The 144,179-nt window shown below is 41.8% G+C and overlaps 2 protein-coding genes, 1 long non-coding RNA gene and 1 other non-coding gene across 9 annotated transcripts in view; 2 read left to right on the plus strand and 2 right to left on the minus strand.

The window, feature by feature from the left end:
- The first annotated feature begins 25,249 nt into the window (after positions 1-25,249).
- On the plus strand, positions 25,250-99,331 carry LOC118350479 (uncharacterized). Its single transcript, XR_004804345.2, has 4 exons — positions 25,250-25,460; positions 35,257-35,390; positions 97,979-98,094; positions 98,957-99,331. It is a non-coding gene; the product is annotated as an uncharacterized LOC118350479 (long non-coding RNA).
- SIM1 (SIM bHLH transcription factor 1) lies at positions 28,903-102,031 on the minus strand. The gene is made up of 12 exons (XM_049092415.1): positions 101,694-102,031; positions 100,323-100,952; positions 90,932-91,014; positions 87,465-87,558; positions 86,783-86,887; positions 86,562-86,647; positions 85,680-85,879; positions 85,352-85,458; positions 84,564-84,711; positions 60,353-60,521; positions 37,437-37,839; positions 28,903-35,367 (listed from the first exon to the last, which is right to left on the minus strand). The coding sequence occupies exons 2-12, from the start codon at positions 100,495-100,497 to the stop codon at positions 34,637-34,639; spliced, it is 2,301 nt and encodes a 766-aa protein (XP_048948372.1). The 5' UTR covers positions 100,498-100,952; positions 101,694-102,031; the 3' UTR covers positions 28,903-34,636.
- On the plus strand, positions 64,492-64,564 carry TRNAR-UCU (transfer RNA arginine (anticodon UCU)). Its single transcript has one exon. It is a non-coding gene; the product is annotated as a tRNA-Arg (tRNA).
- Positions 102,032-139,930: 37,899 nt separating the features above from the next.
- The window catches only part of ASCC3 (activating signal cointegrator 1 complex subunit 3), a 335,684-nt gene continuing 331,435 nt past the window's right edge, over positions 139,931-144,179 (minus strand). For all 6 annotated transcript variants that reach the window (XM_025444816.3, XM_025444818.3, XM_025444817.3 and 3 more), the window contains 3 exons: positions 143,699-143,908; positions 141,297-141,472; positions 139,931-141,214 (listed from right to left, as the gene is read on the minus strand). In XM_025444816.3, the coding sequence (XP_025300601.1) occupies positions 141,067-141,214; positions 141,297-141,472; positions 143,699-143,908 (534 nt within the window). In that variant the 3' untranslated portion in view covers positions 139,931-141,066. The remainder of the gene's footprint in view (positions 141,215-141,296; positions 141,473-143,698; positions 143,909-144,179) is intronic.

Genomic DNA, 144,179 nt, shown 5'->3' on the forward strand with positions numbered 1-144,179 from the left:
AAAAAATGTGTAATGTCAGTAAATTCTAGCTAGATGCTGTAATCTGTCAAGGCTCTGAGCTGAAGGCCTGATCTCTGTTTTATTCAAAAGGATCATTAACAAGGTTAGAGTCACTCCAAAGGCATGCTAGCACCCAGCTAAAATTTCCCCGTTAATTTAACTTAACTGAAACAAAAAAAAAAAAAAAAGGGGAAATTTTTCTGTTAATATGATTCCATTTTATATAATGCCACGTCAGAGCACACACATCATCTCTTGTGCCACAGCAATAAGACACCCTACTTTGGGAAAGGCTGGTTGCAGATAAAAGCTGTCAAACCAATCTCTCCAGAGGAGCACAGTGAGGGGAGGGGGTCCTACTATGCTTGGATCTTATGGACCAGATCACTGTTCATTCCACATAAACAACAGAGTAGCACTAATAAAAGAACTTGCCTTGGGTTACACAGCTACAAAGCAGCCTAAAGAGGGCTTAACCCCAGGAAGTCTGACTCCAAAGCCCTGGCTTGTTTCATGTCTGGATCCCTGGAGAAGACCCAAATAAGGGAAACAACTGCTTTAGGCTTTGGGCTAGAATGGATGCATTCAGCTAGTTCCCTTTTTATCTGCATTTCCATGTACACACAGGCAAGTACAATGGAGGAGGCTCTAGAACCTAAGGAACATGTAAGCTCCATTCTATGCTTTTTTACAAGGAGTGTCAACTCTAGTGGCCCATTGGAAACACCTGGGAAGTTTTAAGAACTACTGAGGTGTGGCCTGGACACTCCGAGGTGCTTCCAGTGGAAAAGTCGAGGTTGAGAGGCATTAGCCCTTAAAGGCTGTGGGGATGAGGGCAAGGAAGCAGGCTCTGTGGTCATACAAACCTAGCTCAAATCCTGGCTGCTGTGCTTAACAGAGAAATGACCTTAAACCACTGATTCTTAAAACATGGTGGTCTAGTAGCCCTGGCAAACTGTTAGAAATGCAAATTCTCAGACTCCAACCTAGAACTACTCAATCAGAAACTTCTGGAATTGGGACACAGCCATCTGAGTTTTAACAAGTTCTCCAGATGATTCCGATGGGGTGAGGCTTGAGAACACATGGTGTAGGCAGTTTTTCTTTCTGGGCCTAAGTCTTCTTATAAAGCAGAAATAATGCCTCCTCTGCTGTGTTGCTGTTTGAGTTCTACAAGATAATATGAAAATATCAAACAAAGTTCCTGGAATACAGTAGGTGATCAATAAATGTTTCTTATACAGGGAAGAATCATTTTGAAGGGATAATCCAAATAATATGGATGGCCCTGGAGCCCATCCTCTGGTGTGCTGTGTTTTTTAAAGTATAATTTTCATTTGGGATCACCAGAAGATGTATGGGACAGATGGGGACATGGAAGAGACAATGGTGTGCAATGAAACATCTTAAAAATCCCCTCTCCCCATCTCTGCCATTCTCCATGGACTCCATACAGGAAGCCACCTGCTCCCCACAAACTCTGATTCCATCCCAACCCCATCCTGGCACCTGCCCTGAAACACTCTGCTTTCCTTTTCACTCCTGTTCGCTGGCCCCACCTTTTATCCTTACAGACTTCTCTCTCTTTCTAGTGGACACCAGATTTAATCCGTTTCTATTCCAGCTTGAATGAAGAATTTCCACTTAAAGGAAACCAATACATTATTTATTCTGAGCTATTGAGATAAGCAACATGCTGATAGTGAATACCCACAGACGCTGGAGCTATTCGTGCTATCCAGGTACCTGAGGAATGCACATCTTCCAAAACTTACACACAAATCCCCAAAAGTATAAACAAAAACTTTCCAAAGTCTGATTTCTCCTCTTTTACAATTTTGCTAAATCTGGCTTTGAACACCTATCTACGAATAATTCTTTACGTGTCTATAGCACTAACTCATACTTTCTAAACCATTTTTCACAAGAATAACTGATTTGAGCCTTATACAAATTCTACAGGGCTAGAATGGTATTATTCTGTGTGGTATTACCTCAATTCCATATGAGGCATTCTTTGCTCTTCCAGAACCATCAGCAGGATAAGCAGAAGGCCAGATTTCTCTGCAAATTAGAGAAACACACACTGAAAGTTTATATGGGCCAGGCATAATTAGGAGACCACATTCAAGAACATATGCATTCATAGTAGATGCACATTATATAATCCATAACAAGTAGGTGTGTAGTACCTAATACATCTGAAGATATCTGTATTTGAAGACACACATTCATGTCTCCTCCTACATGGTGGAGGTTGTGTTCCTTGCTTTGTCCTGTCACCCTGCCACGCTGGCTGGCCCCGCTCAGATCCAGAGCCCAGCAAATACCTGGCAGAAAGAAGAAAGTTGGGAGCCAGGCACTATGCTGGATGGCACCACATTGACTGACCATGACCCCGGGAGAGACACTATAGAAAGTGTCTAGACACTAGAGACACTAGACACTAGAGAAAGGAGTTCTTGGTGAAGCAGGAAGAGAGAACAGATAGAACAGTAAAGGGGAAAGGCCAAATCCTGGAAGTCCACCTGATGGAGTTGCCATCTTGTTCCAGAAAATGTCCCAGTCCTCACTAAGGTCTGGCTTTTTAAGTCTGAGGCAGCTTCCCAGCCTTTTCTGCTTTTCCGCAGGGACTCTCCAGGTCGACTTGCCACGGAAGGCCCCAGAACATGTTCGTGTTCCTTGCAACTTGAAAAAGCCAACACACTGACTTTACAAAGTGAAGTGGCATTAAACTTTCTCTGGATTAATCAGAAAAATCTGATCTCTTATGATTGAGAAAGATGTAGTAACAATACTAAATATCAAATGTGTCCATGTTGGGAGGAAATGGTTCTATTTTCTTCAACAAAATTCTATTTTCAACTGTTGAAGGAGAGAAAAACCTTCAAACCCAGAAAGAGGAAGTGCTTTCAGCTTCCCCTCTCTTCCCACCTTAATTCAAATATCCATGAAACAAAGCAAGCAGCACGGTGTTTGCCAGAAACAGACCAAGTACACGAGGTCTGTGCTCTATAACAGATTGGTCAGTTCTATTTAGGCCACTTTCAATTTTCACTTAAAACATATCACATTTTCTTTATTTTTATAATTATACCACAATGCTGCTAAATTTACTGGGTCTAGACAGAGCTTACAGCATGCAAGGATCTGGAGCCAGGTACTAGGTTCCAATAGACCTGGCGAGTGTGGCTTGATATCCAGTGGCTCACAGGGTCAGTGTTACTCTTCCAAAGCAACCCACTGTCTGAAATTGTGTTCGGATGAGCGAGCCAGCTCCTAGTTTGTGAAACCATGTTTTGTGTTAAAGTCACCCTCAATGCTTTGTGCCCCTCCAGGGAAATCTACAAATCAATACAAATAAACAAAAAGGTAGGGAATGGACTGTTGTTAACATGTATATGACCCATGTTATGTTCTTCTTCTGTTCCAGCTGGTTGAGTGTGTATTTGGAGTGTGTGAATGATGAATCAGGAAGCGGTAGTTCTTGTTTGATTTATTTATTTATTTATTTATTTATTTATTTATTTATTTATCTATTTATTTATTTATTTATATTTTTATTTTATTTTTTTAGTTTTTTTTTAGTTCTTGTTTTAAAGGAAGAACATCACTCCTTATCAGTGCCAGTTTCCAACAGGTTATTCATCTATAAATGTTGTTGCCGCTTAGTGACCCCACGACAGCAGGTGGAGCGTCTCCTTCTCCCCCGACCCATACTCACACCTGCGTGTAGTAAGCTCCTAAGTGTCATTAGTAGCAAACACAGTCTCTGTTTAAAAGATGATAACTCAGTTATTCCAAGATAGGAAGCACTCCCTTACCCTCAACACCTGCATTAAAGTGCCAGGGGCATTTAAAACAAGTGGCCTGGTATTTATTTCCAAATACCAACAGTATTACTGCTGCAGCTAGATAAATATCACATGACGTGAAGGATAACAAACATTCTACCAAACTTCGATAGATCTGAGTTTACAGAGATTAGGGCAGACAACACGGAGAAACTCAGGCAAGCAAAGAACTTAAGATGAGACTTCCTCTCGACAGTGTGAAAAGCAGTGGGAAATTTGAGGGGGAAAAAAAGCAAATGTCAAAAGCTTTGGAGAAACAACTTGGAGAAAATAGTAGTATAGCTATTAGGGTTTAAACACCTCTGGAAGTGGATTTTGACTCTATGAGAAGCCAGTTTTGAAACTGGGCCACTGAAACTGGTTTTAAAAGGACATGAAATTGGCAATAGCAGGCTCGGGGCTGCTAAGATTTCAGGGCATTGTTAGCCAAAAGGACCTCTCTTATTTGCTGCTAAGCAAAATTCCTCCATCACAGCTTTATTTCTGAGACTTAAAGTTTGTCTCTCACTAACAGGCTTACATCTCTGAAGAAAGCATTATTTATGCTTTGGTGAAAATTATATTGTTGGGGATCCCTGGGTGACTCAGCGGTTTAGTGCCTGCCTTTGACCCAGGGTATGATCCTGGAGTCCTGGGATCGAGTCCCATGTCGGGCTCCTTGTATGGAGCCTGCTTCTCCCTCTGCCTGTGTTTCTGCCTCTCTCTCTCTCTCTCTCTCTCTCCCCCTCTCTCTCTCATGAATAAATAAATAAGATCTTAAAAAAAAAAAAGAAAATTATATTGTTATTTCCCCAGGATGACTTTCAATTGGAATTTTTTCAATTGGAAAAAAAAAAGGCCAGGAGCCCTTGACAGCTATTATTTAAGCAGAAGCATGTCTATTATAATGTGGGAATCCCCAAAATAACCATCATAGTGTAACTATGGAAACCCATTTTTACTAAAATTTCCATTCTTACTGATGTACATCCACAATTTCTGTTACCACCAGGAGTGTATTGTACTAAATGGAATGCAAATGCATAATGAAATGAAAAAAGTAAGAATACATTTTCTGGACGCTAAGATTGTCAGAGATGGCACTATAAGTTAAGAGAGGAAATCCAAGGTTGGGAGCCAGAGCTGTGGTTCCAGTTCCAGTTTTGCCTCAAAATGACCATATGCAAGGTTTTTGATGTGATGTCTCTGGAGCAGAGCACTCTCTTCTGTTTAAAGAATAAGTAAATATATAAGACTCATATGTCATATCTACATGTCTCACAGGGTGTTGGAAGAATAAAAATTAACATACAGTCACAAACTTTGAGAAGTCAAAAATACTATCCACATGAAAAATGACTTTGTTTTAAATATTTCATTTATTTATTTGAGAGAGAGAAAGAGAGCACATGCATGAGTGGGGTTGGGGGGAAGCAGGAGAGAGAGAGACTCTCAAGTAGACTCCCTGCTGAATGTGGAGCCCAACACGGGACTCAATCATGAGACCCGGAGATCATGACCTGAGCCGAAACCAAGAATTGAACGCTTAACCAACTGAGCCACCAAGGCGTCCCAATCTGCAAAATGACTTTTATTAGAGTCCAAAAACCATAACTCACAGCACAGGGTATTCTAGAGGGCAGTCTTCAGCTTTCATGTTCTCTGTTGCCAAAGAACAAAGACGACATACGTGTATCTCTGTGAATTTTCATCTATTCTTGCAAGAGAGCAGAGACAGATCAACATTGTCAGACATTTGGAATCTCTTTTTTAATCTGTTCAATCAGGAAATTTAAAGTATTAATTTGACTCAAAATCTTACAATGTTTTAATTTACATCAAAAATCTACACAAAGCATGGCTTTCCTTCTTTCTGGAAATGTTTTCCGGAATGCCTCCCATATGCCAGGCTTGATGCCGAATACTGGAAAATCAAAGATAGCATAGAAGGCATTCAATAAGTATTTGTTGCCAGTTATTTGAACCAAAATAAGAACAAAATGGGGTTACAAGATATTATGAATTAGTAAAGATCTTCATTGCAGACTACCTTTTTTAAAAAAGAATTTATCATTTTCAAATATGATAACTCAGATTAAGCCAACAAAATCAACCAACAAAATTAAACAAAATTTAATTAATTAAATATCTGTTTAATGAAATTAAACAGATATTACAATTAGAGACTCCATTTTTACATGTATATAAATGGTTTTTAAATATTCAAAAACCATTTTTTCTCAATTACTTTTCTCATGGACCATTTTATTCACACTATTAATTTATATAATCTTATAATTGACTGAGTGAAAACAATTTTCAACTGTTTTTACCTAAGTAATCACAATTTCTATACAGGTAAAGACCAAACCAACTCCATCTGTTTTGTTGGGCTTCTGTGGCTCTTCCATACTTTGGTCTTCAATCGCGCTCTCGTCACATTCAGAACTTTCTATTTAGTTATGTTTATGATTAACCGTGAAGCTCCCTGGACATAAGAAGCATACAGACATTCAGTGCTCCCATTGGAAGATTTCCTCACAGTCCCAATTATAAACAACGACATTCTCACTTAGAAAATAGAAGACGATGAGTGAGAAATGTAACTGAAAATAACTTAGAGCCTTTGGGGCTTTTTAAACATTTAATCCTTCTAATCATTGTGTTCACAGAGCTCTACAAATCGTATCTATTAACACCAAAGAATATCCTGTCCTATAACATCATCGTCTTCTTATTTAATAAAAGTTCATTTGTTGGAACTGTTTCATGTAAAAGTAATTGAGACACAGCAGGCCACTTGTGATTTGAACAGAAATTATTTTGCTGGTGGAAGCTTCTGTCAGAATGTTCCCTACACCTAAACCACAAGGGCATTTTTGGTGACCAGAGGAAGTGGAGCAGATAGAGCTGGGATTCGCCTTCTCGTAGAGCCCAAGGGAGGAGGAAAGAGTTCTCCTGCCTTAGAAGTCTGAAAGCAAGTGAAAACAAGCTTTTCACTCCCCAGAGCATTCCTCTTGTTTAGAACATGAAGCAATTCAAATTCACTTCCCAGAATATAAAATCAGATCATGGAAGAGGAGGGGGAAAACAACTCGAGCAAAAAAGGCTGAAGGAAGCCATGTGTCATTAATTCAGTTATAAATTATTAGCCAAAAGCAGCCTCTCAGCATTTGTATTTGATGAACAAAAATTGATTGCTTCAAGGGCGTTTCAGTCCTTTTGATGTTTCCATCTTTTAGCCCACCACAAATCTGAATCCTTAACAGAATGATTATAGCATTATAGTAATCCTGAGAGCCAATACGAAAGGATTTGCAAGAGCAAGGGAGATCAATAGTTTGAAAAAAGAATGTCTTTTTGAATTGACAGCGCTGTCTCGCCTGATCGTGAACCTGAACAAAATCAGTGGGGCCTGAGTACACAAGGCCCGGTGCAGGCCCAGCGAGCTGCAGCCAGGAGCCGGGCCCCGCGCGCTTGAATAGGCCTGAGCACTGAATATTTCTAAAGGATTAAACCCCAACTAATGGCAACCCAAAGATATTTTGCAAACAATCGGCCTCTCCCCAAAATAGTGAAGATAATGCATTACGGGGCTGGGTTTGGCATTCAAAAGACTGGGTTCAGCTACAGGTTCAACATTTGCTTTGGCCCCGAGTTTGAGATTATGGGAAATTGGATTAGAGGTGACGTCGTCCTGATGGCTATCTCCTCTGGGCCACTTTGAAATGAGGAATCTGCCGCTGCATGTCAGGGTGGACCGGAGACAGCCTTGTCCCCAACACCTCACATATCAGAAAACCCTATGGGCCAGAATTGCTTAAAGTCGCAGTCGCCTGCGTCTATGGGATTTCCAAGTTGTAACATCATCCGATACCTCAAAAGACAGAGAGAGGCAGCTGACCGTTAAAGGCCCCTGGGACAATTCGAGGATTAGCATAAAATTATCCATAAAGGAGGGCAAGTACGGCAGTGGCACTTGCTCACCACAGTGGGGACATTGTTAAGGGGCGCAAATGGACTCGGTCAAAGTGCGAAGGCATCGGAACATTGTCTGAGGACCTGCATGTTATTTAACGTTGATGGGTATATTTCCCAGTTCTTTGTTTCCTCAACAAGAGGCCGGCTCAGTCCACTGGAGAGAGGCGTCAGGGGACTTCAGATGGCACACATCTGGAGAACATCCCATGGAAAACTGTGAATGGCTAAGTAATCTCTTTCAGTACCAAGACAAGGAGTGGTAATTTATGGCTTAACAGACTACGAAACCTGACATCCATTCTGAATAACAAACTCTAGACCGACTGATGTGGCGGAGTGGGCCTGGACGACGGCGATCAGCAGGAGGAGAGCAAGTCTTCCAAATGACATGAGTTTCACGTTGTCTCCAAGACGGAAAACAACTCGCCTGTGACCGAGCTGATGGTTTCAGGGCCCTCCGCAGGATGGCCTTGCTGGCGTGGGGCACTGCGGCGGCGACACTGGTCCCCACTCTGCTGCCATCTAGTAAGAGTGGCTCAAATTAAAAGCATGTTACAGTCCCAGTCCCTGAGAGGTGTGCTGGAGCAGATTACGCGTTTTATTTGGAAGCCATGCATCATAACATGTGATCCTGAAAGTTAACCTTTTTTTGAAGCTGTTTAAAATGTTTTGTAGCTGTTCTTGTCCAAACGAATCAAAAGAAGGATAAGCAGGAACTGGCATAAATAATAGCCGCCTTAAAAGGGGGCAGCAAAATTGATAGCTCTACAAATGGCAGCCACCTGTACCAGGAAAACTCAAAGAATGAGAATAAGTATTTGAAGAGAAAGAATAATTGAAGATGTGACAGCAAAGAATAGAAATCACTCCCCAGAAGGTGTTTAAAAAGCTCTTCTCTCTCCTACTTAATCATTGCTCCCTTAAGCCCATAAATTAAAATGCAGTGCATATGTTATATGCATTATAAGTATGAATACTTATGTTATCTAAAGCATCTTAACTCTGCCCAGCTTGTTTTCATACTGCCAGACTCAATTCCACTAATGATATAAGAACAACAAAATCTTACAGGGAACTGTTCTGCATCATGTTCTCTTACAATTTTATTAAATTATCATATTGATGGTCGGTTACTCAAGGCCCTCTTAGCAGCGCCAAAACAAAATCTTGATGTCTCTGACTAATAAAGTTTCTGATTCTTTCCTTTGCTAAAGGCATAACGGATATTTCACCAAATTTGAAAGAAATTTGTAAAAAAGAGTAAAGCAGTTAATCTCCAAGAATTAAAATGGTGCCACTCAAGGTAGCCAGTTGAGTTATACCTTTGTTACATTAAAATAAATGTCTTAAAGGGGTTTATCATTGGAAAAAGAAATGTGGGGTGACGGGCTCTGAGGGGGGGCACTTGGCGGGATGAGCAGTGGGTGTTATGCTATATGTTGGCAAATTGAACTCCAATAAAAAAAAATTAAAATTAAAAAAAAAGGAAAAAGAAATGTGGTTTCCTAATTTGTGAAAGAATGAACAATATTTAATTCTAGAGCTTCAGCAAATTAATAATTCAATTCAACCGATATAATAGGCATCAATAGGCCCTGTCATAGAGACCCAAGAAGAATGAGACATTGCAAGAATTTTGTAATATAGTAGGGGTAATCTATGTATGTATACCCAGATGTGCTTTTAGTAGTATTGTTTCATTATTGTCAGTGTCATTAAAAGCTGGTACCGATTAAAAAAAAATGCCTATTCTTCTAAAGGAATTTTGGCAGGAAAGAGCCATGTGTAAGCAATAAGAGTGCAGGACAAGCCAAGAGACACCAGGCAATGCCAACCTTGTCCAAGTACTTCCCTTACAACAATACACCCAGAATATGTCCCATGGGACACTTGTCCTGAAAAACGTTGTCTACAGAAAAAGGATTCCATGGTCAATTTGTTCAGGAATGACTAAGACTCTAGAGCAAATGGAGAATTACAATGTGTATCATTGTATAATGTCTTTAAAATGCTTCAATAAAGAAAAGAGTTGAACTGTGTTTAAATTCAGTATTTCACAGAATATTTGCACATGGACCTTTTTTATTCATTACATTCATTAACATCTGAAAACAAGATTTCTAAGGAATACACTTCGGGAAATTGGGCTGTAGCCACCATCTGGTCTGGGTTTCTGGGTTGCCCAAAGTGAGGATTCCTCTGCTCTGAGATTCGACTTTACTTGACACCAGAAATGTTACACAGCTTCTTTCTTAAACATGAATTAGCACTATTACAAGTATTCTTTATAGAATTTGAGGTACCTCTCAAACACTGGGTTAGAAACAACTAAGTGTAATCAATCATCATTTCTAAAACTCTCAGCTCAATTATAAAATTAGACTCCAAATTTGTATAACTAAACCAGATGAAATGTTCCAAGTGTTCCAGGTGTTAAAAAAAACAAATAAACAAAACAACTGTTTGAAATAGATGTGAAGATCAAGTTCCACTGCACCAAAAATAAATGAATAACTGAGTAGATTAGATAGATAGATAGATAGATAGATAGATAGATAGATAGATAGATAGCAATAGGATGGCAGAAGTCACAGGTGAGTAGTGGAGGCCTGTGGGTTGGTGGCAGTGGACCTGTGAACTTGATTTGAAATCATCACTGATCAGAACCAAGAGTCTTTAAGGTTTTTGGTTGCTTAAGCCAACTTAACTGCCTTAAGTAAAAACAGGGCATTAATTATATAGACAGAGAAGACTTCATAAAACTGAGAGGCAGGAATATAGTCGGAACTGCCAAGCCACCAGGAATTCTGTAGGGTCAGTTCTGTTTAAATCCCTCTGAATCACATCTTGGCTTCTTTTGTCTGCTCCATTCTTTTCTCTCTCTGCAAACAGGCTTTTTCTACTTCTCTGCACCAATGGCCCAATATGGGGGCCCTATGGCTCCCAGGTTTACACGTTACAGTACTAACCACACCAGCCACATGCAGTGACTAAAAGTCTTAGTCCTGAAGCCAAATTTTGGGAAGAAAGAATGTGACTGTTCTATTTTATGTCAGGTGTCCTGACAGCATTGGCTAAAGAGATAGGTAACAGCATATCAATAGGACTGCCAAAGGCCCACCCTGTGGAGCTGAGAAATAGTTCCCAAAGAGCCATAGGTAGCACAGGGGTTAAGGAGTTAGCATTGTGTCTTGAGCAAACAGGTCATACAGTCCCACAGATGTAGGAAGACTGTCAAATGCCATTACTAATACTAATAATGGAAAGGCCTAAGGAGCAAATTAATGGAGTAGAATTGCAGTGCTTTGTAGAATATCATAATCTCACTTCAGAGAAGAGGATGCAATGAGAGACTTCTTCCCCTCTTGTCTGACAACATGAAGTAATTTTTTAATACGAAAAATGCCTTTAAGGGGATCCCTGGGTGACTCAGCGGTTTAGTGTCTGCCTTCAGCCCAGGACATGATCCTGGAGACCTGGGATCGAGTCCCACATCCGGCTCCCTGTATGGAGCCTGCTTCTCCCTCTGCCTGTGTCTCTGCCTCTCTCTCTCTCTCTGTGTCTCTCACAAATAAATAAATAAAATCTTAAAAAAAAAAAAAGAAAAATGTCTTTAAGATAATCTTTCAGGTATGGTCCCCCTTAATAATAATTGCTAACGTTTTCTGAGACACTGTTCTAGGTTTTTTAGGTGTAATAACTCAATTAATAATCTTGACAACCCTACAATTAAGTACTAGTTTCATCCCCACTTTGCAAACCTCGAAGCTGAGGCTTAAAAAGGTTAAGTAAATTTTCAAAGGTCACACAGCCAGCTAGGTTTTCAACCAAAGGAGTCACAGTGGAGCCCTCAGAGTAATCAGTCTGTCCAATCCAGAGTCCGGGAGAAAACTGATGCTGCCCCGAGCTGTACATACAACCAAAGTGCCTACTCGGCTTAGTCTTGAGATCACCCACCTTTCCCTTGAAATAAAGTAAATATCCTCAAACTTTAAATTGCAGTTTAAATCAGTGGGCTAACAAAGGCTAGGAAACACACAAAATTCACTAATAACACAAGACTTGAAAAATGACTGCCTCCGAAAGCAGTCAGACACACACCCTGTATACCACATGTAGAGAGACAATTCACAGGGCCTGAGAACAAGAGTTTTTCCTTATTCATGAGTTGAGGAAGAATTAAAAGAGTTTGTGTTGGGGGTAAAAAAGTTTCCCTACCAGGTTCGTTCACTGGAGTTAAAGGACAGTTAATTTTAAAATATGTGCACTTAGGAACAGCGTTTGATCTGCCAACAAGTAAACCAAGAATTTTCAATAAAATGGAAAAAAGTTTTAAAGTCTGGAAGTGATATAAAATTGTCATGAAAAATAAAATGTTTCAGTCCTGTGATAGCAGCTTGGTGCCAGGTCTGATAGACACTGTAGGATCCAGAGATTTCCCAAACCAGGGGCATATGGCAGAGAATGTTTGTGTAGACCAGTCAGGTCCGGTGCTGGACCAGCCTCTTAGCATTCAACAGATAGTAGGTGCTTGAGGATCAGTTTCCATCCAGCTTCAGCTGGAAGAGAAAGAATTTCAGGTTGTCCCAATGTGGTACCAGAAAAGCTCTCCTCCAGGTTTTCCATCGTCCTTGCTGCAGTCCATGCGTGGACACACTGCCAGGTGACTTGGGTGCACTCTCTCACGGATGGCCTCGCATGGCTTCCAAACAGCACATATGCTGTCAATTAACACACTGGTTTTCAAAGAGGTGACTCTGCTCTTAACTACACGGTTCTGTTTATGGAACCACAGAGGCAACAAAAGGTTCAGCAGCTGGGATGCAAGAACCAAAGTTGAAGGATTGAGAGAAGCTAGGGCTGGTAACAAATTCAAGGAGTGTTCCTGGGATGACACAGAAGCATCGAGTGAGAGCAGAAGCCTGGGTATGATTAGCACAGGCTCCCTGCGAGAAGAGGCCTACCAGTGCGTGAGGGACAAGAATGCTCAGCGGCAAGCCTGAAAATGCACTTTTCCTCTCTGGTCCTCAGCACAGCAGCCTCCACATCAACCCCAGAGAACACAACTGAGTACCCTGAAAAGCTCCACTTCCAGATGAGAAGAAATACAAGTTAGAGAAACTCAAGAGTTCCTTGAGTAAGAACTGTTCGCAGCCTCATTAGAAATGACTGTCCTGGTTAAGAAAAGACCCTGGTCATCATATGCATAAGCTACCTACGGATTATCAGTTTCCAAAGTCAGGACTGCAAAACATTACACTCACTGCATTAAATGAGATAAACTTCTCTTCCCTTAACAGTGTGGGAGGCCCTTGAGAATCTCATTCTGCTTCAGGCACATCATTTAACACTATTTATCATTCAGCTGAAGATGTGTGAAATTGCTAGTTAACACAATTCCCTCGGAAGGCCTGTCAGATTAAAAAAAAAAAAAAAATCCCAGCTTTCACTGTTTGCAATATGTGTCCTATATATAAATGAATATAACTGGAGTCAGACCCACAGCTAATATTGATATTGCTGTGTTCATCTCTGTGCTTCGGGGTTGCAGGGACAACATGCACAGTCACTGGCTCCCCTGCTCCCGTCTTCTCTTGACCCTCTCTCCCTTTCTCTTCCCTTTGAACCTTTTGAGCACTTTCCCATGTTACCCCTTTTGAATCTGGCCTGCTTTCCTTATTATGCCTTCCCTAGGTCCCTGTGGATTGTGGCATATATTCTCCAAATATGAATGTAAAAATCAGTCCAGAAAGAATCATTTGATAGAATTTGATAGATCTACTACTGGAAAGATGTGGGTGGGGAGGGGATGAGGGTGGGAGGGAAGGGAATGATTTAATGCTTTGCAGAAAAATCATCCTTCTCTACAAGCAGAAAGTATAACCCATTAGCATTCCAAACAGGCTGTTCAAAGCTTTCAAATGGCAAAGCTGAGCTGGTCTCGTCCTCTCCCAAAGCACACACATCCCAAGGGTGCCTCCGACCTGGAGCCTCCACACACGCGGCTGGCACAGCATCTGGGATTTTATCACCAGTGCAGAGAGTGAGTCTGGACAGACCCACTGCTGGTTACTCCAAATTTTTTTCATGACTGAATGGCTTGATATGCATTAACTCGCATGGTATTCTTTGTAGTTGTTTTTTGCAGATATTTGCTCTTTCGACACGTTTGTATTACAAAGAGGAACATATGGCTCCCAAAAAAACTATTTCTATATGTATAGCCTCCAGAGTTTTCAGATCTTTTTGTTTCTAATTTAGCTTTACAAAAAAGGAGAAAGAAACTTTTTTTTTTTTAACACTTTAAAGGTGTTGTTTGTTTTGTTTTGTTTTTCTGAAAGGACCACATACAATCATACTTAAAATTCCTCAAGGTCAATGGAGTTTGAGCGTATACATTTTACTTAGGAGATAAATAATGATCTTCAGGAGGCTTAACAGATAAGTACAAAGATGGGATTCTCATGGAGAAAAACTGCACAGAGCTACAGAGAACCATCGTGCCCCTCATCTGGAATTTCTTCTGGCCTCCACCCACCCAAACTCAAGCAGACTACCTCCATCATCATGACTAGGACCTTGGCCATTGGGATTCAGAGGCTATACTCCCTTGACAGCTGGGGTGCAGAGAATCACATGGGAGATGTGGAACCAATGGGAATAAAAAGTGTCCCCCCAAATCAATAGCAGAAAAGTGGGTAGATCCTATTGTATAATGTCTCTTTCAGTTGAGGTATCCTGGCCCAAGTAGGAAAAAAAAAAAAACTATAAAGATGACACATATCTATTTACATCATTGTAAGTGCTGAAATAGCTTTCAATGACCTAAGGACTGAGATTTTTCAGCGATGAAAATCATAGTTACTTGTAGTTACTTATCGCAACATTTTCTATGATGAATGACTAGGGCAAAAAAATTACTTGATACTCACTCTACCCCATGATTTACCTCCATAATGCAAAAATAATTATAATAAATGAGATGTTTCTTAGATGATATCAAAATAAAATGGTTCGGTGCATGAGTGTCAAGATCATTCCACCCAGCTTTCAATCTTGATTCTATCGCTTATTAGCTTGTGGCCTCGGTCTGCTAACTTATCCTCTCTAAGCTTCAGTCCCTGCATTTAATTAATACTCAATAGGTGTTAATTCCACTTATTATTGTGAGTCATTTCTACATTGGTAAAGAAGCATTTATACTAGTTATTTTGGTCAAAATGTTAACTGGTATAACAAACAACTCCAAAACTTCAGTGAGCTTAAAACAATGAAAGTGTTTCTCATTTACGTCACAGGACAAGGTATGCGAGTAATTCTGCTCACCAGTGTGGGACTCAGACTCTTCCTATCTAGTAGCTTCTCCATGGTCTATGGCCTTGGAGTCCATCACTGGATCCTCTCCATCCAGCCTGCAGAAAGAGAGCTCAGGTAAGTGCAGGAGATTTGGGGGGCCAGGCCTAGATACAGCCTATATCATTTTCACCACTTTTTATTCACCAGCATTTAATTGTATGGCCCCACCTAGATGCAAAGAGGCTGGAACATGGACTCTAGCAGCATGCGCAGAGGAAAGGAGAACATGGTTCTGCAGCAACAAGACATCCTTATTCATATTAGCCATTTTGATACAGAGGGCATTTATAAGGGAGTTACCCGAATGTAAAGATGAAAAGAGAAAGCAATGTCTTTATGGTCTTTCAAAGTAATGGTATTTATATATGTTATATGTATATAGATGTATATACATGGCTTGGCCCATAGGAGGTGCTCAATAAGTGTTAGATATTTCATTAATTACTGTTTATGGATTTACAAATCTTGGGCACATTATATACCAAATACCCCGTGTGAGGCTGTAAAATATTCTTTCCACAGATCTTTCAAAACCTGTGTATCTATTTCACATTCTCCTTTTATTGGACTCAGAGAAAAACAGAATATCCACAGTAGGAAGATAAAATCAAAGTCCCAGAGCAATATTAAGTTCTACATTTTCTAATAATCCTGCTACTTATTTCTCCTAGATCTCATCTCAGCTTCTCTTATTTTGTTGAGAGTATTGAAAATGGAAAAGAGAAATGGAGTAGAGATATTTTATGTAACCTGGTAACACTATTGTGTTATCAATTAAGAACATGATCTTCTTCACAATTTATGTATCTCATAGCTCTCATTTAAAAATGACCTAGAGGGACACCTGGGTGGCTCAGCAGTTGAGCACCTGCCTTTTGGCTCCAGGGCATGATCCTGGAGACCTGGGATCGAGTCCCACATCAGTCTCCTGCATGAAGCCTGCTTCTCCCTCTGCCTGTGTCTCTGCCTCTCTCTCTTTCTCTCTCTGTCTCTCTCTCTGTGTGTGTGTGTCTCTCATGAATAAATAAATAAAATCTTTTTAAAAAATAAAAATAAATATAAATAAATAAATAAAAATGATCCAGAATTTCACTCATTTTGCAGAAGATCCTGAGAATCAATTAAATTGAGAGTATCATTTCACTCATTTTTTAAAAGATTTATTTATTTGAGAGAGAGAGAGAGAGAGCATGCAGTGGGCAGGGGCAGAGAGAGACTGAGAGAATCTTAAGTAGGCTCTATACCAAGCACAGAGCCCAATGCAGGGCTTAATCTCATGACCGTGAGATCATAACCTGAGCTGAAACCAAGAGTTGGAGGCTCAACTGACTGAGCCACCCAGACACCCTTGGGAGCATCATTTGAAAGAGTAATAAGCTTATACCAACTAACCCCACAAAACATAAACCTATAAAGAGGAAGAAAATATTACATGATTTAAATCTAAAGGGGGACTTGTGTTTGTCAGGTCTATGAAATACACTAGCAAATTATTTCTTCCCTGGTGATACCCTGTGAGAGTTAATTCAGAAATGTGACAGAAATTATGTTTATTTTATAGAAATTACAGTTATCAATGGGGGACAATCTTCAATCCAAAAAAGAGCACAAGTTAGTTTTTGTAGAAAATTTTATTTTTTGAGTCTAAGAGAATTTGTTTCAATCATTTTCCAGCAAGAAGAAGAATAGACCTATATAATGTTGACAAAATGGTATCACGAAATAAAATTAAATTAAGCTTCCATTAGGAAGCTTATCTTATGATAAGAAAATACCAGTTAACACATCCTGAGTATTTACTACATGCCAGATAGTGTTCTAGATCCTGTGAGGTCACTCTATTATTATCTTCATTGTACTGATGGGAAAATGGAAACCAAGAGACGTTTAGCAAAGTGCCTTAAGTCATGGTGCTAGCTCGGGACAAAGCTGGAATTTGAATAGGGAACCTTGTTCACGTTGTTAACTGCTATCAGTCCTGAACAACAAACTCTCTGAAATGTCAATGCAATGTGTTAAATATTTCTAATGCCACTTCTGTGTTGAAAAATTACCATTTGGTATTCCAAGCCAATAGTTGGTCTCTAGTCATGAACCAAGGACAGAGTGATGAGACTAAGCTAGTTGTTTCCCAGTTATTTCCTGCCCCCTCTCCTCACCAGAAGCACCTCCCTCAAAAAGTGACTGCATGTTCTTTGCATCCGACTGACTGAACAGCATGGAAAGCAGGTGAGAGGCAAAGAGAAACTAATAACACAAGGGTTTGTAATCTCCCAAATTGGGACTGGGTGGGAGAGGATGAACGTGCCAAAGGCTCTCAGAAGTTCATGTTCATGTGCATCTTGAAAACAGCATCTCCTCTCCCAGATGCCTGATCCTAAAGCCCATGGGGGGATTTGGCTTTGATGTGAAGTTGCACAGTGAGCACCCAGAAGCAAGAGTCTCACATGGCCAGCCTCCTAGAGAGGGCTGGGGGTGCTGATTCACAGAGGATGCTATCCCTCCTCACCACTCCTGATGCCCCCACCCCAGCCAAGTGCAAGCAAGCTCAAGCTTACAGGCGAGCCACATGGAGGATGCACATTCCCCAGCTCTTGCAGTATCAGATAAATGGATAATGGGTGGATTGCAAAAGAGGAGTCAAACGCTCTTGGTCCTTATTGCTTTTCTCAGTTGGTGCTTGCCATGAAAAGAGTAAAAGCTTGTTCCTTTTTTATTTTTTGCACATTGAAGGGTATTAACCTTTTATGGAGAGGAGATGGATTGGTCTTTTTGAAGTGCTTGCTTTGCTATTATAGCTCAAAGAGAGAAATCAGTTCCGCATTAAGCCGGGTCTCTCATAGTAGCCTGGGAGACCAGAGGGACATCAGGTTTCCACTTTCTGAACCTAAGACACACAACTAAGAGAAAGTCATAGGATATCTCAGGTCTGCTCAGAGCCACTTGCAAATTAGTAGCTATAATTGGATCAAAACTAGTTAGCTGTTGTTTGTTGCTAAATGGGTGCAGCAAGGAGAAGCCCCTCCTGCCCCCAATGGGAAAAAAATGGCTCAGACAGACACAAGAAACAAGAATGAGACAATCTCTCAGGACTTAGGGAGTTGCAGCTTTTCCTCAAACTTTCTGAATTGTTATGTAATGAGGAAACTTGGAAAACCACTTCAGAAATGCACCCGGACACTCAGAGTGAATGAGGAGAGTGCTGTCCTCCATTGGTCTTCTCACCTCCAGGGCTGAAAGCTACCCGCCCTCCTGGCTTCAGCTGCACACAGTAAGTTCCAGGATGAGACACAGCTCTTCCTGTTCTCTTTTCCATCCCTGTTCTCTGCCTCAAAACTCTCTGGCCCTCAACATCACACCCCGAATTTGATATTCTCATGATGGCAGCTTCACAGCTAACACTTGCTCCTGGGCTCACAGCGGTTCTCAATGCACCCAAGGGGCAGGGGCTCACCACCCTGATATGCGTCCACAGCTCTACCCATAACTCAATTGTGGTGTTTCACCTTTGTTACAGAATGAAAAGTCTGGGAAGAGGCCTTGAGTAAGTCATTTAAAAATCTCCAAGCCTCAGCTTCCTCACCTGTCAAGGGAGGATAATAAGGTTGAGGAGGAAAGCAAATATTAAAATCTATGACCAATTTCCAGGCTTATTGTAGTTCCTCTTCCTTTTTGTCTATCACCATGGTGACTCACTCTGCGCTCCAAGCACAACAAAGTTCCTTTAACGAGCTGGGACAGTTACCCAACCCGAAGTATTTCGAGCCATGAAGGACATCCCACCAAATCGTTCATATTTATCTCAACTTAAATGTTCATTTGAGGTTACATTTCTGAAACCTTTGAATTTCAGCAATAGAGGAATAAATAACACGAAGGTGGAAAAGTGGATTGATAACATCATTACCCCAAACTTCATCCCCTTGAAGGGTTTTGTTTGTTGTTGACATCTCAACCAGGGAACAATACGCTCTTTAGAGCACTAGCGGGAGAAGAGGAGGAGACAATGGTAAGTGATCCACTGCTACTTCCTCACTTTTCCTTCATGATGGCTCCTGGTTCATCTTTGGTGGCAGGCTACCTCTGGGACCCCAGGCCAAATCATATCATTAGAGGTAGAAAGCAGTAAATTCCTGTTTCCACTCTAGGCATCAGAGCAGCATATTTTATAGTGGGCTGCAGATGCTAAATTATTTGAATCTTCGTTCAGATGTTCCTAATTTACATTGTCTGTGGCAAATAAAAAGATAAGTACAATCCATATTGCAAATGCATCATACTATGATAAATCTGTAGCCTTCTTTCTCTGGGCCTTCTCCACCTCGTGGAATTTATATTGCAGTCATAATAATGTCAGACCTACACTATGAATATCTTCCTGCTAATTATGCCTAGTTTTTAAAACAGTGCCCATTTATGAAGACAGTATTATGGCATTCTTGATTATACCCTAAATAATTCTGTAAACATAAAACATGCTGAATAATATTGGAATTCCACTAAAGAACTACAATAAAAATAAAACTATCACATGCATTCCAACATTTTTTTCTCTTTTTATGAAGAATGCTTTTGATGAGATGCAATGTCCTTTAAAATCTCTGAGCTGGAAATATCCATAAATATTAATTCTAACTTCAGTTTAATCCTAGAAATACAAATTATAGAATTTAGCTCAAAGAACAATATCAAAATAATAATGATGATAATAAACATAGCACTAATCATAATAAAGAATATTGATTGAGTATTGAGCTAATTAAGTCCTAAGTACCCAGTGCTTCCATGCTTGGGAGATACTACTTCTTAATCCTTTTATAAATCCTTTAAAGTAAGGACTCTTCCCCAATTTTTGGTTGAGGACCCTGAGACTTGGAGCAATCTAGTACTTTGCTCAAGGCCACGTTGCTGGTGTGATAGATTGTGATTAGAAAGGTCATAATTAAGGTCATAATTGAGGTCATAATTAAACTGCTTATTTTTATGGGTCCTCAGATTCCAAAAAAGCTAGGAGCAGAGATGGCTAAGTCTTTCTCCAGAGAGGTTTTCAGGCCATCTCAACTTTTTTTATTTTGCGCATGCATGTAAAAGACCTAGAAGGCAAACTTAACACCGTTGGATCTTGTAGACAGAGTCTCAGTGGCTGTAGTACACATGTAATGTAAATGTTGGGCTCTGATTCAACGTCAGATATTCTCATGATGGCAGCTTCAACAGCTAACACTTGCTCCTGGGCTCACAGCAGTGCTCAATGCACCCAAGGGGCAGAGGCTCACCACCCTGATACACGTCCACAGCTCTGTGTTGGCACACAGGATACAATTGGAAGATGTGTTGGCACACGGGACACAATTGGAAGACCTGTAAGACTCTGCTGGTTGTTTTCTTCCTAATGCTCCTGACAACCCAACCCTATTTTATTCACATCCTGTCACTGTGTTCATGGCTTCTTCACTGCAAGAGTTTCTCAGGACATTGGCAGCAACAACAGGGCCCTCCCACCCCTTAAACAGGATCTTGTAAAACCATGGCAATTGATGGGGATGTTCTAACATTTTAAAAATTTGATTTAATTTCCAAAGCTTAATTTGCATTCATCTTGGCCAAGTTTATGGTCCTATACAGCAAGTTCAGGCCAGTGACATGTGACAGAGTCTGGAGGCGTAGGTGAGGATTATTACTCCTGTATCTGTGATGGTCACCTATACCTATGACATGCATGAGAATCTGGAACAGTGCCATGCTTTGATGGTCAAGTGGAGAGCTAGGTTCTCAGTACTTGAAATAAAAATATTCACTTGTGTTCAAATGGACAATTTTAAATATTAATTATTAACAAAATTAATAATTAAGAGACACATGTGCTAGGGACACTAAAATGTAATTTACTCATCCTGACATTAAAAAAAGAGAGAGAACAAATTTGCCTATAATTTAAATTTTAAAATCGAATGCAGTAAAAAAACCTGAAAGGCTAATAGCTTCATTAAAAACTATATTTATCCCCCCAAACTTATCTCAAATCTTAGTGCAATTTAAGTGCATGAATATATAAGGCAATTTGAAGTTGCATGAATAGCCTCTGTGCTACCCCACACCCCAGGACATCACTACCAATAAAATCTCACACTTAACAAAAAGAAAATGATTCCATGTGCCTTGTGGAAAATTGGAAACATTAGCAGAGATCTGTGCAAATGAATTTTTTTCTGATCAATGAGAACTTATTAAATAGGGCTTGGTCTGAAATGACTATTGTAAGGTTTGGGGTACACTAATTTTTCTTAATACTTAAAAGGTTTATATTCTTTATATCCTTCACAGATTCTTTTTTCCAGGGGATAAATGAAAAAGAAAATCCAGTTCAATTCATTTCCTCCAATATAGCACACTAGGACTTCCTCATTTAAACCACAGACAATGTCCTCTCTAGTCTCCTCCTCCTCCCCTGAGCCTGAATAGAGGGATACTCTCTCAATGTATGCTCAGCCACCAGCTACCCCAAGTCACTTAAGTAAACACGGAGGCACCTTGGTGAAAGCAATTGCATGGTCTGAATACCATCAACTGACACTTCTATTCAGTGACCCTCTCAGGTCTCAGAAATGGTCTTTTCAAATTCCGGGTCTTGAGATATTGATTTCAATCAGCAGCTTTTCCTAAGAGCATCATTTCAAAAATAGCCCTGTCACAATTTCTACGATCTCATCTCAGTTTCATCTGGGCTTTGTATTCCTATTTGAAACCATTCAGCGAGATGACACCAGAGGGCTTTACTGAGGCATTGATTCAACTTCATGCATAGGCAATGGAATTTATTCTTCTGTATATGAGAAAACATTAATATTTAGGTTTGTAGAAGGAGATTTCAGGTTTACACAGGCCAGTTACTTTTTTTCTCTTCTTGTAGAAATAAAAAGCTCAAACTAGACCACTCCCATTATGAAATTCTCAAGCTTACTGCCAAACCATTGACTTACAAATCAACATCAATTCTACCCTTTTGGAACATATTAGAGATAAACTGGGTGGAGGAGGGGCAGTAAAAAAAAAAAGACATGTGGCAGGTGAGCACACAGGTAAGTAAAGCAGAAACATGAAATAATGAACTATAATTTCAACCTAAGTGTCTTCCAAATTGGCCCCTGACACTTACCCAATAGTAAGTTTTTCTCAAGTTGTAATTATAAGCTGCCTAGCAAATATTTATTTAATGACAGTAATTGAAAGAAGGTTGATGTGCATCATTTCACTTTGCAGCGAGAATGCAGAGGCTCAGGGTCACCCATAATGATGTCTGTTAAAGACCCTTAGATTGTCCTGATAACTCTCCCATGACAGATAAATTCAGGTTATTTTTCTATTTCAAAGGGAAAAGGAAAAGAATGTATCTTAATTACTTTCTATGCTTTAAACCCTGTAATAAATACTTTCTACATGTTCTTTCATTTAATCTTCCCATAGGCCCTTAGAGGAAGTAATATTACATTTAACAAATGAAGAAACAGGCTGATATTAAGTGACTCGCTTGCATCATTAGAAAGAGGCAGGATTGGGATTTGAATCCAGTTCTTCAAAGCACAGATAGAGGCATAGTTTTAGCATATACTATGTACCAGGCATTCTGTGAGACGAGGGGCATTTACAGCTGAACAGCATTCAGTTTCTGCCCTCAGAGAGCCATATTCAAATAGACAAACACAAGAAATTGATGACAACTGATAATATAGAGGAAAAATCCTGAAGTTGAACATTAGCACACTGAATACAGAATATATTAAAAGAACAATTTGAGCAGGTTTTGGCCAGCGATGCAGGGTTTTTCAACATTAGGAAAAAATGTTTCAAATTAGGAAATTAAGGAAGACACATATTATTATCTTGAATGCCAAAATGGTACATGCTAAAATTGAATATCTGTTATTGAGGTTTTCCAAACTTACTAATATAGAAATCAAATAATAAATAATTGCAAATATAGAAAAATAAAGATTCCTGTCTACCCAGAAAATCCAAAGGCATCAACTAAAAACTATTTGAAGTAACAAGAGTTGAATAAAATATCATTAGTATAAGATATACAAAAAATAAGCACTTTCCTAAACACTATCATTTCAAATTAAAAAAAAAAGTTATATAAAAAGATCCATGTGTTAGTAGATCACAAAATTATTCAGTACCTAAGAATAGAGTCAAGAAATACACAAGGCCTATACGAAACAAGATCTGAAACTTTATTAAAGGATAAGCATATAGTCTCATATACTACTGGGGGAAAAAATCCACTTTTACAATGTCTTGGGAGAGCAGTTTGGTAGTATTTATCAAAATTGAATATATTCTGAGTCAGCAGTTTTACTTCTAGGAATCTATTCTGCTGAAATTCAGTGACAGATGCAAAAGGATCTATTTGCAGAGATATTTATTATTTATGCGTATATAATGTAAAATCATGAATAAAAATAGGGAAAAAGTGGATCTCTATTAAAAAGGGAATAGGGCAGCCCGGGTGGCTCAGCGGTTTAGCACCGCCTTCAGTCCAGGGCCTGATCCTAGAGATCCAGGATCGAGTCCCACGTCAGGCTCCCTGCATGGAGCCTGCTTCTCCCTCTGCCTGTGTCTCTGCCTCTCTCTTTCTCTATCTCTCTGTGTCTCTCATGAATAAATAAATAAAAATCTTTAAAAGATTTTTAAAATTATTTATTTATAGATAAATATTTTATCTTTTACAAATAAAATAATTTAAAGTTATTTATTTATTTATTTATTTATAAATAAATAAATAAATAAAAAGAGAATAAATCGTGTTGCCTGGGTGGCTCAGCGGTTGGGCACCTGCCTTTGGCTCAGGTCGTGATCTCGGGATCTGGGATCAAATCCCACATCCAGCTCCCTGCATGGGAGCTTCTCTCTCTGCCTGTGTCTCTGCCTCTCTCTCTCAGTCTGTATCTCTCATGAATAAATAAATAAATCTTTTTTAAAAATAAAAATAAAAAGGGAATAAACCATGGCACACCCATACTATAAAATATTATATATCCATTAAAGAGAATAAAAGAGATACATAGAACCAACATGAAGGATGCCCATAATACATTGTTGAATGAAAAAAAATAGCAAAATTGTATGTATTCTTCTTATGACTGTAGCATGTCCACACTGTCAATTTTGTAACTAGCCTGTTGTTTTTATAATTCAAGAAAGATCCTACAACTCCTAGTGTGCTCTATAACTATCTTAACAGAAATATGAACCAAGTGCTGTGCGAGCCCAGAGAGGAAGTGTAAAACTTTCCCAAAAGGGAGTCAGACTTTAGGCATCACAGAAGAACTCCATGCCCTAAAGGGTGAAGAAGAATTTTCCCCATAAAGAATGGCTGTAAAGCAGTCCAGAGAACAGCCGGTACCAAGGCATAGGGGAGCGAAAGGAGTGGCACATTCCAAGAAGAGGGACACCTCAGAAACCTAGGGTGTCCAGGAGGGCCCAGACAGAGAAATGACCCAGGAGGTAGTTGGTGGCTCAGCTGTGAAGCACCTCGTGTGACAACTAAGGGATTTAAATTTCGTTCAGGTGCAATAGGGACACAAGAGAGCTTTTTAAACAGATGAAGTGTATAAAATCTGTGGGAGGAAGACTCTGCCAACAGGGAGGGAGATACACTGCAGAGAACAGGAGAAGGGAAATTAGAGGGTCTCAAAATCAGAACGTTGAAAGCAAATTGCAAACCCCTTCGCCCAAAGGAAAAAGAGAAAACCTGAGGCAGCTATAATCACGTTTATAGGATCCAGAGTATTATTCTGGATAATGAGAATTATCAAGGCTGGGTAGCACAAGCCACAGGAAGTTTCCTAACAGGGACCATAGAATGAAATGCAATAACCTGAAATATATTTACCAGGTTTCTGGTGCTGCATGGGGCGCTGTTCTGGGGCCTGGGGATGGAGGTAAGGGAGGGATGGGGAGCAGTCCCGCTGCTAACGGAAGAGCCCAGAGGAGCACACTCCAGAATGTGAGGGAGTAACTGCCAAGCTGGCTAAGGACATCAACCCTGGGGACTTCAGAAACAAAGGGAGTCTGAGGGGAGAGGGGGTTGTGGCCAGGGCCTGTCGGGGAAGCCACCAGAGGCAGGCTTCAGTGGAGGGGCAGCTCTGAGGGAGGTGGAGGAGGAGTGGAGGCCTTCTGGGCTTCTCCTCCACGCCCCCCCAACCATGAACATCTTGAGTCAGGGGCCCCCCTGTGTTTTGTCTGCGTCGCCAGGGGCTAGCTGGACGTGGAACATGGAGGCACTTGGTAAGTGTTAAGTGGAGGCTGACTGGAGGATGAATGAGGGGAAGTGGTAAGGGCAGGAGTGCAGTCTCAGAGCCAACCTCTACTGCTATACACTGGGGGGGGGGTCCCCAGGCCTTGCTTCTGAGGACGCTCACAACAGGTTTCGGGGATACTGGAGCCTTGACATGACATCCCCCTGTGACAGAGCAGAGGCACCTGGTTCATGAGATGGGTGGCCAGAAAAGAAGTGCAAAGACGCAGATGTATTTTGAGATGCTGGGAAGAGAAATCAAGATATTTCGGGGAAGCAAGGACCCCAGAGCCCTTGGCCTTCAACTCAGAGTAGGATTCAGATTGCTCCTGGGAATTAAAACAGCAGCTGTGAGAACTGAGCCAAGAGTAGCTGAGTAGGAAAGAGCTGGAGGCTGGGCTCATCTGGGTGTGTGTGTGTGTGTGTGTGTGTGTGTGTGTGTGCACACACACATGGGTGTGCATGCATGTGATATATACCTCATTTCGATGTTCAAAAGAACACTAGTACGTGTAAAAATCCAGGGGAGGAGCTGAGAGGAGGCAAAAAGGAAAGGACGGAGGGAAGGGTAAGTAGATGAAGAGAGCTGTGGAGGGATGGAAGAAGGGTCCAGAGAAGCATCAGGACCATAAGGAATAAGGATAGAACTTCATGCCTGGTCTCCATCTCCTCCTTTTAAAAAGTGTCACAGGAAAATTTATCGTTAGTTTTGTACATGTGACAGTGGCATGATGGCTATAGATGCATATGTTTTAAAGTTCTTCTCATTTAGAGATGGTCATTGAAGTAAAAATAATGTGTCTCTAAGATGAGATAAGCTGGAGAAAAAGGTAAAAAGTTGGAGCAATATCATACAACAGAAAAATCTCAAAAGGAGACCTGGCCATAAACCAACCAAAGGGACTATGAAAGAGTGCTAGAATTTTTCACTCATCTTATTTCCTTTTTGGGGACATTAAATGGAACAAAGGCAGTGTCCATGAAAAAAAATTAATTTCAAAAATAAAACATTCTATGTCTTACATTAAAAGACACCTGCTACAGGGCCCCCTGGGGGGCTCAGTTGGTGCAGCATCTGCCTTTGGCTCAGGTCATGACCTCAGGGTCTTGGGATGCAGTCCTGCATGGGGCTCCTTGTTCTGCAGGGAGTCTGCTTCTCCCTCTGCCCCTCTCTCTGCTCTTGCTCTTTCTCCTCTCTCTCTCTCTCTCTGTCTCTCTGCTTCTCAAGTAAATAATTTTTTTTAAAAAAAGATACCTTCTAAATATTTTAATTTTATGCAGGAAAAAATATCAGGATTAATTCTACAGTAGATGTATATAAGCAAGGTGCACAGGTGGATGAAAGATGTTTTTAAGTAATGTAAAAGCTTGCTAGTGTTCCACTTCTTCTCCTCACCACCCTAAAAAAAATTTCTTAGCTATTGATAACCTTTAATCATATAACAGAATTGCAAATGTTTATTAAAAATGTGTCCCTGACCTTTTAAATGAAAAGGTTTATTTGGCATGACACCATAGATAAACCTGTCTAGCCTACCTAATGGGGCATGTGACTAACACAGGAGGTGAAATTAGAAATTAGAGATGTAGAAATGCACCGAATAATGAACCTCAATTACTGTCTGGATGATTCTTCTCACATTAGATCCCAATTACTCTTTCCCAAGTGAACTCTGGAGATTTTACCCATAAGAAGACTCCTTGGGTTCATGTTGGAAAAAAAAAAAATATATATATATATATAATATATTTATCACACAAAGCTATCAGAAAATCCTCACCAGAAACTGAGAATGATTTCCTTATGGCTCAGGAGATACTGCCAAGATTTCCTTTAAGGTTTACTTAGATGGCACTCAAGTGAGATTCCCATATGGAATTATTCCCCACACAGGAGCCTGACCTGGGGGAAGCTGAACAAAGCAAAGATTACAAACTCCCAAAGCAGAGGCTGTTTTACATTTCTCCCACCCTGGATCTAATTCCATCGGTAAATACAGCACATGTTAAGTTATAAAGCATAATTATGAAAAGGCCAAGAAGTGCCACAAAGAATTGACCCTCCCGACACTATGAGGGAGAGGCCAAGGGCCAGGGATGGCTAAACAGGCTGCCCGGTTGCTGGCACCCAGGAGTTACCACAATCACCAAGGCAGCAAGATCCCAGCAGGCTTATGCTGTTGCTTAAAGACGTCTTATAGGAATCATCTATGTTCTGAGGAGCAGCCTTCCTGTCAGATAACTTTCTAGCTGTTTCCTTCAAATGAGGCAAACACATAATGTGGTAGTTTGCAACAGTCTAGTAAGCTCTACCCTCATAGTACCCTCAAAACCGGGCCCTTGAGTACAGGGCAGTATTGGCACATGTGTTCTTGGTGGTGTGGGCTTCGATTGGTCTTCATGCAAAAAGGAAAGGTTTTCATGAAATAAAGCAGAATAATTAACGACAATTATGAAAAAGCAATACTTGTTGGGATGCATACCCTGAAAATGTTGGGTAAAAAATCTATAGTGTTTTTTATGTATGTTTTTTAATTACAATTTAAACCACTTGTATTTTGTACATTGAGAGAGCCTCAAAAATTTTTTCAAATAATAAGGATCCTCTTAAGATACTCTACTTGTAATTAATTGTGCCGTAGACTTTTCTTGGTATCCGTGTTCCCATAAATCAGAATGCTCATTTGGCAGGAAGCAAAATAATATATGTTAAGGGGATAGCGGACTTGGCCTCTTGTCTCCCGCAGGCTAGCCATCATGTGTCAGTGGAATAATGGAGAAATAGCATCCCTAACCCTAAAACCATGCATGGGGCTGCTGGAGCCGCCCTTGGCCGAATTGAATGATATGTTTTATGCAACTGCCATGCACACAGTTTTCTTTTTTAATGACTTGAGAGCAGAATGAAGTAATGTTTTGGAGTAAACCTGCCTGGGTTCAAATTTCATCTCCACCATTGTTGGCTGTGTCACTAAGTTACTTAACGACTCAGTCTCACTTTCCTCATTAGTGAAATGGAGCATACGAATATCTCCTTCAGTGATGGTCTCCATTCAGACTTCAGTGATAATCTAAGCTTGGTTCAATGCCTGTTACATGGCAACTCAATAAATGCTTGTCATTTTTATGATTATCTAAAGAATTTCCACTTTCAAAGCACAAAAGGAAAATCAAGAACCCTCTCTACGTGCTTTCCTATAATGTCCTACAATGAGGAAGATTCTTGGTGTCTATTCCATTCAAGGCATATGCTAGGTATTCCATAAATGTAGATTAAATTGAAACTGCAGTTATTTTGAAGTATGAAGTAGTGAAAACAATTTTACTTTCAGAAACAAAAACACTAAAACAATTATTTACAGAATTATGGTAAAAAATATCTGATAAATGCTATATTAATAGTAATGATACTTGGGGCAGCTTTGTCAAAAAAGCTTTATGAAATACAAACATTTCCATTAAATTAAAAATATATTGTGTACGTTTGTCAAATTGGCTTATGGTTGACAGTTTCTAGAATACATCAAGATATATCAAAAACCCCTGGAGGGAAAAAAAACATGTTGGGTGCTATGAACTACCTGGAAATCTATTTCTATTTGACATAAATTACTAATTCTAGATTTAAAAACTACTTTGGATTCCAAAATCTAAATTATTCAAGATGTGTTTTTGAATGACAGCAAACTAAAAACAAACAAACAAACAAACAAAAAACTCTCATAGGTTTTCTTTTCCCTTGACATTAAAGATGTAATCCGTACTTTTAAATTTCTTGTTTATTTTAGCAAAAAGGGGATGTTCTAAATTGAGAAACCACTGAACATCCTAAAATGTTTTAAGCTGAGAAACCATTTTATAGTATCTATTGAAAAATCAGGCCCATTACTAAATAGTTACTATGTATTTGTGTAAGCTTCTATTGCTAGGTCTCCTAGAGTGTGTGTGTGTGTATGTGTGTGTGTGTGTTACCTATTCCAACAGAATCTAGAGCTAAAGGTGTTCTTACTTCTTTACAGTCCTAGTCTTCGAGTGGACAATCTGTTTTGTCCTATAGACTTCTCATTCAATGAATAATTCAGACTCAAACTGCATATTGGTAACTATATTTTAAACCAAAAAAATTCCTCACATAATAAATACATTTTATGCACATTAACTTCAAATTTACTTCAGAAAGCTATTTACAATATAAATAATTATAAATGGGAACACTTTGCAAGATATCATTGACATAGCTAATATTTTCTACTTTACATTCCAAAGTAAAAGTTCAAATTACAGATTTATACTACGATGTCACTAAAAACTATACATTGCAAGATGGTATTTGAAATATTGGCAATGAGTATCTTCTTTCACAAATATAATCCTTTTTATAGCATGTCAGTCAAAAAACAAACATAAAATATTTTATCTTTTTTGAAGTGCCTACTTATAAGTTTCACTTTTCGAAATATTTCCCTTTGGAAAAAAAAAAAACGGAAAAAAGTTACAGTACTTCTAAAAATTTTTCCACGCCAATTTCATTTCTTTTGAAATGTAAACACACCAGGGTTGTTGGTGTAAATCCAACTGTGATTAAATGTGTTCCAGATCAGCAAATTAGGACAAACTCTCCACTATATAGGTGTATGAAAGCAAAGTCCCATGCAACAAAATTGCAATAAATGAAATTGTGTTTGGTTCAAAATTATTAGGAATTCTTGTGTGAACCATCAGTTTTTAAGGAGCACAGCAGAACAGAGTCTTGTTACTTGCTTTACATCTGTGTGTGTGTACGTGCGCGCGCGCGCACACACACACACACACACACACACATAGCCTTTCTGCACACAGTCCTAGAGAAGGAACTCTGAACAAACCCCTATTTGAATACGAGCACAATATCACTTTTTGAGTTAAGCACTACCCGTACAACTCTTGTGCACAAGAAATGAGCACCACATGGTAATTTCCCCCAAGAACATCATTTTCTATGTAAGATACCCTCTGCATGAGTCAATAGTCGTTCTGTCATTCAAAGTTTAGAACGATGTCTTATCCTCCACACATGTCCCAGTAAGAACTAACCAGTAGATTTTGCTGTTTTAGAGTCAAATTCCTATTCACAAAAACTGACATTTATATGAAAGTTGAATCACTTATTTGGAGAGCCATAGGATTTACATTCTTTAAGTCATTCAGAAAATAGAATGTATATCTATATTGTATGATTTGAGTGGACTGGAGAACCAAATCTGGGCATTCAAACTTCTTTTAAACCAAAGAAAGTATATTAAAGTGTAAGTTATTCCACTGGGCAAGGTAAGTAACCCCAAAATAACCAAATCTTCAGTTTTCCAAATATCAGCATTCACTCTGTCACTTCCAAATACTACTAGTACTAATAGAATTGCACTGAATATCTTAGGAATGTCCTGCTCTTGAAAGAGAGAGAGAGAGAGCTATAAAATAATATATCTGTATTCAGAATGTCTCTTTAGCTATAGTGTCTTCTATCAAACTTATTTGGTCTAGGTCTTGGGAGGTAAAAAGCCTTTCTTTTTATTTTAAAATAACTATGCATATTTTCCAAATGACCTTTTATTGAATAGATCCTTATCCTCCATTTAAAAAAGAAAAGAAAATGGAGCATATTATCCTTTTCTGGAACATCCCATTAAAGCTTATTTTAAGTGGGATTCTCTGCCCAAAGGCAGCATGTGGCAGCAGGGTGTAGAGAGAATTAAGAATAGTACCCGATGGAAATATTCTGGCCCTATAAAATATAATCAAGAGAGAATAAGTGGGTTTTCTGTATAAACACTGAAAGCAAATTACCTATTGCATCCTGTCTCATTGTGAATATCACATCAGCACTGTATCATATTATCCTAGATCAGGCAATTACAGCTAAGAAAAGCTAGCCCCTTATAGTCAGCATAGTATGTCAAAAGACTTGTGAAACTGAAGGACACCTAAATGTCTAACCTGTAGTAATTATGACATTAATATTATGCCTCCAAAAATAACACATCAAATCTGTATGTTCTCAATAATTTTAATAGAATTTTTTCTCAAGGAACATTGGGGAAATATTGTTTTATTCCTTTGGTCATCCAAATTTTTAAATTAGGTGTGACAGGTAGATAAAGAAATTCCTATTAGAAAGCATGAATTTGTATCATCTAATCAGTTGCTACATATTAGACTAGTAGTTGGATATAGTACGTTTTTATGAAGCCCCAAGGTGATATAAAAATCATACTTCACTCTATTTCAATCTAGTATCATGATTCTCAACATTTGGCAAAGTGATGAAAATCAAGAATTAAAACTAAAGCAGACTTAAAGTTATTGGGAACATACATATTTTTATCTCTCATATTTTACAAAGACATAGAAAGATGACATCTTCGTTATGAGGAAATATGTTCCTGGACAGAACAAGATAATGTAGATTATAAAGACATTCTAACACATTTTTGTATATATTAAAAAGGTAGTTTGTCATAAACTGTCTCATCTTATTTTGGGATCACTTTGTAATAATCACGCCACAATGCAAAAATTGTAAGCTTATAATACTGTGGGCCTATAAGACATCACATGTCATGTAATAAATCTGCCACTATAAAATTATTGACGTGTAAATTAAATAAATGGTTTGTATTTAAAGCTGGGTTAGCCTACCAAAAAAACTTTTTTTCCTACCAAAATTTTTAATTAGGATGTAGCATAGTTACTTCTGTCTTCACTTAAAAATATTGGTCATACCATTTTAAAGAATGTAATTCTTTCTCATTACCCCTATTTGTAGAGTTCATAATTTATTTATCAATTAACTATCTGCCATTTTAAAATTTCATTGAAATCTCTTTAATGACATTCTTTTCTATCATATCAATTCCTTTTCCTTGATTCTTAAGATTCTATTTATTTTATAGCATCTGTCCCTGACATTTTTGGGAGAATGTATATCCATCAGTAAAACCCACCTGTATAGATGTCCTTTCCAAAATACACCATATTCTTCAGATATTTGTGTCTTTGAACCACTTATCCATCCACAGGATTCCCCCCAAAACTTTAGCATCCCTAAAACCTTACTTCGTGTTTCAAATTGTTCAAAAACCCAGGGGTTTTTCATGAATATTTTTCTCAAAATCACTGAACATTTTTGCTTCTATGTTTTAAAATGTAGTTTTTATTGTTCATTGAACTTTTTTGAAAGTATATACGATAACCACTTTCTCACTTGCACCTTTTCCATTTATGACACAAATGTCACTGTGTCATAACCAAGAAATATGTATTTAATTTCACGTAGCCTATTTTCTCATGTACAAACAACCCAGTATTCATCTCTCAGATTATCATCATTCAGATTGTCACCTATCTATAAACTGCCAAACAATTGTGTTAAACGATGGTCATAGAATACTAATCCCTGAGTGGTCAGTGTCATGTTCTGTCTTCAAAATTATCAGTCCATTTCTTCTAATACATTCCCCTCCTTGCAGATGGCAAGAGTTTCAGGCATGGGATGCCTAAGAAATACTGTCTATGAAACTTCTCTAATCACTCATGTCATTTTGCTTTGATTACTAGAGAATAGTACATTGAATAAATCTTACTTATTGTTTTACTCCCTCATTGGTTTCTACCATCTACATTTGGGCTCAACCAGAAAGTTGACTATAACTACACATGTCTACAAGAGCCCATGCACCTGCTGCAGTTACAAAGCACCTAGACCTCTGTAAGAGTGCAGAAAAGTCAGAATGATCCACCTTGCCAGCTGACAGCAGAGAGGTAACTGGTTGACCAGTGTAGTTTTGTCACACTGATGATCCACAGAATCATGGCATGTCAGAACGGCCATTACAAAGAAAGAAACTAGGACCCGTGCATGCTCAGTAATACATCGAAATTCCCAAAATAAATTAGGGGTCAGAACAGGAACCCAGAGGTCCTGCACTCTAGTCTGCTGGTTTTTCTACCGTATCACATGAACTTAAGACCAAATTTGTTGTTTTCAGCGTTCACAGACCATAAGGAAAATGAGCGCTTTGCATCCTCCTTCAATGGAAGCACACTCTTGCCCTTTCAACCACTTGTCTATCAGCCCACGCTTTTATCCTAGGCTCTCTCCTGCGGCTTTCCACATGTTGTCACATTTGCACATCTGTGCTTTGAAATGTCTTCACTTATACTGCTGCCAGGTAGAGCTCCACTGGCTTACCTTAGTTCTTTTTTGCACTTACCAGCCTCTTTTCTTGGTGAAGCGGTTTGAGTGTTTTATTTGGTTGTTTTTATAAACCCCAAATACATTGATTACATATTCTGAGCCTTAAATTGTGTTGAGCTGTCATTTCATTTCTCTTTGTCTCTGGCCTTTCCGTCTTTACTAAACTATTTCCAATCGGGCACACCAGGTTTTTGATGTGTGTCCCAACATCTCGGTGATTTTACTTAGAAAACCCTTCCTGCTATGTCAGTGTGATCCTGTTCCTTGTCTAACTCAGAAGTAAGGTGAAAAATCACCACTTCCTGATTGCTTATAATGGATACCAGGTGGAAACTCATTCTTGTACCATATCCAGAACCATTTCCCTAATTTATGCCTGAACCAAATGAGCTGGCTGGTTGAAACCACAATGAAGAAACCAGTACAAGATGTATCTCCCTCTTTCTTAGTTATTTTAGGAATGGAAATTTCTTTAATAAGCTAATGTGCTAGGGTTAAGAAAACTTACCCATTTGGGCTGTATTTAACGTATATAGTCTACATTTCTGCATATAAAGTTTACACAGCAGTTTGTGGATAGTGGTCTGTGTGTATGAGGTTTATTGGGTCATCACAATGCAATGCTGTCTTCCACCAGTCCTTTCATGTGGTATATATGCTCACTTAATCTACAAGAGTACTTTCCAATTCAAAATTTATCTATTCTGGTTCCCATATAATTAAAGGGGCAATTTATGTATTCACTTTAGCTCCATTATCTGTGTGTAACCCTGAATGCTAGTGCTCTTTGATTTCGCAGGAACACATGTCAAATATCCAGTAACTTAAATCATCCTCTCTAACCATCTGTGGCATAGTAAATGCTGGTAATGGGACATTAAACTATAAATATGTTTCAGAGATCCTTAAAGAACAAAATATTTTAGAAAAACATCAGCTTCCATTGGTTATTATAACAGATGTTCCCTTGTGTCCTTGTGCCGGGTCTGGCTGCATCCTTAGATGGGACGTTACATCAAAGTGTGAGCCATTACAGCCCAAGGAATAGTTTCTAATGGTTTCACTGTCATATAAGTGCTCCAGGGCATATCCAGTTAATGTGTACGCATGCTTATCAAAATACTGCCGGTGAGAACCAAAGCAGTTTGGAGAGACAGCAGGATGGTCTCCTGCTGTCTGATGTGGAGACATATCCGCATGTAGATAGTCTTTAGCTAGGATCAAACTGGATTTTGAAATGCGATCCGAATTGGGGCTACTTATTCGAGACAGTGCAGTGGGACTGTTGTCATAGTCATTTTCGTGGGGGCTCAGCATCTTTCCCTCTCTCTGCTGGATGTGGTCACATGGTGAAGTGTTGGCAAGAGCAGAGCCGTGACAGACTTCGCCTGCTGGTGGGGGCTGTTGGTAGTTTGCAAAACAGAGGGAGTGTTTTTTCCCAGCTCCATTAATGGAAGCCAGTTGGTCCGGGGGGGCTTTCCTTAGCTGCAGTCTGTTCTCTTCTTCTTTAATCATTTGCTGGGTGGCTCTTATCAGAGTTTCAATTTTGCTAGGTTCGTGTGGGCTACTTTGATACTGCTCAGGGCGATACCGGTCACCTGATTCGCTGGCAGACCCAGGGTCTGGAGAACTGACCACACTATCTTCATCCCAGTGACCTCGCCCTAGAAATCAGAAAAAGTAAAAAGTAAGTGGTCTCAAAATTCACCCCCCAAAATATCAGTGTATTTCTTTTTCCTCTTAAAAAAAAACTTTTATTTTTCATTTTCAATATGGGCACGAATTTTTGAAACAGACACAGACAGGCTCACATGACAAAGCGTCAATGTATTGTGCTGGCAGTCATGGTTCTCAGTGACTTTTAGGTGCGGATGAAATTTACCACAAGCTTTTTAGAAGGTTTGTGGGTTGTGGATGCCAGTTAGCAAAATTGCAGTGTGTTTATACCTCTCCATGTATGCATATCATTGGCCTTGTCTGAATGTAAAAAATAAAAGAAAAATGCATAGCATCTGGTTTATGATATTTTCTAGAGAAATGGCATGTTAAACTGATGCTTAGAAAATGCTTTCCACTGGGTTTGAGGAAGACAATAATAAAGACTGGACTACTTTCCCAATTCCAAATAAATCATCTAAAATGTTAAAATTATTAAATGTATCATAAAGAGTTACAATAAAGCTCTAATGTTAGTTTTAAAACTATCTGAGGGTTAAATATATATATATACATACATTTATGTATATATATAAATATACACATATATGTATTTATCTTATTCCAATCAAAAATATAAATATTGTCTCCTCAAATCTGGAGATATAAATCTCAGTTTCACATATGCTCACATGGTAACTTTCGTATCTTAGATTATTTCTGAAGTAAGGTAAAGAATAAATAAATATTTAAAATGTTAATAACAATCTCTTCTGAACCAAGGAGAGAGATCTAATGCAGAGGAACAATGCATCTGAAATATACTCCATAAACTACATTATTCTTAAAGCAGTGTGAAGTCCATACAAAAAGGGAAAAGAAAAGCAGGAAGGGACATATGAAAGCTGTAAACTGCTTAATGCAGAAGAGAAGCCCTGGATCACACTATTCATTGCTTTCCTTTTCCTTTTTCTTCTTATTTTATTTCTATTATTTTCTTCCAGCCCTTGTAGGTTAAGCCAGGATTTTCGCTTCACTCCATTCTTTGGCAAGCAATTGCCCTTTGCCCTGGGTTTCCATTACCAGCCTACCATACTAGAGAAACTTGAAACAAAGGCAGAAAAATAAAAAGCAAAACAGAAACAAATTAAAATCCTTCGTGGAAGGCAGTCAGTGCCTGGGTGGTATTTGACAGAAAGACTATGGGTGGGTACAGCATTGTCCAGCACATTTTCCATCCTCAAGACCCAGCAAGAAGAGAAATATCAGCCCAGTAGATCAATCTTTATGTCACTGACTTTTAATGCAATAGGGAGGGGGTCAGAGAGCTGCCTGGCCCCAAGCTTAGAATGGACAGAATGGGCTCTCCTTCACCACTTGGCTTTGAAATGAACAAAGAAGGGCGTTACTGACACTAACGGCTTCCACCACAGTGCCCATTTCTATGTGGTCGTAAGACTGCATAATAATCCCAGGGTAAAGTTTCCATGAGTTCTAGACATCACCCCATCTTTTACTCACAGAAGACATTGTGGGTTGTCCTAATAACGGTGGAAGGGGCTGGTGACCAGTATTGAATGCTCAGAGGGCCAGGAGGGTTAAAACACCTGTGAAGTGAGTGACAGGCCATAAGGCAAAGCCTGGCCTCCCCAACAGGTCAGTGGGGCCCTCATTGAGAAGCATTGCTAAATGAGCCCCAAAACTACAGAGGTCCACTTTTGAAGCACCAGAATACAGAAGAAAATAATACATAAGACCTTTAAACACATACATCTTACAAGTTCAAGAGACTTACTCCACAGTTGACTTTAATTTCTATACTTTTTATGATGTTTGCAACCGGAATAATTTTTACTCACCTATAAAATATAAATGCATTTGGCAACCATTAAGCAAAATCAATACACTTAAAAAGAGTGGGTTTGGTTTATAAAATCCGACTGGTGTTGAGTTTCTGATTTGTAAATTCAAAGGAGAAAACCACTAGGTCAGTCCCTTCTGTGTCAAACCTAGAATATTAGAAACTTGCCCAGGGGCCCAATGCCACCAGCTCAGGAGTCATTTCAACTGCCCTTACCGTGGATCCTGTGGACTGAAGCGATGTGAGGCATGCTGTTTTCATAGGCTTCTCTGCTTTCTGGGGAAGACTTGGTCAGGGGCAAGGCTGCCCGAGAGCCCCACCAGGGCTCCCTCCCGGACTGTGGCGTTCCCAGGAAGTACCTGCCTGCCTCACACCGGCCTCCCTCGCAGGCCTGGGTGTGGAAATGCCTCTCTTCCACCAGCCTGGAATGGTCCAGTGCAAAGCCGTAGCAGAGGGAGCTGCGATCAGAGAACTGTCTGTAGGCGCATGATGCATCATGCTGAGAGCCCGGCCTCTCCGAGGGGTCCAGGAGCTGTGGAGAGGCTGTGTCGGTCAGGGGACTTCCACCCCACTGGCTGTCGTGATCAGATTCAGATCTTTCCGTGTGAAATCCCGAATACTGAAACCAAGAGAGTGAAAAAAGTACATTTCAAAAAAAAAATATATATATATATATATAGCCTTTTTATTCCGCTAAGAACTACGAAGGTCCTATTGGGCTTAAGGCAACAAAATAAACTCTACAATCTCTAGCACCACGCTGGGCACCCCTGACTTGGAATCACTTAATCAGTCATGGTGCCTCAAAAGAAAATCCTATTAGCTGCTGAAAGGTAAAAATAATGAAGGAACTAAATACCAGGCGCTGTGGGAAGTGTTTCACGTGAGTGACCTCACCTAGTTCTTTAGTAACGCATTACATGAATAGAGAAATAAGACCCAAGAGAGAAAATTATTTGCTCAAGGCCACAGGTTAGCCGGTGGCAGAGTCAAGATTCAAACCCAAGTCCTCCATCACCACCCACGTGGTATTGCCAAAGGGAGGGTCCAAGATGTTTTATTTCAATTTGCTGTTCAGATTTTTTTTCTTATTTAAAAAAAAGACAAAACAAAAATAAGGTTTAAGGCCCCAAGGGCTGCACCTTCACTCTTCACACTGGACTGTTAACTCTCTGAGGGCCAGGCTGGCTACCTGATAGGATAGTTAACAAAGGCTTAGCTAATTCAATCACAATATAACTTTTCAAAAGACTTGCCCGTGTTGGCTGAACCTATTCACTAGGATATGTTCCTGGCTTCCTAAAGTAAGACTTCAGGTATGCATAGGATCATAGGACAAAACAGCTGCAGGCAATCCCTGTGCCTTGCTGGAATCACGCTACTCACCTGTTGCCAGAGTTATTTGATCTGGTGTTGAAAGAAAATGTAAAAGATTTTGGCAGACCTCCCTAGGAGGTATGCTCAGTTCAAAGTTCCTCACGAGCCACTCAAATTAGTAATATAATTTCGACTGGTTTTTGGTTACCTAGGCCAAACACAAGTCTAGGTACCATACAGAGATTACCCACCTTGCTAATAATAAATGCCATTTATTGAGAACTTACAGTATGTCTGACAGTTGCTAAGAATTATACACATATTATACCATTGAATACTCATAGCCACCCAGACAGTAACATATGTCCATTTTACAGATGGGGAAAGCGCATCACTGAGAGTTTTAATAAGATGGAATGGCCACCTCACAGTCTATCTGGTCTCAAAGCCTATGCTCCAACCATGATTTTACACATGAGATAAATCATTGTCAAGGAAGAGAGGAGAGAAAAAAGGATTCAATGTTAGAGACATATCCAGAAAAGCTTCAGGTACCAAAATACAGTGTCTAGAACCAAAATATGAGTTCATTACATTTTCTTTCTTACCCCAGGAGAAAAGGGGATGGATGTGTCGTGCTGTGGGAGGCCCAGGAGTAATGCAGGCAGCTCTGCCTGGGGGCTCTTGGAACCAGAGAGATGAGATACAGAGGTTCCTCTGGGGGAACTCCAAAGTATGCTAATAACATAGCATGTTCAGGAAAGAGTTCTACACAAATTTCGAGATCTTTCTGTTACCATATCTAATTATCACTTTAATTATTTTGCAAATGTATATATGGACTATCAGTATATTCCATCAAAAAAAAATAGTAAATGTAACTTCTTGCCCTGCAGAACTGTAAGATGAGCACAATGAGGCATCCCGAGGGCCACATCCCCTACATCACACCTCCACATGCTATCAGCCCTTTCACCCCTTGAACACCAGCCTCTCACTTTATATGATGTCACCTTCACTTTCGCCGAGTAAGCATAGGCACCCCTTCTCCTAATCGAGGGAGAATCAGAGTGCTATACATTTGCCCTTTGGTAACACCATTTGTGCACTTGCCTAGGAAAATTTTAGACCACTGGTGCTCTTCCAAGCTAGGAATTGCCCAGACTCTGCTTGTTTTGATAAAAGTATAAACCAGGCCTATTTCTGAAGCACTCTAGTCAAGACTTTTGAGCCTTGTTGAGAGGAGAAAAAGCTTTCCCTGAGTGTATATGGGAAAGTGCTATTGGCGCAGCAGAGAAGAACATTATGTCCTTCGCTCACAAAGAAAATTCAACACAAAGCAACCCTGACATACATGAGGTACACATTTCAAGAGCACCCAAAGAAGAATTTGATGGATAAGCCTCTTGTCAATAGTCAGGAAGCAATGACAGCAAGTACACTGCCTTTGAAGCAGGCGGAAGTTGGGTGGTTGAGTTAGACCAAGAAGATCTGACACGGCTTTAGAGGTACAGAGGAAAAGCCTAGGTGCAAACCTTGTTTTTCAAGGCCTGTAAACTTGCACCTGTGTGTACCATCAACCCTCTGAGCCAGACTCACCCCTTTAAAAATGAATATGAGATGTAAACTCTGTTGAGAATACTACAGACCCATGAATTGATCTGAAAAATTTCAGATGTTCATCAGCTCTTAAGGAAAGAGAGAGCAGAAAGGAAGGCGGGCAAAATGTGCCACACAATCAGTGAAAGGTGCGTAGGAAGGCTCCAGGCCTTCCTCAAACCTACCTTTGCTGCCTACTACACAGTCAATCTTGGCCAACTGACTTAATTTCTTTTGTCCCAAAAGGAGAAGGCTCATGATGACACTTAACTTACCAAAGGCCAAACCACAATGGGGACCATGTGACAGAAGAGGAAATAGGGATAGGGAGCCAAGAGAACCTGGTTCTAGGTGCACCCCTGCTTGTAACTCTTAGGGTAAACTTAGACAAATTACTTTACTTTTCTTAGCCTCACCTGTATAATGATATATTGGATTAGATTAGGTGCTCTCTAACTTGTCTTTCACCTTTAAAATAATATATGATACAATCATTATTTGATATCCTTTCTAATGTTGAAACATGAGATTCCTATGCCTGCCTTTCTATTTTACTTATTTAAAAGAGATAAATTATTTAGAACTATAATCCAAGTCCAAGAATTTTTATTGTCATGGTTATAAAAAGAAAGTTGTTATGTAAGTTTTATTTTACTATTATGTAAATTTTACCCCCAAGTGTCCCCTTATGGCACAAGTTTTATAGGGACTGCATGATGCCTTTTGGTCAATAAATTATTATATTCTAGAGGCTTCTGGCAGGATAATGGCAGCCATTTGAATCCGTACCTCTTCACATATCCTAGCCCCAGAACAAAGAGCACAAATTGAATCACCCATAACCCATGCTATCGGCATTACTTGGAAGCAGAGAGTATGCTAAACTTCAGTTTATAAAAAATAAAAATAAAAAGTCAAACAGCAACCACTATGAAACTTTGGGTCCAGGGAGTAGGGTAAGAGCAGATGTAAGAGACTCTGAGAGAGAGACAGAGACAGAGAGGAGAGAAAGAGAAGTTTGAGAGACAGAGAGAGAGAAAGGAGAGAGAGAGAAGTTTAGGACACAGGCAAAACAGACAAAATTGTCCACAGAAAGAAAAAGTACACCGCAAATAAGTGCCAAAATGAGAACAGAAGTCAGTATCTGGTAGTTCATGGCACTAGCCCCAGGAAAAGGGCTCAAAATCAAGTAAAATCTAAGGTAGCAGCCTGGGACAAGTGTTATTTTCATAAGAGACGAATGTAAATTGAGAATGGGTTGTGTCCATAAAAGAGATAGCAGTGAAAAGAAAGGAGGAAGAAGGGGAAATTAAGGATCCAGAAGACAGGAAAGAAAAACAAAAGACAGGAATTCCTTCTTTCTACTGCCTCTCTACCATCATCATCATCCATGTACACAACTGTATTTCACAAAATTGACAAGACATGGTACTCTTAAAATAATAACCCAACCCTTGAAGTGTTAAGGAGTAGGGAAAAAAAACTAAATTCAGTATAAAACTCCTGTAGGGGAAAAAAAAAAAAAAACAAAAAACCATGAAATGGAAATACAATCATCTCAGCTGTTAGAAATTCTCGTCAAATAACCAACTATGTCACAAAGGAAAGTTGTAAGACAATATACCAAACTGAAATAAGTACCTTTGACGAGCAGACATGATACACTTGAGTGCACACACTCAGAATCAGAAATTTTAAAACTAAGAAATGGACCCCAAAACCCCATCCAACAACAACAAAACGGGGAAAAAATGCAGGGAAAACTGACCAAATTCAAAGAAATTGAATAAACGAAGAATTAGCTACAAGTTGTGAAAAGGGTACAGATTTGAATGAAAACTTAATGAGGGAAATTGAGGATGAGCTGGAAAACATGTAAGGAAACAAAAATTGGATACAGAAAATTAAAAGGTCAAAGTGGTTGAAAGAAGATAGAAAAGGTCAAAGATATGCAAAGTGTTTATGTAGAAGGCAAAGGAACTAGAATTGTTATAACAATTTGAAAAATGAGAATAAAGTGAGAGAGAGAATCTGTCTGCCCAACTTCAACACTTACCATATACCTAGAATAATCATAACTGTGTGGTATAAGTAGAAAAATATATTTACAGATCAATAAAACAGAATACAGAACCCATAAAGAAACCCATATAAATATGCCCTGCTGATTTTTTACAAAGGAGCAAAAGCAATTCAGTAAAGGAAAGACAGACTTCTCAACAAATGGTGGCCAGAATAATTGGACATCTACAGGCAAAAATAAAATGAACTTCAACCCACATCTCATAACTTATATAAAAATTAACTCAAATGAATCACAGACTTATATATAAAATAGAAATATATAAAAGACAAAATATAAATATAAAATTGTAAAACTTGGGATCCCTGGGTGGCGCAGTGGTTTAACGCCTGCCTTTGGCCCAGGGTGCGATCCTGGAGACCTGGGATCGAATCCCACGTCGGGCTCCCGGTGCATGGAGCCTGCTTCTCCCTCTGCCTGTGTCTCTGCCTCTCTCTCTCTCTCTCTCTCTGTGTGACTATCATAAATAAATAAAAAAAAAATTAAAAAAAAAATAAAATAAAATTGTAAAACTTTTAGAAAATAACAAAAAAGAGAAAATCTTTAAAATCTGGGGCTAGGCAAAGACTTTTCAGACTTGGTACCAAAAATATAATGCATTAAAAAGTTTTGATAAATTGGACTTGATCAAAATTGAAAACTTTTGCTTTGTAAAAAAAATTCTGTTAAAAGGATGAAAAGACAAGCTGTGGACTATCATTAGCAATTAAGGGATGCAAATTAAAACCATAATTAAATATCACTACCTATTAGACTGGACTAAAATTAAAAATAGTGAAAACAACAAATGCTGACAAAGATGCAGCAAAACTGGATCACCCAAAAATTGCTGGTGGGAATGTTAAATGATACAGCTGCTCTGGAAAACAGTCTGACAGTTTAACAACAACAACAAGAACAAAAACCTTAAACATACAACTACCATATGCAATCTTGGACATTTTTCCAGACAAATGAATATTATAGTCATATAAAAGCCTATACATATATGTCTAGAACAGTACTTTTTTTCCACTTTCTGGTCCTCCTTTTTTTAAAGATTTATTTACTTATTTGAGAAAGAGAAGAAGCACCAGCAGGAGGGGCAGAAGGATAGGGAGAGAGAGAGTATCTTAGGCAGATTTGGAGCTGAGCTCAGGGGCTTGATCTCAGGATGCTGAGATCATGACCTGAGCTGAAACCAAGAGTTGGACGCTTAATGGACTGAGCCTCCCAGGCAGCCCTGTGGTCCTCTTTGTTATTGTGCTCTTCCTTTTTTAAGTTATTTTTAACTCTGGTAAAATGCACATAAAATTTCCAATGTAACCCATTTTTAAGCCTACATTTCAGTGACAGTGAGCATGATCTCACTCCTGTGCAACCATCAGCACCATCCATCTCCAGAACTCTGTCCTGCAAACTGAAACTCTATAGCCATCAAACAATAACTCCCTATTCTCCCCCCCTTCTAGCCCCTGGAAATTACCACTCTACTTTCTGTAAGGGAAAAACAAATGAATCCCAGGAGCCCCCAAACTGGCCTATCATTGGGTATTCCCAGAACCTAGCCACCTCACAGATCTTTCTGACGCATATCTAATCACACCACTTTCTTGCTTCAAATCATCTTTTCTATGTCTATCTGCCTATGCATCAAATAACACCTCAATATCACCTACATACAGAAAAACTACAGGAGATGCAAGGAGAAATAGGAAACTAAGAAACCACTCTTTCAGTGTAAGACAAGTAAAGTAGTTCTTTTCTAAAAGACCACAGAAGAAAAAAAAATCAGTTAAAGTTTAGGGCTATCAATCAAACTTTACACACTGATAATACAGAATAAACCTTCATGTATATGATTAATCATCAAAATTGATCAAATAGTAGGTCACAAAGGGAGCCTCAGGTAATTTCACAAAGTATAAATATTATAAATAACACTGACAATGATGAATAAAAAATAGAAATCAAAACAATTTTTGACTATAAAAAATAGAAATTCAAAACTATTTTTTATAAAGCTCTTTCACCCAAATCCCCCCACTACCAAACCATTAAACAACTCTTGGGGAAAATGGGCAAATACAAACATAAACTATAGATTTTTCTGGGGAAAAGATAGTGAAGATATTATGTCTGGACTTACAGGATACAAAGCTAACTTAATAACAATGAGAGAATAAAAGTAAGTTCAATTCTCAATTCAAAAGCTAGAAAGAGAAAAGAAACCAAAAGAAAGCAAAATGAAAAATAACCAAAAGATATAAACTGGTTATTCACAAAAAAAGCAAAAACTCCTAAACATATGAAAAAATAGTTAACCTCTTAATAAAATAAATGCAAATTAAAACAGCACTGAGATACTATTTCTTATCTATCAGACTAGCAAAACTTCAGAATCTTGACCGTACACTGACAGAGTGTGGGGAAGCAGCTGCTCCCACATATTGCTGGTGGGAATGCAAGTGGATACAATTGTTCCCCTACCGAGGAGGGCAATTTGGCAATTCTTAACAAAAATTGCAATTTCCAGGGCGCCTGGGTGGCTCAGTTATTTGAGTGACTCTTGATTCTGGCTCAGGTCATGATCTCAGGGTCCTTGTATTGAGCCCTGTGTGGGGCTCCTCACTCAGTGTGGAGTCTGCTTGAGAATTCTCTCTCCCTCCACCCCTCCCCGGACTCTCTCTCTAAAATAAATAAATCTTAAAAAAAATTTTTTTTAAACTGCAATTTCCCACTTCTAAAGAATTATTAGACCAAGCAATACACCTTGAAGTACTAAGGCTTAGGTAAAGAGGCATCATATATGGAACCTACTATGAAATGATTCAGAAAAAAATAAATAATGAGGAAAAGAGAGAATCAAAATGATAAAGCAAATATAGCAAAATGTTAAGTACTGGTGAACCTAGGTTTCATATGTAGGAATAATTTCCTATCCTTGCAGCATTTCTTTATGTATAAAATCATTTTCAAAACATTTTAAAACTTAAAAATCCCATATAGTACACTGATTATTTTATTTATAGAATAATTAGAGACAAAGCTATTAAATGAAAAATTTTTTTTCTGAAGAAATGGAAACTTGCCCCAAAAAGCTGTAACTTAATTATATAGATATTTTTGTTTTTCATTACTGGTGATCAATATTTTGTGCATAAAAATGTAATTTTAAGTTATCAACTAGGGATTCCAGTAGAAACGACATTGGACTCAGATATGGGAGGACCCTAGTCTACTATCACGTGACTATGCAGTAGTAAACCTATGCACTACTGCATGACTTGTACAAAAGACCACTTTCATTGGGTCTTGGTTTTCCCATCTCCAGAATAGGAACAGACTATCTACACTGTGGGATTGGAATGAGGAGCAAATAAACAATACATAGCAAAGCACTCTTAAAAATGCAAACATGTTACAGATACATATGTATTATGTAAATGTCCTTAATTAATAACTTTCACTTGGGTAAACAAGAATGGTTATCCTACCAGCATCTTGTAAAAACTGTTTTTTTCCATAGACTATATTATCTAGAGGACATATTTTTCAGTCCCACTCAACAGGTATGCAAAAGATAAAAAAACATATATGTTAGAGGATAAAGAAATCAGGCCACTGGCCAATCACCTAAATACTAGGTGTATTCCTTCCAAATACTAGAATTCCTTCCAAATATTCTGATTTTCAAAGCTGAAATGAACTTTGGTACCACTGGTTCTTATTGCTTAAGCTTTGATTCAAAGCTCAAAGATGTGTTTTAAGGGTGGAGAGATAATGGAAATCATGATGGACTGGAATACATGCAAGCCCTGTAGACGATTTCTCTAACAATTTTGGCATCCATACTATTTTCTAGTAAAACAAAATAATGTTTTAGGAGCTATAGAATATCTGCCAGTCTTTGAAAAGGTAAGGGCATTTTTTCCTATATATAATGCTAAGAAACTGAATGATTTAATTCCCTATTTTATTTTTTTTTAAGATCTTATTTATTTATTCATGAGAGACACAGAGAGAGAGAGGCAGAGACACAGGCAGAGGGAGAAGCAGCCTCCATGCAGGAAGCCCGACATGAGACTTGATCCCGGGTCTCCAGGATCATGCCCTGGGCTGAAGGCAGCGCTAAACCACTGAGCCACCAGAGCCGCCCATAATTCCCTATTTTATTTAATTAGGTCAATCAAAGAAAGTTCACTGAAAATTAATTTGGGGTTAATTTTGCTGAAACCTCTGTTTTTCTTTCTTAGAAAATGTTTTGTCATTCTGAATACTCCGCACCTTAACTTATCCCTATTTCTTATTTAAAATTTAATTTTCAAAACAGACATTCATATTGGCAAACTAAAAAATAAGTCATATGAAAGATGTCCTTGTTCTCATGAGATATAAAACTAAATGCCACCCACCAAAGGTAGGCTAAAGCTGGCAGGCAAAGAGCTTGGATGACTGCCAGAAATGGATGTCAAATGACATCCATACCTCCCAGCTCCCCTTCTTGGGATTCATATCACAAAAGGATCTTCCCTTCCAGAACAGACTGATATCTCATCTGGTTAAAGGTCTAAGCCATCAACTGGCACTTAATATGCATCCAATGGGAACTCTGCAATAATTCATCCTGTGATATATTCTAATATTTATTGAGTGCCTACTATTTGCAGAGTAGTATGCCTGGTGATATGAGAAATGCAGCCCCACCTTCACACTAGTGACCAGAACATAAACAGTGCACAGAACATAACTTTAATACAAGTTAGAAAATGGCGTAGGCCCTGATTAAGGAGAAAAGCAATATAGTTTAGGAGTTCAAAGAAGGGAGCCATTTCTCTCTCTTAACACTGTAGTTGCTTGGGAAGGTAAACAGGAGTTTATGATTGATCAAGAGGCAATTGACTGTATGGTTCGCATATGCTAACTAATATCCATAACAACAATAGCTACCATTACCAAATACTTGCTATGTGCTAGTCACTCTGCTGAGATCCCACGGACATTATCTTATTAAAGGCTAACATCTTAAAAGTATTATTAATCCCTTTACAGATGCAGCAAATGAAGCTCAAAAAACAAAAAATTTGCCCAAGGCCACATGACTGTGACATTTAAGAGGAGGGATTCAATTCTAGAGAGCCCTTGCTCTTTCCCATTCTCCAGACTCTTCTAGAGACATGGTGTATTTAGATACTGAGACAACAGTGTCCCACCCTCTACACAGTAATGGTGCCGGGTCCCCAGGTGTGTCTTCACATAGGAGACTTTCTCTAAACACTATGCTCTAGACCCTTGAGCGATGTCCTCTCATCACAGAAATGTTTTTCCACCACAATCCCACCCACAGATAGTCTTCCTTCAATACCAGTCATGAGGTTCCTTCCAGACAGGTGCTCTGCATTCATCCGGATGTGCCAGCAACCATCCAACTCAAGGAAAAAATGCCAGATGTTCCAACAATAGATGTTACAGTTATCTATTTTTATTCTGGCAACTCATTGAGGTTTTTATCATTTCTAGCTGTAAAATATAGAGAGAGACCCTCTTATGGTAAAGTCCTGTTTTCCATGAAAAACTTTCACTCTATCAGGCATGAGCAGCTTTCCTCTTGATTTGTGTCTGAACCATGAGAAAAAACATCACAGATGCAGACTGCATTGTACTAAGAACATATGCATGCTTTTAAATCACTTTTATCTTACTTTTTACTAATGTAACCCTGAAACATAAAATATGTTCTTTTTTTTCATTCACTGTTATGGGAAGAACAGATGGTAAAAGGGTTAGATTAAAGTAATACAGCATGTCCATTAAAATAACCCCCACTGCTGGGGATGCTTCCCTCAAACAGGAGTTGTGTTTACTATAAAGAACGGCTTTGGCTTAACACAAATTGGAGATTGCCAGGGGTTTTCTCAAGGATAAACAGAAGGGTAAGAGAAAAACTAACATCAAAATAAAATGCATTTTAAAACAACAATTATGCAGGTTATTTTGCTAATCTGAGAAGCTGAGTGAAAACACGTGCCTGTGATAATGTAACAGAACAGCAGTGAAATAATAGAGGCCGTTTCTAACTTGAAAAATTGTACTACCGAGAAGTCATAACTAACTGAAACTGCAAAAAGGATGTCAAGCAGACATTATTTTCTACATTCCTGCACTCCTACTAGTGGTAGGTAGAAATTTCTTGCTCCACTTATTTCTAAGTTACTGTCTTATTAATCAACAGCAAGAATTATTCTGTATAGACTACACATTAAGAAAGGCTAAGTATAACAATAACTTGTACACAGCAAAATATTTAGCACTGGAAAAGAAAATCCTTATGAATTTTTTTATGAAATCCAGTTTAATTTAAAGTTAAGCTCTAGGGCAGCCCGGTGGCTCAGCAGTTTAAGCGATGCCTTCAGCCCAGGGCCTGATCCTGGAGACCCAGGATCGAGTCCCACATCAGGTTCCCTGCATGGAGCCTGCTTCTCCCTCTGCCTATGTCTCTGCCTCTCTCTCTCTCTCTCTCTCTCTCTCTCGGTCTCTCATAAATAATTTCTTTATTTATTCATGAGAATAAATAAATCTTTTAAGAAAACATTAAGCTCTAAAATAAACTTCCTCAAGAAAAATTAGAGAACACATTTTAAAAGAAAAAAAAATCAAGTGAGTCACATACCAGAGTCAAAGATGGTTTTACTAGAACTGAGCAATAAAGATTTCCATTTATACCATAAATAACTAGAAAGCAAATACAGACTCAAAATTCAGACTCAAATTTAGCAATTTTAAATATTTTGGCCATTTCTTCCTTCATTTGGAAAATAGTATTGTCAGTTTCTCATATTCACTGTTTAAAAATATGTTCACAGGATTTTCTCTCATTATTTTTGTGATTTGCTCCACTTATAACCATAATTTATTGTAACATTGCTTTTAAATTTAATCCACATTTTAGTTATTTTTAGCTCAAAGAATATTCTGGTGAGGAATCTTTCACACCTGTGAGTTCCCTGATATATTTCATGAAGTAGAAACATGGGAAGTTTTTCAATGTGCCTCAAGTACGGTTTGGAACGTCATAGGCCTTCTCTTAATCCACCCCCCACAGTTACAGAAATGTTCCTGGGATCTGGTTCACTCATTTTTCTCACAGAAAAGTAACCATAGTTGACATCTCATTAGCTGTCAGGGTGATGTGCAGCTGGAAGGGAACCAGCACTCCGGACCTGAGGCCAGATTTCCTACAATGTAATTCTATAAGGAATCATAGTCCTATAGGGTTCCATATGGAGAGAGCTGTTCCCAAACCACCAAATCCACAATCCACATCCTTTTGTAAATCCAAAGGTAAAGTCCTAAAGGCTTGCAGGCATTTTCATTACACTGAAGATTTTAAACAGGTAATAAACATATTTGAAGAAGTATTTAATTAAGCCTTTTATGTCATGGCATATGCAGCTGCAAATGATCAAGAATATCCCAACTTGCATAGATAATACAGAAATAGCTCTAGCCCACTGGGTAAATCCTGGGTTTCTAATGGTGATGGTTCAGGCATGAGCCAGAACCACCGCCATTCTTTCACCAATGCTCCAATTCACCCCCTGATTTTTCACATGGAAGTGGCAGATTAGATGGACATGAATTAGATGGGTATAGGTGGTGCCACCTGTTCCAACCTCTTCTTGCAGCATTGTTGAGTCTTCTACTGGTTTATTCTGGGTCTGGACAAAGGTCTGGCTGCCCAGGCTACTCTTGACAGTGTCCTAGAACTGGGCCAACAGACTGGCAGCTAGAGTACCTGCTTTCTGCCTGCTGGAAGAGATGATCTATCAGATTTGCAATTTTGTGAAAAGAAATTGAAGCTCAAAGGCCCTCTACCAAGTTAAGCAGTTTTCAGTGTGGTATCTGTAAACGGAAAAATGGTTCTGTCTTTTCTTCTGCTAAGCCAAACACATTAAAATAATGAGAAAAATTAAAATAGCACAAACTATTAAACAATATAAATCAGAACCTTGACCTTCCAGAAAATCAGAGCAATTCAATGTAGAATAATATGCTAACAGATTTCCTAACAATTGTGAAAGAAGGAAGAGTTAAACCTAGATTTCTTAGAGATACCCAAATCTAACTTTCTTAACTCTAGAAGGCTCCCATTATGGGTGGGTCAGATCCCACCATAAAGTGTCAAATAAGGCATTGCTGTCTTTAATTTCACTATTTGGTTTTAACATATTTTTATTTATAGTTTTTGTTAAAATAAATTCCCCTGGATACATTTTGATGGTAGATGCAGCCATTCCCCTCTTCTCTGTTCAGCTGAGGAGCAGAATTGCAAATTCCAGCTATCATTTCCATTAAGCCTAAAGCAGAGGCTTTCCACTTGATTTAGCAGCACTGTTTTACTTGCTGTCTTTTTTTTTTTTTAAGAATTTATTTATTTACTTGACAGAGAGAGCACAATCATGGGGAGAGGGAAAGGGAGAAGCAGACTTCCCGCTGATCAGGGAGCCTGACTCAAGGCTCCAATCCCAAGACCCTGGAATCATGACCTGAGTTTAAGGTAGACACTTAACTGACTGAGCCACCCGGGCATGCCAATTTTTTTTTTTTTGACACTAACTCTTCCCTAGATTCACACCATCTTATGTTTTGATGCAGATGTGTAACATGAATTATGCCTTATAACCAGGAATCTGTGGGGATGAGAGGTAGTCTGCAGTTGTGCTTTTGTGGGTAGGTGGGGATTTGAGAAGCTCTGCAGACAAGTGGACTCTAGCTAGAGTGGAGAGCTGTTGGAGGGGCTGCTGGAGCAGATGGGGGTAAAGCAGGCAGGGGCAGACATGTAACCTGGATCACATTTGGAGATTGGATCTCATACTATAACCAACAAGGAGCCTCTGTAGAGTTTTTAAAAAGATTTTTTTATTTATTTGAGAGAGAGCTCATGTGCAAGAGAGAGTGCAAGCAGTGGGGAGGGACAGAGGAAGCCGAAGAAGCAGACTGCCTGCTGAGCCGGGAGCCTGATGTGGGGCTCCATCCAGGGACTCCAGGATCATGATCTGAGCTGAAGGCAGATGCTTAACGAACTAAGTCACCCAGGTGCCTATGTAGGTTTTTTAGGAAGGCCAGGGGCAGAGGGTAATGAGGCAAGTATATGCCGAAAATGATTTACTCTGGCAGGAATGATCAGAGACTGAAAAAATAATGACACACATGAAGTAGTCTAAATGTGATGTCCTATTCCAGAGAGGCTGGAACCAGAAAAAGACAGTAGGAATACAGTAGAAGAAGAGCCAAGGATCAAGAAATATCATGAAACATGACCCTCACAAGGCCCCTTATGTTCAGAAGACCAAAAACCAAACCAAACCAGCAAACAAACAAAAAAAACCAGTGTTTTAAGAGAATTTACCCTTTCTTATAGAAGAAATCTATCCCACATAGAGCATAATATTACTAAAGGTATAATACAAAAAGTCCATATGAATTATTAAAAGAAGAATAAGAGAGTGATCTGGAAAGTATCTACTGATCATGGGAGGTGAGCCCTTGAACTAGGGCTGAATCTGGAAACAAAGACAGGTCTCTGAGATGGAAGACATGTCAAATGGCATTTCATGCACAGACTGTCAGATGTCAGTGCAATTATTTTGTATTCAACACACACACACACACAATTTGTCACATCTCTCCATTGTTGCATCAAAGATGAGGTGGGGACATGGAGAATAGAAAGCCCACTTGATAGGTGGATGGTTCTCCACCCCTAGAGTGAGAGCCAGAAGAATGCTTATTCAAAGTTTTACTCTTGCAACTCATCTAATTTACTCTTCCACATCTAAATCCTCCTCAGCACCTAGATATCTGATCTGTGCTGCAGGATTTTGCACCTATGAAACCATCCCCAGGCTGTTTTGCATGTGTATCTTCTGCCTTTTTACATAGGTTATAAATTCCTTAGTACCAGAATGTTTACCCTCCTTGGAGTTTTTATATCTCTATGGGCAACCAACAAAGTATTCTCACACTTTTTAATGTAATCATTCATTCATTCATTCATTCATTCATTCATTCCATTAACATTTAGTGAGTAAATATGTGGAAGATATCATACTAGATGCTGGGGTGAGGTTGATGCAGAGATAGACATGGTTACTACTTTCAAGGAGATTATAATCCAAGAGAGGAGACACAACATATATAGAAGGTAGATGATTCTAAATAGAGAACCAAAGGAGAAATATAATCCAGTTAGATTTCATGAAAGATGTAGCATTCAATCTAGGCCTTGGAAGATAGGTAGAATTTTGAAAAACAGGGCCAATGCAGGCAGAAATAAACGGACATGCACAAGTATGGAGGCAGGGAAGGACAAGGGATTCAACAAATAGTGAGCAGAGTGATCCGGCTGCATCACGGGGCTCTGGTAATTTAGGACCCAATTATGGGTGACCTTGAGTCACAGCCAGAACCATGGCAGGTCTCCAAGCACTGACATGATTGATGGTCTCTTCAGGTCAATCTGGAGAAGCAGGGAAGACTGTAAAGGAAAATGTCCCAAAGTAGGGGGGGGAAATGAAGATACCATTGTAATCTTCTAGAGTGAGAGAACTTCTAGGACACAGGTAATGGGAGAAGGGTAAATGGGTGGGAAGCTAGAAGAGCACAGTTGGGAGATCAAGCATGGGTCCGGTCCTTGAGGGAGCAACCATGAGCTCAAGATATTTATTGACTGGCATCCCATGGCCCCACTGCTGACCTTGCAAACAGGGATAAGTTTGTACCTGCTGATAACTCCCCATGACATATAAGGTCTCTAGGCCTCAAAGCCATTAGTTCTCTCACTGTCCATTGCTGGAAGGGCTGACCACCCCCACTCACTGCACATGCTACCACAGCTACCACCACATGCTTTTATCACATATATACTACACTGCATTTAAATTATCTTTTCACATTTTTAATAATATTTTTTAAATTTTCAATGTAAAATTCTTTACTTAAATTCAGTGTAGTTAACATAGACTGTATTATTAATTTCAGGAGTAGAATTTAGTGATTTATCAGTTGTATATAACACCCAGTGCTCATTCCATCACTTGCCCTCCTCAATGCCCATCACCCAGTTACCCCATACTCCCACCCACCTCCCTCTAGAAACTCTGTTTGTTTGCTAGAGTTCAGCATCTCTTATGGTTTATCACCCTCTCTATTTCATCTTATTTTATTTTTCCTTCCCTTCCCCTGTATTCATCTGTTTTGCTTCTTAAAAAAAAAATATATATATATATATGTATATATATCTTGTTATATTTTTATCTCCCCCAGTGAGGGGCAAAGACTATATCCCCAGAACTTAATGTATCTCATCACTGCCTTATTTCTTTCTCTACCTACCCTATCACCTTCATGGGCTCAGCCACCCATTAATCTTGGACACCACTGTGCTCCTGCCTCAACCATGTGCCAAGAGAATAAAAAAGCAGAAGCTATGGCTTTGAGGTCCCACAACTGACCACACCTTACAATTCCTCTCTAAAATGTTGCCTTGTCTCCCCAACAAGACCATGCATATGGCTCCTTAAAGACCCACCTTGAGTATTTTAGTGTACCTAATAGTTATTTAACTAAATATAAGAGTTAGTAAAAACCAAAGAATAAATCCATAACAGAGGTCTCATCTTACTGAGCAGAATTTCTTTTAAAATAATACTCAGAGTTTCATTTATGAAGGTGGCTTTAAAAGATCATAAAGGACTACTCTATTAATCTCCTGGTATTTCTATAGGAGAAGGAGACTAATCTCAAGTTTTTGGTGTTTTTTTTTTTTTTTTAAGATTTTAAACATTTATTTATTCATGAGAGACATACAGAGAGAGGCAGAGACACAGGCAGAGGGAGAAGCAGGCTCCCTGCAGGGAGCCCAATGTGGAACTCCATCCTGGGACTCGAGGATTACGCCCTGAGCCAAGGACAGATGCTCAACGGGTAGGCCACCCAGGCGTCCCTAATCTCAAATTTATACATGGCTAGAAAATATAAAAAAGCCTATACAGTATAAAAATTTCTGAAAAGATCACATTTATTTGAAAGATGCATTAAAAACTTTTCTTGTGGTTAATGGTCAAGGATTACACATTTTCATGCTACATATAAAGCATGAAACGAGGGATGTCTGTCCTGGAAGTCATAGAAGTACTATACTTGAGAAATCCTTGGTCCTTCTTTTCTCTGGAACTTGAAAAGTTAGGCTCTAAGCATAGCAGTCACTGGTGTATTTTTGAAGCCACAAAGAACCTTTGTAGAAACAGAGTTTTATCTTCACCAAAACTAAGCCAGATTGCTGGCAGTGAAAATTAAGAGGGTTCTGTGGGGTTATTTAAGGTAACAGATGTGGAGTAAAACCTGCGAGCCTTACAGTGTATCTGTAGCAAGTGATTAAATACTTTCAGATTTCAGAAGCACACATAATCTTATGCATGCACTGTTATTACAGAATTATATATAGTGTATTGGTTATTACTCACTAGGGAAAAAGCAAGAGGAGGGCAGGATGATGCAATAAAACAAGAGGGCATGCACTGTCTATAATAAACATAACAGCCAGAAACATGTCATAATGAGAAGTTTAAAAGGAAACTGGAATCAGGAGGTGGAATGAGGGGAGGGGTATGGAATAGGAAGGCAATTTATTCCTAATTGACAGGATTAAAACATGGTGAGATACCGTCCAATTACCATTAGAGTAGCCATGAATCATTCCATAAAAGCAGGTGAAAAATATTGTAGCAATTGCTAATAGATAAGGTCTGAAAAATAAATTCTACAAGCTCCACATTTCTAACTCAACTGAACTCTAAAAACAAGTTGCTATTTTCATGACTACAAGCCCAATTATAAAAGACATCTGGCATAATGTATCCCCAGGCCTTAATAGTCTTGCCGTTATACAGAAAAGCACAGTAGCCCTGTCCAGAGTCTTTGGAAATCAACTATAATAGTGCCTATGACAATTTTTCCAAAACCATTCAAAAACAATTCTGTTTTGACCTTTCTTGTCCTGAGTAATACATAGAGGGACAAAGGTGATCGAGTCATTCATTAAGTGACTATAATATAATCAAGTCTAAAAATCATTCCTAAGAGCATCTCATATGAAAAGGGGACCTGAAGGTTCATCTGTTACTGCAAACTGGGTGTGACAGCAAATTACAATTTGTGCATGTCTCACATGTTCAAAGAAGGGTGCCTAAATAATTCCAAAAAGCAGTGTTATTATTTGCCGTTCATCAGACACCTTTGAGAAATTTCTAGATAAACGAACATAAAATAGAGCAAAGAGCTCAATAAATAACATCGATAGAATCATTAAATCACCATTTACATAACTAATAAGAGGAGCAAGACAGTAGTGAGCTTGCTTTGCTCTGGAAACTGCCTCTTGAAAATTCAAATGAGAATTTGCATCCTAAACACTTGGAAACATGAAAATAACAGAAAAGATTTTCTTTTTGCTTTTGAGAAAAGGGGCAGAGGTATTTAAAATTAAATGCAGGGCAGCCCCGGTGGCGCAGCGGTTTAGCGCTGCCTGCAGCCCGGGGCGTGATCCTGGGGACCCGGGATCGAGACCCGCGTCGGGCTCCCTGCATGGTGCCTGCTTCTCCTTCTGCCTGTGTCTCTGCCTCTTTCTCTCTAGCTGTGTCTCTATGAATAAATAAATAAAGTATTTTAAAATTAAATGCAGAAGGTTGCTCATTTAGGAACTAAAATGCGATTATAGATCTATTAACCTACAAAGGAAAATTCAGTACAAGTTTGTCATTAACTACAAAAAAATAAGCTTTAAATGTAATTTCAAAATAAATCCTTACTGATCAAAATATTTCTATAAGGAAATAGAGGTGCAAGCAGCCAAGGATTTGAAGAATTTCATCCATTCTTCCTGGATAAGGCCTCTTCCTTCCCTAGATAACTTTAGTTCAGACCTTCACAGATGCACTACTATTCAAATGAGGACTCTCTCTTGCTTCAACCACCTTACTGCTCTCATTTTCTGTTCAGAAACCTTTACTGGTTCTCCACAAAACAAACTCTGAATTCCTTGGCCTGGCAGATATTTGACACCAATTGATTATTTGCAACGTATCACTCCTAGTCCCCATCCACAGGGATAAAATCTCCCCCACTTCACTCCACATCACAACACAATCACAACACATCTCTGCCTTTCTTCATAATCTTGGTCTTCCTGAAGTGTCCTCTCCTTTGCCTTATTCCTCTCTGGTTGAATCCTACTCTCAAAGCCAGCTCAGGCATAAAGCATTCGCCAGCCATCCAGGCTACAGTCCCCGCAGCTGACACCAAAGCCTGTTGTATACACCACCTCTTTCCTATATACTAATGATTCTAATGTGTAAATTATCATTTCAGCTGTACTTTAAAATTTTAGGACATTTCTTATACGACTTCTTTCTATTCTAGTACCTTTCCCAATTCCTACCTCATTCACCATGATGGCCAGCAAAGCATCTTTCCAATGCAGGTGCTCAGCTAGCCTCTACTGAGTCAAAGACACATAATAGCAATGACGCATGAAAGTTAAAGATATTAGTATCCCTTCATAATATAAGGACAATTTGAAACAAATAGACTTTTGAGTAGCTAATTTTTTTTTCTTTAACATTCCTGAGTATTTGGAATCCAAGATGATGCTACCAAGTTGCTTTCTTCCAGAAGATACAGTGATGAGCTTGCCCTGGATTTCATGCTTTACCAACTTGCCCCCAGAGGACCTTTCGCTCATTCCATGGCAATTCACTACAAATGGCTATTTCCTCATCTGTCTGTGGTAGTGGCTCCTTGAATGCAAAGGCAGTGTATTCCATTTCTGATATCTACATATTTGTAGCCCATATAGTAGGAACTCAGTCAATGATCAACCTAGCACCGTGACTGTCTAAAGTAAACACAATTAAAGAATAACCTTTACTAGGCACATAAATGTTAAGTAAACTTAATTCATGACTCTGTGAATTCAAATGAGACATATGGCCAAAATTCTAAGGATTACATAGATGTGGGTATTAACCACAAAAATGAACACACAAACATCAAGAGAAATCCTATATGGACATGTGTGTGTCCATGTACATGATTTTTATACATCCTAGAATATTTCTAGAAGAAAGCATAACTTTAGAGAAGGAAAAGAAGGGAATTAAGGTGTTTTTTTTTTTTCTACTTTCTGCTCTTCTGTATTATTATTTTTTTCTGGTGCAAAAGGCGTTTTTATTATAGCACCGGGATCCACGGGCAAAAAGGCTGCACTGGATTTGTGGGGAGCAATTAATTATATACTTTAGTGTTGAAGGAGATAAAGAAAGAGAGAAGTTTCCCAAAGGACTTTCATATGCTAAAGAAGATGCACGGGATCCTGGAGGCCTTACTATTGTCAAGCTAACGTTGTTTTTCCCTCTAGCAAACAATTGGGAGTTAACATTAAATTAACATTAAGACAGTTGGCAGTTTCCTAACATTAAGACAGGCAGACTCTGCCTGCCTCAAGTCTTTGTCAATAGGGAGCAATTTTGAGGAAATTTAATTTTATCTACATTTCTCTCTGGCCTTAGTTTTCCACTTCATTCCCCTCCCCATTACTCTTTAAGGTTTAGATTCAAGTCTTCAAGGTTTTTGAGGGTGTAAGGTCTTAACTTCTTTTTAAGATTTTATTTATTTATTCATGAGAGACACAGAGAAAGAGGCCCCCTGCCCTCACTCACGCTCTCTCTTTCTCTCTCACACACACACTCACTTTCTCTCAAATAAATAAATAAAATATTTAAGAAAAATAAAATAAACTAGGGGACATGTTTAACTTTCTAATTAACTCCTCGTCCTTGGTATATGACCACATGCACAAAACACAGTCTAATGGCACTTACAACATTTATTTAAAAATGTCTAGGGGTACTGGGTGGCTCAGTCAGTTAAATGTCCAACTTCTGATTTCAGTTCGGGTCATGATCTCAGGATCATGAGCTCGAGCCCCACATTGGGCTCTGTGCGGGGTGTGGTGCCTGCTTAGGATTATCTTTCTCTCTACCCTCCCCCTACTCATGGCTGCTTGTGCTGGAATACTCTCTCAAATATATAAATAGATACATCTTTTAAAAAATGAGTAGTTTACCATTAGAGTAATGGAAATTCTAGATGTTAGAGCTGTGCACGAAAGAAAACAGAATTAGTGAGTTTTTAAGTCCACTGGGGAGATATTTTGTGGTTTAATTTCTGTATAATAACGGATAAATTCCTTCTTAACATAGTATTTTCTAATTTAAGTTCTTCTTTCATCTATGTGTTCAACACTCCTGTATATTTAAGGATAAAATTACCCAAAGGCGTAATCGATCCAAGTAACAAAAAAAGGCAGTAAAACTTTTTTTCCCAAGGTACAAGACTGTAATAAGAAAAGCTTCTCAGATGTTCAACAAAAAGAAGCAACTCCTCCACAGTGGACTTTAAAATATACTTTTCAGGGGCAGCCAGGGTGGCTCAGTGGTTTAGCGCCGCCTTCAGCCCAGGGCCTGATCCTGGAGACTGGGGATCCGGGCTCCCTGCATGGACCCCGCTTCTCCCTCTGCCTGTGTCTGTGTGTGTGTGTGTGTCTCTCATTAATAAATAAAATCTAAAAAACAACTTTTAATGTAAAGTGCTCAGTCCTCACCACAGAGGGTGGTACTGAACACTGTCTAGGCATCCCATACCAACTCCCTCCCTTTTGTCAAAGTAAAGAGATCTGGCATTCTGTGGGAGATTTTAAACTGTCTGACATAAGTCTCATGATCTTTTGATCTTTATATACCAAGCTGCTAAAATAGTCTAGCAAATAGCTTCTTAGTAAACATTAGTTCAATGAATGACATTTTCTCAAACAGTATATACATTTGTAGAAATCAACAGAATAATATAGCTCTGACAAATAAGGAAATAACAGTTTCTGTAACCACTAGATGGCCATTTTTACTTTAAAAAATATATTTAAAACCTAAATGATAAGGGGGCACTTGGGTGGCTCAGCAGTTGAGCATCTGCCTTCAGCTCAGGGCATGATCCCAGGGTGCGGGGATGGAGTCCCGCATTGGGCTCCCTGCATGGAACCTGCTTCTCCCTCTGCCTGTGTCTCTGCCTCTCTCTGTGTATCTCTCATGAATAAATAAATAAAATATCTAAAAATAAATAAATAAATAATAAAACATAAAACCTAAATAATAAAGACATTTTGACAAAATAGCTCCAAATCCAGTTTGACTTTACATAAACCAAAGAATCATCTCTTGAGTTACTCTAGTGATGTGGCACCACAAGGAAAAGGATAGAGGAGAGATGGTCAGTTTCCTAGGAGTAGAGAATCCCCAGTTGTGTCCTATTTTTTTCAGGCCAGGAGAAAGTTGTGCTACACCTTGGCACAGTCTAGCTACTGTATCTCAGTAACTGATCAGAAAAATAATTTTTCCTTCCAAGAATACAGACTCATCTTTGTGCCCTGCAGCACTTCTGGAATACCTCCTCTGGGTCTCATCAGCTCACCACCTTGTAAAGATGAGAAGAGAGTTGCTTTTCCTACCATTCCTCCCATCTGGTAGATTCTATTTCCCACCTTCCCCAGATAGTTCTGCAGTGCACCAATCTCATGGTGAAATTCATCCTTGATTCTTTGCTTCCACCTCTTCCATTCCTTCTACTTCAGATCTTGTCCTAAGAATCAATTTTACTGTATTAAGCTCTCATTTTCCATATTTTGCTATGCTGGCTACGTCTTTTTGGTTAATCGTTGTAGTGAAAAAATTTAAGACCTATCTCTTTGAAAAAAATAACATTATGGCTCCAACTACAACTGAGACTCTCACGATCTTCATATAAAAGCCATAAACCACAAGATCATTTCAAATTTTTACTAGCATGGTTTTAAAGGAAGAATAGCAGGAAAAAGATGGTTCTAGGAAGCCTTCCAGATTCATAGAGGTTTTAAATTTATTACAACCAGATAATTAATTCCAAACTGTTTTACTACTTCCTAAACTTTGAGACCAAACCAAGTTGCAAAAAAAAAAAAAAAGAAAGAAAGAAAAAGAAAGTTGTAAAATGGCAGTGCACCTACCTGAGGATATGGAGAAGTCCTGGATTTTGACTTTGAGCTGGAGAGCCTGGACTTGGCCCCCTTCCTATTGTCAGTCATGGTAGGAGTGGAGCTACTGGTGTAGGAGAAGGCTGGTTTAGAGGCTGAGATCTGATCCAGAGAGAGCTGCAACCCTTTGTATTCCGTGTCCCTGTAGGGTGAGAGGACACAGCCCTGAATCTGCCACCACAGAAGATAGATCCATGTGTTCTCTCACCAGGAATGGCAGTAATCCATATTTGAAAAGGAAGCAAGCAAAAGTTAGCCATATAACTCGTTGTCACAAACACCTTGATTATTTAACTAACATATGCAGATGTAGCTGCCCCATATACCACAGCCAGACTGTTTGATATGCTCATGAAAATGTCTTGATTTTCAAATACATTTTTGTTCTTTCTATAAGCAGAAAATAAATCCATAATTCAACTTCTCTGAGCTTCTGTGTCCTCATTGGTGAGGTATAGATTATCAAATCTACCCTAAAGGATTTTCTGTGTAGGGTTAACTGAACAGACAACTGACCATCTGATGCTATCTGATTATTGGCAAGAAGAATGTTAGCTGTGCCATGATCAATCATTCTGGTAAACATTCCTAATATTTTTTTATAGCTAGCAAACCAGTGAAACCAGGCGTATAAGTAGTTAAAAATCCCTCTTATCAGGCTAACTCAGTTCCATTAGGGTACGTTTTACCACTGGTTCTTTCCACTCCATTTTCAAGAGGTATCTGTTAAGCTCCTAATATATAGGAGCTTTAATGCTACGTGGAGATGAAAGAATAAGAAGCCTAGGGTCTGTTTCAAAGAAGAAACAGTGAACAAATATTAAACATAGTAACTGCAGACTGTGATGTGAAGGGGATAAACAGTGTATCCTGGAGAGCTGATTACTAATGTATTGCTTGAGGTATTTAAGGACCAAAGATGACAACCTGGCCCTGCCCACAGCTACCAACTCAGCCCACTTCAGGCAGCAGAGAACCCTATCTAACTCCTCAGTTTTCATAAGAAGATATCAGCCCTTCCCACTGGCAGCCAAAATAAAATGTTTCATAGTCTTCTTTATGAGGACTCATGGAAGAATTTCCTCTCAGGTTCCAAAACTAGTTGGGCTGCTTCTGGGTAATTGATTTCCTTTTATTTCACAGACACCATGAATCATATAACTCATCATGTTTCCCCCGTTTCACTGGAAGTCAAAGAACCCTGAGCCCCAAATCTGATTTGTAACCACCTGTAGCAAGTGTACAAGTCCTCAGGGTAGGCATTTTGTGCAACGAATTCCACTGCCTTCCTTTATTTTTATTTTATTCTTCCTTTTCTCTAATGGGTTCACCTTCTTTTTCTCTAATGGGATCACCTTTGGATTAACATAGACATATGAAATGTAATAAACTAAGAAAGTTAAATATGTTAAAGTGATTGGTAGATTTCCAGGGATCAGCAAATATTCATTTACCTTCTCTTTCTTTTCCCTATCTGTTCTTCTACAGAGAGATCAGGCAAAGGCAAAAGGATAACTCAGTCAAGGAGCCCCTCAAGTGAGGAGGGGTAGAAATCACTAAAATGGGGTCAATAATATCGCTGCCACAAACTGCAGTGTAGTGGTATATGTCAGCAAACGACAGTGACTGTATATCAAATAGCCCATCTACTCAGTGCAAGTAGGAAAAAAAAAAAATCCAAGTAAGCAACAAAAATTTGGAAGGTGGGAATGCTATTTGTCTTCCAGGCTTGGCAAGTTGAATCATATGACTGCTTTACTACTCTAATCATCTCATAAGGAAAACACACAACACAGACTCTGTGTACTCCTTGGTCAGAAATTCAATGCCCTCTAAAATGTGGCTCCCACCTGTTTTTCTGACTGTATCTGAAAGTTTTCCTTCATCTGGCCCTCACTTCACCCAAAATTGTTCTCCCCAAACTGACCCTATACTCTCCTCTCTTCCTCCTCCTAGCCACTAGACCACCAGGGAGGTTCTCCTCCAACACATACCTAGAGAATTCCTCTTACAAAGAACTATCTTAAATCCTACTTGCCTCTGAAGCCCTTCCCAACTGCTAACCCCATTCATTCCTTCAATACATGTTTGCTGAGTGTCTCTGTGAACAATGCCTGGGGAGACATCAATGAACAGAAGGACTAAGTTGCTGTGCTCACAAAAAAACCCCACCAGGGCCAGTTCCTGAGGGAAGTAGGGAGGGGTCCAGGAACTATCTTTTTCCTCCTCCAACTTATTTTTCGAGTGATAATGTCTAATCTTTCCTAGGGATTCTAAGTTCCTGGAGAGCAAGAGTCAACAGATATTCTGTTATATTCCAATAGTAACTGGATCATATTTCACACATTTGGAAGAAGAAGATGATAAATATGGAACTCAGAAAGGATTGTTTTCCTCAGTGACTTCTGACAACCAACAACCCAAGAGTACTTCTCTGTTAGAAAAGACCCCATGGGCTGTGAGTCCCCTGATCCACCTGCCCTGAGATTACGTGCATGTGATAGTGAGCAAGGTGGTCTCCGACTGGAGTAGAGCCCCCATCCTTGGGCATCCCCAGTGTCAAATGGGTACTGGTATATCCATTCAGTCCCTGATCAGCAGGACCTAGACTGATAGCAAAAACTCTGCACCCCTGAAAATATGGTCAAATAATTTTTTTAAAGATTTTATTTATTTATTCATGACAGACGCACAGAGAGAGAGAGGCAGAGACACAGGCAGAGCGAGAAGCAGGCCCCATGCAGGGAGCCCAACTTGGGACCCGATCCCGGGACTCCAGGATCACGCCCTGGGCTGAAGGCAGGCGCCAAACTGCTGAGCTACCCAGGGATCCCCATGGCCAAATAATTTTTAAAACACATTCTTAATGCAACATTTCAGCACAGGGACTTATGATGATAATATGAGAGTAAACAAGGATTTTTCTCTTATACACCATCAGACCCCCAAAGTACACATCTCAACTACTGAAGAAGTCTTCCCAAAGTTTTTGCATAGTTTCTAATGATAAAAATACTCCATATAGGCTTAAGTGAAAATTCAAAACTAATAAATGATTTGAAATTCTACACAGTCCCATGAAAATGTTAATAAATATAAGAAGAGTTATACAAATACTTTCAATAAATGAAAATGTTAATATTTTGGTGTACATCCAAAAAGACCATAAAGAATCCACCAAAAATAGCAAAAGATCATGAAGTCAGGTAGATCACAGTTTGAGCCACTTACCATGTAACAACCCATCTAGCCCTCAATTTCCTCTTTATAACTCATTGGGATATGCTAAGACTTAGAAAAATATATGAAAAGCTCATAGCACAGTGCCTAGAACATAGTAAATGTTCAATAAATCCTAAGTGTTATTTCTTTACTTCCACATTTCATGGTGCTTTTTGGCACCTGATTTCTCCAAAACAATAGCTTCATTTTGGTAGCATTTTATTACAAACATCTCCTTGTGCTATATTTATTTCCTCTCTACCCCTAACTCATTTTAATTTGCTCTGTTGCTTCTTAAGTGTCTAAACTGTACTGCAGGATGGCCAAAATACTTACTAAGGTAAGCTCTTCATTGCTAAGTAAGCAAATGGGGACTTTAGAGCAGCACAGACCTGACACTGAGAGAAGCTCAGCCTTCCTATTCTTCTAACAACTCAAAGATGTGTTAAGATGAAAAGCACAATAAAAAAAAATACCCACTTAAAGACATTTCAAGTACGGTTGATATGCTGCCAAGAGCAGCTCTGAATGGCAGACTCACTAAGAACAAAGCATTTGTTTTACTTTTAAAATTCTATTAAATTGGAGCATTTCATTTGTATAGATTAAAGGTCTAGATGCTGATGGGAATCACATGATGAGTTCCATTTCCCTCTTCCAAACTCAGACACTCCCTCTCTTCCCCCACAGTGAGGCACATTCTGGTATCACACACACACACACACACACACACACACACACACACACACACACACTCATGTTTAGGTATATGCCTACTAAAGCTGTTCAATGTTCCTCTGTGAAGTGGAACAAAATAAAATACTTGGGTGCCACAGCACTTGAACTCTGAAATGAGTCTCATGAGGAATTTGACTTAGCTAACTTTAGTAGCCTGGATAGCTCAGTCAGTAGAGCATCAGACTTCTAATCTGAGGGTCCAGGGTTCAAGTCCCTGTTTGGGCATTTGCCCTTTGGATGCCTGGGTGGCTCAGTGGTTGAGCATCTGTCTTCCACTCAGGTCATGGTCCCAGAGTCCTGGGATTGGGTCCCAAATTGGGCTCCCTAGAGGGAGTCTGCTTCTCCCTCTGCCTGTGTCTCTCATGAATAAATAAAATCTTCTTTAAAAAAAAAAAAAAAAAAAGGAGGGACAGGACACAGCCCTATTCTACTTTGAAAGCTTTTCTGAAAAGTGCCACATAGACCACGTTCAGGACTCCATAAGTTCCCCTCACTAGGTCAGCTCAAGTCGTTCTCCCAGATATGATCAACATATCAAAAGAGGAACCATGGCAGATGCCCTTTGGCATATTTTTCAAAAACAGCTATTGATATCAATTTACATTTTTTTTTCTCCCTTGAGTGACTTGTACTAGACATCCTCAGGTACCTCAGCTCTGAAAGCAATGTGAAATGGGTAATTTGCAATCACTAGGACTTGCAGCTTGTCAATCTCACTTGTATTTGCACAGACCAAAGTAATCCTCTTATTCCATTATGGACAGTCAGAAATCATTCAATTTGCAGAATTAACCATCTGAGTCTACTCTAAACTTTATAATAGTCATGTACATATTTGGAATTACTCAAATTCCAATGGAATAAAAGGGACCACTTTTGCAATATTGGCCTTCTCAGCCTGGCCTTCAGCGATATGCCATGACCACTCACAAGGTATAAGTACCAACTTGCCACATGGGAACCTCAGCGTGATGCCCTTGCAAAGCAAATAAGAGGTATTGTCATCACCTTAGCTTCAGAGAAATGCATTAATATAATTTCTATCATTTTGACTGGGAGACTGGTGTCCATGATGCCAAGGGCAACATATTTTACAACCTTCAAGTGAGTTGGAATGATTGTACAGATAAGCAATCAGCAGTATTTTGTCAGTTCACATAGAGTTCTTCACAAGAACCCTTCCTCTTCAACTGTGTCATATTCTATTGCCCTTCCATTTTAGACAACTTTTTGCTCCTGTCGTGTCAGTTTTGAAGCTGGCCATTCTGAAGTGTCTTTGTTGGCTTTATGTTATGTGGCAATTCTTAAAAGATGTTGCTAGATTTCCCAATTGAGCTATTAAAAAAAAAAAAAAAAAACAGCTGAAGGTGATCAAATTACTGAGGAAAACGTGGAAACAGAGACATACAATTGATTTGGCTCCAAAGGCGCTGACTGCAATAAGCAGAGGATTGCATTAAACTGTGATCGGATTAAGTAGGAACGACTGCGTTTTATACTAAACTTTTTAATTGGATTCTAGAATCACTGTCACACGAAGTGCATGACCTTCTTTATATTCTGGCAGAGTTACTGCCTGGCCACTGGGTAAACCTCTGCAGCAGAGAGACCTAGTTTATGTTTCATTTTCAGGCTCCCATGGAGCCCAGCAGAGATAGCTGATAAGGAGGATTCCATACTGTGAGAGACTCACAAGCGAAGACATCTGCTGGGAAATTAGGCTAAGGCACCCTTGGAAATATAATAGTCTCATACTAATAAGTGGATTTGTGTTTGCTCCTTGTGGTTTTCTCCATTTGCTTTGGTGATTTCAGTTGTTCCCCCAAAAGTCTTTGGTTTTACATAAACACTGCCTCTGCCCAGAAACATCTTTCTCCTCTATTTTGTAGGTTTCATCCAACATGCTATGGAGTGGAGGCATGACAAGGGAAAGGGATGGCCTAGGCACAAAGTCTACCATCACACTGTAATTTCAAGAAAAAAAAAATACGGAGGTGTAAACAATAGGCAAACAATAACTAAAAAGAAGTCAAAAACTGTAATATTTTGGTAAGATGTAGCAAAGTCAACCATCCTCACAACAAATAACTTTGTACAAACCCATGGCACAAATTGAAATATAGCTAAGTCCAGACCTGCAATGACATGCATCTGATTTTGCTTATTAACCTCCACCAGCCATAGTGATTTCCTGCTCCCTCCTCTCAGCTCCTTTGCCGGCCACTGCTTCTAACACCCATTTAGCACATCTAGTTCCTGTGTGGTGAATGGTGCATCTGAAAACCATCTCCTAAATTCCTTCTCTCATGATAGTTTCTATTTACTGTCTCGCACCATATCTTACAGAGAACAGATGCTCACTTGCAAGTGATTAACAAAATATCTCTCAATGCAATAAACTTATATTCATCTCAAATTCAAATGACCAAAAATTTAAAAAAACTGGCAAACCTTTCTATGTAAGTAAGAAAAAAATGCCTGCTAAGTAAGCAAGTTTATGTGACAGATTTTTAAATTCCAAGATTATAATTAATAATGATCATTCTGATGTTCTGTGAGATCCTAAATTAAAGAAACAAATCATGTTATAATTTTAGCATTATGTATATTAAGAAAATACACTTATTTTTTGTCAAGTTACAATTCATGCATGGCATATATGATACTTAAACTAGAATACTAAATTAATTTTATCCTCAACCATTTATTTGGAACTACTACAACTGTATTGAAGGAGCAAGGAGAAATGGTACTCTAAACCCCCAGAGAAATAACTCCTACAACTCCTAACTCTGGGAAACGAACTAGGGGTGGTGGAAGGGGAGGTGGGCTGGGGGGGGGCGGGTGACGGGGTCACAGGCACTGAGGGGGGCACTTGATGGGATGAGCACTGGGTGCTATTCTATATGTTGGCAAATTGAACACCAATAAAAAATAAATTTATTTTAAAAAAAAGAAAGAAAGAAAGAACTCCTACAAATCAATAATACAATATCTCTGAAATTAAAAAATACATAGAAAGGATTTAAACAATGTACAAATTGCTGAGGAATATTTTTTAAGTTTAGCTCACTAGTAATAACCTATATGAATTAAGGCAGCTATCCAATTTTTGTCATTTTTGTCTTTCTTTTTTTTTAATTTTTTTTAAATTTATTTATGATAGTCACAGAGAGAGAGAGAGGCAGAGACACAGGCAGAGGGAGAAGCAGGCTCCATGCACCGGGAGCCTGACGTGGAATTCGATCCCGGGTCTCCAGGATCGCGCCCTCGGCCAAAGGCAGGCGCTAAACCGCTGCACCACCCAGGGATCCCTCATTTTTGTCTTTCAAATCAACAAAGATTTTATTTTAATGACAACAAATCTCAATGAAGACAAGATAAAATAAATGGGCATCTTATATAGTAATGCTAAGTAAGAGACTAAACTAGCAGTGTTTATCAAGAGTCTTAAGAGTGCTCATTCCTTAAATCCAATAATTCCACTTCTAGGAATATATTTTATGAAAATAGAGATAAGTATCAAAAGTCTATACAATAGTATTTAGCACAATTTCTTATATTTAATTATAAATAAGCAAATATAAACGAACAATAGAACCATTACCTAATTATGATATACCCATGTGATAAAATATTATGCAGTCATTAATTTTTACTCTAATGATGTGAAAAATACTATTGGCAAAGTGAAAAATTATCTATTTTTAAATTAACAAGCACTATATATGCACGTATATTTACATACATGCAGTAGAAGGCAAAAAATTAAAATATTAGTGAATTTCTGGAAAACAGATTGAAGATGTTCTTTATCTTCTCTTTATACCTCTCTATATTAATTTGTTCTATATTAAATATGTATGACTTTCATAATTAGAAAAAATATTTCGTGAAAAAGAAACTCAAATGGAAGCAAATTTCAGGTACCCCCACCTGATACTGAAATGGTTCCCCATTTTCTCTTCCTTGTATTTCTAGGATTTCTTCTTTGTGAGTAATATTAAATTATAGAAAGGATAACACCACTAAACTTCTTTTCCCATAGGCTCAACTTCTCATGAACACCATTTATAATTTTAAAATGTCCAAACGTCCATATGCTCTCTCAGTGCCTATACTTCTCATTTACTTTCTGATCTATTTTCCACCCTTCCTACCTCATAGAATTATCTGTCTCTGAAGACTTTCATGTGAACTATATGACTTTATGTTTCCTTCTTTGGAGAATATAACTTAAATTATTACTTGTAATTGAAAAAAAAGAAGCCTAGCCATGTAGTTTCTTACAACAGTTTAGTTTCCCATGAGTTATAGATGGCATATTTGTCATTGTTTACATGGAGTAAACCTTGCTTTGGGGGCCACATTTTTTGTTCTGAAAAACTTAATTTTTTATGCTCAGAAATTCATTCTATATCTCTAGTTAGTAAAGTTCAGGTGTATTTGCAAATCCTACAGATCTAAGTTCCCAATTCTATTGGTCTTACAGCTTTTTTGTTTCTTATTTTCTCAAAGTTGGGCCAGGGATGGGGGGGGGGGGGCGGTGGCAGTTAGGGAGGTATTGGTCTTTAAAAGTTAGATCCTAAGAAATTAAATGCAAAACGTGCTGCCTCTTTCACCAAAGACATACATTTAAAAATGGCAGCCTCTTTTTCTACAATGAAGACCACTAATTTTAGCCCCCTTCTAGGGAGTAAATAAAGGCCAAATATAAACAAAGAGAAAATGATCTTATTTTTTTTTAATTTTTTTTGAGAAAATGATCTTAATATCAACTGAGTTTTTCTTACTTTTCAAAATGTTCACAAACAGAAAATAAAGTGCATATATTTTATTCTGGCCCCCTTTTTTCCATGTCTTTCCATCTTTCTCACCCCCCACCCTCTGAAACCAACCCCCTCACCTTCACTATCACTTTATTAAGCTGATGTTTTTTAAATATATGTTCCCTATAGAACTTTGCCAATATCTAAGATGGATAAGTAACAGGGGAACCCATCACCTAACACTTTATATTTGGTTGAGGTTCTATTCTCCACAGGAAGAGATTCCTCACCCAGTTCTAACCTTTACAAAGCTTATTCCTAAACCTTAAAATTAATCCCCTGGCAGAGAGTGTGAAAAGAGGACACCACCTATTTTCAACTTCACACAAACTCCTGGGAACAGAAAAAAATACTTGAAATCACAAAGAAATAATCTTCCACAACACTGGGAAATTTGCATTCTGTACTCGAGACCAGAGGGTCCCCAACTCCCCACAGTATGTGGAGAGACCTCATGAGACTAAACCATGGCACCTTTGAAAGCTCTGCCCCTTTTCTACGCAACACAAAGGCACTGGCACTTCTGCAGATAATAGAAAAGTAGCTCAGGCTTTGAACTCCCTAGAAAAAGACACAGCAAAAATGATGGCAGGATGTGATGCTTTCAAATGCACAAATCTTCGTTTGTTTAACTTAAATATTTTAAAATATGTCCTATAGCATTTATTCTTGATTAAATCTCTTCTAGATAGTTAATCATTAACGGTTTCTTTACAGTTGCTATGCAAACAGTTCATTCATACCTATGACATATCAAATCTCACAGACGTGTCCTTTAATTGGATTCATTTATTTCTAATCTCCCTAAGCCCTTACTACTGTAATGCTTGACTAAATATACATTAAAATCTATTATTTAAACAGCTAAAATAAATTTGAGATGTATTTTATTAATAAAAATTCACAAGTCAACAAATATTCTATTATTTTTGTTGTTGTTGTTATTATTATTATTATTATATGCCTTGCTATTGAGGCATTAAAATTGCCTGGTAGATAGTTGTGTTTAAATAACTTTAAACCAGAACACCTGGGTGGCTCAGTCGGTTGAGCAGCCGACTTCTGACTTTAGCTCAGGTCATGATCTCAGGGTCCCAAATCCAGTCCCTTGACAAGCCCCACAAGGGGCTCCACAGTCAGCAGGGAATCTGCTTGAGGATTTTGTCTCCCTCTCCCTCTCCCTCTCCCTTTGCCCCTTCCCCTTCTTGTGTGTGCACTCTCTCTTTCTCTCTCTAAAATAAATAAATAAATCTTTAAAAAAATAAGCAACTTTAAATGAGTGTTCAAACAAAATAAGTTCTGAATTACCACTAGAGATTTTGGATTGTCCAACCAAATGCCCAAATTTTCATTGCCTTCATATTCGGAGTCAGAGAGCTTGTATAATACTACACGGTCTATACAGTTATCAATACAGTTCATTACCAGAGATACAACAGGCCCGCATTTATGACTTGAGAAGTTTCCCTGGCCCCCACAAAGATGTTTCACTGGTTTATGCTTACAATTTAATATTTCATATTTTAATTTACTGGTTTATGCTTACAATTTAATATTAGAAATTTATGTCTTTGGGTTTAGACAGATGGCTCAGAAAAGGTGAACAGATTAAGTCTCATCTGTTATTTTTCACTGATTTAGTTTATCAGTTACTTCCTTTAGAGCCGTGGTTCTCGAATTTCAGCACGCATCAGAAGCCTCTGAAGAGTTTATTAAAGCACAGCTTGCTGAGCCCCACCCCTTCGAGTTTCTTACTTGTAGGTCTAGGGTAGAGCCCACAGTCTACATTTTTAACAAGCTCCGGGGGGGGGGGGGTGCTGATGCTGCCAGTCAGGGAACCATACTTTGAAAACTGGAGCTCTTGTTATCTGGGATAAGAGAAACCAAAGAAATCAGATGAAAGGGTACCACAAAGAAGATGGAAAACCACTGTAAAGGGAGGGGACATTCCAAAAACAAACTTCACGCTTTTCCCAGGGCCCAGCCTTACTGCATATCTCACCAGATGACTCCCATCCCTATCCCTGTTGGCTTCCTTTCATCCTCCTTTGGGGACACTGCCTTCTGGAGATCCCATAACACTGGAGAGCTACAGGGCTTCATCTCCAGGCTTCACCTCAGTTACCACTCACTCTCCAGGGATCTCATGCACTCTGCTGGCTTTAAATTCCATACATTGAGCACCCCCATCTCCAGCCCAGATGTCCCCACTCCATGGCACCCAGATCCAACTGCCTGCCTGACATTTCCATTCAAATGAATGACAGGTATCTCAAACTAAGTATGCCCACACACAACCCTCGACTGTTGCTCCTGCCTACGAATCTGTCCCTTCTCACCACTCACCCAAGCTGCTCAGGCTACAAACTTACATGCTTTCCTTAACTCCTCCTTTTTTCACAACTTGTGTCTAGTCCAACTGCAAACCCCATCTGTCTACCTGCAACACACCCTCAATCTGACCATCATTACCTCCCTCTTTCAAGCCATCATCTTCCCTCACCTAAGTGATTGCAATCATTTCCTAACTGGTTTCCCAGCCCCCACCCTCCACCCTTCCCAAAGCCTTCCCAAAGTAGGGTATTTTCCATACCAGCCAGATGAGCTTTTCATAGCTTAAATTATCTCATGCCATGCCTCTGCTTAAAACTCCAGTGACTTCCCAAAGCCTTCAAAACCCAGCATGGTCTTGACCCTGCCTATTCTACATCTACTCCTTGTACCTCTCCCTTCCCTTTCTCTGTTCCAACTACAATGATCTTCTCATTCATCAACTTACTTACCAAGTTAGTTTCTACCTCAGGGCTTTTGCATTTGCTTCCCACTGCTGGGAATGCTCTTTGTGCAGGCCTTAGCATGGCTTCCTCCCTCCCTTCATTCAGGAGTCTTCAGAGAGGCCTTCCCTTACCACTCCCATCTCTTTGTCCTGCTTAATTTTTTCCCTCTCATTTCCTGACACTGCGTAACATATTTATTTGTGTATAAGTACTATATGTTTCTTCCCACTAAAATCTACCTTCCATGAGGGTAGGGACATGGTCCATCTCAGTCACACCATAACCCTCCTGCAGACTCTGAACCCATTAGACACTGGGGAAATACATGCTGAGTGAATGCAAGAACCATCCCATTTGCTGAAGAAAGGACGGACTACACGCTACAACATTTTTACCATCCTCTTAATTATAGCAACAGAAATTAAGCAAATTCTAATGACAGAGATTTATTTATAATGAAGGTCCTATTGAGTCAACTGGGAAGAGACACAAATAGAAAAGAGATTATAATGTAGCGTATCTAAATATTTTCCCCTGATTTTCAATTAGCCCTCACAATAAAATGCTACCCTGCATTTTGTTATTTCTTTAACTGCTCTAATTGGAGGAATGAGATTGACACTCTCTCTGCCCTCCGCTTTGTGGGCTTCATCCTTCCAGCATTCCTGAGCCGGAACCCTGCAGGGTTCCATTACCCAAATTCAGCACAACAAATACTTCACTTTGCCAGGACTATAGTAAGATTTCAACAGCTAATAGAAATGCTACGAGTTTCAAAAGTTTTAGTCTCATAATGGCTTAGAAAAATTAAAATGAGGGACATCTGGGCTGCCTGTGACTCAGGTCGTGATCCTGGAGTTAGGGGATGGAGTCCCACATCAGGCTCCCCACAGGGAATCTGCTTCTCCCACTGCCTGTGTCTCTGCCTCTCTCTCTCTCAGTCTGTGTCTCTCATGAACAAATAAGTAAAATCCTTAAAAAATATATTGAAAAAAAGAAAAGTTAAAGTGAAAAATCCTGTATTGCATTTGGTTAGTTTAAAAAAAGTAGGGAGCTGCTCTTTTTCTGTTGTATATTTGGACACCAACATCAATTAACGGGAGTGTTGAAAGAAGTAAATCTCATGGGTTCTTACCTTCAGCCACCAGAACATATTGTCGTCATCACAAGTGCAGAGAGTAACATGAATGACTGAGGAGCAGCAGCAAGCTACAAACCCCTAAAAATGTTCAGAACCAAGGATTCTATTTTTGTAATGCTGTTCAGTAGGAGGAGGCAAGAGACAGCACATTCTCAGATTGCATTACTAGGGAATGTTGCTATTCTCAGAGAGATGTAAAAAGTGGCAAGGGACTTGGGTTTAAAAGTACAAACAGAGAGAGAATCCTACCTTAATGGGTACCATTATGACATCCAGTTCAATATAATGAGACTATTTCCACGATCTGGCCAGCAGCCCATATTAGCACGGCTTTACTGATGTGGATACAACAAATTCTGTTTGAACAAGAAATCCCCAGGAAAAAGAGAGAGAGGAAGAGAAAGAGATCCTTCCACAAGCTCTATCCATTTAGCAATCAATCAAAGGGAAATATATCCTTCCAGTAAAGACAGCAATGCCTATTTGAATCCTGGTAAAATACTAGATGTTCCAAATAAAATAGTGTTCTATGGGTATGGATTGCTGTTTTGTAAAAATGTCATAACTGTTGATGCCTAAATTGGCAAAGAGGAGATGGGGATGGGCTCAGGGGTTAAGTATGTTGCATGGCAGCTGACCAGGTTCTGAGTACACTAAAACTGTGAAGCTATTAGGTCACTTTGTGAAGACCCCATAATGAACTCTTAGTAAACTATCCAGAGACTTTTGCAAAATCTCCTCAAAATGTCATATTACTTCCCAAATCTTAGGTGGAATCACACAAAATTACCAATATCAGACTGTTGGAACGAACAGAAATGGCAAATACATATGGTTCACCCTAGTGCAATGTTACCAACTTAAAGAGCATGCCAAAGAGGAAATCAGCTGCGCCCTGGAGTCCTGTCCCTGGGTTGGCACACCCACTCATTAGCTGTGATGTGTCAGGCTACGTTGCTAGGCTTCTCTGAGCATTTGGCACAAAGTAGGAGCCTCTCGAATGTGAGTCCTCTTACTCCCTGACCTTTCTAAGTACAGCAACAAACAGAGTATTTTCTCACCCTTCCTTCACTTGCAGCTGACAATCACACAGACTTTCCAGGTCAGGGCAGCAACGCCTGGGGATTACCCTTTATGAAAGAAAAGTTAAAAATATTACAAAACCCTAAAATAATTAGAAACTTTTTTAATGTAATAAATCTGCAAAGACTCTTTTTGCCTCTGTGATTCAATTTAAAACTCACGAAGATTCCTAATCCTATTAGAAGTCAACCCCACAAAATATTGAAAAGCCTCTTTCAAAACAGAACAAGAAAGCAGCTCAATATTGTTCCGACAAGACAAAAATCAACTTGCCACACACAACTGCTCTCCCTGGCTGACATAATGAGATACATGGAGGACCCACCATGGGCAACAGTGTTTTTGTCAGATGGACTCCTTAGCCTGCAGCCAGTTACTCTGGTGCCAATCATGATCTCCCTCAACACACACACACACACACACACACACACACACACACATGCATGTACAGCCTCCTCAGGGGCTCATCCCTTCTCACTGCCTCCACTTCCTCCCCACCATCTAACCAAGAGGAGTCTGACCACACGTGCAAGCTTATTCCCCAGCAGTGACCTTAATAGAGCCAAGGCACTTTGGGCTGTCTTTTTTTTTTTAATGTTATTTATTTATTCATGAGAGACAGAGAGAGAGATTGAGAGGCAGAGACACAGGCAGAGGGAGAAGCAGGCTCCATGCAGGGAGCCCGACATGGGACTCGATCCCGGGTCTCCAGGATCACGCCCTGGGCTGAAGGCGGCACTAAACCGCTGAACCACCCCGGCTGCCCTGGGCTGTCTTCTAATTGTGGATGGAAGCCTTCCTTCCAGGAAGGAATCTGTCATCCACAAGCCTATAGGGAAATCAAGCTGGGATAGAGCTCATGCTTGTTTCTTTGTCTGGCAGATACTGCCTCACTCATTTCAATATCCCCAGAACTTGGCACAGTGCCTGACATATAATAGGTGCTTAAGAAAACATTTATGAGTACTTAAAGGCCTACTAGTCCTAATCATCTGAGGTAGGATCTAACAATCCATTCCAGATGTATCAGCAGGATTGGTGGTTTCTCATTCTTGGGCAACACTAGACCTTCTTAAGGTTTGTGCTTTCCCTCCTTTAGCGCAAAGACTCACGGACATCTGTTTTGTCTTTATTGGCAAGTCAAAAAATATTTTATTTAATTTCATTGAAATAACAACCCTAATAATTCACATTTTCTCAATGTTACTTTGTGTCAGGCACAAGGCCAAGAACCTCACACATGACCTCATTTAATGTTCACAATGACTCTATGAAATAGATATTATTATTACCCACATTTTATAGATGAAAAAAATAGCAAGACAACAAAGTTAAGCAATGTGCTCACAGTCCCAGAGATAGCCAGTAGCAGCACTGGAATTTGAATAGGCAATAGACCAGAACCCAAGATCTTAATTAATATACTATGTTGCATAATAAAGTAGTGATATCTCATTTCATTATGCATTTTTGCAAGTACTATAATGCATCCCTATGGTTATCAGGGTTTGAAACGTCAACTAAAAAGCATAAGGGTGGGATCCCTGGGTGGGTCAGCGGTTTGGCGCCTGCCTTCGGCTCAGGGTATGATCCTGGAATCCTTGGATCAAGTCCCACATCAGGCTCCCTGCATGGAGCCTGCTTCTCCCTCTGCCTGTCTCTGCCCCCCCCCCTTTCTGTCTTTCATGAGTAAATAAATAAAATCTTTAAAAAAATAAAAATTAAAAAAATAAAAAGCATAAGGGTTAGACTGAATCATATTCTAATAGCAGTGGGATTATGATGTCAAACACAGCACTGGGAAGGCCTTCTGGCCTTACAAATCTGGAACTGAAGAACCAGATTCTTTTTTTCTTCCTCTCCTCCAATCTGCTGATGTTCATTGTCCTAATGTATATCTCACATTAACGTTCTACAAATAATTTTTTTAAATACAGCCATTATACATACGGCAATATTGTGTATTCGTTTCAATAAGATTTTACATTCCATCCAGACTGACATCTCTTAAAACTTTAAAAACAGTTCTATGCCTAGATGCTAATATATATATATATATATATATATATATATATGTATATGTGTGTGTGTGTGTGTGTGTATATATACACACACACACACACACATATATATATTACTAAGGCTGGGTGAACATGTTCAAGGCATATACCAGTACTAATCTGAGAAAGGTAAGATAAGAGGCTTAGAGAAAACAGTTTGTAATCCTGATGAAATATGTTCAGTTCCAAGAAAAAAGTTCAGGGTAAAAAGGTAAGAGAAGGAAAGAAAATCTAGCTCAGATCAGAACAGTGAGACAAACACTGTTGAATCTAATTTAAAGAGTAATACTAATTGTGCTATAATATTCATGGAAAAAGAACAATGAGACAAATGTGTGTATATGTCACCATTTCATCTCAAAAGACCCTACCTTTGCTTCCACCCCTACATTCTAGTCCTTCCCTATTAGCTCTACCATTCAAGCTTCCTTGAATTCTGTGCTCTCAACAAATAGCCCAAGTGTACCCTATCATTTCAAACTGTGCTAATCTGAGTTCTTAAATATTTAAATGGAACTCTTCTATTTTTCCAACTAAATTGTAAACTGTTCAAGAGATACAAGACCTCTGCTTCATGTATCATGCAATAAATCACTGCACTCTGCCCATACTCTCTGAAACACACTTGATTTAGACATACCTAGTCCATACAGAGCAAAGAGAAATATACAAAATGTTCCACTGGACACCATAAAAAATGCCAGTAGTTCATGTTCTATTCATTTTCAATAATAATCATCGATGTTGGTAAAGTTGACAAAACACTGTTCCAACTAAATTAACTTTAGAAATTTGATAAAAAACTTAGTTTTCTAGAACCTTCTTTTTCCCTGTAAAGCACCTTCCACCTTGGCGGGACAAATAAGGGACTCAATAAATATTGGCTTCCTCCCATCAAAGCACAAAGCTCAGCTCCCTATAGAGTACACAGTGACAGCAATGAGAACCAGGGTAAGCTTAACCAAACTGTAGAAACCACCACCCACAAAGGGAGCAATACTTGGAGTTGTGTGTGTTGAGGAATTTGGGAGGGGAAGATAAACACTTAAATCTGTGGATTTGAAGAGTTAGTAGTTCAAGTTAAAGAGGGAACTACTCATCTCATTTCAAAGTATTTTAGCTGACATCACATAACTGGCAAGACCTGATAATAACAGTTATTTTGAGCATCTGCTTTCTGCCAGGTTCTGTGTTATACATACATTACTTCATTTAATCCTCCTCCAAACTTAAAAGGTGAGTAAAAATGTCCCAATTGCATGGATGGGGAAACAGAGGTTCAAAAAATGAGAGCTGTGTTCAAAGCTTCATAGCTACAATGCAGTAAAGTGTCTTCATACCCAGATCTAACACCAAAGCCCATGCCTTTCCCCTGAAGGTTGCTTCAAATGATACTGTGAGTTTTTATAAAAACAAAATCACAATCTTACTGCAATATAACCTCCCACAGTAAAAGTCACAGATGGTAAACAGATGGCCCAGACTCAGCCAGACCCTAAATGTTGTCAATGCCCTATAAAAGTAAGTTCTCTTCTCATCCCCCTTAGCCCTGCCATCACCATAGACCACGCTTCTCACCCATTCTAGCAACCTAGACCTCAGAACGCCTGGGATAGGGGAAAGAAGTAGGGAAGTTACTCCTACAGACAAGACAGGATGAAATTCCTCTACTGATACACAATAAGGCATTTCCAGGTTTTATCTAAAGCTTCAATCAATCTTTTTTTGCATGACAACTTAGGCATAGACACCAGCCACTTCAACCCAGATGAATTTTCTATCACACCTGCTCACCTGAAAGGATGTCACAAGCCAATGAGAACAGACAATGGAGAGGATAAGCACTGGATAAGTGAAAATAAGAAGCAGCTTTTTACGAAATTATCAAGATACGCATAATCTACTCCCCCCCACACACACACATACACACACCTTGAGCCAAACATAACAGTGTTTACAAAATAAATGGATGAAGTCAGATGAAAACATACTTTGCTGGGGTTTGTCAAGTAAAGCTTCATTTGAATTTGTCCATTCACGATAAAATGTATATCCTTGCCCTCAAGAAAGTAATGATCATGTTTTTCTATGATAAGATTCAAAGATCAGAAGTCTTTCTGTCCCAACAGCCAGAGAAGAGTGGTCAGGCTGGTCATTAGCACAAAACAAGTGGGCTCCATATAGAAATCTTTTTTTTTTTTAAGATTTATTTATTTATTCAGAGAGAGAGAGAGAGAGGCAGAGACACAGGCAGAGGGAGAAGCAGGCTCCATGCAGGGAGCACGACGTGGGACTCGACCCCGGGTCTCCAGGATCACACCCCAGGCTGCAGGGGGCGCTAAACCGCTGCGCCACAGGGGCTGCCCCATATAGAAATCTTTTAAAGAAGAGGTCCTGTGACTCAGTGCTCTCTAGGTCAGGGCAATAACAGAAAGGAGTGGAGGCCAAAGTGGCCTGTAGAGAGAGAAGCAGCCAGGTACCAGCACTATCAAAGGGCCAAGGATGACTCACCTGCCCAAATGCTGGGAAGCTCTCCAACCTTGGCCTCCCCCACCAACAGAACCCCCAGGGGACAAGCTTTCCTGCCATTTTCCCTCAAAAGCAGAACACCATATTGGAAATAATCCCACTGTCATGGGAGGGAATTTGTGCCTCGTCTGATAAAGAGGATGATTTAGCTTGCCAATCCACTGACACTAGTTGTAACATATTTGTTTAACAAAAACATAAGATATGAAATCTGGTTGTAGAAATGAAATAATTAGTAATAGCAATAATGTATCTATGTAAACTAAAAGCAAGCAACTCAGTGAAAAACTAAAATATTTGCAGGCCATGTTGTTTCTAACAAAATGAAAAGTTCCTTAGTGAGACTTACGGGGAAAAAAAGATATGTTCTTAATTGAATGTTACTGACAAGATAGCATTGTTAAATTTAAACCACTAAATTATCAATATCTGGACATACTTGTGAAACAACAACAGAAACAGCTTCCATCATGAAATCAGATGAAAGCCTACTCAGAAGTTGAGTGAACTGAACACTACAGGCCTTACCCAACTAAGTCCATCCCACTCTCCCAGACATTTTCTCCCCTGCAACCATCCCTGACTACCACCTCTGTACAGAGAAACTTGGGATACTGTAGAACTCAACCCTGGAGGCTCTAATCATGGCTTCCCCACTTACTCTGCATATCTGATGTCCTTTCCTCACCTAGAAAATCCCTGCCCTAACCCTTGAACAGAGCTGTCAAAGGAACAAATCATGTAATGAATGCGACAGCACTTTGAAAGAAATATTCAGCATTTGCAATGATGCTGTATTCAGGATTTGTAATAATAATACAAAATTTGAACAGAAATGATGAATTCAAAACTAAATAGAAATCATTTTGATAAAAAAATTACAAGAAGTAAAAAGTACATAAAGGATAACATTATTTAAGTGAGTACCAGTCGTATGTACTATAAAACAGACTAAATCCCCAGCATTTTCTTTTAATAAAGTGTTTTAGTAGTTATAAAATCACTATTAATATTAATAGTTTTAGTTGTTATAAATTACCATTCATACAATTGTGTCTTCATTCGTTTCTATAATCATTCAGTTACTTAAAAGATCATTTGAAAAGGACAACCAGGGCTTTGATGTCCAATATTATTATAATAAACATTAAACACAATTAAGGATCGAATCTAATTTATGGGTATACATTAGTGCATGATTATTATTTTTAATTATCAAAAAATTAAATCTATGTAACAAGTGCTCCACAGATCCAAGGCATGAGAGTAAATGATTTTATATTTTGCTATGGCTTGCTAAGTCAAAAGGTACTTCATTTTACATTATTTATAATATAAAAGAATGGTTTTGCTAGCTAGAAAAATAAAATCTGTTTCTATAACTATATATATTATTGATGAAGTTTTTAAAAAGCATTTTCTAAAATTTCCTAGTAGTAATAACAATAATATCACTAGGGCTTTAAATTAATAAAAAAATAATTTTTAATTTAAATGCCCAAATTAGCTCAGCAATATTAATATATTTGGAAGAGGAAACTAAAATTAGTATATTTTAACATTTGCTGCTTTGTGATAGGATACATAAGGCTTTATATTCATATATTCTGTGGGAACTTTTAGGGCTTTATATTGACATATTCTGTGGGGACCCTTTTTAATTGTGGGAACTACTATGGTTTGATATAAAAGAAGAGCAAAAATTATTGGACCTGTAATAATCACAAGAGACCCTTTTACCCCTTTTTTCCCTTTTACATGAAGGAAATATGTCTACTTTGGCATTTTGTCCAAACTTTTCTACAAATTCAAAGGGTTATTTAGTAGATAGTGTTAACACTAATGTAAATTGCCCATTTGTTTTGCTTTTTTGTAACACTGAAATAGAAATTTTAACATAGAAAATTCCATTTATGTGTTCAGTGAATCACTCTAAAACAGTCTATGAGATTTTCCACTGAAACAATGTTCTATCCTAAATTTAGGATATAAGAAGCCTTTTTGTGTCTTTACCAACAAAAAATGGTTGAAGATACTAAATTTATTTGATTCCAAATTTATCAAAATCAGTCTCAAAATTTCTCTCTTTTACTTTCCAGAAAAAAAAAATATCAGAATTTTATTAGCTTACAATTCTCATTAGAAGTCTATATTTTAAAATACACTAGATTTTATAACTATATCCCACAGAAGTCCCCTCCCAAAATATCATCTATCAGCCAACCTACTGAGGTCATAGAACAGTGAGTACTTGATGAATGTCAGTGACAGATTGTTTTTAATGGCAGCAGTAAACTAGATCTCGTGTATATTTTTGCAACCCTCTACACACAGTGATTTTGAACCCTTTAAACGTGCCATCAGGAATGGTACAGTGGCTATGCAGGAGAATGTTATTTAGGATGAAGAATCATGATGTCTGTAGCTTGCTCTGAAATAATTCAGTAGAGAAAAAACTGCACATACAAATAAGTAAACATATAGGTAGAAAACAACAGCTTGTTGACAAATACAGCTTGTATTATATAAATGATGTGTGTGTGGAGGGGTATTCATTGTACTAGTCTTTCAACTTTTCTATATGTTTAAAAAATCTATGTTTTTAGATATTATAAATGGGATTTTTATACTTCATTAGTTTATCCTTAAAAGTATATTTTTAAAGTTTTATTCTTATAACATATGAAGTTTAAAAACATAAAAAGAATCAAGACTCTTCATTTTTCTAGAAATTACTTTTCGTAGTTTATTGGGTGTTCCACATTTTCAATTTTCTTAACATTGAGTACTAATATTTTCCATCTGAACTGGCTATGAATAATTAATGCTACTAATTAAGTAACTCAAGGAAATATGAACTCAAGAAAATTACTGCTTTTACACAGAATTCCTTGTACTCTCCCTATTTGTCTGGGCCTTCCCCAATATTCGCTGTTACTAGACATTATCCCCATTCAACTATCCTCCTGAAAATAGTCAGGGAGCGTGGCATGCCATACTTCAAAGCCTGTGGGCACTCAAGATCTGTAAGAATGATTTTCTTTTTATTTTATTTTATTTTATTTTATTTTTTATTTTTTTCTTTCGATTTTCCTTTTTTTTTTTTTAATGTGGAACATAAAGCTAACATGGTATGTGTGTCTTAGAGAAAATCATGAACTGGTCAGTCTTTTGGTTTCCTATATTCCCAGTTGTAGCTGCTTATTAGAACAAGGTTACTGAATATTTCTATTCATCATCGCTTTTGTCAAATAATAGTGATGGGTATTTCTAGGCATATTTTAACTTCAATAATAAACTGACCATCAGGAAATCTGAAAAATGAATTTCTTATGAATGTAGCTTCCATCAATATGTCACACCTTCATTTAGCCAATGCCTATTTAAAATTCTCTACTTTCACGATATGAAAATCCCTTCAAAATGTATGCTATTAAAATGTCTAAATTGGGAAAACATCTGGCCTGTCAAATTATGTGGGGGCGCTTGTGGTTTTAAGTATATTGTTTGAGGTAGCATATTTGGAAAGAATTCACTTATCATTCTCAGGCTTCATAGGCAACTAGCCTTGAAAACAAATGTATGTGGTGGTTCACTGCTACCATAGAGAATCAATAGCCATCTATTTAATTTGCTAAGACAATGTAAATTAGTAACTTCCAGCCAGATGTGTGATATACACATCAAACAAACTGCAACCTGTTCATTATGAAAATCCTGTCAACACACACAGAGCCACTCGATGACATTTCATCTAAGGCAGCTTCCACATTTGCAGCTATAAAATTCGTCCTGAGGATTTTTATACAAAGAATTGGAGTTGAGACTCATAAAAGAGTAATCAATTTCAGCTTTTCATCTTGTGTGCTTCTGTGTGTTTATTTCTATTTTCATCCAGAGGTATAAAACATTTAGAGAAATATGAGCCATGTTATTTTTCCTTCTGTAAAGCATTTATCCTCATTACATCTTTTTAATCTGATGTAAAGTTGGTAGCCTAATCCTATAGCTCTGAAGAAGTGTGTAAAGTGAAGAACAACAGAGTCAAGGGAAGAAAGAAAGTACACTTATCCACTGGAAAACAAAACAGAATATTTTAAAATGACTCCAAACATAAATTAAGCTTACCCATTGGGAGGTCTAACTTGCATTCTGATCATTTATATGGGTCTGTGTGACTATATACCCTGCTGTTTGATAAAAAATGATTACTAACCACAGGCACCTACCAGAGAACAGAGTGTATGTATAATGCTTGTGATGTCTCAGACATACAAAGCACCTTCTTAAAGAATGTCCGTTTCCTTTCCACAGTAAGCAGACATAATTTTTCACTCCTTAATACTTCTGCTTCAGAGAGTGGCTTCTTTTATGAATTATGTTTTGCCATTTGCTCTTATGTTTATTTTAATAATATAAAAATTGCATTAATAAAATAGATGGTTTTGTTTTATGATACCCAAAATATTGGTATGTTTTCTGCTCTGTATTAAAATCCACAGCTTTCTTGCTATTACAAAAACCTAATAGCATTTATTTTAATGCCACTTATTAAATGAATGGAATAAAAAGATTCTTCTTAATAACCAGCTATTATTCTTGAATACTGAATCCTCATTTAAACCAAATTCATTTCCCAAGTCTATTGAATTAAATTTTCTTATTAAACAGGGCACAGAGTAAATAGTCTTATTGCCAAGCACAATGTTTTCAAGTACTACATTTTTAATTTGGCAATTTAAAACAAGGTGGAGTGAATGTGGTCCTCATGGCCTGGAGTATAGTCTGATTCCAAATACTACACCTTAACCAACTTCCTAATGTGAAAATAGCATTTCTACTAAAGTAAGTGCCGGGTGTGTCAATGCTTCCAAAGTAAATAACTCTCGAGGTCCCCTAAAATCACAAGAATTTCAGTGACTACCAAAAAAAAAAAAAAAAAGAAAAAGAAAGAAAAAGAAAACCAAAAAAAGGGGGGGGCAACTGTGCACACAAAAGGGTTCTTCATAAAGGCTTCAAACCTGAGCAATTCAACTTCACAAACATTATACAGAAGGTGCTTTCTTCACCAGCCGCACACCACGCCACGTGATCAGCCTGCAGGGCCACACCGGAGGACCAGAAACAATTATCATTTCTAGAAAGAATAAGGCTGAGACGTGGCCACAGCGGCCATCCGGTGGCACGGAGAGGCTGGCTCCTCACCTTGTGATACCATCGCATAAGGGGCAGGGCCTGGGCACCGGCCAAGATTTGCAGCGTTAGCTTGGGTCCCTTTGCTTTCTGGAGGTTAAAGTCAGACCCTCCTGGTCACTTCAACCGTCTTTGTGGTTCAGCCTAAGAATCACTCTCTTAGAACTCTTAACTTTGATTGGAGACTCTGGTTAAAATTAAGAACTTCAAACCCAGATTTGAAAAAGTGAAACAGATGTCCTGTTTGTTAAACCATAAATGGCTCCGTACGTTGGACCCTTTTCCTCTCTCATTCTCTTTTTTTCTTTCTGCCGCATTAAATTTTATTTAATGCAGAGTTCGCTTAAAAGGTTAAAAGAGAGAGAGGAGCAGAAACAGAATATAGATTGTGGGCGGAAAAACTCCTAAATCTTTCCCGGGAGTACAACGAAGGAAGCTTCTTCCTAAAGATGAAAGTGCTCAAGCTGCCGCCTAGGCACAGCCTGCATTTGGGTTCAGAACCTGCGTCCCAGGGGGACCCCAGCCTCGCCTAACAGACAGCACCCAGCATCCGCACCCTCTTGGAGATCGGGGTTGTCTGAGGTGGGCCAAAGGTTCCAGACTTGCACTCACGTGAGGACATAGTTGACGCTGACGATACAGTGTGGCCTGGAGGAGCGGCTGTTGTGGACGATGGTCGCATAGCTCTGCACCCAGACCCAGCCTCCGTGCTTCGCCAGGAACCTGTAGTACTTGGTGGTCACCTGCCCCTTCACGAGCACTGATGGACAGACAGAAGGTAGCTGGGGGTGGAGGAGCCCACGCCAGATCTGGCCCCAATGCAGCCCCTGGCGGTGGGAGTGCGGGTCCCTATGGGCCCTAATGATTGCACCGAGGCAGGAGGGAGGAACACACCTCCAGTACATTCCCAAATGAATGGGATTGTCCTGTTATTTTGCATAGAGTCCTCCAGTCCCTCGATACTTAAAACTGGGGGTCTCCCCCCATTCAGTTTTCTAACTGGGGAGGGGAGGGTCTGGGCGGCTGAACTCCCAGGCTCGTGGTCTCTTTTCCTGCAGACTCAGTTCAAAGCAAAGTTCTATCGAAAGCCAAGCAGGTTAGTGCACGTGAGCCAAGTGACCTAGCCTCAGTTTTTAATCTTTTCTTCAGTGAGGTTTGCAGGGGGCGGGAGAGGGAAGCATAAAACCCCACCTGGGGGAATTCAGAAACCCAGAAACTCTCCGCGGCGGGTGTTAGAGGAACAAGGTGGGGCTCAGGTGGGAGCAGCGGCTCACAAGGGCCTCGCACCACCACCCGGGGACCAGAGCTCCACCCATCCGCTTCCTGTGGACTTAAATCACGCCCTCCCCCCTCCCCGGGACGCGCGGGGTAGTCCGGTGCCGGGAAGAGCGGCGCCTTACGCAGGTGATGGGCGCAGCGCAGGTGGAAGGTGTCGCAGCCGTGCACGTGGTGGTACAGGGTCTTCTCAATTAGGTCCTGAGGTTCGTACCCCGTCAGCTCCGCCACTCTGCGGGGGGCAATCCTCACGCTGTGAGCTCAGGGTAGGGGGATGCCTGCCCCCCACCCCAGACACCCATCGCACCCCTGGGCGCCCTCCCCGCGCTTCGCAGGGTCCCGTGAGTCGCCTCATCTGCAAAATGGGCTCAGGCGGTAGAGGAAGAGCCCCGGGTCACTGAGCAGGGCTGTCCTCCCGCTAGGGTGATCCCTTTTCCGCCCGGGGCCACCCACCTGGAGTCCAGGAAGATGAGCTTCATGTCCAGGCTGGCGCGGAACATGAACATGTTGCTGTGCAGCTTGATCTCCGTGACGGCGCTGGGAGGCAGCGAGTGGCCCACCGCCACCAGGCCCACGTTCTGGTAGCAGCCATCGAAGGGGGACATGTCCAGGCTATACTGGCGGATCTTCAGGTAGCCGCTGCAGTGAATAACCTGCAGTGGAGAGTGAAGGGGGGAGACTCAGCCACAGCCAGGAAACATCCCCGGGGAGGTGGGTAAGGGACTGAAACATTTTTGAGACTCTCCCGAGCCACCAAAGGCTGGGTGCGCCGCACCCCGCACTGAGCTGTCCAAAGTGATCGGCGCTCCCGCGTCTCAGGGGATTGGCTGTACCGAACTCACCTGGGAACTTGTAAAAAGACCGAGGCCCGGCAACACCTGGCCAACCCTAACTCCTCAAAATCGGGCAGTGGGGCCCTGGAACCTGCATTCTAATCCTGTTTCATCTCCTGAAACAAGAGAACCGTGGATTCCAACTAAAGCTCCGGTTGGTTCACCCCTTGGGGGGGGGGGGTCGGAATCTGACGCTGTGGGTCAACTCTAGCATCCACCAAAATGACCGAACTTTTCGGACGCTTTACACGCCCCTAAGGTGCATTATGAGCCCCAGCGGCCCGGCAGTAACCGGCCCCAGGGAGACTGAGTCTTACAACTCGGTGGTCCCCAAGTGTTCTCGAGGCTCAGCAACTCTGGAGGTGCTCCGGGCAGACGCGCTTGGACGCGTGCGGAGGGGGGCGCTCGGGGACGCGGACTGGCCCCTCCCGCGCCGCGCGCTCCGCCTGTGCTGCCTCTACCCCTACGCGGCTGGCTCGGGTGGTCCCTCTCAGCCACGCACCTTGTAGCCACCGCAGGTGAGGCCCGCGTTCCTCTTGGCCAAGACGCACTTCATCCTCAGGAAGAAGGAGCGCTCGATCTCATACTCTGGGAGAGAGGAGCGGAGGGAGGCGCAGGGCGTGAGACGGGCGGTGCGGCGACCCGGTCCCTGCCTTGGCTAATGGGGAAGAGCCACAAGCGAGCGGAGGTGGGCCCAAGTGTCGCAGGCCCGCATCTGCTTACCCTGGACGAAGTGAGAGTGGTAGGGCTGGTGGGCCGTGAGCACCGCCGTCATCTCGTCGTGGTCGGCCGGGTGGATGTATTCATAAATGCTGTTCCCAGTCAGCTCTACCTGTAAAGAGGGGGGTATCACCTTCTCCGAGGTGGTGGGGTGCCCCCGCGGGGCTGCAAGGCTGGACCAGGGTGTCTACGGGACTGCGAGGACAGGAGCCAGAACTGTAGGGTCAGTCCTGCGTTTTTAATTCCAGTTCTGCTGCTGGCTACCTCTTGCAATCTATCTAAGCCTCAGCTTCTTCAGCTATGAAAGGATATAATAATAATAATAATAATAATAATAATAATAATAATAATAAATTGTTTATTTTTATATTATAAATTTATTATTATTATTATTATTGTAATTACAGTAGTAGTCGCAGTAGAAGTTCCCTGGCAATGTTTGGGTAAAAATATCAGACATTAGTAAGGAACCCCTGCCCATGGTGTTTGACTAGTGGTAGGGACTCTAAAAGGTAGCAGGATAAGGGGTGAGGATAAAGGAAGCAGAGGAAAAGGAAGACGCAGCTGAGATGTTTCCAGTCCCAGAAGTGCACATAAAAGAGCACTGGGAAAGCACCCCCACCCTTATCGCGGGCCTCCAGCTCTGGGTGTAAACACTGAAAGGCTGGAGGTGTGGACCACTCACCTACCTGAGAAAGACCCAGGTGGACTGAGGCTGTCTCCGAGATGTACATGATCTTCCCATCTGGGGCCACCACAAAGATGAAGCCGTCCAGGGTCTAGGGAGATAGAAACAGGGTTGAATGGAGAGCCCTCTGGGCTATGGGGAGAAACTGGGGTGGGGGAGCAGAAGTTAGAGGTGTTTAGCCAGAAAAGCAGACAGATGAGGTAGAGAGAGGCTGACAGGAAATAGGACATAGGAAACCTGCCACCAGAGTCCTTTTTTTGTTCATTCCACTATGTTAGCATCTGGGACATGCAGCACACTGGGAGAGGCCCAGAGGAAGTAGCTTTTCCCTCCAAGACTCAGATCCACTAAAATGGACAATACAGACATATCTATAGCATACACACACATATATGGGGCGCAGGGGATCACAGCCTGTGATGAGGTGGTAGGTGACGGTCACCGAAAGAAGGAAAGCTTTCCTGTATCAGTCTTAGGAGGACTCCATGGTGGCAGCATCCTATAATGGAACGAGTACCAGCAGGGCTTGGGAAATGGACACAGAGCCATTAGGAAGGCCTGGCAGTCTGAAATGTTTGTAGACAGAAGGCAGCTGGCCAGTATAGCTCCAGAAAGAATCTAGGAGAGGGGGTTTAGGAAATGAGAGGTTTTCGAGGCAGCAAGTCCATAGAGCAGTTGTATAGTGTGTACATAAGTATGTTTACATCGATGCATCAAATTGACAGGCTCTCCATGAAAGAAAGTCTTAGACTTTCACTATCCCTTTATCTCTGTGAATGAGGCTTCAGTCCAGGCAGTGGAGACATAAGGATGAGTCAGATCCTGCTCTCAAGTTGCTGCAAGTCCAGCAGCAGTGACTGGCTAAAGACAGATATAATGTGCACAGATAAATAGACAGTGCTGTGGGGGCCCAGAGGCTGAATGGCCAGAGGTGGGGGGGGGGTACTCAGAGAGGCCTCATGGAACTGTTTGAGCAGAGCCTTGGAGAGGAAGCTTGAACGAGAGATGGGAGGAAGGGTATCCTAGGCAGAAGGAATGACGATGACAAAGGCAGGGACTGGGGGAAGGTAGTTCTGGTGCATTCAGTCATAGTGGACTTGGTGTGCCAGAGATGGGCCAAGAAAGTACAGCAGTGCTGGGTTTTTGGAGAGTTTGAAGTGTCAGTCTGAGGAATTCAGAGATGCTCCTGTAGGCATCAGGTTTGCAACAGTTTCTAAGCAGGGAAATAACAGGCTTAGGTGTATGTGTGCCTGCATGTGTGTTTCATTTTGTTTTTTAATAGCAGAATGTGGACAATGACTTACAGGAAGAAAAAGTGGGGATGAAGAGATCAGAGATGGTTGAGCCTAAACTTGGGTAGTGAGGAAGAGGGAGAGTTTAAGTCAAAGACGATCCTAACTGTGGAGTTTACAGCGGCAGAAAGAGAGAAGCTGAGAGTGACTTCAAGTTCATTGAGGGAAACACCATGAGCCAAGACTGAATATTTAGGGAAGCGTGGTGAGTTCTGGTATGAGTGGAAGTCCGGAGGAGGGAAGTAATAAATTCTTGTCTTGGAGATGCTAAACTTTAGGTTTATGCAGATTTCCAGTTGGTAGAAAAAAAAAAAAAAAAAGGTCTGGAGCCCCAGAAGGGTGTCTAGACTAAAGAAACCAGCTGGAGTCATGCAAATGTGGGAAAGAAGTTGAGGTGATGGTGTTGGCTGAGATCACTGTGAGGCCCTGAAGCTCTGAGAGAAGAGAGAGAGAGAGGTGGAACTGTGGAGAAATGCCAGCATTTCTAGCCAGGCAGCAGTGAGGGGGACAGAAGAGCAAGTAGAGAGGGAGAAGAATCCAGGAAATTGTGCTACTTTAGAAACTGGGGGGAGAGGGTGAGTGCTACGTCTGTCAGGTAATTGCCCAACTGTCACCTTCTCAGGGAGGTCCTCTGCAATGTCCTCATTTTAAGTGGCACTACTCAAACACAGCCCCCCCTCCACCCTCCCCTTCTTATTTTTCTCCATAGCACCTACACCTCCTATTATACTATGTAATGCACCTGTGTGGGTTTGCAAGGCTGCTCTCCTTAGAATGTAAACTCCATGTGGGCAGGACTTTCTGTCTGGCACACAGCTGGTCCTCCTATATTTGTGGAATGGACAAAGTCAGGTAGGACAAGAGATGAGCATCTTGATGCTGTATATCAAAATGTGGTGGAGCCTGTACAGAGCACAACAGTTAGGAGAGATGCCAGACCGCAGAGAGGGCTGAGGAAGTTAGGGCAGCAGGGTGAGTGATGGAAATTGCGAGGGTAATTAAGTTCTTCCAGAAGTTTGGGATGAAGAAGAGGGAAAAGATTGGACAGGAACTAGGAGTGAAGGATTGTTTGGCTTTTGATCTCTTTTCTATATTGATGAGGAAAATTAGTGGGGAGCATGGAAAGACTGGGGGTGGGGTGGGGAGGGCATTGTTGAGAGACAACTGATGAAAGGGGTCCCTGAGAAAGGAGAGGGACCAGGCCTTTCTATTTAAATTCAGAGGTGTGGAGGCCAGCCCTGCGAGGGAATGCTTGCACAGGCCTTTCTTTGCTCTGTGACACTAGAATCTCTTTGGCCTCCTGGAGGAAGGGAGGGACAGGGGAGCAGTGGGACAGGTAAAGCCACAGCACTCCTGCCATGAGATGCTGGTCCTAACCAGCTCAGATTCCCACCACGCTAGGGAGGTTAGAGGCTTCCACAAGAGGGACTGGCGGTGGACATGGGTAATAATAATAATAAGGGGTGGAGGGTGGGAGACAAGTGTCAAGCCTAAAAATGCCACCGGGAGTTTTGCTATTTTAAATATTTGCTATGCGACTTAAGCGGGCAACGGGCAATTTAAAACGGTGTACACTGCAAACAAGGCGGTAATGGGCGCCTCCACATTGGGTAAACTCATTACCTGGGGAGCTGCCTGTGTGTAGGGAGGGTCTGCACGCGGGGTGGGCTGGCCTGGGGTGAGGGCTCCCGGAGAAAGAGGGGGGAACCCCGCGAACTGCAGGGAGGAGACCAAGGGAGCCGCGGACGCAGCTGGATCGGGAACGTGCGGGCTTAGAGCCCTGATGGGCATTTCTACCGGGGTCTGTCTCCGAGGCCACGTTGCCATCACCAGATTCCCGGTATCCCTGCCTAAATCCTTCCTTCCTGGCGGTTTGCAGGCCGGGCCGGCGCGCTCTCCGCTGAAAGGTGCCCACGGCCCCCTCCCTGGGTTCAGCCAGCCTGATGTGGGGCCTTGCGGGACCCCCTTCTAAACCCGACGTGCCCAGGGTCACCCTGCCTCCCTCTCCGCCTCGAGGGGCGCCGTCGGCACCCAAGGAGGTGAAGAGCTCAGCGTTTGAATCTTCGAGGAGCCGCAGGGGCTGCGGGAAGGGCCACGTCCGGGCCCGAGCCCATTGCCCTACAAGGCTCCGGGCCCCGAGCCCTCGAAGCACACGTGCTGCCGCGCCGGTACCTGGAGCAGGTGCGAGCCCAGTTCTCTGCCCACGTTGTCCAAGGGGCTGGTGCGACTCGAGTGGCCCCACGCCTCGCCGAGCCCTGGGGAGACACAGAGACACCCGTCAGCGCGGGGTGGCGCTCCGACCTGGCTCGGGGTTCGGCCCCATCACCGCGCAGGCCCGCGCACGCGGGGGGTGCCGTCGGGGTTCGCAGGCACCGGGCCCCTTCCCCGCCCTCTCCACTGGCCGGGGACCGCGTGCGGGGAGCGGCCCGACTGCGCTCCCCGACCCGCTCCGCGGGGAGGGCCGGGCCCCCGCTGCGCGCCCCTCCTGGCGCTGCCCCGAGGGGCCCAGTTCGAGGACCGCCTTGGCCCCGGAGGGACCCACGCCGAACCCCAGCGGTAACTTGTGCGTAGGTTCACCAGCGTGCTCAGCGGGGTGAGGGACGCTGTTTCTCTCCCAAAGTTTCATCACCGGCCTTATCCGGAGGCCGAGGACGTCCATCCCTCCAGTGACTGCCCCGAGAGTCCCGGAGGCTGCGAGCCGGTCCGGCTGGTCCTGGATGGGCTTTCTCATTGGCTGCCGGGCTCTCCAGCCGTTCCCCCCCCTTAGGCCTCAGACTTCAATCCGTTTGCTTTGCAGCTGCTTCCAGCACCACCGTCCCTGAGCAATCCTTCTTCCTCTGTTTCCCTGCCCCCCCACCCACCCCCGCGCCAGATCTGGACTTACACATCCTAACCTTGCCTCTCAAAAAAAAAAAAAAAAAAAAAAAAAAGAGAAGAAAAGTGTACGCTTGTTTTGAAGTTTCTTTCCAGTGCTAATACCATCGTAACAATATTTCCGTTCCCTATTGGATATACACAATCATTCAATTTTTCCACTTCCTAGGTATCATCTATTAACAAAGACAGCCCCCCCCCCTTCCTCTCCTAGATGCTACCAGGTTAGGATCTTTCCAGGCTTTACCAGAAATCATTTCCCCGGTGATGCCTAAAAAAATATATAATTCTCTGGATGCCCGTGGCTGATTGGGAAAAAAAATTTAACATGGAGTCTGCTATAGTACCTGTTTGCAGAGAGAAAACACGAAAACAATAAGGCAGAGGAAACTTGAGGACACAGAGGTTAAACTACCTACCACTCTTTACAGGTGATAGTTTTAAACAATGTTGCTGCTGAAATTAATGTGACTGGGGAGTTAAACTCTTTTATTCTTACCCCAATAAACAAGGTTTAACATGACAAAAACGGGGGGGGGTGACTTACTGATTTACTGCATTAAAGTACAAATCACTGTGAAGTACACAATGACAAACACACTCGCATTGTAATATGGGGGTGAGGGCGGGTCTTTCTGAAGAAAACACGGAGTTGGACTCTTAAAAATGTGTTGGCCAGGAGCTGCTTCCTAAGCAAGCGATCAAAACCCTGGTAACGAGTAACCATGAGCGCCCCTTAAGCTCAAATCGGGTCTTTCTGGGTGTTTGCACATCTAAATAAATCTAACGATTTCCCCACCGCTCTGCAAACACTGATGCTCCCCGCCCGCGGCCGGACTCCTCTCCCTCCCTCGCTTCTAGTCAATCCCTCCTGCCTCTTGAGCCCGCCCCGGTTTCCCTCCCCGGAGTGACTCGGCGGCCCGGCCGCCTGGGTCCTCCTGCACTGCGGAGGGGGGCCTCCGCCCCAGCCACCTGCGCACCCCCCTCTGCCGTGTCACCTTCGCCTCGCTCCACGGGGCTCCGCCAAATATCCTCCCTGCCTTCCCGCGCCACGCGGTCGTTTTCTCATCGCTGCTCACACGCACCCACCCGGAGGTGCCGGGGGAGGGGGGATCGGTGGGGCGGGGGGTGGGTGGGTGCCAAACTGGGGAAAGGGGAAGGGCTCCTGCTGGGAGAGCGCGGGCGGGGCCGCGGGGTGGCGGGGGCCGGCGGACGCCGGGGCCCAGCCGGGGCCCGAAAGCGCGGAGCTGCGCTGGGGAGAAGGGTCGGGGCCCCGGGGCGCGCGGGGAGCTGACCGCGGCCTCCCCGCGTCCGGAACCTTGTCCCGAAGGGTGCGAAGCCCGCGCCTGGGGCCAACGAACGTCTTTATTCTAAACTTAGGAAGTTCTCCCCAATCGGCTGGAAACAGCCCGGGGACGGCCTCCCGACCCGAATCATTTGAAAATCCCCGAGCTGGGCTCGGGGTTAAGTACCGGTTCCGAACCCCAGCGCCAGCCTCGGCTGTCTGTGGTCTCGGGTTGCGGCCTCATTAGTTATGCGCCTACGAGGGCAAAACAAGACTTCCCCGCAGGTTAATAAGCAGCCAGCCTGGCGCAGGTTAACGAGGGCCTCCCTGGCCCTCTCCTGCCCCTACCCCCACACCTTTTAAGGACCCTTTTGCTTTCACGGAGCATTGCCTCCTCTCTGGTCGAGGTTGAAATCCCCGTCACACGGTTTTGGCTGGGTTAATGTTTTATAGGGGACTGGCTGCCCTAGTCTATCCACCTGCCAGGCTTTCCTGACCTAATCCTAGGGCTGAGCTCGCCCTGCAGCCTTCCCAGGACACCTTCTGAAGCCCCGGGTCAAGGGTCCTGCCTCCCGAAAACTCCTGGAGCGGGCCAGGGACCCCCTCTCCCCGGACCCCCTCACCTCCTGCCGGCCGCGAGGCGCTCCGGCACCCAATTTCAGTTGGCGAGGGGGGTAAGCTGAGATTTCGTTTCTGCACTTGACCTACCGCAGAAAATTCACAAATCCTTTGATTGTCTGTTTAAAATGAGGAGGAAACCAGCTCCCTTTGCGGCAGGATTACAGTGGGAACAAGATCTAAAGATTCTCTTGTAATTCGGTGAGGCCGAGGGAACGGGGTTTTGCAAAGGAGAAAAGGAGCTCTGCGAGGGAGGCGATAACTAAACCGGGTTTTAGACAAAAGGATTTTCCCCAGCTAAAGTGGCCGAAGACAAAGGAAAACATAATCTATTTTGGAAGATTTCCAAGATATGCCACATTAACCTTAGCAGATAAATTTTGCTTCTCCCCGCCCCCCTCTTCCCTTAAAGTCTGGTTTATCATATTTACATAAGTAGTATTAGAAGGGATGTATCTATTATGGATCTAAAGGGCTAGCTCACATTTCATGTGAAAACCCCGGGCGAAGTTTCACTCTTACCCTCAGAGCGCGGTTGAGCCATTTCCATTTAAATACCCCCTGACCCAAGGATTACCTCAATGGACTGACTGCACGGGTTTTGTAATTTCCTGAAAATGAGATTTCGATTTATAAAACAAGAAACCAATTAGTAACCAAATGAGGCGAAGTAGATCCACTAAAATTGACCTAATCCCACAGGCACAATTTAGGCCCGTTCTTGGCGAATGAATGATGAGCCCCAGTCTAGCGTGAGCTCAAAGCATCATCCAGCTGTGTTATTACAAGCAGCAAAAATAAATTGATCGAGCTTTTCCTTCGGAATGAATTTCATACCCTTGACAAAATATAGATTACAGCCCTGGCATCATGTGCCTCCTTCACTCAGACAGGAAGAGGAGGAAGAGAAGAGCTTGTTCTACTGTTCCTTCTCCCTTCTCTTTAATAAATAAACTGTATCTCAATAGAAATGTGTCCTCCTTGCAGCAGGTCTCAGAAAGCTCCATCTGACTGACAGATCGCGACATATACCTTTTAAGGCAGTTTGGGAGTGGGAAGGGGGCTGGAAGAGCCGTCCCAGGATTTGATCATGACTTGGTGACTGAGATGGGAAGAGCCCTCCACCACCGTGCTCCTAACTTCGGGCCCGGGTCCCCCCGGAGGGACTTGTCTCAGCCACCTGGGTTTTCATCCAAGGCCTGCGGGTCCTCGCAGAGGACAGGCTGTCCAAACCTCCCTCCACCACCTGAGACCAGCAACCTAGGGCTGGGAGTGGGGGGGCTTAGAAGCCGTGCTTCCTGGGGGAAAGGAGGGAAGGAGATTGGGCACCCTTGGACAAGGCAGGGCGCCGGAGGGTCACTGGGTGGAAGGCTGCTTCCCGAGCCCAGGTGTACCCACCCCAGCCTTCAGGACCGTGGCCGCCCCAGCTCCAGGTCCTCTCCGACCACCTGGCTGGTGTGGCCGACCTCCTGAGGGCGACGAGGGCCCCGCGCGGCCGGGCTTTGTCCCCAGTGTGTGTCCTGCAGTCCCCCGAGTGTTGGCACTCCGCAGTGGCCGTCCGTGCCTGCTGTCCCCGGCGCGCCCCCTGGGCCCCCTGGCCGCGCCCGGGGGGAGCCACTACCGTTAGTTGTGAATCTGGGGTGGAGACTGAGGGTCACAGCATTGATCGTCTCTGAACCCTCGCGCTGCTCTGGCCCCGAGGCCGGAGCCCCCAGGTCTGGATGCAGCAGGCCCGCCCAGCCGGCTGTCGGGTCAGTCCCTCGCGAGCGGCAGAGACGAAGGACAGGCGGGTTTCGGCCCGGTCCCAACTAAATTATGGGACGGAAATGCACGCGGGGTTGACACCAGTGCCTGCGTGACGCTGGAAAAGGTCAAGTGGTGTCGCCCCAGGGCTCCGGGTCTTCAAAAGGGGGCGGGGAGGGGCAAGGCCCTCGCCCCGCAGGCGGGCGCGGGTCGTCGGACGGGGCTGCCGGGCGGGTCCCCCGTATCCCGCCTGGGTTCGGTTTGGCTGCGGGGACCCGACCGGGGCACCGCGGGCCGCCCGCGCGCGGGATCCCGGCTGCAGGTTACGCAACCGCCAGTCCTTGGGACAGCGGCCCGGGCAGCGCAAACGGCGGACCTCTGCGTGGGGCAGGCGCTCTGGGACGTCCTCGAACCCTGGAGGTCGGAGACCGGGTCTGGCCGGCGAGGAGACTGGAGCCGGGCACCCTCGGCTGGCCTAGGCAGCGGCGTACGTGCTCGTCCCAGCTGCGTGCTCCGCTGCTGCCAGGGGCGCGTAGAAGCTTCCGCAGGGTCGCTGTCTCGGGTCTGGTCCGAGCCACCGAGGTGGCGCGACTCTGCGCGGGACCCGCCCCGCGGATGGGACAACCTGCAGAAAGTTTGCTCGGCGCTTCTCCGACGCTGTTCTACTACTTTCCAAGCAGCAGGCCCCTTGCTAAATGCGTAAGGGTTCTCCTCCCCCGCTCAAAATGTAAAATTCCATGAATCAGAGACCGGCGGTGGTTGGACAGTTAACATCATTAGGTGATGGGTCTAAACCTCATTCTCTTGAGAAATACCTGGGCCGACGTAGAGAAATACAGCCAGAATGTACCGGTTCGAATTGTGTTCACATTTGTGGCTGCAAAAGCTCCCAACTGCAAGGATTTCCCCAGGATTGAAAAATAACTCCCCTAGAAATCACATTTGTCCTCTGGAAATGGAGCCTGATTTTAGCTTCAGGTGTATGATTGCACCCTGCTTAAAAGCATCTCGCTGTAGCTTATAACACTCTGCTTTGCTGTTATTGTTTTGATTAGTGACCGCTCCCTTTAAAGAAAAAAAAAAAGTATTTTCTTCACTGGTATGATCTACAATTTCTAGCACATAAATCTGCCTTGCAAACGTTCTCTTCGGAGTTTAGTTCTGCACTCTACGTTTTAAGTCAACATCAAAACTGGAATTAAACAGAGAAAACCAGCGTGGAGTATAAACTGGGCTTAAAGGCTTTTAAATGAGAAAAACTTCTGTAAGAAAATAAACACGGAAACTTAACGCTCCATCATTTCCCCCAGCAGCAAGAAAAACAGCTTTAAATCACCCATCCACGTGGGAAATGGGGCCTCTTTTTCTCTTTCAGTTCTCAGCCTCTAAAAAATATAAGGCGATTAAGGATTTCAATCTTGAGGTGAATATTATAGAAAGGGTCTGTGGAGGTTTGTTTAATCATCCTTGTCCTTCCAGCCTTTTGTAGAGACTCCCTTTCCTGCACGGTTACTAATTTCAATTCTGTGATTATTTTTATTTTCCCAAGACATCTTGACAATGAAATGGTGGTGTGATGTTACCAAGATTCTGAATGGCTATAGATTTGAAATGTCTGGTCTTTTCAAAGGCAGCAAGCCACTACGCCCCCAGCCAAAACTGTATTATATCTGGATAACAAATATATATATATATATCTTTTTAGTTGAATTTGTCCTATTTTGCACACAAAGTCACACCATGTCTCTTTTTTTGTCCCACCTTTCTTGCTTTGATAACACCAAAGACTTACACATTTCTCAAGTTTTTTTTTTTTTTTTTTGCAAGGCTCTTTTAGAATGGAATATGCTGCCAATGGGAAATATGCAGTTTTAGTGATTTCACAGTAATCTTCCCTGCATTTTTTAGAAAATATGAAGTCTCCAATCTAATGCTTTATTCTTGATTATTCTAAGCACTCATATCCCGTTCCTGTGTTCTCTCTCTCTCATTTTTCTTTCAACAGTTCAATTTTACGCACTCAAATAAGTAAAAACTGAAGTTTGGCCCCAGACAAGGAGTCTATCAAGAAGCTGGGATGGTGGTGGTGGCCGGGGGGACCTATATTTAGTGATGGGGAATTAGCTATATTTTAAGAATTTTTTTTAAAATTTTTTCAAATGTAAGTATGGGAGATTTCTGTTTGTTGATTTAAGCCTTTTGCTATTATCTGGGTATTGTAGATGAAATGTAATCTGAGGCAAAACAGTGATTATAGTCATTGTTGTGCCTATAACTAAAATGTTACCAGCTTTATAATTGTTTTAGATTATATACCTTGCAAAATCCATATGTTATGTGGGACAGAATGCTTACCATGATGAAATAGCTAACTTTACTCCATCCTTAGAACAAAATCTAAGGCCTACTATGTGCTGGAATGGCATCAAGATAGGTGTAAAGATGAACCACGCTTTCGTATTCTTTCCACTTCTCATCACTAGAAAACATTATACCTCCACGTAAAGTGCCCAGTTTCCCCCTCAGCCACGGACCCGGTCTTGTCTCCCGCAGGCCTTCAGTCCACAGCTGAACCCAAATTTGGCACCCTCTGCAGGCTACGCCTGGTTTTGCCGTTTGTGATTCACCCCTTTGAAAGATGTTGGGTTGCGTGTGTCTTGTTGTTGCTGTTGTTGTTGTTATTGTTTAATATTTTACAGGGCGGTGTCTGGCTTTTGGAATTTTTGGAAGCTAATGTATCCTCAAAATTAAAACCTCATCCCTAGGAGCCAGCTGTTGGGATGACCCCGTCTAACTCACCGGGTGGAGACTGCGGGTGAGTTATGAGCTCAACAGTAGCTGGAGAAATAAATGATGTGCCCAGAGTTCACACATCGCCCATCCCCTCCTCCCCATAAACTCACACCAGTCCACAGGAGACGGGGGAAGAGGGAGGGGCCCGGGGCTCTGGAGGAAGGTGAAGGGGGCCGCGGAAAGCACAGTCGCGGGGACAGTAGCCACGGGGGGACCCCAGGGCCAGTCTTCGCCAGCGCTCTCTTTGAAGGTGAGAAGTTGGCTTGGAGTTTACTTTCTGTCCCCATTTATCACGCGATTTCTAATTTGTGGAGTTAGCAACTTACTCAAACAAGCAAGCTTGCTCTCTTAGAACCCCAAACCCAAACAGCCAAACCCAGCCCGCCGCCCCCCCCCCCCCGGGCCGGCGACTCCCCGGGCGCCCCCACCCCGCTTTTCTGGCCCGCCCGGGGACGCCGATCCCCTATTCTTTTCCTCCCGCGATTACTCGCAGCCCCACAAGCAGCACCATATGCTTCTTCTGATCAAACAGCGAGCGACATCGGCACCGATAATTGACGAGACCCGCTAGAAATCACGCAGAAAGGGAGCCCACTGAGACCGCAGGGGCTGACAAATCACTGCTAATAATCCTGTTAGGAACAGCGCGGCCAGCCGAGCTCGCAATAGCTTTATTTTTATAAAGTAGGCGCTGACAGTATAAAAGACAACGAGATCTCTCTCTCTCTCTCTCTCTCTCTCTCTCTTTTTAAAACAGAAGGCAGAGTAGCATAATAGTACTTTTCCCACTAGCAATTCTCAGCACAGTTTGAATGGGAAATATGGTTTTTAATATATAATCCCCACTCTCCCCCCCTCACTTTTCTTTTTCTTTAACTTTTCAGGAACTTTAGGTTTTGATTCCTCTCCTCCTGCGGCTTCCAGGGGCAGTCGAGATTGTTCAAGGAACTGCTTTAAGACAAAACAACTATAGCACTACCTGTAGTTCTGGGGTAAAATTGAACTATAATTTGCAAGTTTTCCTTTAGTACCCCTGACTAATTTGGCGGCAAGTTTTGCAAGATTTTGATTTAGATAATGACTTCTAGTCAAGATCAAACAAAGTGAAACTCCAAGCCCAATAATGGCTATTTCCTTCCCCCTATTACCTTAAAAGAAAACAACAGACCCCAAACACCCAAAATCAACAATAACATAAACCCCTGCAGGTCAAATAAGACATTCTGGTTTGTAAATAAACAGAGTTCTTTCTCTTGGAATTTTGTGTTTGTTTAGTATCCTCTCCTTTATATTTCCCAATCTCCTCTAGCAAACACATATCTAAAATATTTTTAAAAATCTGTTCATATTATTTGAATGTGGGTAAAGGAAACGGTGGGGAGACGGAAGAGAGAAGTATCCTTTTCCTACAGAGTATAAATGATTTTATACAGGACTGTTCTTTGAAGGCTGCTCTGTCCTCACACAGTGAATCTTGATGAACTAAATACATGTTTTAAATCATGACCAGCTCAGCTCTTCTCCCTTCTAGGCCTTATAAAATGATTTTCCCAGGATACATTTGCCAACCTGCCACCTACACGGGCTAGTCTTCTTGATTCAACCTTATGTATTTGGGTCCTAGCCTGTTATCTCAGAGATAATATCAAGCTCAGAGTTGCAAATTACCAAGCCCCAGAGTTAGTTTCAGAATCTGTGAATGTCTCAAAAACTCAGAATACATTTGCTATAAGTAATCAAGAGACTGGGTAAATCCAGAACAAATTTGTTCATAAATATGCCTGCTTCTCTTCTGCGGAATTATAAACTTAGAGAGAAATCATTATCTGGCTTAGCTAGCTCCATCTACATAGGTCTATCTATATGTAGCAAAAAAATACAAGGATTTGGCAATGTTCCTGCTCGCAGCTAGATGCAATTCTAACAAGAGGAATAAAAAAAAAAAAAGTCATGTTTGGATTACTTGTACTTTCAATCGGGCTCAGTATCTGAAGTGTTGACAAAAGCACTGTTGGGCTGCTTCCCAACCAAACATATCCGATGGGCTGGAGAGAAAGTATTAACGGGGAAGTAGAAAGGGCCACAAAAAGGCAAGAGGAATTCTAAGTTCAGAGAGGGCCCTGGTCAAGCAGCCATGCTAAACATCCCTTTGCAGAGAGTATGTATGCATGTAAGTGTGAATGTACTTCTCTGTGCAGCAAACCTCTACCCCTTCTGCCTTTGAAATTCCATCTGGGCAAAGTCACTTACCTTCTGGAAACACTACTCTCATTTTGAGATAGCTGGTCGTGAGTCTGATTATGGATGCTTTGTCCAGCTGCGAGGTGATAGCGGAGGGCAAAGGCAGTAATTTAGCCAGTTCATAAAATTCACTGTTTTCCTTCTCCCTCCTAGTCCGGGCAGCATTTTTGGACTTCTCTTTCATGGTGTCTCTTTCTCCCTTTCTTCTTACAACATAAGCTCCACAGATTCATCCAAAAGCAAAAATAAACTTTCAATTAGAGATCATATTTGGCAAAAAACAGAAAGCATACTTTGAATGAAGAGATGGAAGTCTTTTTTGCTTCACTGTATTGATGTCAGTGAAAGACCAAGGCAGCGAACAGAAAATGATTTTCTTTAAAAACACGGGACGGGAGTGTACGAAAGTTGCTGATCCACGGCAATCTGGGCAATCCTAGGAGTCTCTGGGTATCAAATGCCGGCGGGACCCCTCGGGAACCAGCCTTTTCTTCTGTTCGGCGCCGCAAACCCCGGTCCCCAGAAAATCGACATAATAATAATCCCCGACGTTTGCTCTTCGGTCCCGCGGCGCAGGAGGCGACTCGGAGCCCCTTCGGGAAGAACGGGAACGCCGGACCACGGACCACTCTCAGGCCTCTGTGAAGACAACAGCATCAGAGCGTCAGAGATCTGCAGGTCCTCGAGCACTCACGCACTCGCCCGAATTCCGAAAAACAGCCGGAATCCAGGGCCTCCGCTCGCCCCAACGCGCCTCTCGGGGCTCCGTGTTTTGGTTTGCTTGCTTGCTTGCTTTTTAAGATTTGGAGGAATCAGCGGCGAGAGACTGAGCGCCCTGCAAATAATGCAAGCGTTCCCTCATCCGTGCCAGCTGCATTCTCCAGCCCCCTGGGAAGTTGCCCCAAATCACAAAATGCATATTTTCGGAGACCCTTAGAAGACCCTCAGTCGCCGGTCCCCGGTGCCCGCGCCCTGGCCCAGGCGCACGTCCCAGCAAAGCAGGTTTCCGCAAATCAGAATTCCTCCGCACCGCCGAGGCCTCCTTTCGGTCCCCTCGCCCCCCAACTTGGGCCGATCTGGAATTTGGCTACCTCTCTGACTTGGGTCTCAGGGGTTCCTCGGAAAGTGGCACTTACACATCAAGTCCCTCGGGACTGCCGAGGCGACCCAGGGCCCTCCCTGCCGAGCGGGGGGGGGGGGGGGGAGGGGGTTGGCGGCAGCGCGCGGGGCACGGCTGCGCCAGGTTAACAGGTGGCACCTCCGCGACAGCCCCTCGCAGGCCCGGGCAGGGGGGCGGTGGGAGGCGTCCCGGCCTCCCCCCTCCGCGGCAGAGCTGCGGGCGCCTCTGGGCGGGCGCAAGGTGTCTCCCGCCGCACCTACCTTCGGTCTGCGCTGGCGGCACCGGCTGCGGAGGCGCCCGCCTCCTAATTGCCCGCATGCCTACCCTCCAACTCCGCCGGCCTCTCGGCTGCCCCCCGGCAGAGAGGAGCAGAGCGCGCCCCGGCTCCCTTTTCTCTCCTCGGTCATGAATTGGGGGAGGGGTGCGTGCAAGAAGGAGGGGGGGTGCAGGCTCTGGGACGGGTGAGGTGGTTTTAGAATCCTCCTCCTCCGTAGTTGCTACGAAGCCAGTATTATTCCTAATTGGAAGCCGAAAACGCCCCCCTGTAACTTCTTTATAGCTCTCGGGGTTTAGCTTCAACTTCACTCCCGGGCTCCCTCTCTCCCGCCCTCCCTTAATGCCACTCACACGCTTCCTCGCCTCCGATTGGCTCGGCGCGCCCCGGGGAGAGGCGCTCATTGGCCGGCCGGGCTGAGTGACGCGAGCACGCCCCGCCCCGCCCCCTGCGCTCCCTGCTCGCCGCTGGGCTACCCGCGTGGCTGCAGCGCTCGGGACGAGCCCCGGGCCCCCGGGTCGCCGCCGCTGCGGGCCTCGCGGGGCCTCGCGGGTGATGTGCGGGCCTCGCTCCCCGCTCTCCCTGCGGTCGGGGGGCCGTGCACTCCGCCCCGGGCGCTGGCCCCGCCGCGCCCCTCGCGTCCCAAAGCATCGGCCGCGGCCGGAGGCCTCAGAGGTCGGGCCGGGGGCCGGGACTGCAGTCGCCCGGGCTGCGGGCGCGAGTGGCCCCGAGGCCGACCTGGCGGCCGCGCCCTTCCCCTGGGCAGGTCGCGGGGCCCACTGCTTGCGCGGGGCCGCTGTTGCGCTTTCTCTTTCACGTTTCTCTGAAACCGCAGCGACCCTGGATTGATGGCCTGAGAAGATATGTGTGTGTATATTACATATGTCTATGTCTATGTGTATATCATATGTATATGCATATACATGTATATGTGCATATAATATATATATACATATACATCTATCTTTAAATCAATCCCAAAGAGGAGAATCTTTTTCGAAATGGCTCGAGTTTGAGGGCTGATTTGTCCACCGTGGAAAGCGCAGCCGTGGAGCTGTCCTATGGGGAGCAGATAGGGGACTCTAGGCGCAAAGAGGTTACATTTCTGCCCAAAACAGAGTCAGAGGGGTTGGTTGATGCATCGATAGCTATCTCCCAACAATCCGTTATCTTAAACGTGAGTGAAGTCTGTTGTTGTTGTTGTTGTTGTTGGCTTTTGTTTCAGGAAACAAAAACCCAACGTGATATTCCTTACAAAAGGATACATTCACAACATTCACGGTTTCCCCCAACAGGACCCACTTAAACAAACGCTTGTAAGTACTATTGCTGACAAATTAGATTTAAGAGACCCTCTAATCTGGATCGCTTTTTTTTTTTTTTTTTTTTTTTTTTTTTTTTTTTACTTTCTGTCATCTGAGGAAAGACAACAGCCACGGGAAAAAGCTGACTTGCACCCCCCCCCCCGAAATAATCACTACTACTTGGAATCACCCCCTACAAGTGTGATTCCCCGCTTGTGTTTTGGTGCTGCTGGTGACCACGATCCTTCTGATCCTTCTCCGGGAGGTGCGCCTGGGGGCGGTTGTTTCCTAGACAGTAAGCGCACCAGCGAAGTTGCCCCCCTCCTCTCGTTCGTGGCGATAACTGCCGCCGAGAAAACGTAGACTATGAAGAGGGGTTGTGCCATTTCCCTGATATTCGGGACGACTTTAAGAGTGTTTGTTCAAAAATACAGACATCTGGCACCTCCTTGCCGCCCGATGGCAGTAAGCTCGCAGAACGACAACGGGAGCTTTCTGGGGGGATATTTGCACATCTGGGAAACACCTGGCAAGAAGAGGTGAACAGTCTGGATGGGAAAGAATAAGAAAAAACCTAAACATATAGATTTCATAGGTGTTGCAAAACTGCGATCTAGCTTAATGGGCTCTAATCTAGGAGGAGTCCTTTCCCCAGAGGCTGTCGCCACTTAGAGACCTGGCTCTGCGAGGGATCCGACCACCAAGTGATACAGGACTAATACTGGGGGAGATGCTGTGTGACTCTCTTATACGCGACTTTCCAGAAAGACCAGATAAGATCACGTTAACTACTGCATGTAAAGAGAGAGGGAGTGTTTGGGGAAGGTGAAAATAAAAAAAAAAAAGAAAAAAAAATCTTCTGTGCTCCCCTCCAGGCGCCCCCCCCCCCCGCCCCCAATCGGGACTGATCTTACGCGTAAATGGAGCAACCAAGCGCAGCAATGGCACTTTGGGGATAAGAAGCAGTTTTCTATTCCGACTGTGTTCTGGAAAGAATCTCGGTTAAGTCATGGTCGCTGTAAACCCTACGTCTCCTTCAAACAACGTGCAGGTGTGTTAGTGCTTCCTTGGGGTCTGCAACCCTCGCCCGCGGTAGAGACACCCTGGGGCGTCAGGAGGTGCCCGGGGTCCCCCCACCTCCCGCCCCCAAGAGCGCGTTTTGTCGGAAGAAAGGAGGCATTTTGCTTTCAGAAGCAAACGGGCAAAATGAGCACGTAAGTCGTCTTCACACCAAAGATGAGGTCCTGGGGGTGGGGGTGGGAGGGGGGCTGTTCCTGCGTCCCAGGGAAGCTCCGCAGTCTCTGAACCCAGTAGATGTTTAATAAACACAGTGAAGGCTCGGCCCTGTGGTCACGGCCCCCTCGCAAGTCCTCCGCACACAGCGGTCAGAGCCGCGTTTACCAAGTGACCGAGTTAGCACCGCGACGGACCGACACCTGTTTTTCTAATCTTTGAACCGAGGCCGAAGCGGGAACGCGGCTCCTGCCGGCCCCTCCCCCGCCCGGGTGCAGGGCCCGGGCCTGGCTCCCCCCCCTCCGCCCCCCGCGTCCCCCGCGCCCCCGCCCGAGCCTCGGGCCAGCGAGGGGCGTGATCCGGCCCTTCAGGTGCCTCCCACGTGTTCCGAGACCTCGCCTTCGCCTCTGGCGTGAGAGATTTTAAATTAATTGCTTGAGTGGAGGAAGCGGGTCCTGCCCACCGCTTTGCCAAAAAAAAAAAAAAAAAAAGTCAGGGGAAAGCAAGGAATGGGCGCAGGCGGCCCTGCAACCCCGAACCTAAGGGCGTCTAGGCCGCTGGCTCCTGGAGCGAGCACCCATGGCCCCGGGGCACCGTCTATGCAGCCCCAGAGCGCGACCCTAATGCGGGGCAGGGAGGGGGGAGGGGGAGGTCGTCCTTTCCTCGACCGAGGAGGGCACACGGCAGGCCCGTACCCCTGGGAGCCTCTTGCACCGCGGAGGGGGCGCCCCGGTGCTGCCTGCAGGGAGCCCCCCGTCAGCGGCTCGATGGGCGCCCGCGGCCGAGACCCGGGGGCGAGGTCTGGGAACCGACGCGCCTGTGCGCGCTGCGCGCCCGGGCTCCAGGAGGAGGGGGCGTCCGAGGGCCGCGGGACCCCCCGACCGTCGGGCGCGGTGGGTCTAGAGGAGCTAGCCCTCTGCGCCCGGAGAGAGCCAGAAGGCGCAGCGGAATTGGGGTGCGAGCTGCGGGGCGGGGGAGCGCGGGCCCCGACCTGGGCGCCCTGAGACCCCGACCGCGCTCGGCACCGACTCCGGGGCTGCCTCCGGGCGACCCCGCTCTGCGCCCAGCGGCCCGAGCACCGCCGCAAAACCCGAGGGGCTTCTGTCGCTCCTTCCCCGCTCCCGTAACACTTTTTTTTTTTGGTTTGTTTTCTTTTTACGAATTGCTAGGAACGCATGCATGCACTTTTCCTCGCTTCCACATCGCGCACATACACGTTTATACAAAGCACACGGGCACGGATTTTGCTCAGTGGCCAAGGTCAGGATGAGTGATACGCTTATTTATAATCAAGATGCAAAATCTGAAGATGGTCACCTGGATGTCTCAGTGTGTTCTATCCAGATGTTCCATCTCTACCACTGAGAATTTATCTAGGGAAATATTAATGTCTAGACAAATACTAACATTTTTCTTCTTTCAGGTGTGTGTGTGAGTGAATCCTGCTCTAGCCTCATTTTATTGTCACATTTAGACATTCTGATGTTGAGGCTCAAACAAGGACCCCTTACAATTTGGACCTGATGGGACAAGTAGGCTAGAAAACAAAGAATAGAAGGAAACTAAAAAAAAAAAAAAAAAAAAAGATAGCCATATTTAACCTATTTTAAAATTTATGGTATGTATCACTTGTTTGATCAGGACGTTTTGGAAAGTGTGAGATTTTATGCAAAACCAAAGAGCCCTTTTCTGAGATACTGCTTCTGGGGTCGCCTAACTGAACTGACCACTGAAATGACCAAGAAAATTAGCTTCAATGGATACCCATTTTAAAAGAAAAAAGGAAAGAAAGGAGAAAGAAAAGAAAGAGAAGAGGAGAAAAGAGAGAAGGGAGGGAAGGTAAGGGGAAAAGAGAGAAAAAGAAGGAAGGGAAGAAGGAAGGAGGAGGGGGGGAGAGAGAGAGAGAGAGAGACCAACCTGAAAAATGAGAGTGGTGAATTTTATGTAGTTTCTCTAAGTATTCTGGATAATATTTTCCATCCAGATTTTGAAACCATAGTCTAATAGAATCTTGAGTTGCTTGCTGAGAAACAAGAGTATTTCTTAAACTGCACACTTCCAAAGAAGAATTATTCAACATGAACAGTAGCTGGAAAACTCTGATGCTGCACATTCTGTGGACAGGAGCAGGGGGCTGCCTGCCTCTGAGGGTGCCAGCACTTTTTACCTTCTTTTTTGTTTGTTTGTTTGTTTGTTTGTTTGTTTTTTGAGCTGGGGATCATGAGTGTGTATTCAGCCTAGCTGAGCCCAGGAGCATGACCAAAACCTTCAAAAGCTGAAGATGAACGTTGGTTTGTGGCTTTGGGTTGAAAGACACTTTGATTCCTAAATTGGTTTTGGATTTTCAGGCCAAAACATGCTCTCTTGCACTTGAGGAGCGCATGCCAGGGGCTGGAGAGCAGGTGGCCAAGATGGGGCGGGGGCGGGGGGGCTGTGTGGAGGAGAGGCAGGTGGCCAAATGGGGACATGGAATGGGATCAGTGGGGAATCAGAATTGGGTAGATCCAGAGGGCATGTGATTCACTCTCCTCTGGCTTTGAGAGCCTTTGGATTAGGCTTCTGTAGAGTTTCCTCTTCTCTGAGCCCCAAATTTGCGTCTGTTCCCTGGCACCTATGAACCCCAGGACTATGCTGCGAGTGCCTCAAGAGGAAGCCGTGGTGTTGCACTGTCCAGGGGGCATGGGGTAAGGCATTCTCCTGAGGCTGATCCCCATAATCCGTAACAAATGACGGGCTTCCAACCTGGCTGAGCCCCAGGGTCACCTGGGGTGGGAGGTGGTGGCAGAAGGTGGTTTTTAAAAATAAGGACTTTGAGGCCCCACTCCGATTTAGGAACTGGACTCTGGAGTTGGCATTCCAAAGATTGTGGAAGGGAAAAGGGTGACCCAAAGACAAAGCAGCTCTAAGACCTGCAGGAGCAGGGACCTGAGATGGAGGGGCATGGGTGCCATGTCCCACCGTGCAGTGAGGGTGGCGGCTGGGCTCAGAGACGCCTGGGCTTAACTTGGCTGATGGGATGCCACCCCACAGAAGTCTCAGCGTCTCCAGGCCCAGAGCCTCAATTAAGTGCTGCCTCCTCCTGGCCTTACCCTGTGGTCCCGGGGGAAGTACCTCTATGGTTTCCTGGGCCTGGGCCCGGGACCGAGTGCCTCAGGCATTTGGGGCACCTTCCTAAGTCCTGCAGTCCAGGGCTCATCATCTCTGGGCCCTCAGGACATGGGAATCTGCCCTGGAAAATCTGGGCACCCTTGCTCCTGGTTGATTTTGGAACTTCAGCATGCATGGGAATTGCCTGCAGGGCCTGATAAAACAGATTGATGGGCCCCACTCTCAGAGTTTCTGATTCAGCAGAGCTGGGCTTGGACCCAATAATTTGCTTTTCTAGCAAGTTCCCAGGTGAGAACCATTGCCTCGGTCTGCTTTTTCTCAGCTTGTCCCTGGAGGAGAAGATTGTCTAGAAGGGAAAGATTTGAAGTGCTAGTTTTGTGCCAAGTAGGAACACGATGGGCATACGATATAAAATGATATGACTGTCTAGCTGAGGTTCAGGGCTCGGCTTATACCTGTGATAGCATGTGGTCCCTGAAGATAGGTCATTAGGTTGCCTCCTTAGGAAAGAGGATGAAGGAAAGGAGGTCCAAGAACCCAGGCAGGCCACGCTTCAGTGGGGAGTTTAGCCTCAAAAGGGCAGGGAAGTGTTCAGGGCATCCCCAGAAGGTTCCAGGGTTCCAGGGTTCTAGTTGGGCTACAGGTAAGAAGTCCAAAGAGTTTGGGTCAATCAACCAGGAGTAGAGCATATTGGAAAAATACCTTGGGTTCTCTTTTGGTGCAGAAACTGGTCCCTAATTGTGCCAGAGTACTTAAACACAAAGGGCCCAAGATGTGTGTTGTGTTGGTACAAAGGAGTTGTCCTTGGAGGAAGAGGCCCTGCCTGGACCCAGTAGGTCTGTGAGGCCTGGGCCTCTCCCCAAGTGGCAAGTGCTCCTGTGCAGAGCCCCATTAGGAGATTATGACTTTATCAGTCCTTGGGCACTTTTGTTATGTTTTTGTGGGTCCTTTCCTCCATAAAAAAAAAATAAAGATTATATTTTACAACTGTGTCATTCAGGCTGAATTCATGATCATATGTTCATTATTCTCGTAGTCATCTTCTTCTTCTGATTGTAAAAGAAATTAAAATGAAGACATTCCATGAGCCTCTCAAATGATCTGTGGGCCCTATGCACTGTGCCAGCTGTGACAAATGGATAAGTCAGTGCTGCTCTTGGGCACATCTGGGAGGATGAGGATGCTGCCCATACCTTTTCCCAGCTGTGGCTCCTAAGTCTCTTTAGGAAACCCAGAGAGAGGTTTGGTACAAGGATTTCTCTCTGTGAGCCTCAGCTCTATTTCTGGTATAGAACTGGTTTGCTCATCAATGCTTCCATTGCAGAGCCCTTCCACCCTGCCTTAGTTATGTCCGAGGTGGTACCCTAAAACTGGGTGGAAAAACAAACAGGTTATCAGCACCATTTCTTAACAACTGGCCGGCTCCACTTTTATCTTTACTTGGATATCATCTTATTAAGTGAAATCCAATTTTAAAATGCTGTGCAAATCAAGCAAGTGCGCCTTTGGGCTACAAGTCCATGTCCACAGCTATACAATTCTTTAGTTTCTTATTCTCTTCTAGAGTTGTTTATGCATATTCAAGCAAACCTTAAAAATGATATTTTATATATTGTTCTGCACCTTGATGCTTTCATTTTCCATGACAGCTTCCTCATCCTGTCTTTCTTAAACATCTGTATCTTATTCCATTTTAAGAATATATCAATATGGGACACCCGAGTGGGTCAGTGGTTGAGCGTCTGCCTTGGGCTCGGGGCATGAGCCCAGGGTCCCGGATTGAGTCCCACACTGGGCTCCCCGGGGAGCCTGCTTCTCCCTCTGCCTATGTCTCTGCCTCTCTCTGTGGCTCTCATGAATAAATAAATAAAATCTTTTAAAAAAAGGAATATATAAGTATAATTTATTTAACCTGTCACTCATTGAGGGCATTTAGGTTGTTTCTCACCATTGCTCTTGCAAACAATGCAGCAGTGAATAATACTGCACAGGGGTCATTTATCTGTGTACAAATGCAACCACAGGACAGATTTCCCAAAGTGGAGTTGCTAGGTCATCGGCACATGGATTGGTATTCCTCATAGATATGGACAAATTGCCCTCCACAAGAATTGTGCCAATTGACACTCCCACCAGCAATGTGTGAGGGTGATTGTTTCCCATCTTTGCAGTGAAGCACATTTTAACTTTTTTTTGAGGGGGTGGGGCACCTGATAGGTAAAAAAAATCACTCTACTTTTGTTTTTCTCTAATTATGGAGGTTGAACACCATTTCATACCCTAAGGGTCTTTTGAATTTCTCTCCTGTGAATTGTCCCTTTAGAAACATTTGAAGGTGGGACGCTTATTGGTTCTGAAGTGAGTTAAGGTCCTTGGGCAGGAGGAAAAGCTGGGACTTGGCTCTTAATGGAGATAAGGGCTTTTTGAACCCCTGGCGGGAAAATATAGGGTCAAGATTCTAGCATCATCTACCAACATTTTTTTCCTCGTATGAAACATTTAATATCTTTAATGCAAAACACAGAAGATAAGTATGCAAATACAATTCTAATGTGTCTTCATCTCGCAGATCTCCTGACTAATTATAATCAATTATATTGTACATATGTTAAAATAGTGGTTAATTTATGGATTCTGTGTTTTGAAATTTAGTTGTCCCAAGCTGATATTTGATCAACCTGTTTTTGTGTTTTACCTACAAACACATGGGGACTTTACCGCAAAAACAACTCAAGCATTAACATATGCCAGCCAATCATTTCTCATGATTTAAACAAATAACTTGGAGGAAACAAGGGATAGATTCATCCTGGCAGCAGTTTCACAGGAGGAAAAGCTGTAATGGTCTGGTTAAGAATCTAAATAAAATGATACATAGGAGAAAACAGAGGAAAACAAGTGTACTGCAAATGTGCAGCCTGTGGCGGTTTAGATCTGCTTTGATATTTATTTTCACTCCTGGAGATCTGATAACTTGTTTGTGAAGATAAATGTCATATGACAAGCCATTGTGTATTCTCCTTGAATAATCAAAAGTCACAGAAACGAAACCATGATGGCAATGTGATTTTTTCACTCCAAGCCAGACAGCAATGTAAGTGTGCATGTTAAACCTGATAGTAAGTCTCCTTACAAATTTTAATTTCTTACTCATTTTAGGGCTTGAGTGTGTTAGAATTATAACACATAGTTTTATATCAGATGGCTCCCTCTCGCTTTCTCTCTCTCCCTGTACCCCTCTCCCCACCATAAGACACGATAATCAGAAACTATTCCAGCAGGAGGAGCTGGTTTAGAAACAAATGGATTCCATGGCAACTCCTGACACCACATGACTTCTAATAACTGGCATTTCGGTCGGAAATTGTCTATGTGATATTCTGTTCAACACTGGTGCTTTATGTGGGGTTTTCCCTAGTTTACATCTCAGAGACAGAGTCTTAACCTCCGGTTTCATGAATAAGCAGCAGCAATATGTCACCACCTGTAACCACGATGTGGCCAGTGATTTGTCAAATGTTCCTGGTTCCAATTTTCAGACTAGCTGATAGAGATGAACACGGAGTGAGAAATGTCCAGAGCTGATGTCACATAGTGTAGAAAATCTGGGAAGTGTGTCCCACTGCAAATTGACACAGGGAGTCAAATGTTCTCATTCAACTCAAGGGAAGGCATGCATCAGGCCCCCAGCGGCCGGTCAGGAGCGTTGGGCTGTGAGTCACAGACCACTGCACTGGAGGGGGAGGCTAATCGGAGACACAGGTAGCCAGGAGGCCCTCTTCCTCATTAAAGCAAACTAAAGTAGTCGGAGCTTGACCTAGAGCTGAGTGATCTGCTGACCTCCCAAAGAGTATTGGCACCACTGTCCTGGTGACAGAAAAGGAAACTTGGAACAGGATGGGTTTGTAAAACCTCATGTTGAAGTGTTTTGTAATTTTTACTGTGACCCAGGGGAAAATGTGTCACCAAAGTATCAAGAGATTGCTCTTGGAAACACAGAAAGTCAGCGATGGAGTCAATGCCCCAGTGCAGAGCAGCTGAGCCTGTGCTCCTGAACTCCCTCCAGAGCTTCTGGGTCCAGCTGGGGAGGTTGTGTCATGCCTGGGCAGGCTGAGCTGAGATTTAGCCAGCACTCAGTCCTGTCCTACTCAGAGAGGGTACCTTTTTACAATTTGCACAAAAGCTCTGTGATGTAGTGCTCAGCCTACCGACGCTCCCCTCCCTGTGGGTTCTAGGCTCATGACACATGTCAGGGAAGGTTTTTCATAATGCATTGGAAATCATCACGCAGGGGCTTCCGTGGTTAATGAGTGACTGGCAGGTAATACTTTATCCCAGGGGACTGAAAGACTGGAAGTGACACAGCAAATTTGTTTAGTGAGGGCATGTTCCAGAGAAAGTGGGAGAGTGAAAAAAGAACGTAGCTGTGATGAAGGAAGAGGGCTGTGTGCAGGTGGGATGCATTGAAGGGAAAATTTCACAAAAAAAGTTGACATCGACCTGCACAAAATGGTTTGAAAATCTTTTGACCAAATTCTGGGGAAATGCTTTAAAATAGCTGAATATATTTATTTTAAAACTGTATTTACTAACCAATTAGGTAATGAATTTTTTAAAGTGATTTTTGAAAAATCACACTTGCTTTGACTAACTGGAAAAAAATTTTTTTAAAGATTTTATTTATTGGGGTGCCTGGGTGGCTCAGTTGGTGAAGGGCTTTGAACTCAGGTTGTGATCTCTGGGTCCTGGGATAGAGCCCCAGAGCCTCTCTCACTCTCTCAAATAAATCAATAAAACCAAATATTTGAGAGAGAGAGAGAGAGAGGGAGGGAGGGAGGGAGGGAGAGAGAGAGAGAGAGAGAACATGACTGGGGGTGAGGAAAGGGGTAGAGAGAGGGGGAGAAGCTGGCTCTCAGCTGAGCAGGGAGCCCAACATGGGGCTTAGTCCCAGGATCCTGGGATCATGACCTGAGCCAAAGTCAGATGCTTCATGGACTGAGCCACCCAGGTGTCCCTGACTAATTGGAATTTTGCGGGAGAGTATAAACCCACTAGATCCATAATATCTAACAGTATTTTTAGCTGCCAGTGATCCAGTGATCAGTAATGCTGCAGCTTATAGAGGACCTTCACATCTTTCTAAAATAAGCTGAAATCTGACCAAGAATATGGGGTGTTGGAATGAGTAGAATGTAGAAGGCACTCAGTGGAAGGGAGGCTCACCCAATTCTCGTTTACTCTATGATTTCAGCGTGGAAGGAGTTCATTGGAACTTCTGTGAGTTTGTCAGCCTCAGCATTCTTGTGAGGAAGAAAACAGATGACATTTCTCCAAAGTTTCCAGAAGGAAGGCTAAAGAACAGAGAGCTGAGTAGCTGCCTTAGAATCACATAGGAATAATGTTCACCCAATTAAGTGCTTCCAGACTTTCCCTTGAAAAGCGATTCAAACTTTTAGAAAAAGACCAAATAAAAATGTGTACTGAAAATAAAAAGAGTAACCCAGGGGGCAAACATCCCCATGAAATCAAAGAAGCAGAAACATCTCTGGGCTGAAAGAAGAGGTGCTTACTGGTGGGCCTGGATTTCTTCTTGAAACTTTTCTTAACTGTTCATTTTGAAATAATTAAAGACTCATAGGAAGTTGCAAAGAGATGTACAGGGAAGTCTGGTGCACTTGTCATGCAGCCTGCTGCAGTGTTAACATCTTGTAAACTAGAGCACGTACCAATGCCAGGAAATTAACATTGGTACAATCCGTAGAACTGACGCAGGCTTCTCCGGTTATACCTACCCTCGCACATGCGTGTGTGCAGTTATATGCAGTTTTGTCACATGTGTAGCTCAGTGTAACTGTCACCATAATTAAGATACAGAGCTTGAACATCACAGCAAGGCTTCCTCATGCTGCCCTTTGCGGCCACACCTGTCCCTTATTCCCTGCCCTATCCCTAAACCCGGGCAGCTACTAGCCTTTCTGACTCTACTATTTTATTTCTAGAATGTAGTATACAGAGAATCATAATATGTAACTTTTGAGACTGGCAATTTTACTCACCAGAACACCCTTGAGGCCTTGAGGTTCATCAAAGGGGTTACATACATTACTACTTCGTTCCTTTTTATCGTTGAATAATAGTCCATGTGTGGAAGTACCATAGTTTATTCAACCATTCATCTGCTGAAGCACATTTTGGTGGCTTCCAATTTTTTGATATATATATATGAAGCCATTATGAACATTTGCATATAAATTTTTGTGTAACTGTTTTTAAAAGTAGTATTTATTAATTAATTTATTTAAATTAAATTTAGTTAACATATAGCATATTATTAGTTTCAGGGGTAGAATTTAGTGATTCATCAGTTGCATACAACACTCAGTGCTCATTACATCACGTGTTCTCTTTAAAGACTGTCACCCATGCCCCTGCCACCTCCCCTCCAGCCACCCTCAGCTTGTTTCCTATGTTTTTATTTCTCAAGGACAGATGCTCAAGGGTACAACTGCTGAGTTGTGTGGGAAGTCTACTTTTAAGTTTTAAAAGAAACTGCCACACTGTTTTCTAGAGTGAGTGCAATGCACAACTTTACATTCCCACAGTGTGTGAGTGATACAGTTTCTCCATATCCTTGTCAGCATTGTGTGTTATCATTGTGTTCTACTTTAGCCATTATGATAGATCTGTCATCTTTTATTAATTTGCATCTCCCCAATGGCTAATGGTGGTGAGGATCTTATCACATGCTTATGTGCCATCTCTATATCCACTTTGATGAAATGTCTGTTCATGTCCTTTGTGCATTTTCCAATTGGATTCTTGGTTTGTTTTTTTGTTTTGTTTTGTTTTTTACTGTGGTGCTTTGAGAGTTTTTTTATGTACTCTATATGAGCAAGTCCTTTTTGGATATATAATTTACAAATATCCTTTCTTCCAAAATTGTCTTTTCATCCCCTTTCCAGGGTCTTTCACATAGCAAAAGTTTTAAAATTTGACGACGTCCAATTTTTCCATCTTTCCTTTTTGAAACTTATTTTCAAAAAGCCGTAAGGACATCATCCTCAAGGGAATGTCACCTTGTCAAAACCACAGCTCTGTGCAGCTGTTTCATAGTTATAACAGGAGGAAGAATGGCAATTTTCATCCCACTGATACTTGGTAAGCATCTAGTGTGCACTAGGTACTGTTCTGTGTACTCTGGATTTTTCACATGCCATCCATGTGGCACGTGCAGATGAGGAGAGATAGACAATGAACATAATAAAAAAGTTATGTAGTAGGTAAGAGGGTTCTAAGTGCTGTGGGAAGATAAAAAGGAACAAAGGGTATAGAGCACTGGAGGGGTGTGTGTGTGCAGTGTTAAATAAGACTGCAGGTGGCTTTGCTGCAAAGGTACAACTTAAGCCCACTTGAAGAAGGAGTTATTCAAGCGGTTGTGTGAGTGGAGGGGACTGCCCCAGCAAAGACCTCAAGGTGGGGGCACCTGGAGTGTTCGTGGAATAGCAAGAGGGTGAGTGTTTGGAGCAGATGGAGTGAGGAGAGAATAGAGGAGAAGAGGCAAGAGGAGCAGATCATGTAGGGCTCCGAGGCCATCATAAGGACTTCACTCTGAGTGAAGTGAGAAGCTGTGGTGTGCAGACGAGCAGCAGGGGTGCAAAGAACTGACTTGGTTGTAAAAGATTGTGCTGCTTGCTGGGCTGAGAACGGTTTGAAGGAGGCAAGAGCAGAAGCAGGGAGATGTGTGGGGGGCTACTGCAGGATCCAGGACGGAGCTGACGGTGGCTTCCACCAGGGGACAACAGTGCAGACGGTGGGAAGTGGTTGAATTGTGGACATATTTGAAGGTAAATCCAATGGGGGCTTTCTGATGGATTACATATGAGAGAAAGAGGGAGAAGGAAGACTTCAGGGTGGAGGTTAGAACAACCGATAAAGGTGACCCAGAGTGTAGGAGGAGAACTGAATGTTAATGAGAGAGAAAGAGAGAAGAAGATGGAAAGAGTCAACAAAAAAGTCAGTTCAGCCTTGGTGGGGGTGGGGGTGGGGTAGGGAGGGGAACAATTTAAACTTCATAAAAATTTTAAATGTATAAATGCTTTGCTCCAACACTTTTTCATTTTTAGCAATTTATCCTTCAAAGATATTTGTTCATGTGCATGGTTGTGCGTAAAAGGATTCTGCCCCAGAACTGTAATAGTGAAAGGTTGAAACAACTCAAATGCCTGCTTGTAGGGGAACGGGCTATAGACTATGGTTCCTCCAAACTCTAAATCCCCGAGCCACATGAAACCAAGCGATATATCTACATAAAGCTCCCCAAGGTCCACTGGTAAGTGAAAAAAGCAAGAGGCAGAATGATATATGACGCGGGTAAAGACACTCTCTATGCACACTTACCCATCCACGTATGTGTAAATACATGGAAATAGGTCTGGAATGGTATGTAGGCAACTTTTGAAAGGAGCAAGGAATGAGCTTATTCTGTTTATATGTTTAAATAAATGCTTGATATTGTTCTAACTAAACACATTTTAAAAGATTGGGTTTTATCCAAAGTTTTTTTTTTTTTTTTAAGTAAGGTAGAAGGATTTTTTTTTTTATTGTTAATAAATTAGATTTTTTTACTATCTTCCTTAGAGGTCTCAGGAAATCCAGACCCACAGTCTGGGAAATAGCCCTACCCTCCATGGTTAGGGGTGAGTCTGGGTTAGCCAGAGCAAGGGGCAGGGTCTGGGGCAGCTAAGATCACTCTAGTATAAAAGACTCTGGAAGGGACCAACTATCACTCATTTTGAGAGATTAACCTGGATCCCCAAATCCTAGATCATTTTGTCACTTTCTGCCTTATGATAAAGTAGCAGAAAGAGACAGGACTTGGAATCCAAGGAGCTGGGCTCCAGTCTCAACTGCTGCTTGCTCAGTGTCTCTGAGCTTGTCTCCTCATCCATGAAATCAGGGATGGCAGCTCTGGGTAAATGAGAGCTGTCACTGGAAGCTCTCCAGGAAGGCCACCAGGCACTCAGAACTCTCAAGGCAGGGATCTGCATCTCCTCCACTCCAGGCCAGGGTGTGCTATGCTGTTAGGACCTCCAGAAATATATTTTGAATAAATGTATTTTGTGCAATTCTGTGAGATGTTTTCGCAGACGAATCACACTGTTTTGTGAAATCATGTGGGTTTTTTTTTAAAGTGTAAGTTTGTGTGAGAATGTTTTTGCTGAATCCATTTAGGTTTCTTGTTTTCTTTCTTTAAATTTCACTTTCATCTCCATCCCCAGTGACATTTGCGTGCAAGGACGCTCAAGGACAAAATGCTAGCAGTGTAAGTTTGCCACCTATAGGTGGACATTTTCATTACAATCATTTTCCTGTGACCTAGATAATGGTCTCAAAACAAAAACAAAAACAAAACAGTCAGGCCCAAAACACCTCCATGACTTCTACTCCAAGTGTACTCGCCACGTATTTGCTTTCATTATTCTCATAAGCACAGGCATTAATTATGATCACCAGCAATGATTTTTGTGACTACAGACCAGTCTAACTTCTGCTTTATGAAAATTTGTCTTAAATATTTCACTGGGGACGCTTGAGTGGCTCAGCGGTTGAGCGCCTGCCTTTGGCCCAGGGCGTGATCCCAGATACCCGGGTTCCAGTCCCGCATTGGGCTCCCTGCATGGAGCCTGCTTCTCCCTCTGCCTGTGTCTCTGCTTCTCTCTCTCTCTCTGTCTCTCATGAATAAATAAATAAAATCTTTAAAAAATATATTTCATTTTTCCCATCTGATCATGGTAGTTTGGATTTGATAGTATAAATGTTGTATTTCTTTAGGAAATTAAAAAAAAATTTAGATCACTCCGCCCCACTGCTTGTAATACAAGTAAAAGCCTGAGTCTGTACAGTTATAAACCAACATACGTACACTGGCCAGTGGAAGAAAGAACACAGCCTTGTTTTGTGGTCATGGCCTGATCTCTGAGCATCAATTTCTACATCTATGAACAAAGTGATTGGACCAGATTTTCTGTGCAGTTTCTTCTAGTTCTAATAAGCTAGACTTTATGGGCTAAAAGTAATTATAACAGCGATATCTAACATTTATCAAGGCCTGTACTACCTGTCAGGTCCTGGGCTAAAGCACTATCTCATTTGATCTGTGTGACAGGCCTGTGAAATAGGTACCACTATTACAAGCAAGAAAAGTGAGACTTAGAAAAATTAAATGTCTTGCCCCCCAAATTATAATGAAATAAGTGCCAGGGCCAAAATCTGAACATGGACAATCTGACACCCAAGCCCACCGTGCTTTTAGCTATTGTGGGAAGGAATGTTGAAGTGTGTGGGGTCTAATGGAGGAGAGCATTTTGTGCCTCACTAGGCAATATAAAATTCCCTCCCAGTAAGGAGGAACTGCTCAGTGCAGGGATCTTGGGAGGCCCCGCCTGGGTCCTTGTCTCATTTCTGACAGCAGCTTCCCTAGGTGATATCTTTTGCACTCAAAGCATCAGCCACTACACCATTCCCATGGCCACCAACCTTTTTTTTTTTTTTTTTGGCCTTACGGCCTCTGGATACCCCAGATCTGTGTATCCACATTACATGCTGCCACATGTACCTAGTGGTACCTAGTGGTTGTTTACTTTAGGGGCCTCAGACATGGCATGTGCCCATATAACTTATCTGTCCCTCCTGGGTTTCCCGTTTCAGTTTATGGCCTCAAAATGCTTGAAGCTGATAGGGTCGACCTCTAAAGGACCTAATCAGATCTCCCCTCTGCCCCTTTTGCTGATCCCACCAGTCACCTGTCACAGGTGCATCTTCCAAAGTAGAGTACACAGACTTTGAGGGTCAGAAAGACTTGAGTTCAAATCCTGATTCCATCATTATTAGCTGTAAGGCCTTGACCAAGGCACATAATCCAACTGAACCTCATTCTTACCATATGTAAGATGGGTAAATGAGATAGTGTATGCAGCAGAACCGTGCTCGGGGTCTGGTGCAACTCACAAGAGTTATTACAGCAACGTGCATCTTCGATAGTCAATAAATATCCATTGGATTGAAGGTTTCTGAACAATCTCATGGTAGCTGCGTGCTGGTTATTTTCTATTTGTACTTTCCCTCCTACAGATCCGTTCTCTGCCCTTTCAAACCTGCTCTGTGCCCGGGTGCTGAATCTCTGCAGAGTGCCCTAGAAGGAAGCTGGGCTCCCTTCAGCTTCTGGTTGAGTTCAGCCAGTAGCCAGTCACTAGGGAACGGAGAGAGTTTGGACTGTTTATTGCCTTGTCCTTGTCCTGGCATGGCTTCAATTTGGTGAGATTCCTCTAGGCCCCAGCTCTGGGTGGGTGGGGGGAGCTATAGCTATAGCTCTTACCAGCTTAGAGACCATCTCTCTTTCTCTCCCCTTGCCCTTGCAAGTCAGGAGGTGGTAAGCACTTTTCACTCTTGCTAGTCCTGAGATGTTTTGTCATCCTTTGGTGGTGCCTGTAACCCTGTTCTACTTCTGCACATTCCCTTCATTAAATTCTCCTCAGCAAACCCTGTTGAGCGTGCCCATCTGTTTCTATGAGTCTGCTTGTGTCAAGGTGCACATGGCCTTTTGGAAAGAACAATCTGGTATTGGCCCTCAGGGTAGATAGAGAGATGGAATCCATCTGGAGAGAAAGTGTAAATGAGAAACTAGGATAGAAGAGGCAGTAAAGTGAGGATGGTGGTTGGAAATACACTCTCCTCTGCTGTGCGGAGGGCCTACCTCTGCTACTGGCTGTATCACTGAGATGACCTGTATGTTCATTGTCTGCTTTGAAAGCCAAATGCTGCTTTTAGAATTGGGGAATTAAAGATAAATCTGAGGAACTGAGCATCTAATGGGCAACCATAGAGCCATTGAAGCCCTAATCCTGTATTATCTGCTTGGCTCTGCGTCATGTCTAGTTGCAGTTGATGCCGTATTTAGTTGGGACTATATCAGTCTTTGTTTCTTTCCCAACAGAATCAAATACATACCTTTCCCACAGCGATTCACAGACACCTCAATTCAGCACTGACTGTGTTGACTTTGAGGGCAAGGACAAACCAACTGGGTTTGGCTTTCATTCCCTACTCCCCAGTCCAGAGTCTGCTTACCCTGCCCTGGCTCTGAGGAAGCCCATTTGGGTGCCTGGGAGGGGGAACTGACTGGGATGGGTGTGGATGAAAGTAAAGGGCATTGAATTCTAAGCTGTGACTGAGTTCATGGTCCATGGCCAGGGGGAGAGGGCAGCAATTTCTTTGAAGCCAGTGGCTTGTGGGAGGGGGAAGAGGAGCTATAGAAGTGGTGGAGCTTGGTGAGAAGTCACAGTGCACCTGGGAGGAGGACAGGACTGGATTTCATACCCAACTCCCTTCATGTCTCTTAGTCTTTCACATAATTCTGGCTCTGTAGAGGTATACAATAAATGTCATGTTGGTCAATAAAGGACATGCTCATGCTGTTGAGTTGGCCAAGACATTATTTCCAAAGAGAGACATTGGAATATTTCATTTAACAAAACCGACATATAATATTGAGTTTTGTCTTCTTGTCTCTTTCAGAGATTGGTAAGGATACTTAACAGTGTACATTTTCACGTGGGCAGGATCTATGATGGGTTTATCACTGGATTTCCACAGGGCTGAGAGCATAGTAGATACACGTTACTTGTGAAGTGGCTTCATCTAGGCAGGCTGGAAAATTGGACAAGTCTGTCAAGTGCCTAGAACTATCCACATCTCACCAGAGATTCTATCACAGAATGGCCAACTTTCCCATCACAAATCATCCGAGATTTGATTTAAATTTTTTCTCAAAAAGTTTTTTAAAAGATTTTTTTTTTTTTTAATTTGAGTGAGAGAGAGTGGGGGAAGGACAGAGAGAGAGAGGGAGAGAGAATCTTCAGGCAGACTTCTCGTTGAGCATGAAGCCTGTTGCGGGGCTCCATCCCAGGACCCCGAGATCATGACCTGAGCTGAAATCAAGAGCCCACTGTCCAACCAATCGAGGCACCTGAGTGCCCAAAATTTGATTTAAATGAGATTTTCCTAAATGAAGCATACTTTGTGCTTTGTTTCCTTTCCTTTGGCTTTACTGGGCCTCTACCCTCCCCTTTGTGTCTGTGGCAGAAGTGGAACTCACTCTGGAACATGTGTAGACCTAGCAGGAGCCGTGGAGCCAGCCCTGCCGTCGTGCCCCACATGGCCAGTGTGGATTTTCTCCTTTCTCTCTTGTGTTTTCTCTGGCTCTCCACCCTGCATTTCAGGACTAGGAAATGCATTGTAAAGACTGCCCTAATCGATTCCTGGATTAAAAAGGATGGCCTGCGAATGCTGTGATAATCACAAGAGGAGAGAAAGCCCCTGCCCCAAGTAGACTCTTTCCTTTTTGTTTTTCATGTTTTGATCTTATGAGCTTTGACTAGGCTCCATTGAAAACAATGGCAACCTCTTCAAAGGGGAATATCAAGCCCTTTGAATGGGCTAATTCTGCTCCAGGTTCCCGCCATCTATCCGCCCTTGACTAGCTCCAGTAGAAGTCAACAGGTGGTTGTCCAAATATAAATGAAAAGGCTTAACTCTAAAACGTCGCTGTCTGAGGGGATTTTTAAAAGACTTTGTGGTTTTGGCAGTGACCATGTGTTTCTTTGCCAGCGTACAGAGAAATTTGACCTGTGTCACTCAGGAGGTAGAGATTTTCATCACTACTGTCTCCACCTAAGACCTACTCACCCTTACTCTTCTCCAACAAACCAGCAGACCCAAAAATAAAAAGTGAGGAGGATAGATGGAGACAGAGACAGAGAGATAGAGTCAGAGAGGCTGAGGAAAGTAAGGAAAAGGGAGGTGCAGCAATGTTTGCTGGGTCTATATTTTATTACCAGATTAAAGTCACATTTATATTAAACTCAGAAACTGGGTATTTTGATGTGTGGGTGGAGTGGGAGGGGAGGTGTCTTACAAGTAGATTTCTCTCAATAAAATTTGCTCCGTGCTGACAATACTGAGACAAATCATCAGAGTTACCCATACAGACAATGTCTATCTCAGTTAGTGCCAGCTTCTCAAGCGTGGATTGAGAAATAAAGCAATAAAGAAATAAAGCAAAAGGGGGGCAGAGGAGGGAAGGACCACAGGGTATAACCTTCTAGTTTATCCTTAATTTTCTTTGGTACTTTCTCGTTCTTTACCTCTTAGGCAGCCAACCACCAGAGAGAGGTCACATGATCCTGCAGGAAAATACTGACTTTAAGCAAAACCCATTTCCAAAGCAGATCCTGCGGGTTTCAGAGTGGCAGCAAATTTGTCAGTAGAATGCACCATACAGAATCATCATTTCGAACTGAGCGTTTCAGTTGAGAATCTGACTTTACATTCTTCATCTTCCTGAGCAAATAATTCACTTGATGCTAGTTAGAAGAATAACCTGTCTTCACTTTCCATATTGGTAAGCTATCCTGGGTGTTTAGTAATTCCAAACGACTACTTAAAAGGGATAAATGTGATACCTTGTTCTAATCCAGAGGTGCAAAATTTTGATTATATAAAGAAAAGAATATATACCTCAGAGCTCAGCTGACACATATGACATTAATAACTAAGTTATATGAATCAAATAAAAATCCCCAGGTAAACATCAGTGACAAAGGTTAGCACTCACATTAATAGTAGGCCAGCGTGAAGTCCTTCATCCTCCTTCTTGTCCAGGGGAGGGAAAACCTGGACCCCCCCAGTCCCAAAATATCAGGTTGGGTCAATAAGTAGAACACCCACCCTTAGGAGCTGCCATCTAAGAGGCTCTTTGTAGGCAGGTCCCTGTGCCTCCTAGAGTTTTCTAAGATGCCTGAGGCTCCTCCTCCAAGCGCTCTCCTCCGACATGGCCCAAGGGAACACACACCCTGTTATAGCCTGATGCCAACTTTAGATGGGCTTGTGACAGCTGACCTCTGTGGAACAGGCCCCCCTGGTAGCCTGGGTGACTCCACTGTGTTCCCAAACACCAGGATCCCGTCTCAGCCTGCTGTGTCTGGAGCCTCCACATTCCATGAAACAGGAAAGATGCCCACCTGCTTTTTTTTTTTTTTTTTTGGTTGGATGAAAGGGGCAGCGTGGGCCACAGGAGGTGTACAGATGCCACAAATGAGTCTCCAGAGAGCATCATTTCTCTTCCCATATGCACCAACCTTGATCTCTTTTTTACAGAACATGGAGAAGTGCCACAGGAACCAGGTAGAAAGCACTTACCAACATTGTGGGTAGAGAGAGATTTTGTTCCTCAGCCATTGTAACGGGATGGCAGAGAATTGCACTTGATAACCTTGATGGTCATGCACTTTTGAAGTAGGTAAATGTCTCCTAATGAGCTTTTAAATTAGAGAGGGGAGGAGACCTGGCTAACCGCCCCCCGCCCGCCCCAGGCTATTGGCAACAGAAACATGGTAAAGCTTCAATTTAGCACTAATCTTAACAGTTTGTGAATGCCAGAGAATGTTGTAAACAAAAGAATATGTCCATCAAGAAAATCCACAGTGGTCCTTCCACTAGCTAATTAATTATATGGGTTCTAAAAGAACCAATTTTCTACATCAGAAATACAAAAAATGACTGATCCCAGGTGGAAGGGAAAATAGTATCACCAAGTTGTCAATATCTAATTAAAACTTCGTGGGGATGCCTGGCTGGCTCAGTTGGTGGAGCGAGTGACTCTTGATCTTAGGGTTGTGAGTGTGAGCTCCACATACGGTGTAGAGATTACTTAAAACATAAAATCTTACAAAAAAACAAAAACAAAACAAACTTCGTGAAAACCAGCTAGCAATAATGGAATACTGCGATTTAGGCTCAAAAAGAAAAGAGGAGGACTTCTCATACAGCTGAGTGAACATCTATCTCGGGAAGGCAAACTCCTATTCCAACAGGCTGTCATTGTGTAAAACACCTTTCAAATGCCTCTCTGGGAACTGGTTTCAAAGTCGTAGAATCATAATCTCATCTTTTTCTTGAAAAAAGCTGTTTTTACCTAGGCTGATTGGGTTAATTTTTGGCCATTTCCAGAAATCAAATTCTCTCTCAGAGAACAAATGTTTGTCACCACGGGGAAGAAAGGTATCTCAGGTTCTGAAGGGAATTCTGAAAGGGAGTTTCAAAAACTTGTGGGCAATGATATTGCATTGTTGAAATAAGCACAGTCTACCAAGATGATTACTTTGAAGGAAATAATATTCATTCAAGTGCTATTTTGGGTATTAGCTAAAAGTTAGATTGCTTTATATTCATTCCTTATAAATTTGAGTATTTATAAAACCAGATTGATGGAAATCATTTTTAACCAGAGAAAGATTGTTGAAATTTGTACAACTCCTTGTAAAATATGAGAAGAAAATCTTTCTCTTCCCCTTTAAAACACATTGGTACATTAAAAACTCTGCTTTTTTAGGTTCTTAGTGTTTTTTTTTTTTTAAAGATTGTATTTATTTATTCATGGGAGAAACATAGAGAGAGGCAGAGACATAGGCAGAGGGAAAAGCAGGCTCCCAGCAGGGAACTGGATCCCAGGACCCCGGGATCAAGACCTGAGCCAAAAGCAGACCCTCAACCTCAGAGCCAACCAGGTGTCCCAGGTTCTAAGTGTTTTTGAAAAGACCTTACATCACCTGCCATGTCTGTAAGTACTGGCTAAGAAAACCCATCTGTATTTTTCATTCTCCTTCTGTATCTTCCGCAAGCTACTGCAATCTTTGATCTCTAAATTCTAGAGATTCTGAGTTTGATTTTCTTGAAATTCCTTTCTCGACGATAGTTCTCAGGCAGCCAGGACAGTAAGGCCTATTTAGAGCAAAAAGAGATAACAAACCCTAAAAGGAATTAAGGCATGTCCGAAGTCCTATGAGGTTCTATTTATTCTATTTTCAAGATATTTTTCTGATAAAATTTCCCAGATATCTATTAACTGTAGTAATATAGAGTATAAGTGGCCTGAGCTCGAAATCATTCTTTCTTCATTCTCTCCCTCCACTTCCACCATTATTCTGTCTCTGAAAGTCACATTGACATCTCTGGAACCGCTGGAAAATTTTCAAAGCCCCAAAGTTTTCCAAAGTGCTGACTTAGGGAGGTGGATTGCTTGGTGTGCATTTATAGAACTTTTCCACAGGTTTCCTATTCATGTGGTGGAGCAATCAATATGGATGAAGTTATTGTATAAACTCCGCTCCTTGCCTCATTATGAAATCACCACCTCAGCTACACCCAGATCAAGCATAGCTGGGACCTCACCGGTTATTTTGGGGGGAGGGCGGGGAGGTGGGATGGAGTGAGAGGGTGGGTGGTGGTGGCTTCATTGAAACAAAGAGCTTTCGTTTCTCAAGACTTTTACATAATCTCTTCAGAAGCCATTTGGGTAACAAGGGTATCCTCCATGACAGCACGGTGATGGGGATAGGATTCGAGACAGAGAGATTTATGCCCAGGGTTGCCTTGGCTGCCTCATCCTCCACACCACACTCCGTTTTTGAGCCCCAAAGGATAGAAGACATGGACAGCCTCTGTGTTTAGTGCCAACATTTTTCCAGGTCTGCATTCCATGTATGAGCTTGAAGCAGCCAATCCTCAAGGTCATCGTGCTTGGATGGACAGCATGGCTGAGTTGAATGCTTTAGGGTCAGAGGTTCAAATCTTGCCTTCATCATTATTGGTTGCCTGTCCTTGAGAGACTTACTTAGCTCCTCTGGGTATAGTAACTGCTGAATGAGGAGGAATGCCAGCCTCACAGAATTGCTGACAGTAGGGAAATAGCATGTGTGAGCACTTGCTTTATACCAACACACTTCCTGACACTGAATCTCCACAACTCTGGGAACTGAGATTCAGTTCAGTCACAAAGGTAAACAAGTAGTGAAGACATGGTCCACTACCAGAGAGAGGCCTGCCTGAGTTCAAGTTCTGTGCCTTTTCTGCTACCCCTACAGTACTCAGGAAATGCTAATTTCTCTTCTAGGAGATTCTTTAAAGCTAGAGGGAATGGCAGGGCAATGGGGGAGCGGGAGGCTGGGGGATGGAGACAGACTCAGTAATGGTCTGTGGAAGGCACTGGAGCTTTATAGGGACGTGCTGGCAAAGGAAAGATGTGTTTTCAAACCCATGTCCTTAATACCAGCCAAGGTCAACCTGAGAACAATTTGCAGTGGAAAATTAGACCCAGCAAATTCTGCAGCCTGATCCTAATTAGGAGCTAACCTCTCTTATTAGGTGAACTTGTTCTTTATTCCTGCACTGTGGAGAATGGACTGTAATTTGTTAATGAAATAGCATGCTAATGTATGTCATCTTATAATTTGTGGAGGATCAAGAGAAAATGTTCTTTAGTTAGAAAAACAGGGCTTTTATTTCTCACTTTTCTTTTTTATTCCTTCAAAATCATTAGTCCTTTCGACATGTTCTTTTGGACATAAAGAAGTGGGGGAATGGGACCACCTACTTCTTCCAGAAACTTCTTTCACATTTACCCATTTGTTCAGTCTCATGGTTTTATGGTTACAATTCAGCCATTGTTTATTCAGATCCCAGAGGACATTGAATGACACTGTCTGAAGTGGAGGTGACAGCCCAAAGGAACTTGTGAGCAAATGCAATCTAGGTAGATGTGCAATTAGACAAATGAGAGATAATGGAGGTAAAAATACCCCAGACAGTGCAGATTTATAACCCAGGCCTGATGTCATTCCTGGGGTCCGATTTGTTGCTCTGGGCTCTTTTATCTTATGAGGCCTCTGGACGGGGCTGAATAACAGAGAAGTGCTAGAAGCAGACCAGATGCCCTCATTTCTCCTTGTCATGATGTCTCTCCTTTCTAGTCCGCCACAAGGCTGCTTAGATTGTGGGCGTTGGCTCTTACTCTGGAGGTGGCTGGAAATGGCCTGCTTCTCTTGACAGTGTTCTACCCATGGTGCTAAGAGGCTAGTCCAGCCCAGGAGAACTCACGGAGCTATGCCAGGCACTGCGGCATACTTGGGAGTAAAAGATGAAGATGACATGCTGTCTGCCCTGGAGCGAGTGACTCTCCACTGGGCAGGACGGACGCACAGATACTTTCAGCGTCATGGGCAGGCTCAGCAGTGGACGGGGAGGGGGATGCAGATGTGGAAGCGAAGAGGGGAAAAGGAGGGTTTTGCCCTCTCAAGGGGGGATGCTTCTTGGCTGAGACTTGAGGAGGAGGGGGAGGCCTCCAGGTGTGGAGACCACTGAGCCAAGGCATGGAGGCGAGGGCAACATGAGGCAAAAAGCAAGGCATCCGATTTGAGGCCAGAGGCCAGAGGCCTGTGAAACCTGGCAGAGGTTGCTGAGGGTAAGTATTCGCTTCCTCGGACTGTCATAACAAGTACCAAGAACTGGGTGACTTAGAACAGAAATCCCGTGCCTCACAGTTCTGTTGGCTAGAAGTCTGAAATCCAGGTGTTGGCAGGACCGTGCTCCCTCTGAATCCTGTGGGGGGAAGGATCCTTTCTTGCTTCTCCCAGCTTCTGGAAGCCTCACATGTTCCTTGATTCCAGTCTCTGCCTCCGTCTATACATGACATCCCTCCTGTGTCTCTTCACATGGTCTTCCCTCCATATATGTCTCTGTGTTCAAATTTCCATTTTAATAAGAACAGCAGTCATAATGGATTAGGGCCCACCAAAAGGCCCTAATTTTAACATGATTGCCTCTGTAAAGACCCTATTTGCAAACCCAGTTACATTCTGAGGTACCAGGGGTTAGGAATTCAACATATCTTTTGGGAGAATGCAATTCACAATAGGAATGAAAGGAGAGAAATCACCTTGAGATTTTTTTGAGGTACAAAAAATGAAAATAAAACCCCTTCTCCAGAAAAACCCCTAAGTAAATCCCTATTTTCTAACCTAACTGAAACATTCACTCTGCCTTTGTTTTAATCATCTGTCAATAAAGAATCATCCTTGTGGCCATCCACTCAGGTTCATGGTGTTTCATAGAAGACTCGAGGGCTGTGGCCACCGGCTGTCCCACTTCTGCATCCTGCAAATACTGCAGAGAATCTGCTGCCCTGAGGACGGTTTCTTCACCGGCATAAATGGGAAATCACCCTGTTTCTCCCAGAGTTGTCCTTGATAGAGAGGTTCTTCCTTCACCTCCATGGAGCCCCCCTGTCCTCAGACACACAGCTACTGAATCAGGTTGTAAAGGGGATACCAAGTGCATTCTTTTGGGTTTGTTCATTTGAGGCCACCTACCTAATTTTGGATTTTCCTCCTTTATCAAACATTTTAAAACAACTATTTTCTTTTTTTTTTTTAATATTTTATTTATTTGACAGAGAGAGGGAGAGAGAGAGCGTGAGAGTCACAAGCAGGGGAAGCAGTAGAGGGAGAGAGAGAAACAGACTACCTGCTGAGCAGGGAGTCTGGCACAGGACTCGATCCCAGGACCCTAGGATCACGACCTGAGCCGAAGGCGGACACTTAACCGACTGAAACACCCAGGTGCCCCCAAACAACTATTTTCAATGGAAAACAAAAAACTGTGTAAGCACCAGGTAAAAGAAAAAAAATCAAATCGTACCAAATACTAAATATTAATTAAGTTACTCCTTCAGTTCCCTCCTCAGAAGTCACTGTTCATAAATTCCTCGTATAGCCTTCCAGAATTATTCTACAGAGAGCCTTGAGGTTTCTAGACAATACACATTTAGTCAGGAACATGTTAAATAAATAGCAGTCTAGGGTGGAGGCTGTAACATATTCTCCAACAGGGTCTGCTAGATGTCAGGGACTTTTACCACTGAATCCAGTGCCTGAAAAATATCTTTTATTTCCTAGATTTTGTTCTTGCTTTGTTCTCTTTCAGATCATCTTGCCCACCACAGGAAGGCATTTGTCTGCCTAATGACCTGCAAGCAGGAAGGATATCCTGCAACCTCACTTTGTTCTGCTGACCTTCACTGGAGACGCCTCAACCAATCCCTTTAAGAGAAGATGGGACTACTGGGACTCCAAGATAAAAAGCTTCTGTGCAGCAAAGCAAACAGTCAACAGAATTGAAAGGCAACGTATGGAGTGGGAGAAGATATTTGCAAATGACACATCAGATAAAGGGCTAGTATCTAAGATCTATAAGGAATTTATCAAACTCAACATCCAAAAAACAAATAATCCAGGCAAGAAATGGGCAGAAGACATGAACAGACATTTCTCCAAAGAAGACCATACAGATGGCCAACAGACACATGAACAATGCTCAACATCACTTGTCATCAGGGAAATACAAATCAAAACCCTAATGAGATACCACCTCACACCAGTCAGATGGCTAAAATTAACAAGACAGGAGACAATTTTGGCAAGGATGCAAAATAAGGGGAGCCCTCTTACACTCTTGTGGGAATGCAAACTGATGCAGCCACTCTGGAAAACAATATGGAGGTTCCTCAAAAACGTAAAAATAGAGCTACCCTACAATCCAGCAATTGCACTACTAGGTGTTTACCCAAAGAATACCAAAAAAAAAAAAAAAAAAAAAAACATGATTTAAAGGGCCACATGTACCCTGATGTTTTTGGTACCATTATCAACAATAGCCAAACTATGAAAAGAGTCCAAATGCCCATGGGCTGATGTTTGGATAAAGAAGATGTGGTATAGGGATCCCTGGGTGGCGCAGCGGTTTGGCGCCTGTCTTTGGCCCAGGGCGCGATCCTGGAGACCCGGGATCAAATCCCACGTCGGGCTCCCGATGCATGGAGCCTGCTTCTCCCTCTGCTTGTGTCTCTGCCTCTGTCTCTCTCTCTGTGTGACTATCATAAATAAATTTAAAAAAATTAACAAAAAAAGAAGATGCGGTATATACACTATATATATTTTTATATATGGAATATTACTCACCATTAAAAGAATGAAATCTTGCCATTTGCAGTGTGATACAGTTGACCAAATATGCTGTAGGGGAGTAGAAATTTTTTAGGGGGAGAAACAGTTTTTCATGTCAGTTTTAAAAGTCTGTAAATCAAAAATAGAAGACAACCTTTTAAGACTTTTGTCACACCGTGAAGCATGCAGGCATGCTTGTTAATTCGTGATGACATTTTCACCAGTCCTATTTTGGCAGGGGAGATAATGACAGGACATATTCCCACTTCTTCGGAGGTTTATAACTTCAGCTTAACTCCTGAGGTGCGGGAAGAGTAAATGCCCGCCCAGCAGCTCCATCTAGTCACCTCAGCTAGGAGCCTGCTGTATCGGGGGCTCAGCAGAGTAGTGGAAACCGGGGTTCTGCTTCGTGACTTTTTTCTCCAGGTGACTCCTAGAGAGTGCACCTGTGAAGACATCTCCTACTGAGGTACAAAGAAAAATCCACTGGGAAATACTGCTGGGAAATCTTAAGTTTCAAGAAGAGCAGAAAAGGGAAAAGCATGCTAACTTAGCTACTTTTACACATAATCAGGAAACCATGAGACTCCCCTGCCTGCATTCCTCAGCCTTGGCCTAGCGGGTGGTTTCGTGGCTGTCTGTATTCTCTTCTACGATTTCAACTTTACCTACTTAGATGTGTTTCTCTGGAGAAATCCATTGTTTCACCTTGGTAGATCAAATTCTGGCCTAAAAATACATAAATACGTCATGTTAGTCTAGGCAAATCATAAATTCTTTGGGTCTGCTCTCTTTCGATTCTTTTTTTAAAAATTATTTATTTATTTATTTATGATAGTCACACACACACACAGAGAGAGAGAGAGAGAGAGAGAGAGAGAGAGAGAGGCAGAGACACAGGCAGAGGGAGAAGCAGGCTCCATGCACCAGGAGCCCGACGTGGGACTCGATCCCGGGTCTCCAGGATCGCGCCCTGGGCCAAAGGCAGGCGCCAAACCGCTGCGCCACCCAGGGATCCCTCTCTTTCAATTCTTGAACTAAAATCTCAATTTGCATGTTATTGAGCTTTGTGCATTTTTATGAAATTAAAGATAATTCTTTTTTTAAATATTTTATTTATTTATTCATGAGAGACACACAAAGAGAGAGAGGCAGAGACACAGGCAGAGGGAGAAGCAGGCTCCATGCAGGGAGCCCAACATGGGACTTGATCCTGGGACTCCAGGATCACGCCCTGGGCCAAAGGCGGGCGCCAAACCGCTGCGCCACCCAGGGATCCCAAATTAAAGATAATTCAATGAGAAGTAAGAAAAATATTTGTTGCAGTTATTATTTGTAGTAGCACATATTAGGAACAAATATAAAAAAAGCCCATCAACTTAAAAATGAACAAACTGTGACATATTCATTCAGTGTAATAAAGTATTTCACCCTGGATAAACCTCCAACACAACATAGAGTCTTTTTATCACTAAATCTTGGAAGTGATAGCCCATCACCTCTGGCATATTCTGTTCATTGAACAGCAATGAAACGTTTAGTCTGGTCGACACTCAAGGGGAGGCAGTTGCCAGGGAATGAAGACCAGGAGGCAGGGATTATTGGGAGCTACCTTGGAGGCTCCCCACAACAACGGCTATATAATGTTTTTAGGTATATGTGAAAATCATGTAAAAGCAAAATTATATAGTTATACCAGTGATAGTATAAAAACATGTACATGAGAGATCATAGTTCAAGGTAAGTTCTAGTTCCGGGACACAAGAGAAAAACAGGATCAGGAAAAGGTGTACCGGGATATTGACTATACCTTTAATTTTTATTTCTCATTAGAAATGTAGGTAAGGAAAATGTTATAATTCAATAAATTTGGGGGACAGGACAAGGATCTCCATTATATTGGTTTCTTCATTTTTGATATGTCTGAAATATTTCATAATAAAAAAGAGTGAGCAAAATATAAATGATAAAAATCCTTTTGTGCTATTTCCTGGGGCTCAAAGAGTGAGGTTCAAGTACTTCACAAACATAGATGTGGGAGATTGGGGAAAGAGAAGGCCTGACTTCTTGCTTACAAGAAGGTGTGGGTGTCACAAAGGGACCATTAATCAACCAACCAATAACTTTTGTGTGTTGTAGGTACAAAGTCTGGGCTGAGTTTTGGGGATGTTAACTTATACCTTCTCATTCTGAGAAGGCCTGACTCTGACCTATTCAGGAGTATGGATTCTGGTAAGAAAAGGAGTAGTGAAGGATGAGTGAATGGAAATTAGTTGTTCCACTCCATTAAAAAAAAAAAAATGTCTAGAAACAAAGATTTCCAGATCCAGCATTTAATAGTTTTTCAAATATATTTTCCATAGAATAAATTGGTAAAATGATCTGATAAGTTTTCTATTTAGGATGTTTATTTTGGGCTATACAGTATTCTGACTGCATAGTGCGTTGTCCTGAATTTTTAATAAACATTTTTTTTAAAGATTTTACCTATTTATTCATGAGGAACACACAGAGAGAGAGAGAGAGAGAGAGAGAGGCAGAGACACAGGCAGAGGGAGAAGCAGGCTCCATGCAGGGAGCCAGATGCAGGACTCGATCCTGGGACTCCAGGATCATGCCCTGGGCCGAAGGCAGGCGCTAAACTGCTGAGCCACCCAGGGATTCCCTTAATAAACATTTTGAGTGTCATTTGGTTTTCTTGTAATTTTTCATCTTTGATCCAAGGTATTTGACCTTGTAAAAATAACACCTTTTAAAATTGTGGTAAGAAACACATAACATTTACTCTCTTAACCATTTTTAAATATACAGTTCAGGATTATTAAGTACATTCATATAGTTATGCAACCATCACCACCATCCATCTCTTAACTTTATTTTGCAAAACCGAAACTCTATACCTATTAACTCTGCATTCCCCTATTGTCTCAGCTCTTGACAAATACCATTTTGCTTTCTGTCTCTATAAATTTGACTCCTCTAGGTACCTCATATAAGTGGAATCATATAATATTTGTTTTTTCATGACTGTCTTATTTAACTTTGTATTATGTCCTCAAGGTTGACCCATGTTGTAGTGCAGGTATGTCAGAATTTCCTTCCTTTTAAAAGGCTGAATAATATTTCATTATATGTACATACACATTTTGCTTATCAATTCATCTGATCACAGATACTTGGGTTGCTTCCATGTTTTAGCTACTGTGAATAATGCTGCTATGAAAACGGGTATACAAATATTTGAGACCCTGCTTTCAATTCTTTTGGGTATATTCCCCAAAATGGAATTACTTGACCAAATGGTAATTTCATCTTTATTATTTTAAGAAACTTCCATGTTATTTTACACCATTTTACATGCCCGCCAACAGTGCATAAAGATTCAAATTTCTCCACATTCTCACCAACACTTGTTAGTTTCTATTACTTTAATTAAATTAAATTAAATTGGTACAAGATGGTATCTCATTGTGGTTTTGATTTGCATTTGTCTTTCCGTGTGTTTATTGGCTACTTGTGTATCTCATGGGGGAAATGTCTGTTCTTTTGTCCACTTTTTGAATCAGTTTGTTTTTTTTTTTAGTTTTAGGAGTTGTCTATTTTTGTGGATGTTTTAAAAGTTTTATATATTTGAGAGAGTGAGAGAGCAAGCAAGAGAGAGAGAGAGCAGGAGCGGCGGGAGGCGGGCAGGGGTGCACAGAGGGAGATGACCTGAGCCAAAGGCAGACACTTAACTGACTGAGCCACCCAGGTGCCCCTATATTTTGTGGATATCGATCCCTTATCAGATATATGATTTGTAAATATTTCCTACCATTCTGTGGGTTGCCTTTTTATTCTGTTAATAGTGTATTTTGAAGTGTAAGTTTTTAATTTTCATGAAGTCCAATTTGTCTATTTTTTCTTTTGTTTCCTGTGCCTTTAGTGTTGTATCCAAGAAATCATTGCCAAATTCAATGCAAGACATTTGACTTTTAATTACAGTTGCCACTTCTCTTTGCCTCACTGTTCACCAGGATGGAACAGATCTCATTTTTCTGTCTACTGAACTTATAAAACATGTATGTAATTACAGCTTGGGTGTACTTTCCATTTCCATTTTTCATTTTAACACCTCATCATTGTTACATTATCTTTATCTGATTTTATTAAAAACATTTTTGTTCTGAAGAATTGTCCCAGGTATTTTATTACTGCAATTGGTATCATCTTCCTGAGTCTCTTTTTAGCTGTTCTCTAGCATATTAAAGGGATGTAGTTCTGTTTTGATTGCTGATTCATGGATTTGTTGGAATGCACAAGCAGATTGCATCTCTGTGAACAGTTAGTTATTTTAAATATGTCAGAATTGTCCCTAGAAGATTTCCTAAATAAAAGCTGATTCCAATCAATTTACTTAAATTCATTCTGAATTACCTCAGATTCTGTCTTTAACACATTCAATATTTATGCAATGCATCCTCATGAGTGTTTCAGATATATTGTTTGGGGATAGGATGAAGCATCCAAAAATAATTAACACAGTGGGCAAAGATAACGGAATGACAAAACTGAAATAGAAGATGCAAATGTACAACCATTTTTAGCACTAAAAGTATCAATCAAGAGTAAATCTTTCTGTGCTGGAGAGCTGCAAATAGCAGCAGGACCAATGTTTATGAGATGCAGTGTTTTGTAAGATGGACAGAAGCCAGGATCATCACTGTGGTATATTATATGATCTGGGTACAGTTATGTTTCTATAATTGATTGGAATTGTCCACGGAGAATGTTCTTTGCTGCAATCCAAGGATTTCTTCAATGTTTCAGTTTCTCCAAAGGCCACTTGAAGGGTAATGTGTTTTTAGAGGAATGCATTTTTCTAAAGTATCAGAAAATAAGATTGAGGTTTTACTAAGATGTCTACATTATTCTTATGGCTTCTGCTAAGAACAGCACTATTTGAAGCCAGTTGCATGTTTTTTTCTTCCTTATTTTTGGCTAGAATTAGGTTTCAGAAGTTGGATAAAATGGTGTAAAAATAGTTACTTCTAAAAGAAAAACCAAATATTTGCTTTTAAAAGGAAAGGGTTTAGGTTTTTACCGAATATACTCAAATTGATTTTCATGCTTTTACAAGCATGGGAGCAACACAACTCCCAGGGAGATTGTACAGAGTGGGTATTGCTTTGCAATGTTAGGGAAAGCACACAAATGCTTTTAAGGGAATTTTAGAACTTGCTTTAAAATGTCTTTCACTCTGGGTGCAACATAACTTGCACCCAAATAGTTGGTGAAAGTGTGAGGTGCTCCCATGCTGTTGCTCTTAAAACCTGTCTGCTTCCAGAATAGTCCATTTCTGCTGAATTGGACATCAGATGTGGCTCTTGGCAAGGTTGTGAAGGGGTGATGTTTATCCTCAGAAATCAAAAGGCGTAGAAATAAGGTAGTCAGCACTCTTTCATTGTCTGAGGTCTCTATGTACCATTCACTATTCCACCAAAGCATGTTCCCAGAAAGCATTTTCAGAAAAGGTCCACTGAAGGAATCCCCATGCCCATGTATGGTGAGTTACAACCGAAATGGTGCATGTATTTGCATTTGTAGTGGTGGAAATATTGTAGAACAAAGGGGTGGAACACAGGTGAATCCCTCTTTGAGCACAAAGATTTTGTTTTTGTTTGGGTAGCAATGATGGGGTGGGCTTTTAGCCTACTGCTCACTGACATGAAATCAATGGTGAGGATGAGTTTATTTACAATTTATCACCTTAGACTTTCATTTACCTTTTATTTACTCTTGACAGCTCTTTATCATTTTCTAAGCATTTTCACATAAATGATTCATTAAACGAAATTGATAAAACACTTGCTGTACCAACACTGTGTATACAACAATGCAGTTCACTGCCCTTTCTTATCACCATGGAGCCAACCACTATGAGAGGAAGCCTAGGCAAGTATTATCTCTGTTCTGTTGGTGAAAAATGGATTTAGAAGAGAGTTGATCGGATATATTGTCCTAAATCTTCCAATATATGCAAAGGTCACCGAATACAACACAGGGATAGGGATCCCTGGGTGGCGCAGCGGTTTGGCGCCTGCCTTTGGCCCAGGGCGCGATCCTGGAGACCCGGGATCGAATCCCACATCGGGCTCCCGGTGCATGGAGCCTGCTTCTCCCTCTGCCTGTGTCTCTGCCTTTCTCGCTCTCTCTGTGTGACTATCATAAATAAATAAAAAAAAAAAAAAAAAAATTACAACACAGGGATAAGGAGGCATTACAGAAACTTAAAAAACTCCCAAAAGACCCTAAACCAAAAACCAAGGAACGCAAATCACTTGTCTTGATACTGAAAGCGCAGCCTTTCTTTTTAATCCATACCTATTCCTTCCTGATCCCTGGGAAAACTGTGTTGTAATAGGAAATAGAGCATCTTTGCTGATAATACCCAGCTGAAGTAACACACGTAAAGATGCACATTCCTGGTATACCACCCATTCGTTTTGGTATTATAATTAGATGAGCTTATTTAAAAGCTTAATTGAAGTCGTTAGCATTCTTTGTTAAGAATGACTATTAGAGGCTTTCATGGAATACATTAATTTCAGATATTTGAAGAACTATGAAATGATTTGTTTCCAGTGTGATTTGGGGTTTGGTGGAGACACAATCATAATGTTGGAGCAGATACTGTTTGATTAATGATGATCTCTAATGGTAGGCCTTATTCATTATTTTATTTTATTTATTTTAAATTTTATTTATTCATGAGAGACAGAGAGAGAGAGAGGCAGAGGCACAGGCAGAGGGAGAAGCAGGCGCCATGCAGGGAACCTGAAGTGGGACTTGATCAGGTCTCCAGGATCACGCCCTGGGCTGAAGGTAGTGCTAAACTGCTGAGCCACCCAGGCTGCCCTCATTATTTTATAATGATATTGTGAAGTTTCTTTTGCCCCAATCCAAACTTTCTCTTCTGTAACTTACACTCATTTTATTTTTTGCTGGTCCACCATGGTCTTTTGTTTTTAACAGTTTGTCCTTTTAGACTATTACTTTTGGAAAATATGCACCAATTCTGATGTATTGTCATGAAGAACATTTTTGGAATCTCCCTTTTCTGATTGTCTTTGGTGTCAATTTACAAGCCGTGAAAAAAAGCAGTTTCATTTTTCTGGCAGTCAGCATTACTCAGTGTCAGCGTTTTCTTCTGCAGAATTATGTGGTTATTTCTGAAGTCCCATTCCCTTCTGAATGGTTGGTACTTTTTGAGGCTATTTGGAAATATGGGCCCCAGTAGCTGTAGGGAGTTCTAAAACCGGTGCTAGATCAGCCCTCCACATTCTGCAAAGTGCAGTCTTCCGAATCCAAGAGCCTTCAGGGTTGAAAGCTCTGAAATAAAATTCATCTCAGATCAGTCCTACAATCCCTCAAATCATTAAACTGCTTTTAATAGGACTTGGAATCAAAGGGTGCAATCATTCAAGGTAACCATGTTTGTTTTCAATGGACAGGCATGGTGTCTATGTAGTTTAACAAGTCCAAATAAAATCGAGGTTAACAAGTAAGGAAACATGGGTTTGGGGAGTCAAAAAACTTTTAATGACAAGGAGGTGCTATGATTCTGCTCAACCAAGTATGGATTTGCAGTCCATCTTCTCAAGGATGTCTTATAATGAGCTGGTAAAACATAAATTTACTGAGACAATATCACTCATGAAATATTAATCATGTGCATTTTAGAAATATTTTCCAAATTATAGGCCCATTGAAGAGTAACAATAAAAATGTAAGCATCCATTCAGATGTGGCTATCTGGACCCAAAGTATGACCTTGGGTAAGACCAGATCTAACCTCTGACTAGCACCCCAAGATCCTTCTCAAATTGACACACAGAAGACTTGGGAAGAAGTTTCAAGCAAAGTGGAATCCCTGAAATCTCCTTTAAAGGCCTTTAATTTGAAGAATTAGGACTGTGGGTGTCTGGGGAAATAGTCGTCCAGACTGAGGGAGTAGCAAGAGCATAGGTCCTGCACAATGGTCACCAACAGCAAGGTGACCATTTGGTGGCATGGAGTGAGCAAGAGAATGATGAGATGAGGTCAGAGGTAGTTAGGGGAGGAGGCAAAGACCATGTGGTATCATGCAGGCATTGTGAAGATTTTGGCTTTCATTCTGATGAAAAGACGTTGGAAGATTTTGAGCAGAGTAGACTAATCATCAGACTTAAATCTTCCAAAAGGATGTTTTCTGTGGATATAATACTCTTAAGGGGCAAAAGCAGCAGCATGGAGGCCAGGCCGGAGGATGTGGTGTAGATGAGGGTAGTAGCAATAAAGATGGTTGGATTCTAGATAGATTTTAAAGGTAAAGCAGAAAGGGTGGGCAGATTAGGTGTGTTCGGGAGAAAGGGGGAGTCTTTCTGAGGTTTTTAGTCTGAGCAACTGGAGGTGTGTGTGGAGTGTGTGCTTGGGGAATAATGCGCATTTTCTTAAGGCTACTGAATTAGTCTACTAGAAGGGAGTGTTGACACTTGGGGACAAGGGTCTATCTTGTAGATTTTCACTCTGTTGCATCATTTCTGTGTATGAAGTGAGAGGAAACAGATCGTTTTTGATCTGTTTAAATATCCCATCACTGTATCCTCTTCCCATCAAAGCTGACCATGGACTTTGGGTAGTATAGGCAGAGAATGGTTCCTTATCTATGGCAACTCATTTTTGGGGCTGAAGGTCCTGTGTTCCTGTGTCGGGGTTGTAGGGATGTGGGATTGTTTCTGACGCTTGAATTCCAATTGTTCCTTAATGTAACAAGAAACAAGAGGACCTGTTTGCAAGAGAACTGGAATCCACTTTGCCCTGGGGGGGAAAACAGTGATAAGACTGAGGAACAAGCCAAGTATTTTGGTGAGGAATTTTGACTTCAGTTCAATGGTGGGAATGTACGTGTAAGGAATGGAGGTTGCAGGGTAAAATGTTGGAAAGAAACAGAGGCTTTCTGGTTCTTACCAACTAATGTCCACCCTGTTATCACACATTTCATCTCATTAGATCTTTGCTGAGTGAAGCCTGCAGAACTTACTGCATCTCCCTTCTCATTGCCCACTCAGCTCCTTACCTCCTGCAACCTAAGCTTCCCTCCTTCTCCATTTTGCTGAAAGTACTCTCTTAATCAACATGAGGTTCTCAATTCCTGAGCTCCTCGTTAGTATGTATGTATTTATTTTAAAGATTTCATTTTTATTTATTCATGAGAGACACACAGAAAGAGAGGCAGAGACACAGGCAGAGGAAGAAGCAGGCTCCCCACAGGGGAGCCCAATGTGGGACTTGATCCTGGAACTCCGGAATCACACCCTGAGCTGAAGGCAGACGCTCACCACTGAGCCACCTAGGTGTCCCTCCTTGTTAGTATTTAGTATGCATTACCCACCACAGGCATGGATGCATGCCCTCCCAGACTCCCGGCTAGCTCACGTCTCTCCTACTTCTTTGTTCCACCTGCAGAATGCCCTTTGTCATAGTCTTCTTTGGTTGACTTGCCAAAGAATTGTGCCGTATACACTTCAGACTTGCTGTCCTTACCCTCTAACTCAAGGTCATTCCAGATGTTCCCATCCTTCTTGCCTCTTGGTCTCTTTCATGTTTCTGAAAGTGCAAACCAACTGCGCATCCTAGGCGGGGCTATCTCAGAGCCTTTGTTAATGCCGATATACCCAGAATATTCTTTCATTTCTGCCTTCACAATTCTAACCATCTTCAAATCTCAGCCTACATGCCCTTTCATGATTTTTAAAAAATAATAGCTCATTGCTGCAATTCTTTTATTATAACCACTGACCTCCTCTTTTCATCACCAGGCTGCCTTGAGGGCAGGATACGTTTCTGATTCAAGTGGATACTCAGCATACTACCTAGAACAAGTATCTGACTGGCATTTCAATTAGTTAAGCTTGATGAAATCCAGAGGAATATAAATCCAGAGGAATATAAACTGGGATATGAAATTAGTCTGATTATGGTGGCACATGTCCTGTTCAAATGCACACTTAACACCAACATTTTGGTTGAGAAATGATTGAGAATAGAGTCGGTAGATAAAATAGCGTTCATCACTCACTGGGATGGAACATTATCATCCAAACACACCTTGCTTCACTAGTGTCTTCTGCACCTTATTGCAAAATAACCAATTTTAATTTTAGAATTTAATAGGTCACATTGTTTTTCCTGCTCTCTGAGGGATAGAACAGAAATTCTTACTGCTCCTATGTCCTGTGTCACATGTCCAGTGAAGTAGATCTCCTACCTCCCCACACCTGCATGTTCTTGCAACAAAAAAAAGGAATGATGCTGATAAGCATGAAGACAATGAGACTGTTTCTTCTCAATTCCTGCATGATTGGTGACCATTTGTCTATAATTTTTCATTTAGTTCCACTAAAATAGTGGTTTAGAGATGAACGTCAACTAGGAAATAAATCACCATAGGAAAAGCAGAAATAACTCTTTGTGATACAGTAAACTTCTGATATAAGAGCCTTTTAGATACTTTGTACCCATGTACTTCAGTGTGTTCTTATTAGTGATTCAAATTTAATTTTGAAAAATGTATGCCTGGTTTGCCCGCCCCACTTTTATTTATTCTTATTTTATTATTATTATTATTTTTCAGCATGGAAAAGGAGGGACACAAAAGCAATATATTCCAGTTTCAGAAAAACTTTTAAATTCTAGTACTTGAGGTGGTTACATTGGAAAATATTTTAAAATAATTCATCACATGACCAGGAACAACTGAAATTACTTTCCAAGGATAGAATTTCATTCCATTAGACTGTATAGTATACGGACATTGGATTTTAACAACATTTTAGTTTGAAAAAAGTATTTTTCATGATGGAAACTGTATGGACATAGAGAAATTTCCTTTATCACAAGTGAAAACCTATCTGTAGGGGTTGGATATGTTCTGTGTGCCTCAGACCTGCCTTGGAAAAGCATAAAGATGAAGAATTGTACTGTGTGCTCTGTCCACGTTACAATGTGAATTAGACTGTACTTCTCTTCTTGTGTAAATAAATATATCAGAAAGAGAATGGAAGTGAAGTCTTGAAGTAGAGGTCATGAAAAGAAGAGAAGAGTAAGGGGGAATATATGGGAAGAAGGAGAGATGATTGAATCAGCTTGTTTTGAAGTGGCACTCTAAATATTCTATTTCCACCAGTTATAGTATCTACATTTTCTAAGATCAGTATATTCTGTTTTCTTCATCATCATTGGCCTCTGCAATATAATTTTACATCATATATTATTAATATTTTTGGCTATAAGAAATTCTTGAAACTACATGTGATCAAAGTATAAATTTTGCTAACAACCCACATTATGTGTGTCTCCATACAGGTTTCTCTTACGTGTTTTCTGCTGCAGGGTTAGAAATCTGTTACAACAAATCCTAACACTGTCATGCCTCAGTATACTTTTCTTAGAAAAAAAGAAACCAGCATTCTTGTAAACATTACACTGTAAGATGCAAAATTTGATGGAATTCCTAAATATCATCTCAAGATACACAAAGGTTCTCCTACATGTGTGTTCAATTCACATATCAAGAAACCCATGAAGACAACACTTTCATAAAAGGCAACATTTGTGAAAAGGCCACTGCAGTGAGCTTTGTGTTGCTGGAGTCAATACTGCAGCTGCTGTTGATTTCCTGGGTGTCTTGAGGTTAGAAGTTGATTCCGCCAAGGCAAACATCAAGTAATTTGACTTTGTCTAGATGAATGAACAGCCAGACTTCTTAACCACTTCCCTCAAACGGACTGTTCGGATCAGGTTACTTCACTTTTAGGTCAGTCAAGGCCTCCGAGACCTCCTCGTTGACCTGGGCGGAAACGCTCGCCTCGGTGACGTGGAGATGAAGGTCATACTGCTGGTCCAGGCCAAGGTAGCAGTCGCTCATGAGATACAGTGTGTAGATATACCTAAGACAGAAAAACAGAACAAAACGTAAAACCACAGTCATATTGAATTCCTTCAGAACTTTGGTGGTGAGATTCTGCTTACCTCCCAGGTAGTTCAGGAGTATAAAAAGAAATGGAAACAACATGATGATTTCGAACATATCCTACTCTTTTCAAAGCGATAAGTTCTCTCTTATCCACTTCCCCTAAAATCAAAAACCATCCTTCATCTTTTAATTTGGGAAATCGAGGGGTAACCGCATGGCTGTCTTGCTTTCCCTGTAAACCAGAAAAAAAAAAAAAAAGATAAATCATTAATAATGTCTAGACTTTCTACACCCCTTGGTTGTGGTTTTTAAAAGGCTAAGTTGTTTTTCTTGAAGGCCATAAATCTACACGGTTCAGTATAGCTATCTGGGATGTTTTAAATTTTCTGGTTTGGTGTCTTTGATATGCTATCACCTACCATTTTTCAGAATTCTTGAAGTGCACTATAGGTACTACTTTGTGGCTATAACTACCAGAATATTTGGTTCAGTTAGAACAGAAAGCCCTGATATAAAATTAGCAATAACAAATTAGTAAAGTCTCACATCAATCTTATAAATGATATTAATACTCCATTTACAGGTGAATGAATTGAGATATAATCATGTTAACCAAATCTTCCAAAGCCTTATTCATAAGAAACTGATACCTAGGGCATAAAAGACCAGACCCTGGACCTCAAGATAATAAGTACCATATAACATAAATACCTTCCCTCACCCAAGAATAAAATTCACATAAGAAAGCATATATTCTAATATGGCAATATTAAAATATCCTTTCTTTGAGGAATGGGAAATTATAAGCCAAGCAATTTGTAAATTACATTAATTACCACAATCTGAGAACCGGTATCACCATAATGGCAGCACTTGAAGTCTTTACTATAGATGGATTTTATCAAATACAAGATTATTTTGGTGATTCTTTAAGACAATGACATTGTGGCATAAAAGGTATTAATAATGACATGCTCTCAGTCAGACATCATTTAATACTGTAGAGGGAGATGCTGTACTTAAGACATTTTAAAAGAGATAAGATATTTTAAAAGAGAAGTCTGACAGCAATGCATTTTTATAGCATTTAGAAACAAATTGAGAGTTTTTCCAGCATGATAATCCAATTTTAATTTTTTAATTAATTTTTTAAAAAATATTTTTAAAATTTATTTATTCATGAGAGACATAGGCAGAGGCAGAAGCAGGGTCCTTGCAGGGAGCGCAATGTGGGACTTGATCCCAGACCCCGGCATCACGCCCTGAGTGGAAGGCAGATGCTCAAACGTTGAGCCACCCAGGTGTCCCTAAAATAATTTTTAAGTAGTAATAGGAAGGTAGAAAAATCTTCAGTTTTTTTTCCCACGACTTTATCTGTATGATTAGTACTATTTGTGTGTGTCTATTTGTGTGTGTGTGTGTGTAAGTTAGGTCACCTAAAAATGCTCATGTGAAAGCCTCTGAAATACCAGAGGCCAATTAGTTCATACTTACACTGACTGATTTTTAGAATTAGAAATTTAGAATTTTTAGAATTAGAAATTACATGAGATGGGACCCAAAGGCACAGTGCTAAAAAGCCCTAACAACAGAGAACTACCATTTCAGACCATTCTGTGTCTGAAACAGCATGGACAGTACACATGAACAACAACTTCATTCCTGAGGGCTTATTTTAGATACGGGAAAGCCCCTGACAGCACTGGTTGAAACAGAAGACAAATTCTTATTTCAATTATTATGGTACTAAAACCAATCAGCCCACATGCTCTGTACTAATATTCTTAGAGGGCCAAATGCTAAATTTCTGTATCATCGGTAAACAGAAAAGACCACAGGAATTGAAAAAAACATGTTGTAAATTTTTGACCTGTGTGCACACTGACAAAGCCCTTTCATGTGCATTTTAGTGAAGGAAGCAGGCAGATGTGGCAACTGAGGCACAGAAAAACTTAGTGTCCTATTCAAATCCACAGAGCTAAGCGGTAAACCTTCGCTCTCACGTGCACCTAGCCAGAATGTGTTTTTTATGTATCAAAGTGTCCCCCCAGGCAGTGTTTCTCAAACCCTTATGTCCTTAAAAATCATTTGGGGTGCCGGGTACAAGTACAGATTTTGAGATTTCTCCCCCTGAGATTCTGATACTGTCAGTCTGATAAGGAGGGCCAAGGAATCTGTACTCTGAATTCCAGGAAATTCTTCAGGACTGAGTATACAGACGACATGAGAATAGTACTCCAGGCAATATACTATTATGTAAGGTGGATATTCTGGAGGTGAAAAATGGCACATGAGGAGAAGTGACTGGTTCCAGAAGACTGACTCTTCTCACTTAAGGCCAGTTGAGGAGGTAGGATTCATGAATGACACGGACACATTAGTAATATAAAAGATATGTGTGGTGGCGCATGCTGGTATCTGGTGTGAAGCATTTGAGAATGGAAACCAAACACTATACCTTGTAGAACCCAAAGTGGACTCTCTGCAAGCTGACTTGAAGCACATACTCTTGATCAGCATGCAATCTGATCCACCTGTTGTCATTTCGTTTGTCTGAAGTCAGAGTTGTGATGGAGAGTTCACCATGTCCCTCCACTGAGTCATCCCACCAGCCTTTAACACTTAAGCCAACATCTATCACTGGCAAGTGAGATAAGAAATTCCATGCCTGGATAAAAAAAAATAGAAGAAAAGATAATAAAGGAATGGTTAATGTGAAATGCAGTGATCAAATAAGAAACAGTGTGCTTTGAAAAAAATCAACCTCTTTGTTTTGAGATTAATTCTAGATTCAGTGTAATCGTAAGACATAATACAGAGAGGGCACCTGGGTGGCTCAGTGGTTGAGCATCTGTCTTTGGCTCAGGTTGTGATCCTGGGTCCAGGGATCAAGTCCTGCATCAGGCTCCCCGCAGGGAGATTGCTTCTCTCTCTGCCTA

This window comes from Canis lupus, chromosome 12, assembly GCF_003254725.2.
Source record: "Canis lupus dingo isolate Sandy chromosome 12, ASM325472v2, whole genome shotgun sequence".
Lineage (NCBI taxonomy): Eukaryota > Metazoa > Chordata > Mammalia > Carnivora > Canidae > Canis > Canis lupus.

Bases quoted from the DNA above. Each gene is read 5' to 3' on its own strand.
- SIM1 (XM_049092415.1), bottom strand. From the start codon at position 100,497: ATGAAAGAGAAGTCCAAAAATGCTGCCCGGACTAGGAGGGAGAAGGAA. The intron at 91,015-100,322 runs GTAAGTGACTTT...GTGTCTCCCCAG, and splicing joins GAGAGTAGTGTTTCCAGAAG to GGCTCGGCGAGGCGTGGGGC. The intron at 37,840-60,352 runs GTAGGTGCACTG...TCTTGGTTTCAG, and splicing joins GGACTTCTCCATATCCTCAG to TATTCGGGATTTCACACGGA.